This window comes from Rhinopithecus roxellana, chromosome 1, assembly GCF_007565055.1.
Source record: "Rhinopithecus roxellana isolate Shanxi Qingling chromosome 1, ASM756505v1, whole genome shotgun sequence".
Classification (NCBI taxonomy): Eukaryota; Metazoa; Chordata; class Mammalia; order Primates; family Cercopithecidae; genus Rhinopithecus; species Rhinopithecus roxellana.
Window position 1 is genome coordinate 108,114,824 of NC_044549.1, and position 144,179 is coordinate 108,259,002.

The 144,179-nt window shown below is 38.7% G+C and overlaps 2 protein-coding genes across 9 annotated transcripts; one reads left to right on the forward strand and one right to left on the reverse strand.

Moving 5' to 3' along the window:
- Nucleotides 1–262: 262 nt before the first annotated feature.
- On the forward strand, nt 263–57,377 carry HLTF (helicase like transcription factor). 6 transcript variants are annotated; one of them, XM_030929033.1, is made up of 26 exons: nt 263–501; nt 1,938–2,145; nt 11,605–11,771; nt 13,314–13,447; nt 14,347–14,444; nt 17,564–17,638; nt 17,779–17,970; nt 20,944–21,039; nt 23,864–23,939; nt 25,228–25,318; nt 27,905–27,984; nt 28,074–28,118; nt 29,248–29,337; nt 33,597–33,694; nt 38,382–38,525; nt 39,796–39,934; nt 40,611–40,746; nt 42,543–42,722; nt 46,505–46,629; nt 47,118–47,308; nt 48,930–49,055; nt 49,392–49,504; nt 49,856–50,036; nt 52,536–52,616; nt 55,153–55,324; nt 56,162–57,377. In XM_030929033.1, exons 1-25 carry the CDS (start codon nt 482–484, stop codon nt 55,303–55,305), a joined length of 3,039 nt encoding a protein of 1,012 aa, XP_030784893.1. In that variant the 5' UTR covers nt 263–481; the 3' UTR covers nt 55,306–55,324; nt 56,162–57,377. The 6 variants fall into 6 exon arrangements, with proteins under 6 accessions (XP_030784893.1, XP_010373365.2, XP_030784888.1 ...); XM_010375063.2 differs by having other exon boundaries at nt 47,130–47,308; XM_030929028.1 differs by having other exon boundaries at nt 55,153–57,377.
- Nucleotides 57,378–59,828: 2,451 nt separating this feature from the next.
- GYG1 (glycogenin 1) lies at nt 59,829–97,295 on the reverse strand. 3 transcript variants are annotated; one of them, XM_010375061.2, is made up of 7 exons: nt 97,003–97,295; nt 94,348–94,483; nt 91,824–91,998; nt 91,401–91,563; nt 78,525–78,651; nt 63,381–63,600; nt 59,829–60,702 (listed from the first exon to the last, which is right to left on the reverse strand). In XM_010375061.2, exons 1-7 carry the CDS (start codon nt 97,007–97,009, stop codon nt 60,529–60,531), a joined length of 1,002 nt encoding a protein of 333 aa, XP_010373363.1. In that variant the 5' UTR covers nt 97,010–97,295; the 3' UTR covers nt 59,829–60,528. The 3 variants fall into 3 exon arrangements, with proteins under 3 accessions (XP_010373363.1, XP_030784920.1, XP_030784923.1); XM_030929060.1 differs by lacking the exon at nt 63,381–63,600; XM_030929063.1 differs by lacking the exon at nt 94,348–94,483 and having other exon boundaries at nt 97,003–97,159.
- Nucleotides 97,296–144,179: the final 46,884 nt, after the last annotated feature.

Consider the following 144,179-nt stretch of genomic DNA (forward strand, 5'->3'; position numbering starts at 1 on the left):
TTTCCCTCCGTTTGAGGCAGGGAATCAAACAAAACGCCGGCACCGCAGGGACCGTAGACACCGCAGTCGCACTCCTGGGGCCTCGTGGCTTTCCCGCGCGCCCGCCTTGGGGGCGGGGAAGAACCCGGATGGAACCACCCTTGCAGCCGGGACCCCCCGCAGTCTTTGAATGGCAGCGGGGCGGAGTTGCCCTCCCTTCTGTGCTCTGATTGGTTTGGCTCCGCACTCTTCTCTTCGTGATTGGGCTTTCCTAGTGCCAGTCACAGAGCGACGCTGGTCTCCCAGATTGTTGCTAGAAGGAGACGGCGTCGACATCTGAGTAGACTCGCGGCGACTTATCTTTCAGTCGTGCGCTCCTTATACGGCGCTCGGAATTTGTTCCCGGCTTCTGGGCTGCGGGACCTGGAACGAGGCGTATCGAGGCGGCTCAAGAACGATCCAGGGGAGCCGAGGCGCTCCTCTTGTCATCCCACTCAGCGCCATGTCCTGGATGTTCAAGAGGTGAAGGGGGCGGAGGGGGTGGGGCGCTCGGGCTAAGGGCCTGGAGACGTCCCCAGATGAACCTGACCTTCCACGCGTTCCTCCACGTTCCCCGCGCGATTTGTGCAGCTGTATTCGTTCTGTTGGTCGCATATGTGGCCGCGGGAGAAATAAATGCATTGTCTTGGCTGGCGAGTAGGGGCTATTAGGGCGAGTCTCGTGTTAGGGACTTGGGAAATCTCTGTCACCGACTGTGGGGGGCCTGGGGCTTAAAGCCTCTCGGCCCATGCGTTATTCAGCAAAACATCCATTAGATACCCACTGTGCGGCAGGCATTATGCTCGGTGGAGAGCCGAGTAAGACAGCCGTTGTCCCCAAGTGGCTCACAGCTTATGTGTATGCATAGACGTGCAGATACGTATTTGCGGAGGAGCTAATAGAGATATGCGCCACTTGCAAGGAAAACGCAGCGCAAATAAGCGACTGTTCTTAGGAGAATGGAAACTTTCTGCAATGCTCCAGTAGACTTCCCCTCACTTTTCACTGTCCAAATTGGTTTTTATGATCATTCCCGAAACAGTTACACGTAACGGGTTTGGAGTAATGCTTAAACCAGCGACGGGAGGCGGGTACCGGTGGCTTGGGGCCAATTTCCCACGGTGGCGTGGTTTAGATACCAGAATAAAGTAAGTGTTCTGCTCGGAGGGAGTTACAGTGATGGATGCTGGATGTCTTTTCTGGAAAATTATAAACAACTTCGTATACAATAATAGTTGTATTTTTGTAAGTCTTTTGTAGCTGAATCCCTATTGAAATTTTGGCATATAATTTTATTTTTTTAATAATTTATTTTTTTGAGATGGAGTCTCGCTCTGTCGTCCAGGCTGGAGTGCAGTGGCACAATCCTGGCTCACTGCACCCTCCGCCTCCCGGGTTCAAGTGGTTCTCCTGCCTCAGCCTCCCGAGTAGCTGGGATTACAGATGTGCGCCACCACGCCCGGCTCATTTTTGTATTTGTAGTAGACAGGGTTTCATCATGTTGGCCAGGTTGGTCTCAAATTCCTGACCTCAGTTGATCCACTTGCCTCTGCCTCCCACAGTGCTGGGATTCCAGGCGTGAGCCACCACATCTGGCCCATAATTGTATTTACAGACATCATATACATTTCAGTTTAGATGATTTTCACTAGGAAAGCGGTTAGTGAACTCTGACTAGGCTTTTCATTTTGAATTCCTAGGGGGCAGGTAGAAGAGCCAATATTGAAAACAGGTAAAGTTCCTGGGAAGCCTTCTCTACTCACTGCAATTCCTGCTTTAACGAGAGTAACTAACTATTAATCTTTACTGTGATTCCCATGTAAGATGTCATTTGCTGAAGTAAAGCATGAGAAAACTACTCATATGGTCTTTGGAAGTACTTAAATATTGTTTTTCTTTGCCTTTAAAAAAAAAATTAGGGATCCTGTTTGGAAGTACTTGCAGACTGTGCAGTATGGAGTTCATGGAAATTTTCCACGCCTCTCATATCCAACTTTCTTTCCACGTTTTGAGTTCCAAGATGTTATCCCTCCAGATGACTTCCTAACTAGTGATGAAGAACTAGATTCCGTTTTATTTGGAAGTTTGAGAGGTCATGTGGTTGGACTACGCTATTACACGGGAGTAGTGAGTATAATAGTAGATAACTAAGTTAAATTTTGATTATATTTGTGGCGTTAATCTAGAAAATAAGAGAATTAGCAGGTGATGTGTACGGTTCATCTTTATTTTACTTTAAGTTAATGAAATATTTGTACCCCAAAAATAACAAATACCTCAAGTGACCTTCCCACCTCAGCCTCCCGGAGTGTTGGGGTTACAGGAGTGAGCCACTATGCTTGGCCTCAGTGCGTTATGTTTGGTTATTATGGGTAACACCCCGCCCCCACACCCCAGTACCTTGTTCATGTCGTTGATTTGTTGCAAAAAGGAGGTAGTTTTGTGGAATCTTCTGGATTTTATTCTTTCATTTCTCCGTATGTTTCTTACTTTTAAGCATCTTAAATCTTTTTTATTTTTGGGTGTCTGAAGCATGTTCAGCAGGAGATTCCTTGGGAGTTTCGTGTTCTGGATTTGTTTTTCTCCTATATTTCCTTTACATTGGAACTTTACAAGTTGTTTTTTGATTGTCTGAAATGTGTTGTCTAGGAGATTCCTTAGGAAGAAACAGTATTTCCTAAGTTTTTGTCATAATTGTGGCATTTTATGAATGACAGTTTCATAAAATGAAAGTTGTGAAGGACTTAATGACAGTGGGGCTGAATTTAAAATCTTTGTGATACATAGTTTCTCGCCATATCCTAATGTTGTATAGAATTTTCAGGCTAGTGTGATTTTCTCTTTCACTTAAGAGAATTGGATTTTTTTTTTTTTTTTCGAGACCAAGTTTCATTTTGTTGCCCAGGCTGGAGTGCAAGTGGCCTGATCTGGCCTCACTGCAATCTCTGCCTCCCAGACTCACGCAGTTCTCCCACTTCAGCCTTCCGAGTAGCTGGGACTGCAGGTGTTTGCCACCATACCCAGCTAGTTTTTGTATTTTTTTTTTGTATTTTTTTGTAGGTTTTGGTTTGTTGTCCAGGCTGATCTGGAACTCCTGGGCTCAAGTGATCTGCCCACCTTGGCCTCCCCAAGTGCTGGGATTCTGTGCCCAGCCTCTAGTTTTTTCTAATAGATTGTTGAAATCTATCAGTTCTTATTTCGTATCTATATATTCTCTAGCTCTCATATGCATTTCTGAGCTTTTCTGTTTCAGATTTGTGCTAATTTTTCAAAGCTTACATTGTTTTCAATAATTATTTTATACCACCATGAAATACTAGATTATGGTAGTTATTGATCTTAGAACAATCAGTGTTTTTGATCTGAGAATAATCTCTGTGACCTCGGTAAGCTAGTGTGTGTTGAAAAAATGTAATCATCAGTTTTCTTCTTTTGCCAAATATATATATTTTAAATTTTATTTTTTCCAGGAACACTGTGTTGAGATATCATTTATTTTATAATTAATACATGTTTTTTTTTTCTGAGACAGAATCTCGCTTGTGTTGCCCAGGCTGCAGTGCAGTGGTGCAGTCTTGGCTCACTGCAACCTCTGCCTCCCAGGTTCAAGCGGTTTTTCTGCAACAGCCTCTTAAGTAGCTGGGATTACAGGCATGCACCATCACACCCAGCTAACTTTTTGTATTTAGGAGAGATGAGGTTTTGCCATGTTGGTCAGTCTGGTCTTGAACTCCTGACCTCAGGTGATCCACTCACCTTGGCCTTCCAAAGTGCTGGGATTACAGGCATGAGCCATCGCGCCCAGCCATGTTCATTATTTTTAAATGGCTAAAAAAGCATTAAATTTTCTAAAGTGTATCATCCAGAACTGTAACTTATCTTCTACACTTGTGTGAGTATATGCGTGTAAATTGGAATCATAATACATATTAATAAAAATAAGATCATATTATCCCTAATGTGATTAGGAATATTATCTATATTGGACTTATAATTTCCTTATTGATGGACATTTTTGAGTTAATCACGATTATAAAAAAGTAATAAGAATTGAGGTACTATCTTTGCATACTTGTTATTTTAAGTTTTATTGAGATGTGGTTTACATATGATAAATGTACATATTTTGAATGTATGATCCTAGTGTTTTGACAAAGATGTATACCTGATAACTATTACCCCAATCAAGATACAGATTGTATCCATCTCCCTGAAAGTATCTTGTATCCTATTACAATCATTTTTCCCTGCTCCTGCCCTAGGCAACTGCAAGTCTGATTTCTATCACTATAGATAAGTTTTGCCTATTCTAGAACTTCACGTACATTGAATTATACAATATGTATTATTTTAAGTCTGGCGATTTTCACTCAGCATAATTTAGGTACTTCTTTGGTCAATTTTGGTTATTTATATTTTTGAAGAAAAGCATCCATTTTATTTAGATAGTCGAACTTATTCCCATAGAATTGTGCATAGTAATCATTTGTCCTTATAAAATTGTAACGGTAATTTTCTGGAATTGGGATTTGGTGGTGTGACAAACTTGTGTTGCTCACAAGTGACCAGAACTCCTATTCCTGAAGGATTTTGACATCAAGGAACACGTATTTAAACTCCCCTTTATGCCTTGGTTCTAGTTCCTCTTTCCAAGTTGAATAACCATTTTTTTGGTTGTTTTAAGTTGGTGCTCTGAACCTTAATTTCAGTACTCTTAACTCTGAATTGTCAAATTTTGATAAAATGTGCCATTTTTTAAATGTCTGCCAGAACACAATTTTATATGCCTTATTGGCTCCATTAAACTTTTTAAAAACTTTAAAAAAAAAGGTAGTTGTATTCCTGTTTTTATTCTTTGCATTATACATTTGTGTCTTTTTTAGTGATTAACTGTGACATCATTTCAAGGCAGCCTCTTGTAGATTTTTCTTAATGATTGTGTTTCTTGGCTTAATAATTACTCTCTTACATTCGATTTTTCTACTTAGGTTCATTTTCTTTTTTTTTTCTGTTGGACTTGCAAGGTTCATTTTCTTTTTTTTTCTGTTGGACTTGCAATTTGAGCCTTAATTTGAGTCATTTAATCTTTTAATCTTTAAACGTGTAAGTATTGCTTGCCTTTAGCCACCAAGATGTGTTATATAGTAGCATTCTTTATTTTTAACTCTGGTTTTTTTAATTCTTATTTTTATTTTTTCTTTGTTTTGTTGTGTTTTTTTTTAAAGTGTGTTTTCAATAAGCGTATGGTTAAATTTTTTATTTTTTGACCCGTCAGTGTCTTTATTTTATAATAAGGTGGTTTATTTCTTTTTCTATTTTAAAATACAGTTATGTGTTGGTTAACAATGAAGATACTTTCTGAGAAATGTGTTAGGTGATTTCTTTGTGGGAACGTAGAGTGAATAAGATGTTACTTTGCTGAATACTGTGGGCAATTGTAACACATTTGTGTATTTAAGCATATATAACATGAAAAAAGTACAGTAAAAATATTGTATAAAAGATAAAAAATGGTACACTTCTATAGTGAAGCCCCATTATAATCTTGTGGAATAGCTATTGCATAATATATGTGGTCTGTCATTGCTGAAATGTTGTTATGCAGGATATGAGTATACTGTTATGATTAATTCTCATTCCTTTTGTTATCCTTTGTGTGTTTTTTATATGTTCTATTTTTTCTTGCTGCTGGAACCATGTTTTTGTTTTTATAGTCTCCAATACTTTGGCTCATACATTTTGTTTAAAATTCTAGTAATTAGTTATTTGTAATGACAGTTAATGATAGCTTATTATGATAAATTACAATTATGAAATACCCTATTTGAGATGAAATGCTCAAAAATTGTTAGTTTTGTGCCCTGCTTTTTTTTTTTTTTTTTGGTTATGTATTTTCTAGGCTTTGCACAATATGGTTTAAAAAAGATCATCCTGTAGGCAGTGGCAGAGGGGTGGTGACTGGGAGAGAGCGTAGCTATGCCTCATAGATAATATCTCCAAAGGGCTAGAGATGAATGTCTGTGTAATACTTTGTTTGGTTCTGGTTGTAATCTCTTTTGAGTCAGTAGACAGATGCTGGGAGAGGTTTGAAGCAGCTTTCTTGTATATTTTAAAGGAATTTTTAAAAATTGAGATACATTTATAATAAAATTTACCATTTTAAAGTATGTAGTTGAGTAGTTTTTAGAATACTCACAAGGTTGTGCAACAACCATCCCTACAATCTAGTTCCAAAACATTTTCATTATTCCAAAAAGAAACCTCATTCCCATTTGTAGTCACTCCCATTACCTCTACCCCTCATTCCCTGGCAACCATGAATCTTTCTACTTCCTGTGTATATGGATTTGCCTCCTCTTGACATTTCATGTAAATGGAATGATACAATATGTAGCATTTGGGTCTGGCCTCCAATACTCACTTTTATGTTAAATAGATTTTTTTTTAGTGTACCATTTTAATTCCCTTGTTTCTTTTACTATATATTTTGAGTTACTTATGATTGCTTTAGGGACTACAATTAACAACTTAATTTATAAGAACCTAGTTTGGATTAGTGCCAACTTAATAGTATATAAAAAAACTTTGCGGCCGGGCATGATGGCTCATGCCTGTAATCCCAGCACTTTGGGAGGCCAAGGTGGGCGGATCATGAGGTCAGGAGATCGAGACCATCCCAGCCAATGTGGTGAAACCCCATCTCTACTAAAAATACAAAAATTAGCTGGACATGGTGGCACCTGCCTGTAGTCTCAGCTACTCGGGAGGCTGAGGCAGGAGAATCGCATGAACTACGGAGTCAGAGGTTGCAGTGAGCTGAGATTGTGCAACTGTACTCTAGCCTGGCGACAGAGCAAGGCTCTGTCTCAAAACAACAACAAAAACCCCTGAAAAATACTTGTGCTCACAGCTCCATCCTTTTGCCTTCTTTTGTGCTGTTATCATACAAGGCATATCTTTATATATGTAGTATACCTATCAACAAAGATTTATAATTTATATACTTTTTAGTAAGATAGGACAAAAATTATAAAAAATTATACTTAAAAATTTGTTTTTTTTTTTTTTAATAATTTTTTTTTTTTGAAACTGTTGCTCTGTTGTCCCGGCTGGTCTCAAACTTCTTTTAACAGATTATGATGTGACCAGGTGTGGATCTCTTTGAGTTTATTTTAGTTGGAGTTGTTGAGCGTCTTATATATGTAGAGTAGTGGTTTTCATCAAATTGGGAAGTTTTTGGCTGTTATTTCTTTTTTTTTTTTTTTTTAAGGGCTGACGAGTGCTAATTTATTTTATATTTTAAATGTTTTTCACAATATTTAAACCTAAACATATTCAGTATGGCTCTTGTAAGTTCATGTCATTCTCAAATGTATCCTGGTCCCTGCTTTCTTTTTTTTTTTTTTATTATACTTTAAGTTCTAGGGTACATGTGCATAACGTGCAGGTTTGTTACATATGTATACTTATGCCATGTTGGTGTGCTGCACCCATCAATTCATCATTTATATCATGTATAGCTCCCCAATGCAATCCCTCCCTCCTCCCCCCTCCCCATGATATGCCCCAGTGTGTGATGTTCCCCTTCCCGAGTCCAAGTGATCTCATTGTTCAGTTCCCACCTATGAGTGAGAACATGCGGTGTTTGGTTTTCTCTTCTTGTGATAGTTTGCTAAGAATGATGGTTTCCAGCTGCATCCATGTCCCTACAAAGGACGCAAACTCATCCTTTTTTATGGCTGCATAGTATTCCATGGTGTATATGTACCACATTTTCTTAATCCAGTCTGTCACAGATGGACATTTGGTTTGATTCCAAGTCTTTGCTATTGTGAATAGTGCCGCAATAAACATACGTGTGCATGTGTCTTTGTAGTAGAATAATTTATAATCCTTTGGGTATATACCCAGTAGTGGGATGGCTGGGTCATATGGTACATCTAGTTCTAGATCCTTGAGGAATTGCCATACTGTTTTCCATAATGGTTGAACTAGTTTACAATCCCACCAACAGTGTAAAAGTGTTCCTATTTCTCCACATCCTCTCCAGCACCTGTTGTTTCCTGACTTCTTAATGATTGCTGTTCTAACTGGTGTGAGATGGTATCTCATTGTGGTTTTGATTTGCATTTCTCTGATGGCGAGTGATGATGAGCATTTTTTCATGTGTCTGTGGCTGTATGAATGTCTTCTTTTGAGAAATGTCTGTTCATATCCTTTGCCCACTTTTTGATGGAGTTGTTTGTTTTTTTCTTGTATATTTGTTTGAGTTCTTTGTAGATTCTGGATATTAGCCCTTTGTCAGATGAGTAGATTGCAAAAATTTTCTCCCATTCTGTAGGTTGCCTGTTCACTCTGATGGTAGTTTCTTTTGCTGTGCAAAAGCTCTTTAGTTTAATTAGATCCCATTTGTCAATTTTGGCTTTTGTTGCCGTTGCTTTTGGTGTTTTAGACATGAAGTCGTTGCCCATGCCTATGTCCTGAATGGTACTACCTAGATTTTCTTCTAGGGTTTTTATGGTATTAGGTCTAACATTTAAGTCTCTAATCCATCTTGAATTAATCTTCGTATAAGGGGTAAGGAAAGGATCCAGTTTCAGCTTTCTACTTATGGCTAGCCAATTTTCCCAGCACCATTTATTAAATAGGGAATCCTTCCCCCATTTCTTGTTTCTCTCAGGTTTGTCAAAGATCAGATGGCTGTAGATGTGTGGTATTATTTCTGAGGACTCTGTTCTGTTCCATTGGTCTATATCTCTGTTTTGGTACCAGTACCATGCTGTTTTGGTTACTGTATTGGCTGTTATTTCTTTAATTTTTTTTTTTTTTTTGCCTCTTTCTCTTTTCTCCTTATGGTATTTTTATTATGTATGTATGTTAGTATACTTGATGTTACAGGTTTCTGAGGCTGTGTTATGTGTTTCATTTTTTTTGTTCCTCAGATTGTATAATCTCTATTGACCTATCTTCAGCTTCACTGATTTTTCTTATGCCTGCTCAAATTTGCTGTTGAGTCTCTCTGGTGAATTTTTTCTTCAGTTATTATACATTTTGACTCTAGAATTGCTGTTTGGTGAGACATTGTTTTCATGCTTTTAGACATGCGTTTTCATGTTGAAAGAAATGGTTTGCTTTAGGTCTTTGAACTTTTTAATTTTTTTAGAGATAAGGTCTTGCTCTATTACCCAGGCTAGAGTGCAGTGGCATGATCATAGCTCACTGTAACCTTGAACTGGATTCAAGCAGTCCTCCCACCTCAGACTCTTGAGTAGCTGGGACTACAGGCACGTACCACCATACCTGGCTAATTTTTCTGTTTTTATTTTGTAGAAATGGGGTCTTGCTATGTTTCCCAGGCTGGTGTCAGATTCCTGGCCTCAAGAGATCCCTCCCACTTCAGCCTCCTAAAGTGCTGGGATTACAAGTGTGAGCCACCATGCCCAGCCCCTTTGAACATATTGAAAATAACTGACTTAAATTCTTTTTCTACTGTGTGAAGCATCTGTACTTTCTTGGGGACAGTTGACATTGATTCTGTGTATAGACCATACTTTCTCATTTTTTTGCATGTCTTGTACTTTTTTTCTTGAAAATTTGACATTTTAAATAATGTGGCAACTCTGGAAGTCAGATTCTCCTCCCTTCCAGGGTGGTTTGTTGTTGCTGATTTTTGTAATTAATTGTGTGTGTGTTAGTGACTTTTCTGAATTAATTCTGTGATGTCTATCCTTTATCATGTGTGGTCACTGAAGTCTGTACTTGGATAGCTTAGTGGTCAGCTAATGATTGTGCTGGAACAAATAAATTGCACATTCTTTGCTGAGAACTTCTGTATATTGAGACATTGCTTCAACATTCTAAGGCACTTGACAACTCTGCTTTAGCTTTCACTTCTGGCTTGTTTAAATACCTCAAGTTCAGGCAAAAGTGAGAGTTTAGGGCCTTCTCAGGTCTTTCTTGAGAATGTGCACAGCCCTGGTCATGCATACCAGCCCTGTGCCTGCTTATGGCCTTCTAGATTTCCAGAAATACATTGGAGCTTTTCAGAGCCATCACAGACATCTCATTCCCTAGCTCTTCTTTACAAGCCTTTTTGTTTTTTTTCCTCAGGCAGCCATGAAGTTAAAACACTTCCCTGTAAAATTGTTTTTGACAAACATTTACCCAAAGGAGGTTTTTTTGTACTTGGTGAGCTCAGAGGTTAAATACAGTCAGCCTTGCAAGTGGGGTCTTCTGGGGAACTTCAGTAGAATAACAGTTCCTTGGGAATGAATCTCTGAAAGAACTGTAACTCCATTCTGTTTTTCTCTGTTGACTGCCAGGCTTTACCTAGGATCCCAATGAGCTATTATTTTTATATTTATTTATTTATTTTATTTTTTTGAGATGGAGTCTCGCTTTGTTGCCAGGCTGGAGTGCAGTGGCGCTATCTCGGCTCACTGCAACCTCCGCCTCCTAGGTTCAAGCGATTCTCCTGCCTCAGCCTTCCAAGTAGCTAGGACTACAGGTGCACGCCACCACACCCAGCTACTTTTTGAATTTTTAGTAGCGATAGGATCTCACCATGTTGGCCAGGATGGTCTTGATTTCTTGACCTCGTGATCTGCCAGCCTCGGCCTCCCAAAGTGCTGGGGTCGTGAGCTACTGTGCCTGGCCACACGCTCTTATTTTTAAAGGCTACAGTATTGCTGGCAATGGGACTGAAGTACTGTTATTCAGCTGTTTATTCTTTTTATTCTTGAATAAGTGTTACGCAGATTTCTGCAAGCCTTTGATTTAATTCTCAGTGTTCTGTAACATTTGATTCTGACAAATAATTTATCTAGTTTTTTGTTGCTTTTACTGAGAAAGTTTTGAAAGTCCTTATTCTACCATGCTTTGTTGTGTTACACTCCTTCAGTTTTTAAAAATATACATCATAATATTTAAGTTACATCATACAGTTTTTAATAAAGTAGAATGAGAATGGCATGAGTTGAAGGCTGGATATATTTTTCTTACCTAGTTCCATCCTGACTTATAAATGCCTTATTCCCTGACTTAGATTCTGGAGAATTGAGGCTCAGGAACCACCCTGTCTGGGTTCAGATCCTAGCTCTACTACTTTTTAATTTTTTGACCTTGAGCAAGTTACTTAACTTTTCTGTGCTTCAGTTTCTTCATTTGTAAAATGGGAATAATGATAGTACCTCCCAGTAGAACTGTGAGGATTTAAAAAGTCAGTCTGTGCAATGTGCTTAGACCAATGCTTGGCACATAGTAAGCACTCAATAAAGGTTAGCCATTTTTCAGAAGTTATGATGTTGAAAATTTTAAGATAATTTGAATTTCCTAGTTTACATTTGACTATTTTTTAGACATTAAGGATTTGTTAACTTCCTAATGAATATAGATTAGAAAAGTTATATTAAAGAATCATAATAAATATGTTAGTATTTCTGTAGTTTGTGTCTAAGAAAATATATTTTTCTTATGTGCAGTGTTTAGCAGTAGCATTAAAAAATGAATGGAAATCCCAGATAAAGTATAACAAAGTTATTGTCTATTATTTATAATGTAATATTATCTGTTTATCATTTTTATTAGGTTAATAATAATGAAATGGTTGCATTACAACGAGATCCTAATAACCCTTATGATAAGAATGCAATTAAAGTAAACAATGTGAATGGAAATCAGGTTGGCCATTTAAAGAAAGATCTTGCAGGTGCTTTGGCCTATATCATGGACAACAAATTGGCACAAGTTGAAGGGTAATGTACTTTCAGAATTTAGTTTTAATAATTGTGAATTATAGTCATCTTTGAACTAGTTAGGCCTTCTTGTTAGAGCCTATAAAGGTATGCTAACAATTTTTATCACTGTACTTTTGATACGTGTTAAATAAAGTTTTAATTCTCCTTTTACATACTTCTACTACCCCAGCCATCAAACAATTGTCCTCTCATTTTCCTATGGAATTATTACCATGGAGAAAATAGACCTTGGTTCAAATATTAGGAAGTACATTCCATTTCTCCAAACCTTTTGGTAACTAGGTTTAGGAATTTGGAAGTGTTTGTTTGTTTATTTATTTATTTTGAGACAGAGTCTCACTCTGTCACCCAGGCTGTAGTGCAGTTGTGTGATCTCGGCTCACTGCAGCCTCTGCCTCCCGGGTTCAAGCAACTCTCCCTGCCCTAGCCTCCAGAGTAGCTACAGGTGCCCGCCACCATGCCCAGCTGATTTTTGTATTTTTTAGTAGCAACAGGGATTTGCCATGTTGGCCAGGCTGGTCTCGAACTCCTGACCTCAGGTGATCTGCCCCCCTCAGCCTCCCAAAATGCTGGGATTACAGGCGTGAGCCACCGTGCCTGGCCTGGAAGTGTTTGTTTATATCAGAGGTTATAAACTGGTATTCTGTGATATGATGTAGGTGAATTTCATTTTGCCCTGCAGTGTTTTAGACATTTTTTCGTTTAGTACTAATATTGAAATACCTTGCTAGTCTGTATTTTATACATATTAATTTATTTCCTTAAATACAAAAAACTTATTTTTCTCTCAACAAGTGGAAAATCTGGCAATGCAGGATGAGTTGTCACTTCCATATGACAACAGTTGACTGGAACTCTTCCTTTAGCTAGGGCATATGCTCTCCCAGTTTTATCACCTATTTCTTTCTTTTTTCTTTTTTTAAACTCTTTCTAGTCTTTCAGTTACCTTTTCTCTTTTAGGCATTTGTACTTGTGATCTCAATTTAAGTATCCAGAATATTTAGGATCTTGATATTCTAATTCTAATTTTTAGGATATTCATATCATCATCCTAGGTGAGTTTGGAAGATAAAATAAATGCTCAGTAATGTCTCACTTTGTTTTCTCCTTTTTCAGTTTATCAGGTTTTTCAGTTATTGAGAATAACTTAGTGAATCACAAGTTCTTGCATTCCCCATTTTCCAAGCAGAATGAGTTACTACCCTCAGTGGTTCCATTAGCTGAAGCTCTACCCTTTCATTTAACTTATTTTACTTATATTACAATCTTGTTTATAGGCCATCCTTGCATTTTTAAAAGTGCTTTATTCCATTTTCTCAATTTTTTCTGACACTCTGTTTCTAAAAATCACCCTTTTCTTCTGATTGTTTGTGATTCTATTCCTTGTCCTTTTTTGCTTTCAAGTCTGCCCAACTAGTTCCTTATTACTTTACTTCCATGTAAAATGTAAATGATACACTTAAAATATTGAACTACTTCTTAGTGGGGATAAAAAGTAATGCTTCTAATTTCCCTTTCTTTTTCTCCCAAATATAATAGGGTTGTTCCTTTTGGTGCAAACAATGCTTTTACCATGCCTCTGCATATGACTTTTTGGGGAAAAGAAGAAAATAGAAAAGCGGTTTCAGATCAGTTGAAGAAACATGGATTTAAATTGGGTCCTGCACCAAAAAGTAAGTTTAGGGTTTGACTTAATATTATTCTAATATTGTAAGATGCAGGGATTATGAAACATTTATTCTCTCTTGGAGTTTGTTGGCTAATTTGTGCTCAAGGCTCCAAAGTACAAGTTTTTTTCAGGAGTCTTTTTGAGGAAGTCTCTGATTTTTCCTTTTGCCTCTATTGAAATAGATTCACACATAAAAATATACACGGTCAGAATAGTGAGGGGATATTAAACAAAAAAATTAAAGAAAAAGTATATATACAAGGAATTCTCATATATACCCTCCCCTAATTTTCTCTAATGGTAACATCGGAAACCCCTGACTTTAAACATTCTTTTTGATAAATTTTAGACAAAGAGAATCCTCTAATAGTGAACAAAAAGGAGTGCTTGGCAAGAGTTTGTTCAAATAATGTGGAATTACTTGTGTTTTTTGAGTGATTTAGTATTTAGCTTTTTAAAAACCTCTAAAATACAAGGCTTTTAATGCAGTTTGTTATTCACATTTTATGTATTTATTTGTGTATATATTTTGAGACAGAGTCTTGCTCTGTCACCTGGGCTGGAGTATAGTGGCCACGGTCAGTGGCTCGGTGCAACCTTGACCTGCTGTGCTCCAGTAATCCCTCCACCTGAGCTTCCCGAGTAGCTGGGTCTATGGGTGCGCACTATCATGGTCTGCTAATTTTTGTATTTTTTGTACAGACAGAATTTCACCGTGTTGCCCAGGCTAGTCTCGAACTTCTGGGCTCAAGCAAACCACCTGCCTTGGCCTCCCAAAGTGCTGGGGTTACAGGCGTGAGCCACAGCACCCAGCCCTGTTATGAACATTTTAAAAGCTACTTAATAAAAGATAAAAATCGATTTTATTTGATGGCTTTATTCTTTTTATTTTGTAAATTATAGCTTTAGGATTCAATTTGGAAAGTGGTTGGGGCTCTGGAAGAGCTGGACCAAGCTATAGTATGCCAGTGCATGCTGCAGTACAGATGACAACCGAACAGGTGTGCTTCTCTTTTATCTAAAAGTGAATATCAAATGTTGCGGGTTGTATTTAAAAGAACAGGATGAATATGTACGTGTGGGTATGTGTCATCTTCAAATATATTTATAATGAAACATGTTATAGAATAGAATATGTATATATATGTTAATATTTTATATAAAAAGTTCTGATTAGGAATAAATCCATACGTGAACATTTGTACCTAACATGCAAAACACACACATTACTGTTTATGCATGGCATGATTTTGTATTTGAAATGTTTTAAATGTTCATGTAGTAATTTTTATTTATTTATTTATTTATTTATTTTTATTATACTTTAAGTTCTAGGGTACATGTGCATAACGTGCAGGTTTGTTACATATGTATATTTGTGCCATGTTGGTGTGCTGCACCCATCAACTCGTCAGCACCCATCAATTCATCATTTATATCATGTATAACTCCCCAATGCAATCCCTTCCCCCTCCCCCCTCCCCATGATATGCCCCAGTGTGTGATGTTCCCCTTCCCGAGTCCAAGTGATCTCATTGTTCAGTTCCCACCTATGAGTGAGAACATGCGGTGTTTGGTTTTCTCTTCTTGTGATAGTTTGCTAAGAATGATGGTTTCCAGCTGCATCCATGTCCCTACAAAGGACGCAAACTCATCCTTTTTTATGGCTGCATAGTATTCCATGGTGTATATGTGCCACATTTTCTTAAATGTCTGTCACAGATGGACATTTGGTTTGATTCCAAGTCTTTGCTATTGTGAATAGTGCCGCAATAAACATACGTGTGCATGTGTCTTTGTAGTAGAATAATTTATAATCCTTTGGGTATATACTCAGTAGTGGGATGGCTGGGTCATATGGTACATCTAGTTCTAGATCCTTGAGGAATTGCCATACTGTTTTCCATAATGGTTGAACTAGTTTACAATCCCACCAACAGTGTAAAAGTGTTCCTATTTCTCTACATCCTCTCCAACACCTGTTGTTTCCTGATTGTTTTAATGATTGCTGTTCTAACTGGTGTGAGATGGTATCTCATTGTGGTTTTGATTTGCATTTCTCTGATGGCGAGTGATGATGAGCATTTTTTCATGTGTCTGTTGGCTGTATGAATGTCTTCTTTTGAGAAATGTCTGTTCATATCCTTTGCCCACTTTTTGATGGGGTTCTTTGTTTTTTTCTTGTATATTTGTTTGAGTTCTTTGTAGATTCTGGATATTAGCCCTTTGTCAGATGAGTAGATTGCAAAAATTTTCTCCCATTCTGTAGGTTGCCTATTCACTCTGATGGTAGTTTCTTTTGCTGTGCAGAAGCTCTTTAGTTTAATTAGATCCCATTTGTCAATTTTGGCTTTTGCTGCCGTTGCTTTTGGTGTTTTAGACATGAAGTCGTTGCCCATGCCTATGTCCTGAATGGTACTACCTAGATTTTCTTCTAGGGTTTTTATGGTATTAGGTCTAACATTTAAGTCTCTAATCCATCTTGAATTAATCTTCGTATAAGGAGTAAGGAAAGGATCCAGTTTCAGCTTTCTACTTATGGCTAGCCAATTTTCCCAGCACCATTTATTAAATAGGGAATACTTTCCCCGTTTCTTGTTTCTCTCAGGTTTGTCAAAGATCAGATGGCTGTAGATGTGTGGTGTTATTTCCGAGGACTCTGTTCTGTTCCATTGGTCTATATCTCTGTTTTGGTACCAGTACCATGCTGTTTTGGTTACTGTAGCCTTGTAGTATAGTTTGAAGTCAGGTAGCGTGACGCCTCCAGCTTTGTCCTTTTGACTTAGGATTGTCTTGGCAATGCGGGCTCTTTTTTGGTTCCATATGATAAATGTTCATGTAGTAATTTTAAGAAAAAAATTGAAGTTGAGACTTACTCCTTTCAGTAATTTTGCAAATGCAATGTGAAGGAATTAACTCCCAATTCTTCACATTATCTTTGTCTAATTTATAATTTAGGATGACGTTATGCTGAATTTCTTTGAAAAAAAGTGTATAAAATAATGCTGATCAATTTAAAAATAACATTAAACTTTTTTTGATGTTTGTATCTACCAGTGTTAGTCCTTTTATCTACTAATTGTAGTTACCATATTTCCCCTGCTTATTGTTAGAAGGACTTGAGCATGTTTCTGGTAGATAAACCCCAGGTTACTTCTGATTTTTTAGTCCTGGCCTGATTTCTTCTGAGCTGCTGCTGTGTTTATGTGTTAATTTTCAAAAATATCTGTATCACATATATGTTGATATAAAATTGGACTAACCTAGTTTAAATAGTCAATTAAATTAGCATAATAATAAAAGTATCCTATAGTGCATGGCAAGTTCCTTATTGCAGTAATAATAAATGGAATGTCATTGACCTGGTAGGACTGACAAAATATTTTGAATACAACTGATAGCATCACAGAATTTTAATGGTAGAAGGAACCTTAGAGACAATCTAAATTTAGTTCATCCCTTTCATTTTATAGGAATAAGACATGGGGCCATAAAGGTCAAGTCTTGCCAAAACTTATATATAAGCTTATTTGTGATAAAACTGTGACTGAAACTCAGGACTTAAAACTCTTTTATATTCTTTTTCCTCCTAAAAACTAAAACACCTGTTCATTCTCTCTTCAGTGAGTAGTGTAATCCTAGGGTTGATTTATGTGCCTTTTTGACGTTTGACTATTTTGTGTTTTTTAAATTCAATTTAATTTCAGTTTTTTAATTTTTTGGGACTGGGTCTCACTTACTTGCCCAGACTGGAGTGCAGTGGCATAATCATGGTTCACTGTAGCCTCTACCGACTGGGCTCAAGTGATCCTCCCATCTCAGCATCCCTAGAAGCCAGAACTACAGGCATGTACCACCATGCCTGGCTAATTTTGTAAAAATTTTTTTGTAGAGATGGGATCTCTCACTATGTTGTCCAGGCTAGTCTCAAACTCCTGAGCTCAAGTGATCCTCCCACCTTGGTCTCCCAAAGTGCTGAGATTATTGGCATCAGCCACCACTCCTGGCCCATTTGACATTAATGTCAGTTAATTAACTAAATGATTTCAAATCTGACTTACATGCAAGTATTATTTTAATTAGTTTGTTTTACATTATTTCTTGTTGCTGTTTGTTGTAGCTTAAAACAGAATTTGACAAATTGTTTGAAGATTTGAAAGAAGATGATAAAACCCATGAAATGGAACCAGCTGAGGTATTGAACCAATATTTTTTATTTAAGACTACTCAGAATGTTTAAATGTACTTATAATCTACTCTTTGTTTAATCACAGGATCTGCATGTGAAAAAAGGAATGACTTACTGTATTTGCCTTTGTGACTTTTTCTTTATAGGCTATTGAAACACCACTGCTTCCACATCAAAAACAAGCTCTAGCTTGGATGGTGTCACGGGAAAACAGCAAAGAACTTCCACCATTCTGGGAACAGCGAAATGACTTATACTATAACACAATAACAAATTTTTCTGAGAAGGACCGACCAGAAAATGTCCATGGAGGAATTTTAGCTGATGATATGGGTTTGGTAATTATTTTTTTCTTTAGTAAATAAAATCTAATTTTGTGATTATGATTTTCTAGAAAGTAATTTTGAAGTAAAAAGAGATAGGAATATGTTGGTACCAGTTTGGGAATAGATTTTACTATCTTTGTAGAACACAGTGTTTCCTATAGTTTTTACTTAAAATAGTGGTAAAGTTTTGGTTTGGTTAAAGTACAATTAAAATAATTAGGCAACAATAATGGTATAAAGATGTTTTCCTCAGTTTTCTTTTTTTGTTTTTTTTTGAGGTGGAGTCTTGCTCTGTCACCCAGGCTGGAGTGCAATGATGTGATCTTGGCTCACTGCAGCCTCTGCCTCCCAGGTTCAAGCATTTCTCCTGTCTCAGCCTCCCAAATAGCTGGGATTACAGGCATGTGCCATCATGCCCAGCTAATTTTTATATTTTTGATAGAGACAAGGTTTCACCATGTTGACCAGGCTGGTTTTGAACTCCTGACTTCAAGTGATCCACCCGCCTTGGCCTCCCAAAGTGCTGGGATTACAGATGTAGGCCACCCTGTCTGGCCATGTTTCTCAATTTTCTTTGCTCTTTGAAATTCAGGGTGACCTGTCTTTCATAGGTTTTCTTTTAAAACGTAAAGACAAAACAATGTTATGTGAAATTGTATTCCATCACAAATATTGTGGTATGCAGAGTAATATTTATGGTCCTTACACTAGCAGTTTTTATATTTTTCAGTCTCAGTAACCCCTTCTACTTATAAAAATTAATGATCTCAAAGAAGTTTTGTTTTTGGATGCTGTTATCAGTATTTATAGTATTAGCCAGTGGTAACTAAAGATAACAGTACAAACTCATTACTTGTTAACATAAATAGCATATTTTTAAACGAAAAGTATGCCAAAACACTTAACAATTTTGTTGAGACAACTGGCATTGTTTTACATTTTTGCACATCTCTGTGTTTGGCCGAATAGATGGCAGCTGAATTCTCACCTGCTTCTTCATTCAGTCTGCTCTGTTAGGTTGTTTTGGTTGAAGTATATGAAGAAAGTTTGTTCTTACAACGGTATGTAGTTGTAAAGGAAGGAGTATTTTAATAGCTTTTTAGGTAATTGCAGATTTCTTTGATATACTACATCAAAATTCAGTAAGTATTAGTTTATTAAAGGTTAACTGTTGTAATACAGAACGCTAAATCATATCAGTGAGCTTTTTATACCCTGTTCCATTAAAATCTATTTGTGAATCTTGCCCATTGAATGGATATTTTACCCATGTATAATTTTTATAACACCAAGCATTGCTTTTTTAGAAAATGTTGGTTCATTGAGTTGGGCAGACCTGCCAAATGTTGATGTATTTCGTATGCAATATCCAAAACTTACATTCATTAATGTTACCACTGATGTTATTAGAAAATCATTTACATTTTGAGAAGGCACTATGTTCATAGTGTCACAACTTTTCTAACATTCTAATTTTCTATTGAAAACTCACATTTTATCATTTACAAATAATCTCAGTTGTTTCCTTTGTAGATGACAGTCTCACTTTGTTCATTTTTAAGAAAATATCTTTAGACCGTCGTGATTGATAGTTGTCATTCAAGTAAAAATGGTGTTGCATGAAAAAAGTGATTAGTTGAGCTTATAACTCCCATCTTGAGTTATGTTTCTCTAGCTAACCCTCATAGTTTGATACGCAACAGAAGTAGTTCATATGTAATTTCCATTTCACTACACAGAATATTAAAAAGATTTGTACTTAAGTTATGAGATTTAATAAAATTAATGTGTACTGCTTCATCAAGAACATTCTTCTTCTTCTTTTTTTTTTTTTTTTTTTTTTTTGTTGAGATGGCGTTTCACTCTTGTTGCCCAGGCTGGAGTGCAATGGTTCAATCTTGGCTCACTGCACCCTGCGCCTCCCAGGTTCAAGTGATTCTCCTGCCTCCCAAGTAGCTGAGATTACAGGCATGCGCCACCACACCTGGCTGATTTTTTGTATTTAGTAGAGACGGAGTTTCACCATGTTGGTCAGTCTAGTCTTGAACTTCTGACCTCAGGTGATCCACCCGCCTCAGCCTCCCAAAGTCCTGGGATTATAGGCCTTAGCCACTGCACCCAGCCAAGAACTTTCTTAAGGAAAACTTTTTTTAAAAACTATGTGGCAGTTAAGAATGTGATGACTAGTACTAATATACCCCTTACTACCAACTGCTTTGTTTTATGCTGAGACACTTTTTTCACCATTGGTATTTGGGCTTTTTGTAGGATTAGTGCAGATGTTGACAGAGTAAGGTCTGTCCTAGTAGCATTATGAAAACAGTTTTGACTTCACATTTTCATGAAGGGCTCCTGGGAAACCCTCCCCATCCCCAGTGGCCTGTGGACCACACTTTTAAAACTGCTGTTATTTACAGTGCTTTAAAATTGCCAGAGATTTACTTCTGTATTGCTAACTATGAATTAAGCTGCAGTAAACATTGAAAAATTACATGCTTCCACTTAAGAAAAATGCATAAGAAATATGTTTTTTATGCTTTATGGAGAAGTTATGACTTTTAAGCTTGGTATTATCTTTAAGTCAAATTTTAATAAAATGATTATATGCATACTGGAATTACTAATCACTTTAGGTCCGAACTTCACGGCAAATAAATAGTTATAAATAGCTGCGTGATAAAAATCAATAGTTCAGGGTTAAATGTAGAATTGTAGAATAGCAGTCATTCAATAAAATGACATTTCTCAGAGATACTTTGTAGTGTTTTATAGTGTAAATAATTTAATAATTCCCTACTAATGCAGTGGAGGAAAGCATTTTCTAACTAAATGAAATACTCATTTTTCATTGACATGTATATACAGTACACTTTTGTGGCCTTGAATGATATTTGATATTTGATTACTTGGTTTTAAAATGGGAATGTTTTTCTGGTGAACTGGATTTCAGAATCTGACCATTTTTCTTTTTAAAACATTTTTAAGGGTAAAACTCTTACAGCCATTGCAGTAATCCTCACCAACTTCCATGATGGCAGACCTCTTCCTATTGAAAGAATTAAAAAGAATCTACTGAAGAAGGTAAAGTAGTAGTAAGTGCACTTTATGTGAAACCTCCAGTTTATTGTGAAATCTTTAAATTTCATCATTTAAAAAAACTATCAAGAAATTGTGTTTTCAGAAATGTGAAGAATGGTCTCTCTGTCTCTCATGTGTTGCTGATAAGAATGAAAGTTCGTGCCACCTTCTTTTTATGTTTTCAGACAAGGTGTGGCTCTGTTGCCCAGGCTGGAGTGCAGTGTTGCAATCTCGACTCACTATAACCTCTGCCTCCCGGTCTCAAGTCATGGGATTTCGCCATGTTGTCCAGGCTGGTCTCGAACTCATGAGTTCAAGCGATCTATCTGCCTCAGCCTCCCGAAGTGCTGGGGTTATAGGTGTGAGCCACCAGCAGGTATCACATGCTTGAGAGCAATTAATAATTTGTATCAAGAGACTTAAAATTGTTTATAATCTTTGAACAATTTTGCCAGTCAATAATGCCATTTCTAAGAAACTATCTGAAAGGAGTTACCAGAAATTCATTTTTTCCAAAGAAAGTACAAGTTTTTTCTTTTTCCTCAACATTGTTTTAAAGGCTGGGCATGGTGACTGGCGCCTGTAGTTCCACCTACCTGGGAGGCTGAAGCAGGAGTATTGCTGGAGCCCAGGAGTTTGAGCCTATGGTCAGCTATGATTGCACAATTGCACTCCAGCCTCAGTGACATTGTGAGACCCTGTCTCTAAAACAAATAAAAATAAGATAAAGGTGGACAATTTGAAACATCGTTTGACAAGGGAACAGTTAAACGATATAGCCATAAAACTTACATTAATAAAACTTAATGCAACCATTAAGTATCATTTTTTATGAATAATCACTTTCATGATTCTTTTAGTTAAAAAATGACAGGTACAAATCTTTGTGTGAAGTTTGGTTCTTCACTTTGTAAATAATATATTCATGTGTGTTTTAAGTCCGTTCACATACACTATCTGTACCAAAATGTTAATAATAACTTAAACATCCTAGTAATGAGAATAAGGGTGACTTTTCTTGAAACTGTGTGTGTGTGTGTGTGTGTGTATGTGTGTGTGTATATACGTATATAATATAAACATACATTTATATTTGGTCTCTAATAATTAAAAATTAGTTTAGTGAGAAAAATAAATGTTATTAGAGAGGAACAGTTACTTCTTTTCTTACCTGAAAATTCAAATAACTTAAATAGAAGGAAATAGCAAAAAGATGTATGCAATATACTTCTTTTCTGAACTCTTCTGAATTGCCATTCTTCCCTGTTTTTAGTTTTCAGTGAAGGCAGTACATCAGTTTCCTGTCAGTGCTATTAAGATTTTATTTTATTAATGTCTGCACTTAGTTATATTTCCTACTTTCTACTTTTATTGAGAGTTAAACCTGTTGAAGTCTCAGATTCAGTTCCTCACCCTGAGCAACCTAATGTATTATGTCTTGTTCTTCCTACATTTGGTTATTGAAACTGAAGTTTTAGGTTACCAGATTTGATAGAAGCACATAAGACTGCTTACGGCTTTAGTCTCAAGTATTAATTGAGAAATTATCAATAGACAATAAGGATTTCTCTTATTTTTCCCCAAGATCAGTTACATATTTAAGGTGTGTTTTATAGTAGGAAGGTTTTTAGGATATTTGGGTTGCTACATTAATTGAAATGGCAACTGAAGATGTGATTTCCAGCCAGGGATTTACTAAAAAAAAAAAAAATCACTCTTTCAAGTGTGTTTAGATATTCCAAACATAAGTATACTGAAATATTGATTTAAATTCCTCTAGATTGTAACATACTATTATTTCATCCAGCTTGGACTTGACAAAAAGTTTATCTTTGAACTTTATAGAGAAAAAGTTTGCTGAGCAAAATATTTTGATATAAAGAATAATCCAAAACTGGGCACAGTGACTCATGCCTGTAATCCCAGCACTTTGGAAGGCCGAGGCGGGCAGATCACCTGAGGTTAGGAGTTCCAGACCAGTCTGACCAACATGGTGAAACCTTGTCTCTATTGAAAATACAAAATTAGCTGGGTGTGGTGGCGCATGCCTGTAATCATAGTTACTCGGGAGGCTGAGGCAGGAGAATCACTTGAACCTGGGAGGTGGAGTTTGCAGTGAGCCAAGATTGTGCCATTGCACTCCAGCCTGGGCAACAAGAATGAAATTCTGTCTCAGAAAAAAAAAAAAAAAAGGAAGAAAATGAATGCAAAGGACATCCTTTATGTTTGAATAAAAGTGTAGTTTTTTTTTTTTCCCATACTGTTTAATATAAATGGTTATAGTAATTATTGAAGACTGGAAGGACGTTTTATGAAAAACATTTTTACCATCTCTTTCTCGGAGCTAATGCTTAGACGTTAACTATCTAAAGTAACTCTTCTAGTTACGTATCTCTAAAAATACTGTATTTTGGATTTTTAATTTATTTTATTTTTTGAGACGGAGTGCAGTGGCGCAATATGAACATGGAACATTGATTTGAAAAGTTTGAAGTCTGAGAATTCTTAATTATAAAGTAAATCCCAGTTCTTGAATTTCTCATTAATGTGTCATTTATAATTGAGATTTGCTTTCGGTATTCCTTTTGAAAAGGTAAAGACCAAGTAGTTTTTTTTTTTTTTTTTTTTGAGATACCTGTGAAAAAATTTTAAATCAATTTGTATATTTTCCTCTTCACTTATTCACCCTCTCCTTCAGTTGCTCCAGAATTGGGTTGCAATTTAAGTTGTTTTTATTATGCAAAGTAAAGCAATATAAAACAGGATGCATTTAAAGTTATTTAAAACTGATAGCAGTACTGTTTAAGAAATATGCCTATTTACCCAGGAATGTAATGTTAACGATGACGCTATGAAACTTGGAGGAAACACTACCAGTGAAAAGGCAGATGGACTAAGCAAAGGTAAATTTTAATTTTGAAATGACCCAATATTTGATCTGGTAAACTTTAATTTGAATATGACCCAATATTTGATTTGTGTTTTTTCAGCCTAATATTGTAATTCTAGTTTTGGCTTTGTACTGTACAAAAATTTAGGATCTCTTTTTTAAAAGGTCTTTCCTGAGTACTGGTAGGAAAGGTTTCATCAAGGAGATGATTGAATTGGGTAGTATACCATTTAGAGAACTGTGGAAGAGCATTTTGGGTTGTGAAAAAAAATCTCATGAAAGGATACTTTAAAAAGAGCATGTTTTCTTTTGGGACCTCAGTGAATTTTATTGTATTTAAAATGTAATACGCATGGATAACAGCAGATAATGCTGGAAAGCTAGCTTTAGAGCCAAATTCTGAAGTCATAGGAGAAATGGAAAGAGATCTGGATTTTACAGTTAAATGACCTTCATTAAGTTAATTTCTAAAGATAGATTAGAGCAGACCAAAAATACTTTAAGAGTAGTAAGTGAAAAATTGTAAATAACAGTTGTGTGCTATTAAGTTTGGAATAGGAAAGAAATAGGTGGCTGAGTTAGGGTAAGATGAGGTTTTTTTTGTTTTGTTTTTGATTTTGTTCTGTGGTTTTAAGAAAGGAATCCATGAGATTTTGGATTTAGTAGAGAGACTAGTAGGTTGTGGGAGGAAATAGAATCAGGAGAATAGGTAGATGAGTTAGCAGTAGAAGGAAAGAAGTAAGGTTGAGGGAAAGTATAGATAAATGAGTGGATTAAAAGATAGAAAAATTGAGATTTTTATGGAAGATACCATCTCATTTTCTTTGTAAAGTGAAATAGGTCATCTTGGAATAAAAGGAGTTAGAATCTAGGCAAAGGGGTCAATGTAGTATGGATCATGCTGATGAATGGGTAGGGGAGCTGAACAGTGTTTAGTAAGAAGAGTTACCAAGTGACACAAGGTGACAGCTGAGATTTGAACATGTAAATTTATAACAGCACCTATTTGTGGTTCCAGTAGCTCTTAGCTGCCTTGGTACAGCAAAACATTCAGCTAATGTGGGGATTGGCTGGATGAGTACAAAGAAAAGACTGGGTCATAAAAATTTGAAGGTACTTTCTAATTAGAAATGAGGAAATACTAGATTAGGAAAAAAGTAGAGAAAATAGAGTAATGAAAGGAATGAAGATGTTAAGAAAACTGAAAATCAGTAATTAGAAAACCAAGGTTTTAAGAGGGATAGTACTAGTTTCTAAGACACCTTACTAATACTTTATATTTGCATTTTTCTTTGAAATAGAAACATCTAGATGTGAACAACCCAGTATTTCAGATGTCAAGGAGAAGAATAAGTGTCGCATGTCAGAATTGTCTAGCTCCCGCCCCAAAAGGTAAACTATTATGGTTTGATTATGTCATATGTTTATTTAGACTCTGTTTTCTTATGTGTAAGAGAGATAGAGGCTGGGCGCAATGGCTCACACCTATAATCCCAGCACTTTGGGAGGCTGAGGCAGGCGGATCACAAGGTCAGGAAATCGAGACCATCCTGGCTAACATGGTGAAACCCCGTCTCTACTAAAAGTAGAAAAAAATTAGCCAGGCCTGGTGGTGGGTGCCTGTAGTCCCAACTATTCAGGAGGCTTAGGCAGGAGAATGGCATGAACCCGGGAGGCAGAGCTTGCAGTGAGCCAAGATTGCGCCACTGCACTCCAGCCTGGGTGACAGAGCGAGACTCCATCTCAAAAAAAAGAAAAAGAGAGAGATAAAGATGACCATGACCATTATATTTGTTAAGTAGTTCTTTCAAATACATTCTTTTATTTGAAACTGCCAAGATCACGATGACTTAGGCAGATAGGGTATTCTCATTTTACAGATGAAGAAAAATGATACTGAACTATAAAAGAAATGAATTGGTAAATTTTAATAATCACTCATCTTTCTACTACTTTTTTTCTACTTTATCAAGGAACTAAGATCTAGATCTTGGGATTTTTGCTTTTTTTGAGATTTTAGAAGTTTTCTTTGTGGATTTAAGGGGATGAAAACTGAAGAATATTTTATTAGATAGCTTGACAAAAGCATTCTGGATCATTTCAGTTCTTCACATGTAGTAGAAATAAGACATGATAAAGTTATTTATGAACAGTGTTGTATTAACATAGACTAGAGGGCGAATTTAAAAAAAGATGTAATTCCCCTCTGATCTTGTCTTGAATCTGTTAACTTTACAAACTTCGTTTATCCTCTGAAGTAGGTCTAAAAACTGGGCTTTTGTTGTGTTATATTGTCTACCATCAGTATCTACACAAGTCATTGCAAATGTGTCTCTGCTAGCTATTTCATCAACAAAGGTTTTGAAACTGTGGCTGTGTTAATTGTTCTGTCATTAATAGCCATCTGAAATAAGCACAAAGCCAGTACTCATCAGTGTTATCTAAATCTAATTCCTTCAGATTTAGATAAATGACAAATGTTACAACTTTGAACTTAACCATAAACCTGGGTAACACAGCACTGTTAATTGGACTGGATCAGATTAAAGGACATAGAAATAATAATGGTGAGGACATGAGAAAAACTAACAACGACTGACACATGTGTTATAGCTAATACAGATATGCTTATTGTATAACAGACTTTTGCATGTAGTAACATTAGGGGCTTTTTGCATGTAGTAACATTTTATTCTATGAGGATTATATTTTTATTTCTATCTTATGAGGAAACAGACATTGAAGAATATTAGGTGATTTACTTAAAATCACATAACAAATTACTGGTGGAATGAGGATTTGAAGCTAGGCAGTCTGACTTCAGAATTTATTGCTCTTAGGCACTTAATCACTGTTAAACTTTCTACACAAAATTTATGAAATTTTCTATTGTGAAAGAATTACATTTTTGCCTTTTGGTTGCTTATTTCATTGTATTAGAAGTATTTTCTTTGAGAGCCAGTTTTTTTTTTTTTCTTTTCTTTTCTTTTTTTTTTTTTTTTTTTGAGACGGAGTTTCGCTCTTGTCGCCCAGGCTGGAGTGCAATGGAACGATCTCGGCTCACTGCAACCTCTGCCTCCTGGGTGCAAGCAATTCTCCTGCCTCAGCTTCCTAAGCAGCTAGAACTACAGGCATGCACCACCACACCTGGCTAGTTTTTGTATTTTTAGTAGAAACGGGGTTTCACCATGTTAGCCAGGCTGGTCTCAAACTCTTGACCTCAGGTGATTCGCCCATCTCTGCCTCCCAAGATGCTGGGAGTACAGACATGAGCCACTGTGCCTGACCAAGAGCCAATTCTTTTTTGTTGTAGTTTTACATACTTTAGTTGAACTACTAAATATTGAACCTTGTATTGAAATTATTAATTTTTTAGAATGACTTAATTTTTAAAATTTATTTTATTTTATTTTATTTTACTTTTTTGAGACGGAGTCTCACTCTGTTGGCCCGGCTGGTGTGCAGTGGCGCGATCTTCACTCACTGCAAGCTCTGCCTCCCGGGTTCACACCATTCTCCTGCCTCAGCCTCCCGAGTAGCTGGGACTACAGGCGCCCGCCACCATTTCCGGCTATCAAATTTATTTTAATAATAGTGAAATTTGCTGGGTGTGGTGGCACGCACCTGTAGTCCTAGGTACTCCCGAGGCTAAGGCGGGATGATCACTTGAGCCCAGAAGTATGAGGTTGCAATGACTTCTGACTGTGTCACTGTACTCCATCCTGGGCAAAAGAGTGAGACCCTGTCTCAAAAAACAGTAACAGTGGTACTTCATTTTGTATAGTAAATGCATCTATCTGGTTATGAAAGCAGAATGTTTTTAGCAGATTTGACTTTCATTTGTCAAAATCTTTAAAAAATTTTTCAGAAAATAAACGAGTAGTGCAAAAGTTTTTTGTTGCATTTGTTAAACATGTTTGTATATCTTATTTTGATTTGGATTGGTCCAAAAATTTCTTTGTGTATACTTAATTTTAGAAGAAAAACTGCTGTCCAGTACATAGAAAGCAGTGATTCAGAGGAAATTGAAACAAGTGAATTGCCACAGAAAATGAAAGGTAACATGTAATAGATTTGATTTGATAATGTGTCCTATTCTAATGTCCTATTTTGCACATTTTAATGTTTATTTTTGTTTTATTTTTAGGCAAACTGAAAAATGTACAGTCCGAAACTAAAGGCAGGGCGAAAGGTATGTGTATACTATATACCTATAATCTAGACTTCAAGATTATTAAAGTACAACTCCATTGATTTGTATCTCGCTAGGTTGGAATGTTTTAATAATGGCTCTTAAACTTGGCTGATGTTTACATTTGAACTCTCCGTGGAGCTTACCATGGGTGTTAAATTAATTTTGTAAAGGAGGAAAAGTGAATGAATAGTTGCAAATTAAAATCTACAGTATAATAATATTTAAACTATCCTTAAAACAATTTTCTACTACCTATAAAATGACTTCAGTAAAACCTATGTGTGTAGTATGAATAGTAATTACAAAATTAGGCTGAGAATGTCTTCCTGGCAATACTATTATTGTTAGTTTACATTATTATACAGATGTGAAAATAATATTTTTTCTTTTTCTTTAAAATATGCTCTATTTTCCTGTAATTCAGATCATACTATATTTCTGTTGAGAAATTGTATTGCAGTTTGGAAAATAACTGATCATCTTGACTGATCTGAAAATTTGGCAGCCTTATCATTAGGAATCAAACTATTTGTTTCCTTGAAAAATTCTTCTTCTACCTGAGAACTGAATCACTTTGCATATGACTGCTCCTACTTTTTTTTTTTTTTTTTTTTGAGGCGGTGTCTCGCTCTGTTGCCCAGGCTGGAGTACAGTGGCCCAATCTTGGCTCACTGGGAGCTCGGCCTCCTGGGTTCACACCATTCTCCTGCCTCAGCCTTCCGAGTAGTTGGTCCTACAGGCGCCCACTACTACGTCCGGCTAATATTTTTGTATTTTTATTAGAGACGGGGTTTCACCGTGTTAGCCAGGATCTCGTGATCCACCTGCCTCGGCCTCCCAAAGTGCTGGGATTACAGGCATGAGCCGCCGCGCCCGGCCAACTGCTCCTACTTTCATTTCTCCTCAAGTCTTACCATGAATGACTACATCGTTTCTCTCAGTTGAAAAGATATGCTTAATGTCGGAGGTGGTAATTTTGGTTACCAAATATTTTAGCTTAATAATATAAGCTCTTAAAATAAGAGTGTGAAAAAGGTATTCTATTTCCTACCCTTAGAAAGTACCTGTACTCTCTAGCACAGGAGATAATTTGAAAAAATTTTAAGATTCTTTGTTGTTTTATCAGCAGGATCTTCTAAGGTTATAGAAGATGTGGCATTTGCATGTGCATTAACTTCATCTGTTCCTACAACAAAAAAGAAAATGTTGAAAAAGGGTCAGTAAATATCCTGGTTTTCTAGTTTTTTGTTTTCTGTTTTTGAATGAAAAAACTTAAAATTTTAAGTTATTAAGCCATATTACAAGAAGTTTAGAAAATAGAGACTTTTTTTTTTTTTTTTTTTGAGACGGAGTCTCGCTCTGTCACCCAGGCTGGAGTACAGTGGCGCGATCTCGGCTCACTGCAAGCTCCGCCTTACGGGTTCACGCCATTCTCCTGCCTCACCCTCCCGAGTAGCTGGGACTACAGGCGCCCGCCACCTTGCCCGGCTATTTTTTTGTATTTTTTAGTAGAGACGGGGTTTCACCGTGTTAGCCAGGATGGTCTCGATCTCCTGACCTCGTGATCCCTCCGTCTCGGCCTCCCAAAGTGCTGGGATTACAGGCTTGAGCCACCGCACCCGGCCGAGACTATTTTTTAAAGTATATATCCCATTAAAAAAACAAAACTACATCATAATTTGTTTCCCTTTTGGTGCATTTTCCTATTGTATTTGTTTTAGTTAGGGCCAAAATGTGATGGGGGGCCCTTACTCCTGAATAGCAGAGATATTTCTTCTAGTGAAGGCACAAAGCAATTTGTGGCTGCTTTAAAGCTTAATTTAATTTGGATTAAGTTAAAGGTTTAATTTTTGGTATTAGAATTTGCTTTTCATTTTAAAATGTTAGTGATCTTTGTTATGATTTTATATTTTGTAATTCATAGGAAAACAACACTGCTTAAGAGACTAAATATTTGAGATGGGAAGATATTTAACTAAGGTTGAGGAGATTTGGTACAAATTATATCTCTGTCCCTTGGTCTCCATTTATTTTACATGTTGGGGATATAGCACACTGTTTTCATAGACCATGTAATCTAATGATGAGAGAAACATACAATAAGCAAGTCAACATAATTTTAAATAATGAGAAGTAATGTGAAGAAAATAAAGGAGGATAATGAAGTAAAGATTGACTTGAAGGGGCTTGTTTAAGAAGATGATATTTGAGCTAACAGACTCATGAGAAGGAGCCGACTTTTGGTCCAAGAATCAGATCATTAGAAATAGAAAATATAGGCATGCTGGGTGGAATTTTAGAAATTTAAAGAAATGTGGAAATTTCAATTGAGATAGAATTAAACTACACATTGGAAACTGCTTTCAGTTGCAGATGCATAGCTGTGATACAAGAGAGAAAATTTTAAAAGTCACAGCTGTATGTCATTTTGGTTTTAACCAAACTAAGCATACCTTTGAAAGAGAAGCAGAATAGAAACAAAATTCTATGAATGGAAAAAGAAGCCATAATCCTTATTGTCCTTGTGGTAGATAGTGATCTCTTTAGTAAGGCACAAAAGGTCATAAGGAAAAGATTGATTAAATGCCACTACATTTTAAATTTCCATGCATCAAAACGTGCCATAAGCAAAAGTAAAAAATGATAAAACTGAAGAAGATAATGTGTATTAAGTGTAACTGACAAAGGATTCAATTCTAGACTATGTAAGAACTTCCCAAACGATAGGAAAAAGACCACCCAATAGGAGAATAGTCAAAGGATATACCTGTGGAGTCCATAGAAAGAAAACCCAAATAACCAGCTAACATTGGAAAAGATATGCTGATTAAGAATTATTGGGGAGATACAAATTAAAGGAATAGTAGGGGCAGGCATGGTGGCTCATGCCTGAAATTGCAGCCCTTTGGGAGGCCGAGGCCCATGAGTTCAAGACCAGGGTGGGCAACATGGCAAAATTCCATTTATAAAAATAAATACACAAAATTAGCCAGACACGGTAGCATACGCCTGTAGTTCCAGCTACTCGAGCCTGGGTGGTCGAGGCTGCAGTGAGCCGTAATAGCGCCACTGCATTCCAGCCTGGGTGACAGAGCAAGACCGTGTCTCAAAAACATAAAGGAATAGGGGGATGCTCTTACCCATCATATTTTCAGACATTAAAAAATCTCACAGTGCGAAGTATTGACAAAGTTGCGCAGCAACAGGAATTCATGCATTGTTGATGGGAGTGCCAATTACCAAGGAGAGCAACTGTACAAAAATATAATGAAGCTGAATGTAGACCACCTGTAACTCTGTAGATATAAATAAGGAGACATGAAAAAATGGTTTTCATTGTAGCATTATTTTAATGGAATAAGAAATAATGTACGTGTTGTCCTGTAGGGGAATGCGAAATAAATTGTAATCTGCTTATGCAGTCCAATGCTATGCATTGGTTAAAATGAATACACTAGAGCTACAAATACTAGTAAGTATAAATCCCAAACACAGTTGTTATTTATCTGCAGTTTCACATGCTACAGTTTCAGTTCTGAAATATTATATACAATAAGATATTTTGAGAGACAGAGAGAGACCACATTTGCATAAGTTTTACTACAGTAAAGTCATCCTGCAGTATATGTCGGGTTGGTTCCAGGACCCCCTGTGTATACCAAAATGTGCGCATACTCAAGTCCCACAGTCTGCCCTGCAGGACAGCAGGTATATATCAAAACATAGCCTTCTATATACATGAGTTTTGCAATCAGCAAATACTGTTGTGGTGGTTGTTTTTTTTTTTGAGACAGAGTCTCACTCTGTTGCCCAGGCTGGAGTGCAGTGGCGCTCCTCCACCTCCTGGGTTCAAGCAGTTCTCCTGCCTCAGCCTCCCAAGCAGCTGGGACTACAGGTGCCTACCACCATGCCCAGCTAATTTTGTGTATTTTTAGTAGAGATGGGTTTCACCATGTTAGCCAGGATGGTCTTGATCTCTTGACCTCATGATCCACCCGCCTCGGCCTCCCAAAGTGCTGGAATTACAGGCGTGAGCCACAGCACCCAGCCCATATTGTATTTTTAATCCACGTTTGGTTAACAAAAATTTGCATGTAAGTGCATCACATAGTTCAAACTTACATTGTTTAAGGGTCAACTCTATATTGTTATAATTGTTCTATTTTATTCTTTGTTGTTGTTACTAATCTCTTACTGCACCTACTTTATAAATTAAACTTTATCGTAGGTATATATAGGGAAAAAACATTATATATAGGGTTTGATACTATTTATGGTTTTTAGCATCTATTGAGGGTCTTGGAACATACCTTGCCTGTGGATAAGGAGGGACTACTGTAGACAGCACTGAGAGAAAAAAGCAAGTTGTGAATGATACATAGATACAGTATTAAACTTTGCTCACCTTCCATTTTAATTTTGAAATTAGTGTGGAAATACAATTTTTTGAAAACTCAGAAATTTGCATTTTAAGTTTACTGAAAGATACTCCATTGGTAAGGGATACCAGCTCTAGAATTTTATTTCAAGAATTTGTAAAAACACTTTATTATTACTATTTTTAAACATGCTCCACAGAAAAGTATTAAGAATTTTTGTTGTAAATATATTAGTTCCGATTACTGTGTAACAAATTATCCTAAAACTTAACCATTTAAAATCAGACATTTATTATCTCACATTTTGACAGGGCTAGGAATCGGAGTGGCATAGCTGGATGGTTTAATGGCTTATGGTGCCTCACAAGTTTGCAGTCAAACTCTTCTTCAAGGGCTGCCATCATCTGAACGTTCGACTTAGGGGGGATCCATTTCCAAGTTCACTCACATAGTTGTCAGCAGATCTCATTACTTGCTGGCTAACTGTAGTCTTCGGATCCTCACTACGTGCATCCTTCCATAAGCTGCCTGAGTGGCCTCACGGTGTGGCAGCTGGCTCCACCAGAGTAAAAGATTGGAGGAAGAGAATGAATATGAGAGTGAGCTCACACACCCAATACGGAAGCTTCTTCTTTTATAACCTATCTCAGAAGTGACATACTATCTTCTCTGCTATATTCTGTTGGTCACACAGATCAGTCCTGGTGGCGTGTGGGAGGAGATTACACAAGATTGTGAATATCAGGAAGTAGAGATCATTGGGGGCCATCTTGGTTGGCTACCAAATTAAATATAACACAAATTCAGAAAACTGCATAACACAAATATTCGTCTTAATGAATGACTGTGTCAGAAAATATTAGAGACTTTCTCCTTGTGACCTACTCTATCACCGTCCTTTGGTTCTTCTCATAATCACTATGTGGATTTTTAGTTTTTTAAGTGACAAGGTAAAATTTATTCCCTGTTGAAAGTCCATCTGCTTCATTTTAATTGTTCCTAATTTATCTTTTCATGGAGGCACATTATTGCCATCTCCTTATTGACATATATCAGAAAAACAGCTAAAGGTTCTATCAATGGTTCTTTTTTTTAGGAGCTTGTGCAGTGGAGGGGTCAAAGAAAACTGATGTTGAGGAGAGACCAAGAACAACACTGATCATCTGTCCGCTTTCTGTGTTAAGCAACTGGATTGTAAGTCTTTAAGCCCTTTAAAAATGTAGCATAATTTGTATTTTATCTATAAGGTAAAAAGTATTCTGTTAAAGAGTCATTAATTGGGGAAAATATACTTGGTCATCAGTTCATATCTAAGTTCAAATACTCGTCAGATGAATTGGATTATGTTTGCTGAATTGAAGAAATTTTTCTTTAAAGATACATGGTAGAGAAGGTAAAGGAACATAATCAATTGCTAACTTAAGATTTTGTTTGTATTTCTGCCTTTGCTATTTTTGTCCCCCAAAGTGGGAAAGATGTATAGTTTGACTCCTCTACATTTACAAATTGACTCTTGGAAGTCTCTTTTCTAAGAGCTCTACCAACAGTAACTGACTTTTATAACAATAACAACAGTTAGTCAACTCATATTTATTTGGTTTGTCCTTAACCTCTTTTTAAGGATTTTTCTCATTTAATTCTCATAACTATTATCCTGATTTTCCAGGTGCCCACATTGAAACACAGAGAGGTTAAGTAACTTGCCTAAGGTCATCCAGCTAATAAATGATGGATCTTGGATATAGTTTCCAACATTTTGAATCTAGAGCCTGTCCTTTTAAGATTACCCACCAGAATTTTTTTTTTTTCCAGATTGCTTTTCTGTTCTGAAACATTGACATTGGAATGGAACCTTTTCATTAATTGTTTATTTGCAGCCTGGATATGTTTTCTTCGTAGTTTGAGCTTCAAACTTCTGGTTATAGTGAAATAATGACTCTCTTGGAATCCCTGTGAATATAAGGACCACTCACCACTCTTGCCACTTCCAAGTTATCTGTTTATCTCTCCTCGCCATTCTTCTTAGAGGAGGAAGAGATCGTACTCTTTAAGACCAGTATTTAACCTCTACATTGGATTCTCTCCTTTCCCACATTTGCTTATCCGTTCTTTTTTCCCTTGTTTATTTGGTCTCTTCCCACTGGCTCTTTCCTGATGGATACTCAGGTATTTTTCATTTTAAAATGCATTCTCTTGATATGCATCTTTAAGTTGCTGCTCTTCTGCTTTCCTTCACTGTCATACTCTTGGGGGTTAATTTCTACTTTGTGCTTTTACTTACTAATTCCTTAATTCATTGTAATCTGGCTTCTACCATTAGTTCTCTAAATTGCATTGGAAAAGACTACTTGTGATAGTCTAATTGTCAAATTTAGTGACCTCTTCTTGGCTTTATATAGTCTTTTTTTCCATGACATGAATTATCTTTTTTTATATAAGTTTTTGGTTTATTTATTTTAAAAGAAATAAATCCACCTTGTCCTGATTAGTGTATCATTTTTCCTCTAAGGACCGGAAGAATGAATGTTAATGGTCTGTTGTTATTTTTTTATTCCAACAAAACTGTTCTTTCTTTAATTTGTTGTTTGTTATGGGAGGGATAGTTCATGGGTATTTGAATGGCAGTTTTGGGATAAGGTTTAGAGTATTATTGGAGGTATAAACAATATAACTGCTATTATTTTAGGGCTTGGGGTATAGAGATGTATTTTTAAAATGAGCAATCAGTATTTAATTATAATTTTATATTTAGAAAAGTTCAGGTAATGTAAAGTTCAGAAAGGAAACTGTGGCAAAATCTTGCCAGGTGAGATCATGCACACTGAATTTAAAGGAATGAAGGGTGGTTTGGCATATAGGGATTCATGGTTGTGTTAGTCCATTCTTGCATTGCTATAAAGAAATAACAGGCTGGATAATTTAAGAGGTTTAACTGGCTCATGATACTGCAGGCTTTACAGGAAGTATGGTGCTGGCATCTGCTTCTGGTGAGGCCTCAGGAAGCTTACACAACCTCAGGAAGCTTACACTCTTGGCAGAAGGTGATGGGGATCCAGCATCACATTGCCAGAGTGGGAGCAAGAGAGAGTGGAGAGGTGCTACAAACTTAGAAACAACCAGATCGCGCGTGAACTTAGAGTGAGAACTCACTCATCGCCAAGGGGTTAACACTAAGCCACTCAGGAGGGATCCGCCCCTATGATCCATACACCTCCCACCTCCAGGCCCCACCTCCAGCACTGTAGATTACATTTCAACATGAGATTTGGAGGGGACGAATATCCAAATGATCTCAGTGATCAGTAATTAAAATTTCACAGTCTCAACAAGATACTCTCTTCCTGGCTCTCAAGTAAAGGATCTAGCATTCTGCAGAGCAGGCTAGAACTGACTTATATTCCCTTTTTTGTCTTCAAATAATCCAGGTAAAGGAGTAGAAGCTGGGTACCAATCCTATTTCAACCACATATTTGTTCTAGGTATTTAGGCAAGTAATCTCATGAAATAACACCTATTTCATTTTCTGTTGAGAGGATGATATATACATACATCGATAGAAGAGTCTAACACTGTCTAGAAATGGAGTAACTGTAGTTCTCTCCCTTCATTCTCCAGAAAAGCTGATTTTCTTCTATTCCAAGTGTAATCCCTTTATAAACATGCACTGTCCCATTTCAAGGCCATCCACTGATTCAGTTTTCTCATATTGGATTCTTTGTTATGCTGGATTCTAATCTCCTTTTCTTCTTTACCAAATTTATTTAAGAAATTCTTCGCGTTTTCAGCTTTACTTTTTCATGTTTTATCCTCTCTGCATTTTTGCCTTTATTATTTCATGTTTAATACTTTCTTCAGTCCTTGGTAGTCTGGTTTTTGCTTCCACTCCCTACAAAAACTCCCTTTGCAGAGATCTTCAGACTTCAATTTGCCATGTCCAATGAGCTACCCTTTTCCTCTGCCTTGAATATGTTACTCATTTATTACTGTTTTTGTTACGTCTTATTTTGTAAGCTATCTCTAAACCTTCTTGTAAAGAACGGGAATGAAGATAGATGACAAATTAAAAGTTCACCTTGTTTTTTTTTCTTGAAACTTTTATATTCTTTGGATCCCAGGCCTTTAACCTTTATGTTTGTTGTCCTGACTTAACTGTTTCTCTTTGTTCTGGTTCCTATTAAATCTGCCTTTTCTGTATTTCCATATAATATGGAGTTTTTTTAAAAGAGTATTTTAAAAAATGTTGATTAGATCTCCATTTAGTCATCAAGATTCAAAAAGTACCAAAAGTCTGACACATGTGCTTTCCTTTTTTTCTTTGCTGGATTTTTTTGTTTTGTTTTGTTTTGTTTTGTTTTGTTTTGTTTTGTTTTGTTTTGTTCTGTTTTGTTTTGTTCTGTTTTTTGAGACAGAGTCTTGCTCTGTCACCCAGGCCAGAGTGCAATGGCGCATCTCAGCTCACTGCAACCTCCAGCCCCCAGATTCAAGTGATTCTACTGCCTCAGCCTCTTGAGCAGCTGGGATTACAGGCACGTGCCACCACGCCCGGCTAATTTTTGTATTTTTAGTAGAGACAGGGTTTCACCATGTTGATCAGGCTGGTCTTGAACTCCTAACCTCGTTCCCCCCGCCTCGGCCTCCCAAAGTGTTGGCATTACAGGTGTGAGCCACTGCGCCTGGCCTTTTTTAAAGAAAGAATCTTGTTCCATCACCCAGGCTGGAGTGCAGTGGCACAGTCTTCTCCTTACATATTGGTATTCTGTAGACTCTGTCCCTAACGTTTGCTCACTGTACATGCTCTCTTTAGGAAATTTCATTCATTCTTACAGCTGTAAATACTGTCTGCTGTTAAAACTTTAAAATTCATACTATACCTCTCACTTTTACCTACAGGTAATTATTTATGTTTTCCTAGTATACTTCTTCAATCAGGTATTCTATAGTGACCAAAAATGATAAAGGTTTAAAATATTCGTCTTTTTCTTACTTGGATGCCCACTTTTTCCTTTTTTTTTTTTTTTTTAAACTTCCTTATATTTTAATCACACAATTCTAGGTAGTCATTGAAGTATCAGAACATCTTAATCTTATTATTATTATTCATATTTCATATTTAATTAGTCCCCAAGTCCTATCAGTCTTGCCTTAGTTTCTTTATTTCACACCTGTCCTTTCCACCCTATTCCTACTTCTACCGTGCCGGTTTAGGGCTTCATCATCTCTCCCCTCATAGTTTCCGTGCTGTGTCTCCCTGGTATCTTCTCTTTTCAACTTAATCAGGCTGGTTTTTTCTGCTGAAAATCTTCTAGGTCTGGTGTTTTCATGATTAAAAAATAATAATAAGTTTTTAAAACTGATCATGTCCTCAAGAAAGTCAGTGATGATTATTTGTTCTTCGTTTTTAGTTACATCACTGTCATAGTTGATACCTGGCAAGTAGTAGGCCAGTTAATAAATGAATGAAAGAAAGTGGCTACAGTGCTTGAATCTCTGCCCGCATCCTTGAAATGTTGGTGGTGGTTCTTTTACTGTTTAATTTTTATGTTATTAAATCTGCTAACTAATACAGCATTAAAGAGCCTTCTAATTAAAATATTTTTATAAAACTCATTATTGTTTTAAAGAACTTTGGATTTTCCTCCTAAAAATGAATCAGTTGCTGATTGGTAGGGCCAAATCAATTTTAAATAATGCGTTACTATTACTGTGTGTGTGTCATTTTTCTTATTGTTATTATTTTGGTCTAGACTGCAGGAAACTTGATTTCATACAATTTTAGTAGTTGGATTTGTCACACTACTGCCAGGGCAGTTACTTTTTTATACATATATTAAGTCTGACACTAATCTGCTCATTGTTAAAAATATTCCTAATTTTTCTTTAGGACCAGTTTGGACAACATATAAAATCAGATGTACAGTTGAATTTTTATGTTTATTATGGTCCTGATCGTATTAGAGAACCGGCCTTACTTTCAAAACAGGATATTGTTTTGACTACATATAATATTTTAACTCATGACTATGGAGTAAGTATTGCTGATACTTAAGAGATCTTTTAAAGATTGAATGTAAGAAATATGCCACAGGTTTTTAGAGTGTTCCAAAATTCAGGTTTTATACTTTTTTTCTTTTTAAATACTTAATAATATATAGAAAATGAATGGTTTTTTTTTTGCTTGTTTTTTTTTTTTTTTTTTTTTTTTTTTTTTTTTACTTTTTGCATTAAAGGGGGGTTGCATCTTATTTAGATGCTAATTTAGGAATATTTTTCTTTTCTCCTCTCCTCCTCTCCCCCTCCCTCTCAATGAAGTTTTGCTGTTGTTGCCCAGGGTGGAATGCAATGGCACAATCTCAGCTCACTGCAACCTCTGCCTCCTGCTTTCAGGTGATTCTCCTCCCTTAGCCTCCCAAGTAGCTGGGATTACAGGCATGCGCCTTCACACTCAGCTAATTTTTTTTTATTTAGTAGAGATGAGGTTTCACCATATTGGTCAGGCTAGTCTCGAACTCCTGACCTCAGGTGATCCACCCACCTTGGCCTCCCAAAGTGCTGGGATTACAGACGTGTGCCACCACACCCAGACAGGAATATTTTTCATTTAGAACATTTTAAGTTAAGATTTTAAATTTGGATTGTAAGTATATAAAGGAATTTGTAAATGAATTCTATTTTCTTTTTTAATATTCTGGAAAATTATTTCCTATCACAATGATTTGATTAATATCTCAGTTTGAAGGTATGCTTTTTTTGTAGTTACAGTTCATAAGTTTTCCAATTAGTCTAATTGATATTTACCTTTATAATTCCAATTGTTCAAAAGTTAAAATTTTTTGAAAAATACCATGCTATCAAAATTTCAGTCTTCTGGTAAAAATATTACCTTTTATATAAAAGAAAGTAATGTTGTTGAATTCAAGTAATTCTTACAACTGCCATTTTCTATATCATTGCTATGTTTTAATCTGAGGTAGAACAGTTCAGTGTATTGACCAGTGACTCAGCAGAGAGCTAGACTGCTTGGGTTTGAATGCTAGTTCTGCCATTTATTACCTATAGTGCTTTGGGTAACATACTTAGCAGTTTGTGCTTCAGTTTTCTCATCTACTGTAAAATTAGGTGTGCTAATAAGTACTTATTTTATAAACTTGTGAGTATTCAATAATTATTGTGCTTAAAGCAGTACCTAGCACAAAGTAAATCTGATATTAAATAATGATAGCAACTAGTTAGCAAATCATATTAAGTACTATTTTACTTTCCTGTGTTTTTTAATTCATATAAAACATTTATTTCAGACTAAAGGGGATAGTCCATTACATAGCATAAGGTGGCTAAGAGTGATCCTGGATGAAGGACATGCCATACGAAATCCAAATGCTCAGCAGACAAAAGCTGTACTTGACTTAGAATCAGAAAGAAGATGGGTTTTGACAGGTAATCATAGCATTAAACTTATTAAAACCTTAAATCTCTAAAATGTATCGTTATGTGAGTTAGTAAAGTAACTTAGTAAACTTCAAGTGGGTGTAAAGTCTGCCCCAAAATTAATCCTAGAAATAATTTAATCAAATGTTTTGAGTTGTTTTTCATAATTGCCCATGATATAACAACATTTGACTTGCTGATAATTTATGGAACAGTCACTAGACTTATTTTTGAACCTTGGAAATAGAGTAGACACTCTAGTCATCCAGTCATAATCCTGATTTTTGTTTCCCATCCTCAAACCTGTTTGCCATTCACAATACCTTTACTGGAAGGTAAGGAAAAGAATGTAAACTTAAACTAGTTGCTTTTTCCTTCTTGCTAGTGCTGCTGCTTTAAAAACCAAATAAGCAGATGTACTTGATAAGGAGAAAGTATTTTCCACAGTCTTTTTCTTGGCTAGTGTGGCATGTGAGAGCTAAAAATTAGAGCACAACTGTATCTTGAGATGTGTATATATTTAATAAAGGATTATAGTCAGCACTTGTTAGTTTAATTTAATTGATAATGATGGGCCTGGTACAGAGTGCTCATTTTCAATTGTTGTCTTCTCTGATTGGGCCGAATAGATATTCTTATTGGATACTCTGGTTAAAGAGTTACAACAGTTTCCTGTTATTTCTAGGGACTCCAATCCAGAATTCTCTAAAGGACTTGTGGTCTCTTCTTTCCTTTTTAAAACTTAAACCATTTATTGATAGAGAATGGTGGCATAGAACAATACAGCGTCCTGTCACGATGGGAGATGAAGGAGGACTTAGGTAAGTAATTTCAGACAATGATTAATACTAGTTACAAATAACTGTTAGTAGCTTGAACCAGTTGGCACTTTCTTTACTATTTTAACTTGACTCTTAACTTTTCCTTCTAAAAAGTGTTTATGGCTTAATGCCTTTGTCTTTCAGAACCTAGTGATGCTTGTTTGGAAAGACAAAGATTTCTAATAGTCAGTAACTACCCTTCACCTGTTTTGGCTACACTGAAAGGAAAGACATAACTTTGTGTTTTTTGTGTGTTGCTAAGCCCCAAAGCCCCAAAACCACCATTAACAGATTTAGCAGGAAACATTGTATATCCTTTGAGGCTCTAATGTGCATTAAGTTTTCATATCTTATATAGCTTTATTTATTTGTTGTTTTTTTGTTTTGCTTTGTTTTGTTTTGAGATGGAGTCTTGCTCTGTAATCCAGGCTGGAGGGCAGTGGCGCAATCTTGGCTCACTACAACCTCTGCCTCCTGGGTTCAAGTGATTCTCCTGTCTCAGCCTCCCAGGTAGCTGGGATTACAGGTGTGCAACAGCACGCCCCGCTAATTTTTGTATTTTTAGTAGAGACGGGGTTTCGCCATGTTGGCCAGGCTGGTCTCAAACTTCTGACCTCAGGTGATCCTTCTGCCTCAACCTCCCAAAGTGCTGGGATTGCAGGCATGAGCTTCCGCACCTGGCCTTATATAGCTCTATATAGTGAATGATGCGATGTCCCGTGACCTCAGCAAAAGTTGTGTAGGAAAGTTTTATGTGGTTGTTTCTGGTGGAGATGGAGACAGACAAAAGTTGAGAATGTAAATTAAAATTCAGTAATAGCCATTTTGCAAGATGTAGACTAATATGGTTCAACTTTTTGACTAAAGCGCCGGTTTATAGACTGAATATTTGAGATTCGTTAGTGGGACATAAAATCATTATAAAGGTGGTAGCCAGCATTTAAAAAGACAATGAAATAGAGAAGAGATTAGTAAATATCAGAGTGCATGCTACATAGTAGGTATTATTTTGTGAAATATTTGTTTTGTATGTGTTTGTATATTTTTGCTAGATAGAATAAAATGTGTTTCTTACTGTAAGTTATAGTGAAAAAGCTTCAGGAACCACTAACCTAGTTGGCAGTACTATCCACTTGATTCCTCAAAACCAACTATTTAAACTCCAGGAAATTGTATTTATATTTCAATTTTGGGAAAAAACAAGAATTGATACGTCTCTTTTTTTTCCAGTACTGAGAAGGAAATGTAAAGATTGTGGAACCTGTAAAGGATTTTTGTGTGTTCTGAATTACCATATTATCTTTTTATTGTGGAGGCACTCATTATTTTATACAATTACTTATTTATATACTTTTGATTTTCACATTACAGAAGGTAGTATCTTACCCATATTTGTATTCTTACAACATTTAATTCAGTGCCTTGCACTTAATAGATACTTAGAATCTGAGTGTTTACTGTTTGGTGATGGAGTTGACAGGACAGTTGAAAAGTAAAAGAGTTAATGATTGGAACAAAAATGACGAGCAGAGCTTAAGAAAACAAGGACAGGATATAGAAAGATTAAACTATGATAAGTATTGAGGGTAAATTTCCATACATTTATTTTAATAACTTTATTTTTGTAGTATACTTCTGTGATTATCAGATTGGTTAAAACCCCAAATAGGGGATTTTAAAAACACTTCTACAGAAACTGTAAAACAGTAACAAATTAAAATGTTATGTTTTGTTCTTCTTGGATCAATTTATATAGAAATTAAAAGGTACATAATTATTTGTTTTATTCTTATTAGGCGTTTACAGTCCCTAATTAAAAATATTACACTTAGAAGAACAAAGACAAGCAAAATTAAAGGAAAACCTGTTTTGGAGTTACCAGAACGTAAAGTATTTATTCAACACATTACACTTTCAGATGAAGAGAGAAAGATTTATCAGTCTGTGAAAAATGAAGGCAGAGCCACTATTGGAAGGTATGGAGAAAGAAAGCCATGTTAAAAATTAGTTTTTGTTTACTTTGTTTCCCATTCACTGAATGACATTATTTAGATGTGTTAGCAATAGTTTGAAGTATACTGAAAGATAATTTGCTTCTATGAATTACAGTGTTTTTTACAAATTAATAGTTAAGGTGAATGAAATAATAGTATAATTCACCAGGTAAGTAATTTCTTAATAAGAGTTAGGAAACAATTTAAAGCTTACATTAAATGACAAGTTCTCAATTGCTAGCCAGAAGATTTTGCTTGCTTCTGTTTCCAACATCCTATGGAAATCTGGGAATAGGGACTGATGAAACAGGTTTAACAAGAAGATTAAGGATTGGTAGAAGGTATGAAATTCTAGTCTAAGCAAGATCAGGTTTAATGTGAATGCCCATAGGAACAGAATGAATAAGAGACAAGTGAAAGCAGAACAGGACTGTGAAAGGGGAATCTTCAAAACATAAAAACTTCAGTGAGGTAGGTACAAAGCAGGTTTGGTAGGAATTAGAGAGAGTGGGAAAAATTGTTCTAAGCAGGAGATTTCTGAGTTCAAAATCTTCTTTTCATATTCATTTTTTCAACAAAAATTTATTAAGTGCCCACTGTGTGCCAGGCACTTGTACACATTGGGATACAGCAGAATAAAACAGACAAAAATCCCTGCACTCAAGGAATTTATATTTTAATAGGAAGAAACAGATAATTTAAAAACATGATTAAGTTTTAAGGAATAAAGCAACGGAAGGGGATGGAGAATGCCAAAGCTGTTTTAGCAGGGTATTAAGAAAGACCTCACTGAGAAGATGATAAATAGGTAAAGATCTAAAGGAAATTGGGATTAAGGGGTGTTTCAGCCAGAAGGAAGAGCAAGTGTAAATGCTCCCAGTTGGGAGCATGCCTGATGAGCTTGAAGAATAACAAAGAAGCAAGTGTGGCTGAATAGTATGAACAAGAGAGAAAATAGTCATGATATCAGAGATATATTGGAATGGGGATATGTAATGCATATATTGAGGACTTTGGCTGTTACTTTTTATGACAGGAAACCTTAAAGGGTTTTGAGCCAGGAGAGTGACATAATCTGATTTATATTTTTAAAAGATCACTCTGGCTGCTGTGTTCAGATTTAGGTTATTTGAATAGGAATAAGGTCAGAAGTAGGGAGACCAGTGGCAGTCAAAGTAAGAGATGATGGTGGTTTTTACCATAGTAGTAATAAAGGGAGTGAGAAATGATTAGATTCTGTTAAATTGTGAACGTAGAACCAACAGAACTTGCTGGTTGATATGTTAATGGCATGTGAAAGAGAGGAATCAAAGATAACTTCAAGCCTTTTTACCTGAATAACTGAAGGGATGGAATTGCCGTTTACCAAGACAGGTCTATGGGAAGAGCAGAGGTTTTTTTAAGCTAAGATCAGAAGCTCAGTTTGGACACATTGATCATAGGATGCCCATGAAGTTTCCAATCAGAGATGTCAAATAATTAGTTGGATAGGAGAGTCGAGTTCAAAGTCACCTATGTGTGGATGGTAATTAAAGCCATGAGATCACCAAGGGAGTGAGTAAAGTCAAAGAGATCTAACTATGAAGACAGCAATGGCTGGTGAAATAGAAGGAATCTTCTAATAATTAGCACATGGTAGGCACTCAAAAGAGATCTCTTAAACTGAAATGCTGAGTATGGGTAAGTTATGACTGTGCCAGGGAATAATTAGTGTTAGTAAAGGTTATTCTATTTGAAAAAGTTGAAAAACTTTAACTTTATTGAAACTGTTCTCAGAAAATGTTATTTTTAAAGTACTCTTTTTAATAGGCTATATATTTACTAACATTTATTTAGCACTCACTAGGTGTTATACATTGATCTAAGTGCTTTAAATGTATTCACAGCAATCCTGTTAGGTCAGTATAATTATTATCCACATCTTATAAATGAGGAAACTGAGGCATAGAGCAGTTTAGGTGACTTATACTGTTGTCACACAGCTAGTGAATGACAGGACTGATATTTAAACTCTGGCAGTTGGGTTTGGAGCTTGGAAGTTTAATCTTTGTATTATTTTGCCTATTCCTTGCATTCTTGAATATTCAGAAGTGTTTGTTGCCATAATACTAACAGTACTAATACTAGCAGCAGATTCGTGTATAGCACTTAATATAGTCCAGGCACTATTTTAAATACTTCACATGTGTTAAATTAAATAACAGTAGTTGTATGAGATAGGTACTTTTACAGTGCCACTATTACGACTGAGGAAGCTCGAGACATAGGTTAAGCAACCTGTCCAAGGTTACATGATTAAATTGGCACAGGGAAGTTTTTAATTCATGACCAGCTAGCTCTAAAAATTTGTACTCCTAGTCGTTAGGCTGTATTTCTTCTGTTGCCTTAAAATACTTAAATATCAGATGGTCTGGTTATATAATTTTTGGATCTCCCATTTCCTTAAGAATCTACATTGTCATTGTACGACACTGTATTTTGTATAGAATGTTTCTGTGGGGAAGCCTGGTTTGTTTTTTTTTTCATCTAAAGTTCAGCAACTTCTCTGTTGACTTTCCCTGGGACATGTGATACTATTTAAATCTTTAGATTCCAGGCTTTTCCCCTCTTCTCTTTCCTGGAAAGCTTTCTTTAAATATCGTTTTCTGCTCCTTTATTTTATTTCTCTCTGTGTATGTTAGATGTCTTTTATCTGCGTTCCATAGGTATCATTTTATTTCTGATATTTTACATTTTTGTGTTTAATCTTGATTTTCTCAATCCTGTTTCCTACATCCTTTTTTCTATGTTTTTATCAGTGACTAGTCTTTTTTTATATTGGCTTATATTGGTTTCAGTGTGACTTTCATTTCTCTGATGATTCACTGTTTTCTTTCACTTTCTTGAGCCATACCAGCTCATTTTTCAGCTCCTTATGTTCTCTTGCCATATTTTTTCAAAGCTCTTTTTCCCTTTTTTTGGGAGGAATTGTTTTATTGAGTGGTTTTAAATTGTGACAGTATCCTTGGTCATAATTTTTATTTGCTCTGTGGCAACATTTTTCTGCTGAGTTTTCTTTCACTGCCATGTGTTCCCTACCTTTGCTCTCTGCTGATTATTACTTATATTTTAATATCTTGAGTTCTTCTTGGACTAGCTGCTTGCTAGTCTAGATGTACGTAAAGGGAAAGGTCATAATCATGTCCCAGACCAGCAGAAAATAACTCAATTTACTTAAGAGTCAGGGTTACATGTTGAGTTACTTAAGGTTTTATTAGTACACATAAACAGAGATCAGAAACTTTAGGGGTGCTTGGAGTGTAGAGTGCTGTGCCCATAGTCTTTTTTTGAAAAGCTCAGTGCATCTGTATGTTTCTGTATTCAGTTTACTTTCCCTCTTTTTTGATAAAAATTTCTCCAGGGAAGCTCAAGTCACCAAGCATGCACCCTGTTCCTGTTTCTGCACATGAGAGGTATTGATTTTCCCCTCAGGGCATGCCATCCATTTTAAAGAATTATGTTTTGGCAGCTCTGTTTGAGATCTGCAGTCATCTCTCTCAGCATCTTCCTATCTGACTTATACTGCAATTGCAAGTATTTCTCATATATTGTGCCTTATTGTTAAAGATCTCTCCTGATTTTATTAGAGTTTGCTTTTCTATTTTTCATTCTTGTTTTGGAGTCATTTCTAGAGAAGAAAAGAACAATACCATTTTACTCTGCTGTTTTAGAATAGGAAGTTATTGTTTAGCGGACTTAGTAATATTTGACATTTTAATCTCTAGGTATTTTAATGAAGGGACTGTCTTGGCACATTATGCAGATGTCCTGGGTCTTTTGCTTAGATTGCGGCAAATTTGTTGCCATACTTACCTTCTTACAAATGCAGTGTCTTCCAGTGGCCCCTCAGGTAGGTAAATTTGTTTGCTTCATATCATTGTATTTGTCAGAGATACTTAGATAAGAATGATCAATTTTTTTTATGCGGCATACATTTAGTTATTTTGTTCTGTCAAATGGAGATTGCTTTTAGTGTGAGACTCAGCTAGGAATATATTCAATAATTTTTTTTTGCCAGTGAAATGGAATTATAATGAGGTCTTTCCAGGAATTCCAGTGATAGATACCCTTTGATGAAAGATTCATATTGGATCTGCCTTTTATTGTGTGCTGGTATGTCACTATCATGTTATAATGATGCTTCTCTATGAGGTATATTACGTGCGTTGGCTACTATTTTGGCTTCTGAATGTTTCTTAAATTTCCAATTTAAATTATGCTTTTTGCCTGTGACAGAAAATGATGAGAGACTTTCCCTACTGGCAGTCGAAACTTTTCCTTATATGAGATAGATTAACTTGTCATATTACAAACCTTGCTCTGAAATTAATTTTTCAGCCTTTTCTCTAGGAAATGATACACCTGAAGAACTGAGAAAGAAGTTAATAAGGAAGATGAAATTAATTCTGAGCTCAGGTTCAGATGAAGAATGTGCAATTTGCCTGGATTCTTTAACAGTTCCTGTGATAACACATTGTGCACATGTATTTTGTAAACCCTGTATTTGCCAAGTCATTCAGAATGAGCAGGTTAGTTTTTTGCTCAGTAGAGGTTCAGTGTTTGATACAGTAGTGTACCTGTCTTTAATAAAAGATAGTATATGGAGTTTTGCACTTGGATTTAATAATACACCTTTGATAGTTAATTATTCTAGTATTTTAATAGGTGATATATTTCTCCTAATGCAACACTTTCAACATAAAAAGATGTTCACAATCAATATCGTAATTACACTAACTTTATATTATTGCTGTTCAATAAATGGATTGATAAAGTGAGACACAAAGGTAATTTTAAGTTTTCTAGTAGTCATACTCTTAAGTAAAAAGAAACATTAAGCTAATTTTAATACATTTGTATTTAACCCAGTATATCTAAAATATAAAAAGTATTAATGTGATGTGCTTTTTTTTTTTTTTTTTGAGACGGAGTCTCGCTCTGTCACCCAAGCTGGAGTGCAGTGGCTGGATCTCAGCTCACTGCAAGCTCCACCTCCCGGGTTCACGCCATTCTCCTGCCTCAGCCTCCCAAGTAGCTGGGACTACAGGCACCCGCCACCTCGCCCGGCTAGTTTTTTGTACTTTTTAGTAGAGACGGGGTTTCACTGTGTTAGCCAGGATGGTCTCGATCTCCTGACCTTGTGATCCGCCCGCCTCGGCCTCCCAAAGTGCTGGGATTACAGGCTTGATGTGATGTGCTTTTTGCAAAAAACTAAATCTTCAGAATTTGGTGGTAGTGTATACTTATAGCACACCTCAATTTGGCTTAGCCTCATTTCAAGGACTTAATTGCCCCATGTGATTATTGTCTCAACCATTGTGTTGGATAAGGTAGGTCTAGATTCTTTTGTGTGGTTGAATTTTTTTTGAAGTAGACTAGTTTGTTAAGCAGTCATTCAGCTAGGGTAGAATTTTTTTAAACATTTTAAATTGATGTATGTAGAAAAAATGTATAAATTCATGATTAAATAGCTCAGTGAATTATCATGAAGTAAATATATTCCTGTATCTACTGCCTTGGTCCCCTTGTGGCCCCTCCCAATCATTTACCCTCTCCCTCTTCCCCAAAAGTAACCCCATTGTATTGACTTTTAAATAATTTTACCTTCAGAATTATTTTATTGTAATGATATTTTATATATAGTTATTTAAGATAACTTATTAGCAGGTTCAAATGGGTACAACAGATGTTGCTTTGGAATGAACTTGATAGGATTTAACAGATCCTAGTAGCTTTATAAGCTGTTATAAGCTTTATAAGCTTAATAGCTTTATAAGCCATTAAGATGGATTTTTTTTTAAAGAATAGTACTAAATAGTGTAGCTCTATTGTATTTAGGTTCAATAAATTGTTATTCATGAATTTTTTTTAAACTTGCTTACAAACGTTATAATATTTAGTTTCTTACTGTTGCTTCTAGCTAGTCCAGATCACATACGTTTGCTCCCTCCTTTACCCATTCTACTTATCACATTATGTCTGGAATTCAGCATGTTCAGATGTCTCTTAAATGGATGAAATCTATTAAAAGGTTTAATAAAATGTTAGCTATGAGAGATACAGATTTTAGCATACATTTAACAATTTTTAGGCATATTTATATTTGTTCTTCTGTTAAGTGTTGCTCATACTTTGTTCTTTCTTATATAGCCACATGCTAAATGCCCTTTATGCAGAAATGATATACATGAAGATAATTTATTAGAATGTCCTCCAGAAGAATTAGCATGTGACAGTGAGAAAAAGTCTGATATGGAATGGACATCCAGTTCAAAGGTAGAGTACTCAGGTGCAAATATTTGAGTACTTGTTTTACCTTTATATAAGGAAATATACACAGTATATAAAAATCATAATTCTGCTTTCCTTCCTGTCATTTTAGTATTCTGTTGTTGACCACTGGCTGTTTATTTTTAGTAGTGAATTTGAGAGGAAATAGAATGGGTTCAGATTATTATAGTGTTCTTTCAGTCTTAATTCTTTGTTTTAAATGAGTAGTCTTTTGCATTTTAGGGAAATAACATTTCAGGACTTTTTCTTTATGATAAAAACTTTCAGACTAATTTTATTGATTTAAAATGGAATCTAATGGACATCTTAATATTTTTTCAGATTAATGCGCTAATGCATGCATTGACTGACTTAAGAAAGAAGAATCCCAACATAAAAAGTTTGGTTGTTTCTCAGTTTACAACATTCCTGTCTTTAATAGAAATACCACTTAAGTAAGTTCCACGGTGTTTTTCACTTTCAGTAAAAGGATTTTATATAATTGTATTGATTTGCATAGCCAAAAAAAAAAAACTTATTTCTTTTGCCAGTTTTAGTCATTTTATCTAAAAGATACTGAGTCACAACAGAGAATACTTCCTGGCAGCACAGGAATTTAAAGATTAAGTCCTGAATTTATCAGAAAATGACTGACTGCAGTGTCTAGCATATTAATAAGTGTTCAATAAACATTTGTTAACATAAATGAGTGAAAGAATTTATTGAAGAGATTTGTGGTTACTTAACTCTGTTTTATTTTTATAATGATAGTGTTTGTTGCTTGTATCTTTTCTTCCCCCATTAAGAGCCTCTGGATTTGTGTTTACTCGTTTGGATGGTTCCATGGCCCAAAAGAAAAGAGTTGAATCAATTCAGTGTTTTCAAAACACTGAAGCAGGATCTCCAACTATAATGCTTCTGTCCTTAAAAGCAGGTGGAGTTGGTTTGAATCTGTCTGCAGCTTCTCGAGTGTTTTTAATGGATCCAGTAAGTAGTTTTGTAAATTTTTTCAGAACCTTAGTACTTCTTTCCAAAAAATAGACAAAAATAATATTTGGTAAATACCTTCATAGTTATAATTAACTGTGAATATTCTTAGGCAAACTTTAGAAATAGATAAAAATTTAGTAAATGTGGATTAAGAGCTTTCTCTTAAGCACTTTACTGAAATCCTCACAACATCCTTATGAGGTAGATAACCATTATTAAATGCTGTGTTTTGGCCAGGCGCTGTGGCGCATGCCTGTGATCCCAGCAATTTGGGAGGCCAAGGTGAATGGATTGCCTGAGCTCAGGAGTTTGAGAGCAGCCTGGGTAACATGGCAACATGGCAAAACCCCATCTCTACAAAAAAAAAGTGCCAGAAAAGTTACTCGGGTGTGGTGGTGTGTGCTTGTAGTCCTAGCTACTTGCAAGGATGAGTCGGAAAGACTGATTGCTTAAGCCCAGGAGGTTGAAGTTTCAGTGAGCCGTGTTCCTGTCACTGCACTCCAGCCTGGGTGACAGAGCAAGAACCCGTCTCTGAAAGAAAAAAAAAGAAAAAAAATGCTGTTTTACTGAAGAGGCAACTGAAGCACAGAAAAGTAAATAATGTGCCCAGTATCACACAGTAATAGGCAAAACCAGAATCATAGTCCATGTATTTAAGTACTATTATGCTATGCTATTCTACTTTTCTTCTATAATAAATCTCTATTAACCATAATGCTTTTTAGAGTAGTAGTTCATTCAGCTGACAAATAATGAGATCCTGCTTTGTGTCAGTTGTTATAGGCACTGGGAATCTAACTATAAACAAGATAGACAAAATGACTACCATCATGGTTCTAGTGGTCTTAAGCTTTAATGTGCATACAAATTAGGTAAATGCAATTTCTTTTGCATTCAACTTAGAGACTTAGGCGTTCTAGGATTAGACTCAGGAAGCTGCATTTTTAGCATATGTCATAGGTGATTCAGGTATAGGTAGTCTAGGATCACAATTTGAGAAACAAATGATCATTAATGGAATGTTCTGAGTACATTTCAATGCCTAATACAGTGCAGTCACTTGTGGTTGTGTGTAGTACAGGCATAAGGGTAGAACAGAGGCTAAAATTCACTTTGAACTTTACTCACCAAGCTGTGTGACCTGGACCTGCTTTCACATAGGAACATGTTTTTCTACATGTACAAAGGGGCTGTTTGGCTTGAAAGGACCTTGGACTAATTCATTTTCTAATTTGCACTGGGTACTATGTGGGCTAGAGGCAACCTCTGCTGTTTCTGTGCATTCAGACTTAAGATTTGTGGCTGTAGCTTGTTGCCTGAAACTCAGAAGATTTTTAACATGTAGAAATTCTACTGAGATACAAATTTTAGTTACTTGGGTGAGGCTACCTTGTTGATGCATATATGTTTACTGAGGCTTCCTTTTTCCTCCCTCAACTGAGGGTATCCTTCTTAGTAAGATTGGGTATCCTCAGCAAGATTATAACTCGGGTCATCATACTTAGGCCTTCATGGGTGAATATCGTGGATATGGTATGGTCTGTTGTATTTTCCTTTTTTTTTTTTTTTTTTTTTGAGACGGAGTCTCTCTCTGTGTCACCCAGGCTGGAGTGCAGTGGTGTGATCTTGGCTCACTGCAAGCTCTGCCTCCTGGGTTCACGCCATTCTCCTGCCTCAGCCTCCCGAGTAGCTGGGACTACAGGTGCCTGCCACCACGCCCGGCTAGTTTTTTTTGTATTTTTAGTAGAGATGGAGTTTCACCGTGTTAGCCAGGATAGTCTCGATCTCCTGACCTCGTGATCTGCCCGTCTCAGCCTTCCAAAGTGCTGGGATTACAGGCGTGAGCCACCGCACCCAACCCATCATTTTATTCGTTAGCTTAAAAGAATTCTCATGATCAGGTCTGTGTTAATTAGCTAATAGTACTTTTTTTAGCTCAGCTTTAAAGTCTAACTTCAAATACTGATACAGAAAATTGCAACAAAAAAACAATTTTTAGGACTTCTGACTCTTAAAACCCTTTTTTAATACTTTTATTTCATGAACAGAGGAAAGTGAAAGAAAACCAGAAAAGGAGGAGGAAACTTTTTTATAAATAGGCCCAAGAATTGCATCTTTTCTCATATAAATTAAGTCACCTAAGAGGATGTATAAACTTTTTCCGCTGTTAAGCGCATAGATTCTTTTAAAAATGAAAAAAAAAAAAAAAAAAAAAAAACCCAGAAATTGATTAATCAACAAATACTTATGTTGGGTGCTGACACATATGTCGGGCCCTGTATTAGGTATTAGAAGTAGTATTATGGGGAGGATGCCTATTATAGTGATTGGGAGGGTGGATTTTTCTCCCAGAGTATTTGTGATGTTAGTATCTGACTTCAGGCAGAAAACTTTCAGTCAGAAAAAGATGAATGAATACTAGTGAAATGAAACGACAAATGCAAAATACTCAAAGATCAGGGCAGTAATAAAGCAATTCATCCATGTTCTCGTTAGGCCTGGAATCCTGCTGCTGAAGATCAGTGCTTTGACAGATGCCATAGACTTGGCCAGAAGCAAGAAGTTATCATCACAAAAGTGAGTTTTTAAACAAACTATTTTAAGACTAGGTTGATATGATTTTTACAATTAAGTAATGCACGAATACATTATTATAATGATTGAGTGGAATTATGCAGAGCAAAATATAAGTCACCTTTTTCCTCCTTCAGTAATTTAATATATGCTGTTTAAGGGCCCTTTCTTTGTACATACATTTATGTTTATGTGTACATCTCCTTAAAAACATTCTTTTAAAGATAAATGAGATTATACTTTATTCTACAACATATTTGTTTCCGTTAAAACTGTACATTGGAGACTACCTCAGAAGTACATTTAGATGAACACATTTTTAAAAATAGTGGTAAAATACAAAATTGACCATTTTGAAGTATACAGTTTAGATGCATTAAGTACACTCATGTTGTTGTGCAACAGCCATCACAGTCATCTATCTCCAGAACTTTTTCATCATCTCAAACTGAAACTATTTATCCATTAAATAGTAACTTCCCATTCCTCTCCCCCTAGCCCCTGGCAACTACCATTCTACTTTCTTTGAATTTGACTACTCTGCAAAACCTTATAGATACATCATAACGTATTTAACCCATTAAGTTTTTTCTAATAAAAACAGTGCCATAATGAGCATTATTATATATAAATCTTTGCACATAGATGCAAGTAATTCTTTGGGATAAGTTAAGAAAACTAGAATTTTGGATTTAGAATTTTTATTAACTATCAAGTTGGTTTCAAAATAGGATTTATATGAAAATTGTTAATTTATGCTTCTATGGCCAAAAAAGTGCTGTTCTAATTTGCATTTACCTAAAACCTTGAGTATATTTCACATATCTTGTTTATTAACATTTTCTCTGTGAATTATTTATATCTTCTGTCCAGTGCTCATAGTTATGGTACAAATAGTTTTATAGTATAAAGGACTCCCTGATACAGTCTGACTTTAAATCTTCTGTTTATGTATGTTAAAAATGGTTTATCCCATACTCTTCCTTATCTTTAAACTGCATTTTTTTGGTCATGAAAAAGCTTTAAAATTTTTATGATTTAAAACGTCAGCGTTTTTTTTATACATTCTAGGTGTTAAGGTCTTACCTAGGACAGATGGCTTTATTTTCACATTTTTTCAACTATTCTGTATTTACTTATGGTTCTTTTGGAAGATTTTATTTTTTGTTTTATGATTTGTGACATGAGTCTAAGCTTATTCTTTTATCAGATGAACAATTTGTTCTGTCACATCACATCACTTTTTTATTTGAAAATTCTAACTTTTTCCCTACTAGTGTGAAATGTCACTTTTATCATAAACTAATTTATATATATTGGGTCTTTTTCTAGACTATTCTATTCCATTGATCTCTTTTCCTTTTCTTAGGGCAGTATTACTCATATCACAACTATGGTTTTCTAAAGTAAGTTTTGATATCTGATAGGGTAAAAGATTCTGATTACCCTTTTTGAAAATTGTATTGGTGGTTATTATTATTACTCTTGAATTTAACTTTAGATTTTGGTTATAAAATCCCATTTAAGATATCTTGTTTGAGATTTGTTGAATTTATTATTACTTTTGAGAACTATCTTTCTTTATAAATAAGGAATGTTTCCATACAGGAACATAGGATCTCTTCTCCATTTATGTAGATCTTTTATGTATTTCAGTAAAATTTTATTATATAACTTTAGGTGCGGCAGTAATTGGGACTTCTTAAATAATGTTAAATAGGACCAGATAGTGACCATTCTTCACTTGTTTCTGTTTTGTTGAGAATACTTTTATTGTTTCACATTAAATATGTAAGGTTGAGATAGTCATTCGTAGTTAGGGTATTTTAAAATCAAGTTTTTATCAGGAATGAGATGATCATGTTTTATTTTTCTCTTTGTTAGTGTTATGAATTATACTAAAGATTCATTCTTGAATTTCTGGGAATGGCTTTTTTTTTTTTTTTTTTTTTTTTGAGATGGAGTCTCGCTCTGTCACCCAGGCTGGAGTGCAGCGGTGTGATCTCGGCTCACTGCAAGCTCCACCTCCCGGGTTCACACCATTCTCCTGCCTCAGCCTCCCAAGTAGCTGGGACTACAGGCGCCCTCCTCCACGCCCAGCTAATTTTTTCTATTTTTTAGTAGAGATAGGGTTTCACTGTGTTAGCCAGGATGGTCTCGATCTCCTGACCTCATGATCCACCCACCTCGGCCTCCCAAAGTGCTAGGATTACAGGTGTGAGCCACTGCGCCCGGCCAGAATGGCCTTTTTAATATAATGCTGAAGTCATTTTTCCAGAGTTGCCTATATAGTTTGCTTTTTTATCCTTTCTTTTTTGCTTTGCTTATCTCGTGATCTGTAACTTCTATTCGTACAGCCATATTCTTTATATAAGAAAACCATATTGGGTAAAGAAAGCAAAGCTCAGTTCTATTAAAGAGTTATTATAGTTTGGTGCAAAAGTAATTGTGGTTTTTGCCATTAGGCAAATTGTTCATTTAGTTCTTTTATGCCTTAAAAACTACTTAACCAATTTAACTTTTTTTTTTCTCTTTAAAGTTCATTGTAAAGGACTCTGTTGAAGAAAATATGCTGAAAATACAAAACAAAAAGAGAGAACTTGCAGCAGGAGCCTTTGGAACTAAAAAACCAAATGCTGACGAAATGAAACAAGCCAAAATTAATGAAATCAGAACATTAATTGATTTATAATTTGTGGGATTTTAGTAAGGTCAGTTTGATTGGATACTTAAGTTTTAGAAATGAGAAAAATACAGTTTTAAAAATGAAATCTAGAGAACATGTCTTCTAAAAGGGGCATATTGTTTTATATTAGTGAAGAGGTATTACTGACACAATTTCTTCTATATACAAACCTATTTTTAATGAAACTTCAAATAGCAATAAGTTCTGTTATATACTGTGGCCTAAAATAATTTTTTGAGAAAAAAGGTTACTTTGTTATTTAACTTTTCATAGTATCTATGCTGAGTATTTTCATATATCTTCCAAGTACTCAGCTTTTTCATATTTCAAATAAGGTCAGACCTTTTATACTTTTGACCAAATAGTTATTTTCTATGTTGGACACTTAGTTATTTACCAAAGCCTCCAATTTGTGATGCAGTGTAGTCCTTGTAAACAATATACACAGACCATACAAGAATTAATTTTATTGGGCTTTCAAAAACCGTATTTGCATTCCAGAACCAAATCTTAAATGAGACCAAAGTCCAGGTTAGCACAGGTTTTTATTTTTCCTACAGCTACATTGAGATATAATTCACATACGTGACTTGGAGTTTTACGTTCATGAAAAAATTAGGGATTACGTTAAGAGTACTATTTTTTCCATTTTAGTTAAGTAGTACTACACTCATTGTTTAAATGTAACTTGCTATGTCTAGGGTGTAAATATAGTCTGTGGGAGTGAGAGACAAACCAATCCTACCCAATTTGATTTGAATATTTTAAATTATGGAACTGCTAAATAGATATTTCTATAAACAGGTAATTTTTATTTATGTAGCTTTTTTTGGAAGTAACTTTATAAATTTTTATAATTCAGAAGACTACTATATGTGAGAGGCGTGATATCTGGATGGAAGTTGGGCTGGATGATCTCCAAAGTCGTTTCAACTCTTAAAGACATCTTAATCCTGAATGTAAAAAATTGTTGTGTTTAGAATCAGAATTTGATTTTGAACTTAAGCAATTCATCCTTACATCTATCTGTAGAGACTATCTTTTCTTTTTTTTTTTTTTTTACTTTTTTGTTAATAAGCAAACTTGTTTGCTGCAGAATTCTGGGTTGACTCCTGAGCATATTTAAAACAAACAAGCTAGAAATTTAGCAGTCAGATTAGGAGGTGGTTTTATTTCAAAGGGAAACTTTAATCCAAAGAAAGATTAATTAACAAGAGAAGCTTCATGTTTGATGATACAGATGTAAGAATACCTGAGACTTGACTTGGAGTGTTGGAAGTGATTTGATAGAAAGATGAGATCAGAGACAATGTTGTGTTATAGGGCGCACATTGAAGGTATATGCCAAATCTCTCACCATCTAAGTCCTTTTCTCCCTGTGCCCTGTTTTCTTGCTCAAAGGGAACAGTGAATTAGCCAGCCTGGTCCCTTTTTGAGGCAGTAGCAGGTAAGGAACGGGCTGATTTTCATCAAAACCAAGACCTTTCTACAGGGATGATAGTGGAATAATAATTTGAGATTAGCCCACTGGCATTAGGAGCAGTAGGGAAGTTACCTGGTAGATCAAGCATTACACACACAAAAATCAAGTTGATCAGAGTATGGGTTCTCCATACAGCAATACTTCAGTGAGATTAAGTATAAACAGTTTTTGGCAAAAAACACCACAATCTACTCTTCCTGCTTACAAAGACAAAGCCTTACAAACTCACTGTGAAGGTAAAGGGAGGACAGCTTGCTTCTTTGCCCAGACATTTACAAAGTTGTTTTTAAAACACACTCATAAGTTTGGCAATTTGTTTAAAAAATGTCTTGTTTTGTATAGTTCTATGTTGTTAAATTTTAAAAGTTTAATTAAAAAAATTTAATTTGTCCTTCCTAAGAAGGATAAATATATAAAAAAGCCACTGGAATGAAAACTTCCTATTATGCTATGCTGTTGTTTTATTATTACATAGAAAAATAACTTTAGAAAAATATTGAAGACATTGTATTACCAGTTGTGATTCAAACAATTTTGTGGTTAAAACTGGATTTTAAATTTAAAAATCAATAAAAGTTTCAAATGTTTATTACCATCCTCGGTGCCATAATTTTGACTTTATTTTCAAATAAAATAAATCCATTAATAGTGACCTTTCTATGCAAGTGTTACATGTTTTTATTGAGAGTACATGAAGATTACTGTAACAGAATAATGTACTCATATCCTACCTTTATTTTACTCAATTTAACTGGTTGAAATTCTTGTTCAGAAATCAGAGTGCTTATTTAAAATGGCTTGATCTAAAAACATTGGTCCCAATTAATTTCCTCATCTGGAAGAAAAAAAGGAGTTGTGATAATACCTATATATACACAGATAGCACTCTGAATCACTGTATATTTTGTCCTTAAAATTACAGCTCTAGGATTGGAAACAGAAAGTAACCCCATGTAGTTTGTTACCAGTGAGTACTAATGAAATTATCTTCGGCGGTGTGTGGTGTTTTGGGGAATGGCAAATACATTGCTGTATTTTTTTCTTGTTTTATTTATAGTACTCACCAAGGTTTATGCATTAGCATTTGGATGAGCTTCATTAAAAATATAAGGGCACATTTGATGTTTGGCTTATAACAACTCAAATGTTTAACCTCAAGTTTTTAACACATTAACTTCAAAATATCTGCAAAATGTGTTATACAGCAGGACAATATGGGTATAAGGAGAATTAAGGTAAACATTTACTTTATGTATAAACCATAGCTCCGTTTCACCATGGAGCTAATCTCCAAAGACATGGATTTGACCTCTGTTGTGGGTAAGTTTGTCTTACAACCAAAGGTCATACCTACCATTGCAAGGGGATAAATATATATGGATCACCTCTGCAAATATAAATCTTGTTACTGTTGCCTTTTTATACATTTTACTGAGTTACTGCTGAGTTACTGTTTTTTTATACATTTTACTAAGTAACCCTTAGTATTCTGGACTCCCTAGAAAAGATTTTCCAATATTTGTATAGTTTTATATGGAAAAGTTCACCTTAAGACATAGATCATAGAAGGAAAAGAATGTTTAGTTCAGTGACTTTCTAGCCAAATAACTGAACAGCATTACATGCTATGTCTTATGGTAAGCTTGTCATTCTTTCTGATTCCAAAAGTTAATAGCCTTCACTAAATACTTATTTGAAATTTAAAAATTGGCTGGGCGCAGTGGCTCCCGCCTGTAATCCCGGCACTTTGGGAGGACAAGGTGGGTGGATCACGAGGTCAAGAGATTTGAGACCATCCTGGCAATGTGGTGAAACCCTGTCTCTACTAAAAATACAAAAATTAGCTGGGCATGGTGGTCGTGCCCATGGTCCCAGCTACTTGGAAGGCTGAGGTAGGAGAATCTCTTGAATCCAGGAGGCAGAAGTTGCAGTGAGCAGATTGCGCCACTGCACTCCAGCCTGGTGACAGAACAAGACTCCGTCTCAAAAAAAAAAATTTTAAATTATGTCAGCTTTTCACCTTAGAGCTTCATTATGCTACTGTATAAAAATTAGAGAATGAACGGGGTAGTAAATAGAAAAAACGTTGAATGCATATTAAATGTCCACAAAAATAAGACATTTTTTATCTGAAGACTGTTCTGTTAATCTTAACCAGGGACTCGGAAGCCAGAAAGACCTCTGACTAGCTAAAATTATTTTGAGAAGTCTCTGTGCCACAGCACCTGACACATGGAGGCACTTAAGTCAGTCTTCGGTAAATGCTTCATTGTACTTGAAGATCAATAGTGACTCATTCTTCACCAGTCCAAATAGCTAGTTTATTTTTAGAAGTCATTTATCATTTAATATTTTATAACTCTAGGTAAAGCCTCAGGTTCTTCTTGAGCTCCTGTGGTAATAGCCTTCAAGGTGGCCCCAACCATTCTTGACTTAAGCTGTCTATATGCTTGTATGTTAATTCACACCAGTATGAGTAAGGAGGGTGACCTTGAAAGCTAAGTCACAAAAGCTATGCAGCTTTTGCCCAAACCTCTAAAGTTTCTTCCTGTCATGTTTAACTGTCCTGTTTTCTTCCATAGAATCATTTCTGACCACTCATTTTAGTTTTAAAAGGTCACCTTCTTTAGCTTGCCATCTCTTACAACCTAGGATGATCTATAAATTTAATAAATATGCTTTTCCATTCCATCATTTTAAATCGTCAATAAAACACTAGTAGGCACTGGACCCAGTACTGATTCTGACAGTTAGGAATGACTTTAAAGGTTAAAATATTCTAAATAGCTAAATACCCATAATAGGGAGGTGCAGTATGAATGACATGATATAAGTTTGATCTGTTTGTTCTGATCTGTCACATCCATCACCATCACAGAAAAACAATTAGATTGAAATTATAGATACCAGTTTTTAAAGCATATATCCCAATGTCAAGCTTTACACTTTTTTAAGACTATGACAAATTCCAAAAATTATGAAAAATTCCCTAATAGATTTGTTCAAGGGTGTGGTAAGATTCCTTAATTTAATTCAACAACGAAGATACAGCAATAAGTCTTTATTTTTTGTACAGGGTGCCACTGCAGGTAACCATCAGAGAACACGCTGCTATTTTCAAATATACAGAACTGAACAAAAGCATTTTAGCATGCTGCCTTACTGTACATAGAAAACTGGTGAGAATCTTCAGACACTAAGACCAGGAAATAAAATGGGTTAAAGGTATTTGCTGATACGTTTATGAATCACTCAGCAGTGTTAATATAGCTTATCTTTACCTGAAAGCAGAATTACAATCACTCACTGGCAGCACTGGGCAATTCTAAGATTCAGGTCTCGTGAAAGGTAGGCACAACCAACAAGCAAGCAAGGAACAGATGCCATGTCTGCTTCTGAAGGGAGTGACTGACTTTGAACCAGGCTCTGCAGATTTTAAGAATTGATACAGCTGTCTTAATAGCTTAATATTGAGTTTTCCTTAATTTGTATGTTGGCAGTCAACAAAAGAATTTCTGAAACAAGCTAAATAGGATTACAAAGCAGAACACTGTCCATATAACAGAATTGCTGCTTCACAACTTTTGCCCAGTTCTCACCTCTTATCCTAAAAATACCTCTCATCTGGTAAGTTTTAATGAAAACCTCTAGCAACTGTAACAGACTTTTTTCAACCCAGCTCTAGATACTAAGTATCAGAAACAAGGCTTGTGAAGTGATTGTGTTCACAGAAAAATGCAGTGTTTCTACTGGAGGTAAGTGTCAAGTTTCCTCTTGATGTTGTCAAAGGAATCTGCTCCCATATAATCAGCCTGGCCCTGTTCCCATCGCTCCTTCCGTTCTTCCGAGGATACAAATGGCTGTGCCATAGCTGGGATCTCCCCAAGGGACAGATGTGATATGGCTCCTGAGACATCTTCCTAGAAAGGAAAGCATAATTCACTCTATGAGAGCTGAAAATCAAACTGTTTTAAAGAATGCAATAAACTGAAGACAGTGAGAAAAGCCAGGATGAATCATCATGCAAAGCAGCAAAAACTGAAAAGTATTACATGAAACAAACAAAAAAGACACAAAAATATAAAGATTATGTGATTTTTTCCTAACAAAATGAAGACTTCTTGACTCAGTGAAAACATTGGGAGAACAAAGTAATTAGGGTTAATGTTTAAGTTCTGCATACCTTTCTACAGAAGCCACAAGAGAAAGCCAGTGTACAGACCAAGTCTGAAAGCTGCAAACAGTTCATTAGAAAGTGTAAGATGGATGCGCAAGGGAACACAAAGTCTCAAGATAAATTCTCAATCTGTGTGGGCTCTGAAAGGTTGAGAACTTAAACAAAATGATACCCCAACAGGCTACATTTCAGAAAGAACCTAACTAGAGAGCCGCAACACATACTCAGTTATCACATTATAAGAAGGAAAGTTAAACTAGTTTGAGCCTAGGTACCAAACTTCTCTGCTTGTTCAAGCTTTCATTTTGGATTACCAAGTAGCATCTGTTCTTTGTAGCTTCTGTTAATTTAATTTGCTTAGTTTTGAACATCTTTCAATTCCTATCTTCACCTTTCCTTGGTTCATAATTCCAGCCCTCATATTGCAGAAGGAACAGGGTAAATGTGCAACAAACAGAGCAGACCTAGTCTACATTAAATTTGATTCTCATTACATGTAGATGGGTGATCATCTTCACATGTACCACAAATTTACCAATGCTATCCTTCAAAAAGTACTAAGGTGCAAAGGTACTGGAAATCTTAGCAGAGAAAAAGGAAGGTAAATGAATACAGACAAGTATTGCTTTTAACAGAGAAAATGGTGGAAAAAGTGTTTTGACTGTTTTTGTTACCATATATATGTAAGCATATAGGTATGTATTTAAGTTCAGTGGAACTTTAAGGTGTTTGGGTCTATAGGATTGCATTATAGCTGAGGCAACATAAGGCCTTCCATTGGATAGTCCTGCCTTTGCCTTGCACTTGGCAACAGTAATGATACAGAGGCATTTCCAGAGTCCTCTGTTCACAACAGGGGGGCTGTGAATTTATACCCTAAAAAAGAGGCCCCTGAGGTCAGGTCAAGTACACTGGACATAACTTAAAACAGTTTAGCATTTAAAGTATAACTCTCCCTTCATCTGCCATAAAAGGTACTATCTTAATTCTGGGCTGTAGATGGCTACTTTTAAGCATAGTCCATCTCAGATTTTCATAAGGATAAGTCTCTTCAGACCTGGGTTTGAAGCCCATTCTGCTACTTGACTAGTCTGTTACATAACTAAGACAAGTTATATAACTTCTTTAAGCTTTGGTTAATTTACCTATAAAAGGAAATATTAATAATACTTAACAATACTAATAGTACTTAATATAGTCGTTTTAAGGGTTAAGAAAAGGTAACTTTCATTAAGCATTTACGATGTGCCAGGTGGTTTTAAGTACTGTATGACAGGGGTCCCCAACCCCCAGGCCACAGACCAGTAGTTGTCCATGGCCTGTTAGGAACCAGGCCGCACAGCAGAAGGTGAGTGGCAGGCGAGCAAGAATTACCACCTGAGCTCTGCCTCTTGTCAGATCAGAGGTGGTTAGATTCTCATAGAAGCGTGAACTCTATTATGAACTGTGCATGCAAAGGATCTAGGTGGTATGCTCCTTGTGAAAATCTAATGCCTGATGATCTGAGGTGGAACAGTTTTATCCCAAAACCATCCCCCATACTGGTCCATGGAAAAACTGTCTTCCACAAAACCAGTGTCTAGTGCCAAAAAGGTTGGGGACCACTGCTGTACAAATACTATGTCATGGTCCATATAAAGCACTCAGAGTAAGAATGCAAGTGTTAGTTCTTTCTCCCTTTCTCCTTTCTGTATCTTAGTAAATGCTAGTAAGTGAAATGGCTAAAATTTGTACCACAGAAAAGCGAATAATCTCTTATAATCTCCCCATTCTGTTCTCTTATTTATATCTGAATATGTAACAGTTTCATTCCTCATCCTCCTCCAATTCTTTCATAAGACCTTTAAAGTCAGAAAATATGCTAAACAGGGTTGTTATAAATGTTAACATGTCATCTCCCTCCTACAAAGATATTTCTTTTTCAAGATCCTATAGTAATCTTAGGAGTACAAACATAGGAAATAAAAATAATCCTACAAAAGTATTTATGTTCATATTGTGATTTTCACTGAAAACACATTCTTCTAAGCACATGGCAAATATAAAGTAGATACATCTAAATGTTTGCAGTTCCTAAAACATTCAATGGGGTGTTATTTTTATAGATCACTACTTTAGGAATAATCTAAAAATCTTTTCAGAGGAGAATGGGCTAAGAATTCTAGAGTTAAAATATACGGGTATATATAGAAAATTCTTAAAAAACTATGTTCTCGGATCTAAAGAAATCTACCACACAGTTTATTTCTGCTACTTCTTGCTGGTAAACGTTTCTCCCCTCTAAGATGGTTACCATTTTCTTTCCACAAAATTTTATTTATCTCTGTTTAAAATGCTGCTAAATATTCCACATCTCTATTGATACAACAAGTTTTTTAAAAAGCAGCATTAAATGATTTGAAGAAAAGAAACAGAACCTACCACATTTACATATGAGCAGGTGTCTTTGACAAGGCCAAATTGTTGAAGCAGAGGTAAAACGTTGGTGGTAAAGATGTTCCACCACAGGATGAGAAACTCTGGATGAGTCATGTTCGGATCATGGGCCTCACTTTTGACACTTTTTGTTTTGGGATCATAAGTATAATTCCATGGTTTGACTCGTCCCAGGAAATGCACAACTTTGGCACTTGCACCAAACCTGCCAAGTGAACGCAAGTTGAAACAGTTAGTGGATTCTGAGTACTGACAAAAAGATAAGCAGCACTTTTCTGTAGCTGTCTTTTTTTTTTTTTTTTTTTTTTTTAAGAGAGAGTGTCTCACTCTCACTCAGGCTGGAATGCAGTAGCATGATAGCTCACTACAGCCTCTAACTTCCCACCCTTAGCCTCCTGAGTAGCACAGGCCACCATGCCTAGCTAATGTTTAATTTTTTTTTTTTTTTTTTTTGTAAAGACAGGCTCTTGCTATGTTGTCCAGCCTGGTCTTGAACTCCTGGCCTGAAGCGATTTCTCCTGCCTTGGCCTCCCTATTCTATGGCCTTAACAGCGTACTTTCCATCCTGCAGTAAGGGTTCAAGATCAAACTGAGTTCACTGTTGACACTGTGAGACAGATACTTTTAAAAGTACTTACTCAGCTGTGTGTTAAATACATACAAAAAATGTAAATGTAGTATTGGTTTGGTGCAACACTGAAGCACCAATCCATTGTGGACAGAACAGGCACACTACTTGGAAAGTATTTGGTATTACCTAGTAAAGTTAAAAATGCTCATGCTGTACAATCCAGCAGCTCAGCTTCTAAGCATATACACTAAAGAAATGCTTGTGTATGTGCAACAAGAGATATAATTAAAATGTTCACAGCAGCAGCAGCACTGTTTGAAACAGTCAAAAACTGGAAACAACCCAAATGTCTGTATTAGATTTTTGCTCAGCAAGTATACATTACTCCCAGCCTCCTCAGGGGAGAACACTTTCCCACCTGATGTTGGACGTGTCCTATGGCTTGACTTGACTAAGACAATATGAGCAGAAGTGACAGTGTGACTTACAGAAGCAATGCTTATTTCTGTTCACCCTCTGAGAAGTTACAACTTCTGCCAGCAGAATATGTCTGGGTGCTTACTGGTTCCAGAAAAAAGAAACATGGAACAGATCGGGAGCAAACCTGTAGCCTAGCTCCAAACCCTGCTGAGATCCTCAGAGCTATCCTAGCCAACCCACCAACATATAAGAAATATTTGCTTATTGTTGAAAATGACTGAGACTTTATAGTTATACAGTCATCTTTTTTAAAGGAAAAGTTCTACTATATTCATAGCATGGAATACAATCTAAAAATGAATGAACTATAGCTATATACATCATGCAGCAAAAAGATGAATTTTTAAGACATTTATGTTGAAAAAAGCAACGGGTCAAACAATTACATATATACGATTCCATTTATATAAAGGCAAAACAGGCTGGGTACGGTGGCTCACGCCTGTCATCCCAGCACTCTGGGAGGCTGAGGCAGGCAAATCATGAGGTCAGGAGATGGAGACCATCCTGGCCAACATGGTGAAACCCTGTCTCTACTAAAAATACAAAAATTAGCTGGGTGTGGTGGCATATGCCTGTAATCACAGCTACTCGGGAGGCTGAGGCAGGAGAATCCCGTGAACCAGGGAGTCGGAGGTTGCAGTGAGCCGAGATTGCGCCACTGCACTCCAGCCTGGTGACTCTGTCTCAAAAAAAAAAAAAAAAAAAAAAAGCAAAACAAGAAAAAAGGTACTGTTTAAAGATCAGAAAACTATAATCAATGTAAATTTAATGATGCTGGTTACCTCTGGGGGAAAGGCGAAGCTATCATTGGGGAGGGACAAAAAGAGGTTCTAAGGCACTGGTTGTGTTCTATGTCTTAACTTGGGTGATATTTTTAAACAATACACATTTTTAAATATGTATTATTTTGTATATATGCTCCATTTCACAATAAAGAATATCTTTAAAAGAGTAGGAGTAAAGTGTGATCCTGTTCTAGCTGGGAGGAAATCTATGTATATAAAAACAAAAAACAAACGTGAATGTAACAAGAGTCAAAGCAAAAATAGGAACAGTGAGTGCTCAGGAATTCACAGCAGGAAGGGCACTATCCAGCTTCAGCGGGAGCAGAGGTGCTAAGATAGTGGGATGTGACTGCAAGCTTATACAGCAGATGTGATCCGGGTAGCTGATGATAATGTAGGGAATTCCAGGCAGGCAACGGCAGGTATCAGGTGAGCGCCTGTGTGCTTGACCAGGTATCCTCTGTTAGAGCCAGAGAGGAAGCTTTGAGTAGGGAAAGAAAAGTAAAATGGGACAGAACCTCAGGTACTGGGCGCTCAAGTGTTAGATTTCAGTAGATTTATACTACAGGCAACCAAGATACGTGAGCATGATATACTGATCAAAATAATACAAACTCATGTAACCCTTCCTATCCCCTAAAGTTTATCTAAAAAAAAAAAAAGAAACTTAGGAACCAGTTAAAAAGCTATCATCAGAGTTTACTATATTTGGAGACCAAACTCTTTAAGGACATGATGGGGAATAATAATATTTCTACAAGGTAAATCTTACCAATGTGTTAACTGAGGCTCTGAGAGACTGAAGTGAGATGCCCAAGGTCATACAACTATTAAGTGGCAGAGATGGGGTCTGACATGGTTTTACCGCTAAGGCATGAGCACTTACCATCCTACCATGCTGCTGCTGCTCCAAAAAGCATGCAAGAAAAATGCAGCCTATTTGTAAAGCTCCTTCCTCTTAAGGTTAATTGATCATTCCATGGTTTGTTTCTTCTGATAAATGAAGAGGATATTTGGTATCCCCAAGCTTACTCTTTATTTTATACACATAGTATATGTAACACACACAACACTCTTGCTCTATTTAATCCTTAAAAGGATAAAAAGAGTAGGAGTAAAGTTTGATGCCCAAATTTGTGCACAGATAAAGCTATCGATTAAATAAGCAACTGTTATGCATATGGCACTATGCTCACTGTGTGGCCCCAAAAGGCTTTTGTTCAAACAGGAAGATGGGTCATCTGCATAAAAATAAGCAAGGTGACAAGTTGGGGCTATCAGGGCAGTACTGACATTAAGGGCTACTGAAATTCCAAAGCAATTAATGCAGGTGGGATTTTCAGAGGTGGCTTTATGCAGGAAGTGGGGGCAGGGACAATGCATGGAAAAGAGTCAGATGACTGCCTTCAACAAATGTTCTAATGAGGATGGGGGAACCCATCACAGAGCTCTGACTCCTGTGTTGCAGAGTGGAGGGAAGGCACTGCCCCATCCTAGCAATACAAACCCATAAGCCTAAAACTGAAATAGAGCGCATAAGAATGAGATATTCCTTCCACCTCCTCGGACATTCACCCCTCCTGACTCAACTTCCCTGCCTGGAGCCACAGCACCTATTTAGATCCTCTTGTATTAACTTTTTGATCTCTTGTTTTAACTAACTGCCCATGATTTGCCTAGACTTAATATAAATGTCATACACAGTCATAGCATGATAGTAATACTAATTAATATAAGTTAAAACATGAATATAATGTAAACTGTTCTTTTCTAACCTGTTCTTTTCTAACCTGTTCTCTTGACAGTTCACTAATGACTAAGCAGTAGTAATAAGAGCTCATAATAAGAATATTCATATATCACAGGTATTGGTTAGTGTTTGCTTGGTTTACTCAGTTAATCTCCAAAATGACAATGTGAGGAAACCAAGGCATAAAGAAATTAAATAACTTGTCCAGGATCCCATGGCTGGTGAGTGACAAGGCTGGGATTCCATCCAAGCAGTCTGGCTGCAGAGCCAAGGCTCTTAGCCATGACTAGGCTGCTATTGTAAGACACTCCCAGAATTATAAGGGTATTGTCTGAGAGTGACATTTGTTAATTTATGGATTAACTCCTGCCGATGGACAGTTAATATGAAAGTGGAAAAGGTATGCCTAAGAATCCTGGCAATCCCCCAAGTATAGTTAAGGACCCAGCAACAGAAAGCAACCAATAGGAAAGCATGTTATGAAGTAAGCAACTTAGCATTCAAGAAGACTGAAGGAAGACTTTAGAAGGATGCAGTTTGCAACAGAGGTTAAAGAAAAAAGGGAAGAACAACAAGAAATGGGTGGTGCTTAAGATCAGCAGGTGACTCACAAGTGGACTGTGCTGGATATTGTCTAAGGGCCTGCCCAGCTCCTGTCTCTGGATTTGAGTGTCACAGCTCATGCAGAGGAAGGGCACAATGTTCCAATCCACCTGCACACGGACTGCCCTCTGCTGTAAGCAAGAATATACACCTGAGTCTCTAGCTCCGTCTGTATCCCAGCCTGGTTCTGGACCTCCACATGACTGGTTCAAGAGGCCTCTGCAGCCCTCCTGGACACCAGCTCCATGCTGGTTAAATACCTCTCCATATGGCCTATGGCCTTCCTCTTGAATGTCAACAGGAACACCATTTGGAAACAATCCACACCCTGCATTTCTCTGTGGCTCAGGCACTGATCTCTACCTTTATGAATCCATGTCTCTGAGTATCTCTTTAATTCTAAATCTGTTACTCCCTGTGGTCAGGGGAAGGATCCTCCTTCCTCAAATTACCTTCTTTACCTATTCTAACAAAGTGAAAAACTGCATCCGCTGGATAGTCCTTTCATAGACAGGGCAGTTTTTGTTTTAAGAAATCCCTTGGTAAGACTGTTTAAAGTAGAAACTGGGATCTTAAGGGGTCCTACATGTGGGTGAGACTGCTTTTTCTGCCCTAAGGCAAGAAATTCCTTGGGTGCCAGCAAGACAGGGGGTGAGTGGGGAGAGACAGGAGAGGTGAGCAGGATTGTGGAGGGCAGTACTACACAGTGATGTAGCCTCCCAACAGCCACCCACATTGTAATGAAACAAATCACAAAGTGTTAGGATGTAAGTAGGTTTCTTTAAAAATTAGTTGGGGACAGTTTACTGAGTGGCAAACTTGAAACAGACTCAGGGGTGTGAAGGCACAGAGAAGCATGAGAGGGGAGGTAAGAGAGATTCTGGGGCATACAGGAATCATGCGAAGGATGCAGATATCATGGGTATGGGCTATACTCAGCCCTCTTTCTGTCCAGTAAGGAATGGAAATGCTTTTAGATGCATTAGGTATTGACATTACTTTCTTCTTCTTCTTTTTTTTTTTTTAGACAGTGTCTCACTCTGTCACTCAGGCTTGAGTGTAGTGGTGCAATCTCGGCTCACTGCACTTCAACCTCTGAAGCACAAGCAATTCTCCCACCTCAGCCTCCCAAGTAGCTGCGACTATAGGCACAGGCCACTATGCCTGGCTAGTTTTTGTAATTTTTTTTTTTTTTTTTTTTTTTGGTAGAGACGAGGTTTCACCATGTTGCCCAGGCTGTTCTTGAACTCCTGAGCTCAAGTGATCCACCTGCCTCTGCCTCCCAAAGTGTTGGGATTACAGGTGTGAGCCTGACATTACGTGCCTGGCCTGATACTACTTTCATCAAACTGTTACACACCTAATATCTATGGAAATGGACAGTGGTAGTGAGTGGTCGGAGGTTTTAGAGGACCAGCTTTTTATGAGAAGAGCAGGCCTGGATGAGTCACTGAACACGGGAGGTTTGGACCAGCCCAAGAGCCCTTTGAGGGTGGGAAGAGGGCAGAAAAGTGAGAAATAAGGCAGCTGTTAAGTGGGGAAAAATGGGGCTTGGATAGGAGGGTAAGAGGGAAGTGAAGCCAGATTTTGCAACTTTGTGTAAGGCAGTCATATCACAAGTATGTTCCTAGAACTCACCTAGGGCAGCACTTGGCTTGATATGAGGGATTCTGCCTGGACCCAACAATGGCCACCTTATATGAAGGTTTAGGAGTCTTTTTAACTCTCATTATGCTCTAATTGTACAACTAAACAGTTATTTACACAGCAAAGGAACCTAAAGGGCTGGCTCTATAAGACACATCATACATAAAAAGAATGAGCAACAGGTTTTGAACACCAGTCTGTTTTCATATCTAGAGTTTCAATTTCAAGTAATTATTTTTATGTCTCAACTTTGTTCTCTGAGAAATGTCTTTAAAATATCATTTTCTATCATAATCAATTTACCCTTTAGTCATTTATGAAAATAGAGAATTACCATATCAAAATGAAGTAAGGCCAAATGTCATAAGTAAAAGGAGAAACTACTTCTTAAGTTAATCTAAATACAAATTTAGGGGAACACTTTATAAAAGGGTAACCCAGGATATTTTTCTAGTGTTTTATCTCTCCCACCAAATGCAACAAGCAGTTAGTCAGAATTTACATTGCACAGCTAAAAACAAAATAGAGGCTGGATGTGGTGGTTCACGCCTGTAATCCTAGCACTTTGGGAGGCCCAGGCAGGAGGATTGCCTGAGTTCAGGAGTGCGAGACCAGTGGGGGCAACACAGTGAAACCCTGTCTCTACTAAAATACAAAAAGAAAAAAAAAACTAGCTGGGTATGGCGGCGTGTGCCTGTAGTCCCAGCTACTTGGGAGGCGGAGGCAGGAGAATTACTTGAACCCGGGAGGAGGCGGAGGTTGCAGTGAGCCAAGACCATACCACTGCACTCCAGCCTGGGCAACAGAGCAAGACTGTTTGTCTCCAAAAACAAAAAGCAAAAAACAGAAACAAACAAAAACACCAAAAACAAAAACAAACAAAAAAACTAAATAAAAGAAAGAAAAGCAAAATACTCCACCAATGAATAAGAAGGGGAAATGTTGATGTCAGAAGATAGCGTTGAACTGACCTCAACCCAAAGTAAGGATAACCGTTAAGATTCACTGACTCACTCCCCTGACTTATCACTAAACTACCAGCCAGGAATTAAAAAAAAAAAAAAAAGAGTTGGGTACACGTCACAATTGTCTGTAAATTTCTGAGAGCCATTCATTCTGACCCAGTAATGGGGATTTGTCTCAGCTTGCATACATCTCTTAAAATAAATGTTCTAATTTTAACTTGATAGAATCTCAAAAGGGTCGTCCAGATCACAAGACATAGTTTGAACACAAGCCAGCAATAATACTGCTTATGTTAGACGTTAAAATTATCCCTGTGACCTGATGTTACCAAAAGATCAGATAGAATTTTCATGACTAGTTTAGTAGTTGAGAAACAGCCAGTAACATGTAGATGAGACTACAGAACTGTTTAGAACAGAAAAGGAACTGGTTTATGACAGCACACACAGGAGCAATTTTACTCCTCACTAAGCTCTTTATGTACATTGTTCAATCAGATACAGAGAAAGACAGCACTGCTTATGCGACACCTCTCTGGGAATCGTAGCAGCAGTGCCAAGCATCCTCTTGCCTGCTTCTGTGGCTCATGTTCTCTATTATGTTGCGACTCACGATCATGCACCTTCTCAGACTCACATGCACACATGGGCAGAGCCACACACAAGCCCTTCTCCCACAACCAACTGCACACCTCTCCTCTCTCCCGCACTCACAGTCTAAGTTAGGAGTCACAAACCCAAGTGACCAAAGAGTGGGGATGATCATGGACGAGGAGTGGACTTGCTGAGGTGGGGCCTGAGGAACATAAGAGGGTGCACATCCCATCACTAGAAGAGAGCTGCTACCCCCAGCAAACAACTGACCAGACACTCACCCAATTTCTTTGCCTTGCAAACTAATCCTCCCAGTAATACCCTGGAACTCAGAACAATGTCAGCACTCGAACCCAGACTTTAATAACCTAGACTAGGACCTAGTCAACAACATTATCTTCTAGGCTGGCCTCTCTTCACGGACCAGGTCAGAGAAGGACTTACACCAGCCACTAGAGAGACTCTCGTGGAGGTAGCATGTCATTCTTAACCTCTATTGGCTGATTGCTCATTCATTCATTCAGCCAAAACATAACACCTGCCCACAAGCATCTGTGCCTATACACTTTGCCTTCCTTCATGTTACCAAGGATAAACTGTCCTGGCTCTTTTTTTTTTTTTTTTTTTTGAGTCGGAGTCTTGCTCTGTCGCCCAGGCTGGAGTGCAGTGGGCACGATCTCACTGCAAGCTCTGCCTCCCGGGTTCACGCCATTCTCCTGCCTCAGCCTCCTGAATAGGTGGGACTACAGGCACCCGCCACCACACCCGGCTAATTTTTTTGTATTTTTAGTAGAATGGGGTTTCGCTGTGTTAGCCAGGATGGTCTCGATCTCCTGACCTCATGATTCGCCCACCTAGGCCTCCCAAAGTGCTGGGATTACAGGCATGAGCCACTGCGTCCAGCCTGTCCTGGCTCTTATCTGAAGCCAGTCTCTCCACTTGTGTTCTAGGTGCCATCCCCTTTCACCTATCCAAGGACATCACTCCAGCGTCTCCCCTCAGTTTTCTGCATTGGTAATGTCACCGACCCCAACCCCAACATCATTCCTATCAATACAAAAACATGCTGTGGTGACATCTATCTTTACACAACAATCACTGCCACCCTCTCTTGAACCTACAGTCCCATCCAGGTGCCACCCCATTAGAGCATATGCCTCAGAAGAGCTGTCTACATTCACTGCCTCTAATTCTCCTCCTTCATTCTCCTGGACCCACTTCAGTCAGGCTTTCTCCCCCACCACTCCAACAGACGTCCTCTTGCTAAAGTCACCAGGAACCTCCACATTCCACATCCAGTGCCAATTCTCAGTTGTCTTCATATCTGACCTTATCTGTATCTGTGAGCATCTGATACAGACACAGATCACTCCTTCCTCCTTGAAACATTTTCCTTGCTCAGCTTCTGCAATACCACGCTTCCCTGGGTTCCCACTTGCCTTGCTGTCTCTTGTTCCTATTCTTCTATTCTCTTGTCCCTATTATCTTCCTACCGTTGGGTCAATCCTCAGGACTCGTCTACTGATAATCACTCCCTTGGCTACATCATCTTGTCTCACGACTGCAAGTATCATTATATGCTGACAACTCTCGTATGTTCCAGACTTCTCTCTGGAACTCCTGACTTTTATCTCTACTTAGCTATTTCATACTTTCACTAGGATGGTAATATGCACCTCAAACTTTATACATCTAAAACCTAATACATTCTGTTCATTTCTGACCAATCCCTACCCCTACGAACTTGCTTCCCCCATGTTCTTTCCCATTTCAGGAAATGGTAACTCTATCATTCCAGTCACTTAGACCACAAACCTGTAACAGTCACATTTGACATATCCTACCAGATACCTGATTTTTCCAAAGATATTGGAAACCTGGGTTTTATGTGAAATTCCCTAATTTTTAAAGCACTGACAATTAAGTTTAAAAAAAAAATTCTGTGTAGCAGAAATAAAACATATTTGTGTGATAAATACAGTCTGTGGCCCACAGATTTGAGACTTCTGAGGAAGTTATGTCTTTTTTTTTTTTTTCTTTTAGAGACAGAATCTTGTTCTGTCACCCAGGCTGGAGTGCAGTGGTGTAATCTCAGCTCACTCCAACCTCCACCTCCCTGGTTCAAGCCATTCTTGTGCCTCAGTCTTCCGAGTAGCTGGGATTACAGGCATGCACCACCACGCCCAGCTAATTTTTATATATTTATATATATGTATTTTTTTTTTTAGTAGTGTCAGGGTTCCAGCATGTTGGCCAGTCTGGTCTCAAACTCCTGACCTCAAGAGATCCACCCTCCTTGGCCTTCCAAAGAAATTATGTCTTCTTCCACGCAGTCCTCATACCTTTAACTTCCCATGAGCTCTCTCTTCGACTGAGATAGCATTCCTCACCCAGACTTCTGCCCATGCGATCTCACTCCTTGTGCCCTTTTTGCTATTGTCAGAGCAGCATCTAAAGGCTGGGTTGGGTCTGATATGGAAGCTTTTCTCTTGGTGATAAAGACTTAGGTAGGGCACCAGAATATGCAGCAGTGAGATCTGAGGACAGATCATCTGATAGAGATAAACACTTCAGATGAGGCCAGAATGACCAGACAGCCACGCTGTGAAATGGGGCCCCAACATGCATCACTATCACCAAGAAAGAGGGAACAAGACATCTGTGCAACCACTGCTTGATTCTTCTTCTTAACACTCAAACCATGACAGACTGTGCCATGTGCCATACAAGAAACTGTACATCTAAGCAGTGGCTAAGTGGGTTAAACTCCAAGCTCCCTTACTCATCTTTGAGGCCTTGAGTGACCTGAAAGTGTGGCACAAGGTACATGCTCCAGGTTTGCCAACCAAATGAATGACCAGCAGGCCAACAAATGGCTGGAGAAAAAGAGTGACCTGAACTCTTTTTGAGTCAGCCTCAAGGTTGAGTGAATATGTATGAGTGTGAAAAGAAATGAAAACAGACTATGGCTTCCAATAACAATAGTTACGTGGAGAGTTGGAGCCAAGGACGTGTCTTAGGGAGCGAAGAAAAATAACCAAATCAGAACTACACAGGGACAATAGAATTCACGACACTAAAGGTTTAATTTCTTTGGGGAAAATATTGATAAATAGGTTTGATACAGTCTTAGTGAATGAGTCTGATTCTTAAAAAAGAAAGAAATATGAATATCTTCAGAAATGTTCAAAAGAGTAAAATGAATGAAAAAACATTTAATTCTCATTAGGCCAGGTCTCTGGTCATATCTAAACTCAAGTAAAGGGTAAAACAAAATATTTATATGGAAAGTATTGGGTGAATGAGACTTTGTACTCAATCAATTTGACCAATTAATTTATGTAGTGGTTTGAAGCAATACCAGAGAATTCTGTCTCTCTGCTTTAAGGTGTGTTTTATATAACATGAGATTCCTAGACAGCTTTTAGTCAGTGGATATAATAGAAAGCAAAAATGGAACTAAACGATTTTTAAAAGACTAATAAGATTTTTTGTTTGCAGTACTATGCACAAACCAAAGTATATGCTATCTGGATGAAACAAAACCTTCATTTAGAGAAAACTTAAAAAAAAAAAAAAAACTTATTTATTAAAAACCTAAGAAACCTACTAAATATCCCAAACATTATGCTAGGCACTTTCAAAAATATTATTAATAAATGCATTTATGAGCTGGGCACAGTGGCTCGTGCCTATAATCCCAGCACTTTGGGAGGCTGAAGTGAGAGATCACTTGAACCTAGGAGTAAGACCAGTCTGGGCAACATGGCAAAACCCTGTCTCTATGAAACACACACACACACAAATTAACTGAGCACGGTGGCACGTGCCTGTAGTCGCAGCTACTCATCAGGAGACTGAGGCAGGAGGATCGCTTGACTCAGGAGGTCGAGGCTATAGTGAGCAGTGATTGTGCCACTGCACTCTAGCCTAGGCAACGGAGCAAGACCCCGTCTCAAAAAAATGAAATGCATTTATGATTTGTTTTCTGATGCAATACTACAAACTAACTTAAAAATTACTAAACCAAACATTTTAGTTTTCAAATTATGCTGTGTTAAAAAGGATCTTCCCTTACAAAAAAAATACTAATTCTGTTTTTTTGTATTTGAGTAGTCATTCGAAGTGATAAAACTATTAAAGTTTGTTTCCTTTATTTTTTGTTGTAACCAAATGGTACAGACAGAAAGGCACTAGATGTGCTGCTTTGTGGCTTAATTTCATATTAAGTTTGCTTTATACCAGGGCATCCTTTAGCTGAAGCTTCATGTAAGACCAAAGGCCACAATGTTCTAGATATCCAAGACTCTAAGATTCTGGGGTGTCTAAATACTGCTTTGGGGATATCCTAGTACATGTTTATTTGGAGTTGGTGAGACAAACACTCCATTCTTTCTTCCATGAAGCCGAAGTTGCTCCAGACCACTCCATGGTCTCTGATTCCACCAGCCACCACTCATGCTGTCTTAGGGAAGGGAAGGCCAGCATACTGTAGGGCTACTTAGTCCTGTAGACCACCAAGGTTATTCTGAACCCAAGGGTGGGCCTTCAAATTCACAGGGATCTTTGGAGAGTAGCAATGATGACCGAAATGCTTGTAATGGATTACTTTCATTTAAAAAACATTTGGACTACCATTTTATATTAACTTACAATAAAAAAGAAATGTAACTACCTGTACCTTTTCAGTCTTTCCCAAATATAAAAGAATATAAGGAAAACTGTCTCTGGATGGGTCTCCACAAGGAAAGCAAATATATTTTCTGGCAGAGGGAAGGGAAAATGAGTTCTCTGATCTGGTTTAAATATTCAATAGGCAGCAATGGGCGAGACAAAGCATGGCTCTGAGTAGCCTTATCACAGAAACGTGGAGTTGAACCCCACAAGAGCGAGGTGCACAGAAGCAGCAGCATCTCCGGCTGGCCCTGGGTCAGCTGAAATCTGGCTGATGGACGGAGTTGCTCCCAACTTTCCCAGTGTGTCATTTTCTCTATGGTTACAACAAACCCAGGGGATTTCCAAAATTAGCACTCACTCATGGAGCCAGGAAGAAGAAAACCATCCTGTTTCAGTAATTTAGATCTCAAACTGGTTTTCTGGGGCAATTCATTTGGAAGATATAAAATCAACTGGGTTCTTGAGCGAGAAAGGCCAAGGTTCTAGCAAATTAAGTCTGTCTTACTCCTCAGAACTCAACTCTGCTCCATCTGCTTCTTGTATGTTAAAATAAAAGTACTGCGGCCGGGCGCGGTGGCTCAAGCCTGTAATCCCGGCACTTTGGGAGGCCGAGACGGGCGGATCACGAGGTCAGGAGATCGAGACCATCCTGGCTAACATGGTGAAACCCCGTCTCTACTAAAAATACAAAAAACTAGCCGGGCGACCTGGCGGGCGCCTGTAGTCCCAGCTACTCGGGAGGCTGAGGCAGGAGAATGGCGGGAACCCGGGAGGCGGAGCTTGCAGTGAGCTGAGATCCGGCCACTACACTCCAGCCTGGGCGGCAGAGCGAGACTCCGTCTCAAAAAAAAAAAATAAATAAATAAATAAAAGTACTGCAAGCAGTGTCTGCATAAACCAGGCTATCCCCGAAAGGTACAATGTGCTCAATGGTAGTAAGGTGGAAAACAGATGGAGTTAAACAGAACCACACGCTCACTGTGCAAGACTGAGTGGAATAGCCACACTATTCAAAAGTCTTTCCCCTCTGCACTGTCATCTTTTTGCTTGCTAAACTGAATTTAATCAATTGAACTATAAGCAAATGTCCTATTATAGACAAATTCAGCTCTAGGGGTCATACTGTCATAGTTTGCAGGAACACTATTCAAACTAGCAGGATTATAAGTAAGGATTAAAATGGATCAGGTTCACATTTCCATGTGAGACAGGTTTGTATTTTACAAGGCCAAGGACTGAGAGGTGAAAATAATGCTTCTCCTATTCCTCCCTTGACAGTGAATCCTGTTGTTTGCTTTCCTCAGAACACAGCTGGTGTGTTTAAGAGTCTGCTTGTTCCCATTGTACAAAGGGAAGAGAATGTAATATGTTGGAGACATATGCCAAGGGAACAGTTAGGGAGGAAAGAACACAAGATGCTTCTAATCCTTATCTGGAGGACGTTGATAGACTCTTCCCAGAAAAGAACAGAAAAGGAAACATTGCTGCTACAAAAAGCCAGGCATGCTCATTACTGTGGTGTAAGACTTATGGAAAGCACTTTGGACAATGAAATATGAGGAGTGAAAGGCCCTTTGTTTTCCGCTAACTCAGGAATGTCCATATGGGACAGAGATTGGCCCAACTCAGTGAAGGGCTTTGCTGCTCACGACTGTCTCAGGATCAACCTGACAGCTAGGCCCCTGTTCAAGAAATCTAAATCATCCTCTTAGTTAAACACAAATGAGTCAGAGGCTAAATAATAGGATCCTGTCCCTAACAGTGAGATAAACATTGCAACAAGGCTGTATTAGCTGTAAGGTGTATCAGAACTGCACCAGAGGCCAGGAGCAGTGGCTCAAGCCTGTAATTCCAGCACTTTGGGAAGGCAAGGTGGGCAGATCACCTGAGGTCAAGAGTTCAAGGCCAGCCTGGCCCATGTGGTGAAGCCCAATCTCCACTAAAAATACAAAAATTAGCCATGTGTAGTGGCGCATGCCTGTAATCCCTGTTACTAGGGATGGTGAGGCAGGAGAATCACTTGAACCCGGAGGCAGAGGTTGCAGTGAGCCAAGATCATGCCACTGCACTCCGGCCTGGGCAACAAAGTGAGACTTCGACTCAAAAAAAAAAAAAAAAAGGAACTGCACCAGGGACCGTGAGTGCTAAACAAGCACATTACCAAAAACAACAAATGTCCACTGAGCACTTTATATGTATTAATTTTCTTCATCCTCCTGACAACCCTGTGAGGTAGGTACTATTTTCTTCCTTGTTTTACATATGGAGGAGCTGAGGCACCAAGTCTTAAGTCATGTAGCAGATAAATGGCAGAGTGAGAACATATGCCCTGCCTTTCTGGTTTATGAATTACTCTGAACACTATACTGCCTCTCTCAAACAAAAATGACTAACAACCTAACAAGTACTGAGCACTTGGGTAGACCAGGCCCTCTTCTAACCATGCTACATGATGACCTCCCTTAATGCCCACAATAACCCTATGAAGACATGGAGGCAAAAGTTCAGTAAGTAGGCCAAGGTCACCATCCAGGAAGTGGTCACTGCAGGATGTGAAGTGAGGTCATCTAGTTCCAGAGTCCTTACTCTTAGCCACAGCAGCACACTGCTGCCTGCATCTAGCTTAATCCCCACAACAACTCTGCGGGAGCTTTTAACACCTTTTTGCAGGTGAAGGAAACCAAAGCTCAGCAGACAGTACAGAGAAGACACTGAGTTAGAGCACAAACTCAACTCCTCCAAGTTGTAAGTCTGCAGAGCTTAAGAGTCTGTGTTTTTGACCATGACATATGAATAACTTCCAGAGGGCCATGAACCCCAGAAACTGATGGGAACCCTGTCCCAAAGGCAGCTAAGTACCCTAGGGTCAAGCATAAGGCAATCGGTAACATCAAGGTCTCTCCCCACTGCAGCCACAGTTCTTATTAAGAGAAACTTTCCTCAAAGTATCTACCTGTTACTTCCCTCAGAATGACAATGAGGCAGCCCCCAAATTTTACACCCCATTTCTCTTCCCTCAACATCTCCAACAACAGTTAAACCATTTGCACTTACACTTTAAATGCTGGGAGGTAGGAGTATATAGAGATGCTGCTGAGGTTATAAATAAAGGGCAGGTGTTTTCTGATATCTCTTGTTGCCCAGCTGCTAAAAAATGTGTTCAGTATGCCTTGGTCCCCACCTAAAAGAAAAAAAATATATAAATCAGTTAACAGATCTCTATGACAGTTTAATAATTTTATAGGAGCACATAACTGGACCTTTAAAAATAGACACTAATTCCATTTTTATTTTATTTTTTTTCTGAGATGGAGTCTCACTCTGTCACCCAAGCTGGAGTGCAGTGGCACAATCTCAGCTCACTGCAACCTCTGTCTCCTGGGTTTAAGCAGTTCTCCTGTCTAAGCCTCCCAAGTAGCTGGGACTACAGGTGCACGCCACCAAGTAGCTGGGACTACAGGTGCACGCCACCACGCCAGACTAATATTTGTACTTTTAGTAGAGATGGGGTTTCACCGTGTTGGCCAGGCTGGTCTCAAACCCCTGATCGCATGTGATACACCCGCCTTGGCCTCCCAAAATGTAAGGACTACTGGTGTGAGCCACCACGCCCAGCCCCCATTTTTGAATAAGTTCCTTGACACACCAATTAAAAACATTTTAGGGAGTGGCCATTTCCCTGATTTAACTCATTAATTCAACCAATATCTACTGAGCAGCTACTATGTATCAGATACTGTACTAGGCAGTGCAGAGTCAACAGTGCACAAAGAGATATGGTCACTGTCTTCACAAGGGTCAGGTGGGAGACACCAATAGCAGCAAATCAAGTCAACAAACATCACACAGATGGAGATGAATGCAGTGAAGGAATGTACATGGCACTATAGGCACACATAGAAGTGGCTTGGGCTACATCTGATGGGTGAAGGAAGGCTTCCGCAAGGAAGTTGTGTTTAAACCAGTATCTGAGGGGTGCACAGGCACACCTGAAAAATGCAGATGGGGGAAAGACAGGGCACAGTGTTCCAGGCAGAACAAAAATAGCGCACACCACAGACCTGTGGTGGGCAGGAGCATGAGGCTATGGATAGAAGGCCTGGAAGGTGGCCTGAGTAAATGGACTTGGCGGGAATGAATCGCATGGCACCAGGTGAGTCTCAGAGAAGGCGGCAGGGACCAGACCACATAGGGATCAGGTTTTACACTTCATTTCCAGTTAAAGATTTCAGACTTTTCCCTGCGTGTAATAAGACAAAAACAATCAAAAAGTAAAAGAGAGCAAACTGGAACAACAGAATTGTTTTCCAGGGCCCACAACTGTTGGCTTATCAACAGAGGGCCCACAAGGCCACATTAATCCTATGGTGCACTCTCCCACCACTGACCAAAAGTCTCTGGGCAGATCCTGCTCAGTCACCACTGTGGCCAGCGTCAGCTACAATGATACAGCAAAGTGTCTGCTCAGTCCTTGGGGTTCCTGGACTTCATATCTTCCTCAGAAAGTGGGGATCACGGCCATTCATTCAAAAGAAATAAAAACAACACAAGACACATTCTTCCATGTATTTCATGTGCTTTCTATTTTAGACTCATGAGATTTCAGAAAACACGCTCAGAACCAGTCTCCCAAGCAGCAGAACAGGAGTTAACAGTATGTGTGCATGTGCATGAGAGCATACTTGCGAGTGTGTATGGGGATGGCAGGCAGGGAGACACCTGCTCTAAGTGTCAGGCAGGAATACTGCATAGTCACTCCTCTCCTCAGCCTCCTTTGCCAAAAAATCCAGCTCCTTTCTCAACATACAACAAGTCCAGTTGGCTGTCATCACTATTCAATTATCCTTAGTTTTCAAGGAGACTTCAAAAATCTAGAGATCTATTTAATTTTTGGAGTTAAGTAATAAGATCAGGACTTTAGGTTTAAAGTCCAAGTGTACCTTATCCACCCTCTGCGTATTCTATCCTTTCCAAATACCTTCAATCAACTCTAAGAATCAAAGGCATTCACTTATTGTCTATGAGAAAAGCCCTCCTTAAACAGCACCCCTGACAGGTCTCTGTTCCTCAAGGGAGGAACAACAGAAAATCAGTTTCACTCTTATAAGTTCTAAAGGATACAATAAAGATGGCAACAGAATATGCTTCACTGTTACAAAAATGCAATGGACTCAATGTTTAGATACCCCCGAATTCCTACACTGAAATCCTAACCCCAAAGTTGATGGTATCTGGAGTGACACCTTCGGAAGGTCATTAGGTCATGAGTGCTCTGCCCTCATGCACAGGATTTGTGCTCTTACAAAAGAGGCCCAAGAGAGGTCCCTCACCTCTTCTGCCACATGCAGCAGTTATAACAACAAAATAAATAAATAAAAAAGCTGTCTATGACCCAGGAAATTGGCCCTCTCCAGACACTGAATATGCTGGCACCTTAATCTTGGAATTCCCAGCCTCTAGAACGGTGAGAAATAGATTTCTTCTATAAGCCATTTAATCTATGATATTTCATTATAGCAGCCTGAATAGACTAAGACAATGGACAGACATGAGAACTAAAGACAATTTTAGCTATATAGGCAAATTAATGTATTTTGAGGCACAAACTATCGAAGCCAAAACATGCTATTCATTAAAGGCTTATTTTGGATTCTACAAAGATACCCCAAACGTGGGACTAGACACTAATGGCTGAGGTACAGAGGCCTGAAGTCTTAACTAATTTCCTTTCACACATAATCATCAAAATACTGCCAATCAGTTCCATGGGAACAGGAAAAAAAGCCTAAGGAAATGTTCATAGCAGCTTTGTTCATAATAGTACAAACTAAAAACAGCTCCAATGTCACTCAACAGGTATATGGATATGGCACATCCATGTGGAATATTTCTCAGCTATAAGATGGAACAAACTAGAGATATAATAACCTAGATGAATCTTAAATTAATTACAGAGTGAAAAACTCCAATCTCACAAAGTTACATACTATGTAATTTCACTTATATAACATCAAATAATAAAATTACAGAGATAGGAAGCAAATTAATGGTTGCCAGGGGAGAGGGAAAGAATGAGAGATGCAGTTGTGGCTGTAAAAGAATATGACAGGCCAGGAGCGGTGGCTCATGCTTATAATCCCAGCACTTTGGGAAGCTGAGGCGGGCGGATCACGAGGTCAGGAGTTCAAGACCAGCTTGACCTATATGGTGAAACCCCGTCTCTACTAAAAATACAAAAATTAGCTGGGCGTGGTGGCACACGCCTGTAGCCCCAGCTACTTGGGAGGCTGAAGCAGAAGAATAGCTGGAACCTGGGAGGCAGAGGTTGCAGTGAGCTGAGCTCACACCACTGCACTCGAGGTGGGGTGACAAAGTGAGACTTCATCTCAAAAAAAAAAAAAAAAAAAAAAAAGAATATGATGAAGGTTCTTGTGATGGAACTACTCTGCATCTTGACTATGGTGGTGGTCACACCAATCTACATATGTGATAAAGTTGCATAAAAACCAAAAGTGCATATATACACACGTATACACATAGAAAAGGGAATACATACAAAACTGGTGAGATATCTGAGTGAGATTGGTGGATTGTTCCAATGTCAATCTCCTGGGTGGGGTGACACATTTTAGTTATATAAGGTATTACCACTGGGGGAAAACAGATGAAGCGTACATGGGATCTCTCTGTGTTATTTCTTACAGCTGCATGGAAATCTACAGTTCTCTCAAAATGAACAGGTTTTTAAAAAACTCTTACAATTAATGTGCAAAATACAATCAGGAATTAGATGCTAAATTCCACAAGAACAGGGATTATGGCTTTTTGCTTACCATTATAATGCTAACATGTAGCAGAATGCCTTACACTTGCAAATTATTTATGGAATGAATGCAAGAATCTTGAAAATATTCTGTAACAGCAGAAAAAATTTAAACGACTTACATTCTACGATACAGGAATACTTAGTATATTGTAATACTAACTACTCATGGAATATTATTCAGCAATTAAAACTAATGTCTATAAAGACAACATCAGTACACTGTGTAATATAAAGATATACAGCTACATACATTGTGATTAAAACTAAGAACATAAACATTAATGAACATTTATATTAAATGAAAGTAAATAAAAAAATAGTAATTGCATTAGGGGATTGGTATAATAGATGTTCCTTCCCCCCATTTTTCCTAATATTATATTACTCTTGTAATGCTAAAATATTAGTAATACAACTAGAGGCAAGAATGAGAACTGTGCTTAGACCTTTTCTTTCTAAATATTCTTTACTTTTAATTTTTATTATGAAGCATACTACCAAAAAAAAATGTGTAGGTTATAAAGGATTATTAATAATAAAACTCTACACATTTATCCCATTTGAGAACCTGGACACTGTAAGACCTTTAACTGAAGCAATTCCACTTAAAATGACTAACAGCTACACACAATGCAGTAAAGAAATCTAATTCCATGGAGGCCTAAATCGTAGTTGTAAAGTAGAACTTCCAAATCCGACCTGTGTGAGCCTGGGAAACAGGAGTCAGAGCTGCTGATCCCTCAAAGTCCCTGGCTGGCTGCCTTTGGCCACAACAGGCCGTTTCTGTTTACCCACAGGTACCCTACAAACATCATCTGCCCATCAGCTGTGTGCCACAGGGAGGCTGGAAAGCACTGGTTGTACAGAAAATGAGCCAGGAGGAAGAGAAAAGGCACTGAAGCAGAACTGGTGAATCAACGGTGCCTGTTCAATTGGCAAATCCTGTAACACTCAACAAGAACCTTGGCTCTGGAGGGGACAATACAGGTCGTAAAACTTCCAGGGCCACTGACCTCGCTATGTGACTACAAAGGTTTATTATTTAGTCCAAAATTGTGGATTAAAAATAAATTAAATACCATCTAGAAGTCTGTAGCTGAATTTTTAAATTCAGCGGTCTAGAAATCTTAACCATCTTTTCCCAAATGCACAGCTCAACATTTCAAGGTCAGGCAAATGTTTTAACTTCATAAGAAAAATCTATGTATGGTGTTATCAATATCCTCTCTTTAGAAAAATCTTTAAATGATAGCACAGTTCAAAGCAGAATGCAAATTTAGGCACATCTATGTTAGAACACATACAAGGATGCCCTAAAGACTGCCGAATTTCCATAACAAAAACCCTACAACTTTTGTCCAACACGTTTTAGTCAGACTTCCAGAGGCAGCTTTATTTAATCTGACAGGTTAAGATACTTTTAATCTCACTCATCTCAGAGCCAACAAACATGATTAGCAGGCATCACTAGCAGCTGTGATCCGGTACGCCAGGGTGTGGTAACACAGGTGAGAGACCGGGAGAAAGGAAATGAACAAGGGGCACATTGCATCTGTTTTGCAAACAAAAGCAAGTATCTCATTCTGAATCATCCTTCCACCCAGCTGCCCAAATGCTACGTAATCACCTTGCAACTACAGACTTGGTACTTTCTGTCTTTTGAGCAGGGTCACATACCTGGTAACCATGGACACACCACAGCATTGATCAGAAACTGGGCCTATTTGTTTCCTAAGACAGAAACAGAATTAAGTGGTGTCTTTTTAAATCTGTGCATTTGTTTAATGCTCATGTACTTTGCATGCTCTTCCATAGTTTGCTGGCAGCTGACTTGTCTACTGTGGGTAACAGGGCAGTGAGTTAATTCTGGTTTAGACATGAGCCCCAGCATCTCAGTCAAAGGAATGCTCCCCCTATAATAGTGTTCCTCAAGCTGTGGCCTGGGTTCCAGCAGCATGGGCATCACCTGGGAGCTTGAAAGAAATGCACTGTTGAGCCCCACCTGACCTACAGAATCAGAATCCACATTTTAATCCCTAGGGAATTTGTCTGCATATTAAAATTTGAGAAGCACCACAATCTTTCGAAGAATGACTTTATCATAACAAAGGATAATAACTCTTAAAAATGTCATTTCTATAAAAAATGTCTAACATTATATAAATTTGGTATTCACCTAATAGGAAGATTCAGATAGGTTCCAACTCTCAGATACTTCAAAATCCAAAAGGGGACAGATGGACAAAGTAAATAAAGTAAAAGGTCAGGCATGGTGACTCACACCTGTAATCCCAGCACTTTGGGAGGCTGAGGCGGATCACCTGAGGTCAGGAGTTCAAGACCAGCCTGGCCAACATGGTGAAACCCTATCTCTACTAAAAATACAAAAATTAGCTGGGCATGGTGGCAGGCACCTGTAATCCCAGCTACTCAGGAGGCTGAGGCAGGAGAATCATTTGAACCCAGGAGACAGAGTCTGCAGTGAGCCGAAATCCGAGATCGCATCATTGCACTCCAGCCTGGGCAACAACAGCGAAATTCTGTCTCAAAAAAAAAAAAAACATTTAAAATAAAATGTGCTTTATACTATAACTGAGCTAGAAACAAGGACTGACACGAACACGTGACTCACCTCTATCTATTTATTAATTTATTGAGACAGTCTCGCTCTGTCACCCAGGCTGGAGTGCAGTGGTGCGACCTCAGCTCACTGCCTCTGCTTCCAGGGTTCACGTGATTCTCCCACCTCAGTCTCCCAAGAAGCCAGGACTACAGGCACATGCCACTACATCCAGCTAATTCTTGCATTTTTAGTAGAGACGGGGTTTAATCATTTTGGCCAGGCTGGTCTGGAACTCTTGACCTCAAGTGATTCGCCTGCCTCGGCCTCCCAAAATGTTGGAATTACAGGCATGAGCCACTGCACCTGGACACTTTTTTTAAAAAACTAACTTCCTACAAAATGCTTGGCAGATATAATCATTACTGCCTATAGTGAGCATGCTAAGGATTAGTAAATTACAGCTTATGAAAGCCCAGCTCTTGAGAATATTTTTATGAGATTTACTGAGGATCATGAGATTAACCCAAGGTGGCTTATGGAAATCCATGCACTTGGAGCTTGGGCCCCAGCATCACTGCATCTCACTGGCCTCAACCCATTTAAGCCAAGAATAACTGATTTATTTTACTACTTCATGTTATAGCTTTTGTTTTTCACTATTTTGTTAAAAGATTATTAAGTATCAAGCCATTAATTATTACATACATGCAAGAAAACATTTATTCTTGGCTTAAATTGTCAGTTTCTCAGTCGAAGGCAGGTCCTCCTAGTCTGGACTCTTAGTACTCTGAACTTACTAGAATCATGATTACATAACTGTGTACTAGTTGTTAAATGTCTGTAAGGTCTCAGAATATAAACTTTATAGAGGCAGGAATAAAATGTGTATTACTTACCAGTCTATTTTTGCCCCTTAAATTTAGGATCTTCCCAGATTAGAAATTAAAATGATGTTTGAAATAATGAATGGACCTACTACAGAAATACAGGTGACAGTAACACTTTCAAAAATACTTCCAGACTCCATAAAACAATGCACGACGATGAACTGTGCTGCTGATTTTAAATGACAAAGTATTTTTAGGTATTTTGGATCAGAGGAGAGGAATAGTAGCAATAGAGATAGAAGACTTGAGCCTCCATTCCTTCATTTGTAAAATGACGAATATACAAGCTGCTCTGTCTACTCAGAGAAATTACTTAATTAACCTGACATAAAGCCAAGGTAATAAGGCTCTTCCTCCATCCTGTATTATTCTCAGGATACATACTTAAGAATACTGCCGGGCCGGGTGCGGTGGCTCAAGCCTGTAATCCCAGCACTTTGGGAGGCCGAGACGGGCGGATCACGAGGTCAGGAGTTCGAGACTATCCTGGCTAACACGGTGAAACCCCGTCTCTACTAAAAAATACAAAAAGCTAGCCGGGCGAGGTGGCTGGCGCCTGTAGTCCCAGCTACTCGGGAGGCTGAGGCAGGAGAATGGCGTAAACCCGGGAGGCGGAGCTTGCAGTGAGCTGAGATCCGGCCACTGCAGTCCAGCCGGGCGACAGAGCGAGACTCCGTCTCCAAAAAAAAAAAAAAAAGAATACTGCCATATGAGAGAACTCGGAATGGAAAAACCACCCACCACCACCACTACCCACTCCACCTCTCCTCCCCGCAACACATAGCCCAACCAGAGCTCAGAAGGACCCTGGTTCAGACCTGGCTTTGCCTCAGCTCAGGGACACCAGGCAAGCTGCTGTCCTGAACTGTAACAATGGCAGGTCCCCAGTGCTAGCTAGATAGTAGGCTCTCAATGAATATTTGTTATATGAATGGATGTATGAATGCTTACCTCACAGGACTGTTGAGAAATAAGTAAAAAAGTAGGTAAAATGACCAGCATAAGAGCCTGCACACATATAACACATTAGTCGCTTCCTCCTCCTCTATTTCTCACAGGGTCATGATCTCTGACAGTTACAAAGCTGGAGACAGGTGGCTAAGTTAAAAAATGTATTCATGGGTACAATGAGATAACAATAGCTCTTAAGAAAAACATTTATGTGTGCTCATCAATTTTGTCATTACAGGTTATAGCTTTTGCTTTTCCTCAAGATACTTATCTAAACTATCAATAAAATGACATAAATGCAAGAGAACAGTCATTTCCAAAACAACTGATAAATTACTAGAACAGGCAGCCTAGTGCTTAGGTGGCTGGGGGAAGTCACCATGGTAAGATAACTGTCCAGGCCAACCTATCAAGTCAGGGAACCAAGTGAAGCACACCAAAATCTCTGAGCTCATTGGGTTTGGACAAGACAAGTACTATCTTGAAATATCTCAGTCCTTCATTCTTTTTTTGGGCAGGTCCAACATGAAGCCTAATTAACTACAAAGATTTTAAAACCTAGCTCTGGGGTCAATTTTACACTTTAATAGAACGTAGCACCAAATCATTTCTGTTAAACATTATTTTAAAACATTACTGTATTCTGCTTATGGGACTCAATGACCACTTAGAATTTGGAACACACAAACAAAATGACCTCAAAGCGGATCCTGGACTCTACTTAAATAAATCATACCTAATATTCTGCCACTAATTTATTTTATCCTATGTTTTCTTCTTTCTAGAAATTCAACTACAGACCAAAATTCCAGTACACCAATCAAAAGTTTAGGATATTTACATTGCAGTAATCAAAATGAGTATAAGATGTTTTTTAGGGATATTCCAAATTAGAAAATATGAATTCCTCTGACCTAGGTTTTTGAAACTGACACATATGGATGAAATAGACAACAATTTTTAAGCACTCAACTCTTCAACTATACAAGCACTCTTAAGATACATTAGTCACAAGGGAAAAGAAAATAAACCTCAACTTGCATTCAGATTGATTTCTTCAAATTAAGAGTCAAGTTCATCAGCCTCATTTCATCGACGTGGCAGAAGCAAAACTGATTAGAACCTAGAATATAATGCTCTCTCTCTTCCCCTCTTACTGCTAACATGCCCTGCAGTTAACCTTATCTTGTCCCATCCTATACAACACTAGTGTATAACTATTTCACAACAGCTATTGTTCAACTTTTCGGAAAATATGTAATTATGGTGATGAAGTAAGTGCCAAGACAGTTTGAAAATACAACAGTATAGAAGCTTGACTCTTCATTATGGAAAATTAGACACCAGCCATGAATTAGGTATATAGTCACCAGCTCTAAATTTTAACATTCTAGAATTTTAGAAAGACAGAGAAGTCAAGGTACCTAGTATGGTTTGCCATACTAGGATTATTCTCTTGGCCAGAGTCACAGAATAGAGAGTTGGAGGGGCTGTGAATAGAGGGCTGGTGATTAGAAGAATGACAGCCACACTCTTTTGCATGAGAAGGGTTGCAAAAGCAGCTGCAAATGCTCAGCCATCAACAGTCCTATGTGGCTTGTCAGTGGACACCAGGCCCCACCAGTTTCTGCTGAACACAGGAAAGAGGTTAAAAGCATGACCTGCAAGATACTCGCACTGAGATACAGTCATCTGAAAAACTGGTCTGAGCTGAAAATTCTGGGACTTAAAACTGACTATGGGGGTGGTGGAGGGAGAAACTATGGTTGTGAGAAAATGTGGGTAACTGTGAAAGGAATAATACCTGAAAATGTTCATCAGTGCCTATAGCATGACACCCAACCAAAATTATTTTTTATATAATTCTTAATTTTTAAGATTATTTACTTTTACTATATTTTTTATATAATAACATATTGAAAACTACAGGCAAAGGTTACTGCCATTAGACAAAGTCATTGTCCATAAAGAAATATTTTATTGCTATCAATCGTTAAGTCCAACACATCTTTATGTCACATGGTTTACACATTGATTCAAGTGGATAGTAAACCCCTCCAGAGAGAAGCAGCCTCCCAAAGAGTGAACTTTCTTTGCTAAGTAAAGCTTAACACATATTTCAAGTGAGCACAACCTTTGATTCGAGAACTGCTAAATTTATTCTTCTGCTGAATTTAAACAACATATTGAGAACTATAAGTTCTCAGCTGACTTTTTACCTCTTTCAATTTCTATTAACAGAGAAGATTCAGTCCTTCACCACCAATGAGCCAGTAAATGGAATACCTCAGATGACAGCCAGGACCTGGAAACCTGCTGCTGAATAATGAAATGTGCTAGAGACACAGACAGAATCTCATAGTGGTTTCAGATCTTGGCTGAAAAAGCAGAAAGTGCTTCCTAGTTGCACACTTTGCACACATCCAAGCTTCTTAACAAAGAATAGGTTAATTAATTAGTTTCATATTCTCAAATTATAACCTAGATAATTTACCATGGCACACTACTGTTTGGTATCCAAAGTCTTACCTCTCAACAACATTTAATAGCATTCTAGGTTAGAAATTGGATTCTCTTTACATGATTAAAATCATGTGATTTCAGGCAGTTGGCAGGCCACAAGATATACTTTAGAATGTGATTCACTTAATGAAGTTGAAAAGAGTTACACTGAATTTCTGGCAGGGTTACACTTACTTCCTTCAAATTAGGAGAGGAGGTGAAGAAAGCTACACTCTGAAGGGAAGGTTAAGACAAATAGTGGACTTCTGCTAAAAACACTCTCCTCTTCCTTTTATGCAAAGGTAACTGTTTCAGTATAAGCAGCAGTAATAAGGAATACATCTTTTGAACTTAAATACTAATACAGCTTTCATTCCTTCTATGAAAGGAAAATAGCAGGAGCTAAAATCATGTCAGTACAGTGAAGAAGTTTCATCTGGTCTTGACCATGGAGAACATTTAACACATTATTATTTTCTTATTTTAAGGTTGCTTAAAACAAGACTTCACTTCTTGTTAGATGCTGCCATACATTATGGTTCAGATACCCCTGCTCTGTTTTAGAGCATGTAGAGAGCAGAGTTTCGCAACCTCAGCACTACTGACATGCTGGGCTAGGTAATTCTTTGCTGTAGGAGATCGTCTTATGCATTGTAGGATGTTTAGCATCCCAGGGCCTCCAATCACCAGATGCCCTTTGCACCCTCCCCCTTCAGTTGTAACAACCAAAAATGTCTTCAGACATTGCCAAATGTCCTTTGGGGGACAAAATCACCCTTGTTTGAGAACTACTAGCTTACAGTGTAAACTAGTAGTTTAAATAGTGAAATAAAACTGAGACTTAAATTTCCTTATTACTTTCAATTACAATTCATATAGCCACAATTCCCAAATCCTCAGCCAAATAACTAAAAAGAATTCAATTTCTGTGAATAGCAACAATGAAAACCCAATCTCAGTTTTATGTATAATTTGAAATGTTTTAACTTCCAGTATCTTAACCTCAGCAATCTAACAAACTTACAGGTCTAATGTTTTCATTTTTAAAGTTTAATATTTTGATTTTTAACTTTCTAACTAATTAATGAAAATGAATCCTCATATCCGCACCCAGGATTGAATCTTTTGTCAAATGAGAAAGGCTGTTTCTGCTATTTCTAAAAGATCTACTTACTGCAAATCTCAGATCTACTCTTGGGACAGGGAGAGGAGGAAAAAAGCCCCCGCTGTGTCTCCAGCAGAGCTCGGGCCTCTGGCCCAACCCCATGTGAATAGCACACAGCACTGTGCTCTGCCACAATGTCACATATCTGATAGTGAGTCACGGCTGGGAGGATTTCTAAGAGAATGTCCTTCTTCTTCTCTATTCTGGGTCTTTATTCAAAAGAACCATCAAAAATAATTTTTCAAAGAACTCCTTCTGCATATTAACTAATGGTTTTGTGCTGTGTGTTTTTGTTTTTAAAAACATTGCTTGTTGTTTCAGAAATTGGCCTGAAACGAAAGCACACTAATTCATTTGATCAACTTCTCCAAAAGATATGAGACCCTATATCACAGACAGAACTGTTACATAAATATAACTATAAAAACATTTATATGTTACAGAAAATGGATGCTGACTTTGACAATGTTCTACTTTTTGGCCCTGCAGATACCACTCTGACACACAGCCTTGTAAAGAATGACAGTTTGGAAGCAAAGATTATTCACATAAACTTTCTATCTTCTTTTTTATGCCACCTGCGAGAATGAGACCCAAATTATCAGGCTTATTCCTCAAGTTTCCATAGTGACAATGCTTAATCCTCCTGGAATGGCCTGTCAAACTCTCTTGAGCTTACGTTTACTTAGGTTTAAGACAGATGTTAAAAGTTTTTCAGTCTTTTGAATTTTTGAATAATCACAGTACATTTATCATACTCTAAATTAGATACAGGAAGACAACTTAAAGACAATCCTATAAAATTGCCTATCATAGTTTAATCTTTCACATCTATAGAAAAAGATGCATTTACATACACACACACACACACACACACACACACACTCTTCCCAAAAGAACACAACTTAAAATGCTTGCTCCATCTCTTGTACCTTTCAGGCAGAATAAACCACAGCAATTATATTTCTGAGAAGAGCAGCCCCTAGAAATAATAATTATTCACAGCTTATCAGACATGAAGATAGTAGATACATACCATCGAAACTACCTTGCTCAGAAGCAAGACGCAACAGCTGATTATATGTTTCAACTGAAGGCTGATAAACGAAGACTCCGGAATTGAAGCAGTCAGGCCACCCTGGGTCTGGTGCTGCTGACAATTCTTCTCTCTCAAAAAGATCATCAATATTTGCTAGGACCTGATCAAAGGGGAGAAAGAGCATTACAGAAATGTTTTTGCTGCAGAATACCCTTCTTATGTTCTCCCTATGTCATCCAACACAAAAGATGGTGACAGCTGTAAGGCAGCCTGGGCCTCCTCTCCTTCATCCCCTGACATATTTCATGACAGTGGTTCTATCCGAACTTTGCTGTCAAGTCTTGACAGCATTCCTCAAATGCCTAATAGGTCTCTATTACCATATATATCTTTCTTTTCTACCCTCAAAGCCACACTCACCAGAGTATCTGCATCCATGAATACACATTTTGAATACTGTGTAAGCGACCAGCAGTGGAGCTTTGTCAGTGTGACACCCAACTCTGGCCTCTTCATTAAGGTTAGATGAGCAGAATCGCCACTGTCCAAGACATCTACCATGATGACTTCATCGAAGACTGTCTCTAAAACTTTTCTGTCAAAATAAATTCCAGAAAACCACACTTAGCATCTTTTCAGAACAAGTGACCCACTAATGCAAGACTGATGCTTTATTACCCGCTCCATCAATTACTAGAACAATGTATTGCTTTGGTAGAATATATATCCTTAAATCTGTTGTAATTTTACTCCAGGACAAATTGTGTTTATTTGCATGTCAACTTCACTAAAGTAATAAGAACTGCTTATGGTGAGGATGAAATGTGTGTCTTAAAACATTATTATAGGCCGGACATGGTGGCTCACACCTGTAATCCCTGCATTTTGGGAGGCCAAGGTGGGCGGATCACGTGGTCAGGAGATTGAGACCATCTTGGCTAACACAGCGAAACCCCATCTCTACTAAAAATACAAAAAATCAGCTGGGCATGATGGTAGGTGCCCGCAGTCCCAGCTACTTGGGAGGCTGAGGCAGGAGAATGGCATGAATCCGGGAGGCAGAGCTTGCAGTAAGCCGACATCGCGCCACCACACTCCAGTCTGGGTGACAGAGCGAGACTCTGTCTCAAAAATAAATAAATAAATAAAATAAAAAAATACTATTACGAAGAAATTTTCTGGGTTTTTGTATTTTATTGTATCACCGAATAGCAGGTAGGTTGTGGAAATAGCTTGCAAAAATGTATAAAGGGCTCCGTTTATTCGGTTGCCCATTTTGTAGAATCCAATATAACTAGTGTTTATTACATGCTGAGCACTTTGCTTAAATATAATGAGATTCACTTTGGTTTGTGAGGTACAACACTTCTCTATGCCCCAAATTAACTAAGGCTTTATTTTAGAAAGTTCTTGATGGTGGATCGGGAGGGTAGACGTGAGTAAGACACTAAATTGAGCACAAGAAAAAACATAGGGTAAAAACGTATCATACTAAAAGTTTATAACAACATCAGAGATGCAGAACAAAAGTGGTATTGTATTGTCTCCAAAGCTGTACAAAAATATGCTACAGTTCACACAGTAAGCTTGATGTTTTTGAAGAGAAATGGTTAGGAGAATCACTGACCAAAGTAAACTGATGGTGGTTACGGGAAAGGCAAGACTAGATCTGGTTTCTTAGACATATTCTAGTAGACTACAAATCAGGGCATACACATTAGGAGACAGGCTTTTTGGCATCTTTCTAAATTACCATTTAGGAACAAGGGTGTTAGTGTGAAAGATATACGTATGTATACAGAATGCCTACTTTTTAGAGACCCTTGGCCTGTGCTTATACTTTTTGGGAGAAAAAAAAAAGTCACAAAAAGGGCATTTTCAATTTCTTAGAGGGCCAGGAGACCACAAAAATAAACACACCACAAAGTTACTAATGCGCCCAGATACTTTGAAGTTAGTACTAGGGACTAGGTAGCTCATTCAGATACTTCAATTTGTTGTTGTTGTTGTTGTTGCTGTTGTTTAAGACACAGTCTCACTCTGTTGCCCAGGCTGAAGTGCATTGTCACAATCTTGGCTCACTGCAACCTCCACCTCCTGGGTTCAAGTGATTCTCCCGCCTCAGCCCCTAACCCCAAGCAGCCGGGATTATAGGCACGCGCCACCACGCCTAGCTAATTTTTGTATTTTTAGTAGTAACGAGGTTTTGTATTTTTAGTAGAGACAGGGTTTCGCCATGTTGGTCAGGCTGGTCTGGAACTCCTGACCTCAGGTGATCCAACTGCCTCGGCCTCCCACAGTGCTGAGATTACAGGCGTAAGCCATCTTACCTGGCCCAAATACTTCAAAACTGAATTCCATCAGATCAAAGTGAACTAACCAATCACGAAGCAGTTTATACCCTTTAGTGTGTTGCTCGTAGTAAAACCTAGTTTGGAAAGCCCTTTGGTAAAGATTCTAGTATATTATATTGTAAATAAAGATCTTCAGCTTACAGATGTCAACTGGCAATGGATAAAATAACTACTTTTCTAAGTCACCTGAGAGCTTCCCTAGTTTGCAACATGAAACAATGTAGCCCAAGGAATGTCCATGAATTGTCACTGCATAAAGGTGCATGTAAGTAGGGAATGCCGGACACACTCCTCCTTCAGATCACCCAGAGGGGATGGAGTGAAGGAAGACGACTCCTTCTTCCACTCCTAGTTGGAATCAGAAAGTGTGGGCCAGTACACCACCTTCCAGAAGAGAATTTAGTTGGAATATCTCCCCAAAGCTAGGAGGAGGTTTCAAATCCAGCAATCCTTCACTCAGCATCTCTCACTTTTCTCTACCCCGGGCTCAACTCCTGAAAAGAGCATGGCCTCAATGTCCAATGATGTCAGAAACAGGGAGAAGGATGTCAGAGCCCCTGTGGATGCTGGGGCGGCAGTGAGGTCCTCACCTCATGGAGTCTGAGACCTGAGGAGTGGCGAGCACGACCAGCCTCCTGGTGGTCCTGTGCTGTTTCAGAGATGAGCCCAGGACCAGGGCACCTTTGGCATAGGCATCGTTTGTGGTCAGTGTCACAAAGGCCTGATCTTAATACAAAGAAAAAAAAACACTCATTACAATATCTTACCTGGAGAAAACCTTTTCCCCAGGAACCCATTCAAACAGTAATTCAGCAAAACCAGCTCCTCTAACATCAACTTTCTCTATGAATCAAGCTGTAGCCCCTTTGGGGAGAAAACCCTAAGTACCCACTTCAAGAATGGTTCAAGATCATAGCAGGCACAGATGGCAACCTTCAAGAGGTTGATTAAGCTACAGAAATTAAATCCAACTTAGAGTCCCGACATGCTAAATTCTCAGACAAAACAATAGCTTAATACCCAGAGTTTGAACTCCAGGCAATTAACAGATGGTAATGAAGAGATCAAGTAGTATATTTTCTGTTTCTTCTATCAAGTACTGTAGACAGTGTTTTCAGACAAGCACAAAAACAACCGTCAAACTCAATTCAGACAGTCTGAAAGCAGAGTCCATATTCTTCATTCTGGTACTTATCTTTATGCCATGCCTCAGGCATGTATGTATGTATGTAGGTATTTTTTGAGACAGGGTCTCACTCTGTCACCCAGGCTGGAGTGGAGTGGTGTGATCATAGCTCACCGTAGCTTCGAACTCCAGGCATCTTATACGTAACTGTTTTCCTCAACCTGGAGCAAAAGCTCCCCTGCGCAATATCCCTGAAGAATAACGTTGAGTCTCTCCTCAAATATCAGCTCCTCAGAGAGGCCTTCCCTCCTTGATGCTTCTATCTAAATAGTGATCGATCACTGATAAATAGATTTGGAGATCACCCACGAAGCCCTAACCAACCTGCCTGCTTTTCTTTGAAGAAGATGCAGGTCCATCCTGCATCCTGCCCCTCCCCACGCCCAACCCAACAGACATGCACCCCAATCTCCAATAATCACTTAGTTGCCAGAAGAGAAGGTAAACACATGGATTTTTCTTCCTACTAAACAGTCCCCACCCTCCCAAGACCCCTAGAACAGGCTTCAAGATTTCTCCAGTCATTCCCTGGGACAATTCTGGGCCATGTTCCATCTCCAAGAAACATTAGCAAGTTGGTGGGCATCCAAATGCATAGGACACTTCAGATCAAGGTCTGGTAGGTGTCAGTTGCCTAACCAGGGAGTTGGGACATTTTGTCATGAAGTCCTTCTCTTTCTGACCCGGGTTTCCTCATTCTCCCTTGCCCATTTTCCAAGGTGGAGACTGGAAGCAGTAGAAATTGCACTGAAACGTGAGAGGAAGTTGCCTAGTGGGCCAGCGCATCCCTCGGCTGCTGACCTGAGAGCCATCTTCACACATTTTATTAGGCCCTCTCCCATGGCAGGCCAACTACTAAGTTGTAGGAAGACCGGTTCCCCACCCTCGAAGGGCCACCAGCTTCCCAGTCACTCACACTCTAGGACAGCTCTGAACAGTGACACCTGTCCCTTGACAGACCCATCAACATCCGCCTGTACTTGCTTCTATTATCTTCAGCCCATTATAACATGGGTAACATCCCAGTCAATCTGCACCAAAAATACTTAAGCTGGGCAAAATGAACGATCATCTAACCCAAATGAAGTCCAGGTTCCAGGTGATAATGGAGAAAAACGTAGTAAGGTGAGCAGGATTCAAGGATTTACGGAAGCAAGAATATAGATGATTTCCAAGATTAAATAAGGGATAGAACACAGGTTAGAACACCAGACTAGCCAACATTACAAATGACCAAGAAAGACCAATGACAGCTGGGTAGGAGTTTAATCTTCCTAAAGACGGCTGAACTCTGGGTTACACCTGCAATCTTTGTGGCAGTTCAATTGCTGTAATAACCCTGGCTATTAGCCTCAATGACACGGAAGGACCAGCTAACTCGGAGCTTCCCAGTGCTGGGGCTGACTCGTGGAGTGGCCCGGACGCCTCGCAACAAGTGAAGCCAAAGCCGGCGCCCTCCCACCTGACGGTGCCCGCGCCCGGGGACGCTAGTCCCACTCCCGGCTTCCCGCAACCCGGCCCCAAAGGCCTAAAAATAGGCTCGGCGTGGCCGCCGGGGCCGGGGCCGGGGCCGGGGCCGGGACGGGCGGCGGCGGAGCCGGGCGGAGGCCGCGGTATCCCCGCCTCGGGACCCCTGCTTTCTGGAGTTCCGGGCCGCTAGAGGCCGTGGCAGCTCCCCAAGATGCCGCTGCGCCCCGGACTCCCGCCTGGACCCCCCTGGGGAACCGGTTCCCCACCCCCACACGGCCCCGCCGCAGCTGCTCCGCCCGCCGGCCCTTCGCCGTGAGAGCAGGAGGAAGGGCGAGACGGAAGCAGGAACGAGGGCTCCGGCCGAGGGCCCGGGCTCTGCCCGGCTACCCCATCCCTGCGCTCCAGGGGGCGGCGGGGCGGCCGCTGACGCAGGCAGAAGCACGCCTGGCTGCGGCCAGCCAGCAACTTTGCGGCGGTTTCGTCCTGCCGGGAACACCCCGGGGCTGAGGGCGGAGGCGGAGAAGGGAGGCGGCGGCTGGGCAGGGAGCCGGAGTCCCGGGGCTGGCGGCGGCGGGCTGCGCGGCGGTACCTGTCATGGTGCTGCCGGGGGCGCAGGCGGCCGGGGCAGCCGCAGGTTGGTGGGTCAGAGTAGCCGGCACCAGGAAAGAGCGCTGCCAGCGAGGAGGCACGGCGGGGAGCGGAGCGTCTGCCCCATGCGCTCTTATAGCGGCCGTCACGTGGCCGCGCACGCTCTCGCTGCCGTCGGCATCCTCCCAGCTGCGCGGCCGGCGGGGGCGGCGGCCCGCGGGGCTCCGGGGCCCGCGTCCGCCGCAGCTCCTCCTCCCTCCCTCGGGGATAGGCTGCGGCTGCGGCTCACCGGCGGCCCTGGTCTTACTTCCCCGGGGCGCCTGCTCTTGTCAACCTCGCGCGCCCCTCCCGCCCAGTCCCCGCTAAACCGAGGAGTTTAAGGGGGACTTTGGGGCTGAGTGCGGCATCAAACTCCCCAAGAAGCCAAGGGTTAGAGAACCTTAAAAAACAAGCAAACAAACCCCAGATGACTCTAGTTAAAATCATGCGTCTGAACTGCTTGAATGAAACATAACATTTTCGCTTTTTTTTCCCCAGAATTTCGATCAGTCTCTATAATCATTCCTTAGTGTATTCACAATGGTTTTGTAGCCTTAACCTAAAAAATATAGTGAATATTTGGTTAAGTGTTAAATTCTTGGAGCCATCTGCATCAATTCGGCATGTAAGTACTTCATTTAATCCTTGTACCAACTCAGTGAGGTGTTATATATTCATTTAACAGACGAGGAGGAAACTGAGGCACAGAAAAGTTAAATTACTTTTCTTCTTTTTTTTTTTTTATTTTTTTTTTATTTTTTTTTTATTTTTAGTAGAGACAGAGCTTCACCATGTTGGCCAGCCTGGTCTGGGACTCCTGGCCTCAAGTGATCTGCCAGCCTTAGCCTTCCAAAGTGCTAACTTTTCTATAGTCATATAATATAAATGGAGAAAGTAGGATTTAAACCCTGGCAGTTTGGTTACAGAATCAACCTTCCCACCCAGAAAGTCTTGGTGCCTCTTGTACACAGGGGCTCCAAAAAGGTTAGTAAATTATGGTAACTGTGGTTAGGCAATGCTTTGGCTAACCTGTTTCACAAATCTTGAAATGGTCAATTTGTCATTTTTCTAGGAAGTTGAGAAACAGCTTTAATGTGATCACATCCTTCTCTGCTCCCCATCCCCAGTCCAAACACAGCACAAGCCTCTGATAGTTCAGTTCTCTGCAAACTGAAAACTAAAATTGCTCAATAAATGCTGAATGAATACTGCAAAGCCATTTGGAAACCAATCAGGAAGTTGACATCAGTTCAAAAAGCAAAATAGATGCTTAAGAATAAGTGATTTATTTGCAAAGGTGGTACTACTGTCCTCAAACCAGTTATATCACTGTTTCCTCCTGTGTGGGTGTGGAGCTCCTACATCAGAATCACTGGGGGTACTGGTTAAAGCGTAGACTTTTGGGCCTAACCCAGACCTCCTGAATCAGAATCTTAAGAGTAGATTTATTTTGATGCAAAATAATTTTGAAATCCATGCATGGTTTTTTTATAATATGTATATTCTATGGACTTTTTGAAGTCGCTTCATATACTCTTGATGTAATGAGATACTCTGTAGTTATAATCATATATTTTTAATATAAAAGGCTGTTCAAAATATATTATTTGAAGAAAAACAGGTTACAAAACAAACAAAAAGAATCTTATGGGTAGAACCTTAAAATCAGTATTTTAAATATCACCTTTCAGGAGCCTCTCTTGAGTCCTTCCTAGTCTTGACCATGGCCTAAAGACCACTGACCCACACGGGAGGTCCTCCCAGTTACTGAGCATCTATGTGCTTCCTTTGCAGGAAACAGAATAGTGGAAGGGGCAATAGGTCGGTTTCCACTTATTCAAAAGATACAGGCTAAGAAGAGTTGGAACTCATTAAGGAATACAAAGGCTATACTTTGGTATCTAAGTGGTGAGAGGGAAAACAGAGAGGTACTTCTCAGTCTGACTGCTTTTTTCCAGACTGAGAGGTGAACTTGGAAGAGTAAGATTTCCATCTTTCACCCAGAACCCTCCTGCCATCAGCTGACCCTTAGCCATCGACTTCTTGCAGCCCACTATCTCAGGCTGGACTTAGCCAGGGATGTGGTGGTGGGGCTGACAGGGCAAAGCCAGGAGGTAGAACTGGGGACAACTGGAAAAACTGGAAGAACGGAAAAGCTTCCCTTAGAACAAGCTCCTCTCTGCTGCAACTCCCAGGACATTTAAGTAAAAGGAACGGTTACCACAGCTTCCCTTCCTGAGTTTCAAGTATATTTACACAAATAGAAAGTTTACAGCTTTTACCACTTTGAATCAAATAGGGACATTTTGAGGTTGCTACAATCTGTTCTTGTACATTGTCTTAATATAGATCATAATGACCCCACTGCTTACTTTTCCTGAGGCTGCCCTGCATTGAGCTTCAGTCTGGTGTGAGAGCAAGGCCTCTCAAACTTTAATGTACACACAGATTGCCCAAGGATCTTATTAAAATGTGGATTCTGATTTAGTAGTTTGGGGGTGGGTCTCCCAGGTGATCCCCAGGCTGTGGACCCACACTTTAAATAGTGAGGTGTTCAAACATTTAGGATTGTAAGGCCTTAGAGGTAGCGTATAAACATGGTATAGTGAGGCAAATGTTTCAGACTTTAGCTTGTTCATTTTTTTCTTGTGAAACTTGAACTAGTAAAATTACTGAATCCTAAAAGAAAGATTTAAGTTAAAAAAGGTCAGTTATACTCTACATCAGTAGGCATGACTATTAACCATTTAAACCTATGCTGAATTCATATATTCAGAATGGTCCAAAATTCATTTTAAATTGGCTTTGGAATGCATTATGTAATTTTTTGGCAGGATACTTACCTTCCTAATTATGTTTTGTTTAAGATAATGCTGAAATCAGTTTGCATTCTTTTGAGCACACACACTAATTGATGGTGGGGGCAACTGACCTGGAAATATATTCCGGAGCAGAGGGCAACCTACTTGTCTGAGAATCAAACAGTTCCCACAGACAGTTCATGAAATACATATACCACATCTGGCCAGACACCGGAACTAACTAGTCAACTAACTTAAAATTTTGCCCTTAATTGATCACATACACAATCTGTACCTGGGATTGTTGTCGGTAATCCCAAAATCAAGCAGAAGTTTAGTTTCAACAAATAATATCCTGGGAGGCCCAAAGTAGTCCATTCTTCACTTGAAAGCGAGTCCCAAACTCCAAAAGTTGCAGTGGCCTGATGGCTAGTTACACAGTTTTTTTTTCTTTTTTAATCCTTATTGTTATATAACTCACATTTTATAAAATTCAGCCACTTGTGCTGAATTAAATTTAAAATGTATACCTAAATGGTTTTTAGTGTATTCACAGAGTTGTACAACTATTACCACAATCTAAGTTTAGAACAACTTCATCACCCCAAAAGAAACCTGTACCCATTAGCTGTCACTCCTTATTCTCTTCTTCTTTCTCTCAGTCCTGGGCAACTACTAATCTACTTTTTGTCTAAACATTTATCTATTGAGATTTACCTATATGTGGTCTTGTGTAACTGGTTTCTTCCATTTAGCATGTTTTCAGGGTTCTTCCATGTTGTGAAACGTATCAATATTTCATTTCTTGGCCAGGTGCAGTGGCTCACATTCTAATTGCAGCACTTTGGGAGACTGAGGCAGGTAGATCACCTGAGGTCAGGAGTTCAAGACCAGCCTGGCTAACGTGACGAAACACCGTCTCTACTAAAAATACAAAAATTAGCCGGGCATAGTGGCACACACCTGTAATGCCAGTTACTCAGGAGGCTGAAGCGGGAGAATCGCTTGAACCCAGGAGGGGTTGCAGTGAGGTGAGATTGTGCCACTGCACTTCAGCCTGGGCGACAGGGTGAGACTTTGTCTCAAAAAAAAAAGAAAAAAATTCATTTCTTTTTTATTGCCAAATAATATTTCATTATGGGTATACCACATTTTGTTTATCCATTCATTATGGATGAACATGTTGGTGGACATTTGGGTAGTTTCCATTCTGGCTGGTATGAATAATGCTGCTGTGAACATTTGTGTTCAAATTTCTGCGTTGACATATGTTTTTTTTTTTCCTAAATATATACAAAGAGTAGAATTGCTAAATCATATGGTAATTCTGTGTGTAACATTTCAGGAACTGCCAGACTGTTTTCCAGAATGTCTGTATCATTTTTCATTTCCACCAGCAATGTATGACGGTTCAAATTTCTTCATTTATTAGCCAACATTTGTTATTGTCTGAAGTGATTATTTTATTGCGATTCCTATTTGCATATCTCTAATGACTTTTGATATTGAGCATCTTTTCATGTGTTTACTAACCATATGTATAACTTCTTTGGAGAAATGTCTATTCAAACCCTTTGCTCACTTTTTAATTGGGTTTACTTTGTTATTGAGTTGTAAAATTTGTCTAGATGCAAATCTTTTATCAGCTATATGATTTGCAAATATATTCTCTCATTCTGTGAGTTAACTTTTCATATTCTTGGTAGTATTGTTTGTAGCATAGAAGTTTTAAATTTTGATATAGTCCAATTTATTTTTCTTCTGTTGCTTCTGTATTTGGTGTCATACCTAGGAAAATATAGCCTAACCAAAAGTCATGAAGATTTACTCCTGTGTTTTCTTCAGGAGTTTTGTAGTTTTAGCTTTTAAAATTATGTCCATAGTCCATTTTGAGTTAATTTTTGTTAAGTTTTTTATGGTGTGAAGTAGGAGTCCAGGTTTTTTATTTTGTGTGTGAACATTGAGTTGTTCCAGTACCATCTGTTGAAAAGACTATTCTTTTTCCACTGAATTGTCTTGGCACACTTATCAAAAATAAATTGATCATAAATGTGACTAAATTCAATTTCTGGGATCAATTCTATTTCATTGATTTATATGTCAATCATAATGTTAGTTCCACACTGTCTTGATTTCTGTAGCTTTCTAGTAACTTTGAAATTTGGAAGTGTGAACCAATTTTGTTCTTCTGAGGACCGGGCATGGTGGTTCACGCCTGTAATCCTAGCGTGGATCACCTGAGGTCAGGAGTTTGAGACCGGCCTGACAAAATGGCGAAACCCTGTCTCTACTAAAAATACAAAAATTGGCCGGGTGTCGTGGCTACTCTGGAGACTGAGGCAGGAGAATCCCTTGAACCTTGCAGTGAGCCGAGATCGTGCCATTGCACTCCAGCCTGAGTGACAGAGCAAGACCCCATTTCAAAAAACTTTTTCTTTTAATTAAATAAATAAATTTTTAAAAAGTCTTAAAAAATTTATTCCTCTTTTTCAAGATTGTTTTGGCTATTCTGGGTAACTTGCATTTCCATATGAATTTTAGGGTCAGTTTATAAATTTCTGCAATAAAGAAAGCTGGGCTTTTGATAAGGATTTCATTGAATTTGTAGATCAATGAAAGTTTGGGGAGTATTGCCAACTTAACAGCTTAAGCCTGCTTTTTTTTTTTTTTTTTTTTTTTTGAGACAGAGTCTTATTCTGTCACCCAGGCTGGAGTACATTGGTGCAATCTTGGCTCACTGCAACCTCTGCCTCCCAGGTTCAGGTAATTCTCCCTGCCTCAGCTTCCCAAGTAGGTGGGATTACAGGCACCTGGCACCATGCCCAGCTAATTTTTGTATTTTTAGTAGAGACAGGGTTTCACTATGTTGGCCAGGCTGGTCTGGAACTCCTGACCTCAGGTGATCCACCTGCCTAGAACTCCCAAAGTGCTGGGATTACAGGCATGAGCCACCGTGCCCAGCCTTACAGCTTAAGCCTTCTAATCCATGAACATGGAATGTCTTTTTATTTACTGAGATAGTCTTCAATTTCTTCCAATAATGCTTTGTAGTGCATTGCCTTTTTTTTTATTATTTTATTTTTTTATTTTTTTTATTTTTTGATGGAGTCTCACTCTGTCGCCAGGCTAGAGTGCAGTGGCGTGATCTCAGCTCACTGCAACCTCCAACTCCCGGGTTCAAGCGATTCTCCTGCCACAGCCTCCTGAGTAGCTGGGACCACAGGCGTGCACCACCACGCCTGGCTGTTTTTTTGTATTTTTAGTAGAGATGGGGTTTCACTGTGTTAGCCAAGATGGTCTCAATCTCCTGACCTCATGATCTGCCTGCCCTGGCTTCCCAAAGTGCTGGATTACAGGTGTGAGCCACTGTGCCCAGCCCGTGCATTGCCTTTCAAAACAGGTAACAAAACCCAAAATTGGGTCTGTTAGCTATATAAACCCTATGGACATGACAACTGATTTTCATGTATGTCAGATATTCTAAATTTATGCTGTTATCTAAAATCTGATTATCATGGGGCTTTATACATGGAGTAACATTGATTTGGCCCTTCATAAGACAACTTTGACAAAACTGCGCTTTGGCATAATCATTACTAATAACTACCACTTAACCTGATACTAAGATTCTTATACATATTAACACATTTAACCTTTCCAGTAATCGAATGAGGCAGACATTTTGCAATCCCCACTTCAGAAGTAAGGCACAGAGCTTGCCCACTATACTGTAATTGGTAGTCTGTACAGCTGTGATTTGAAGCAGGCAGCCTGCTTCCCCAGTCTGTACACTTAAGCACCGTTTAGTAATATGTATGGGGTGTCCACTGCTCAAAAGCTGCAAAAGAGTATGTATACAATGAAGTAACTCTACTCTGCCACCTTTGTCCTCCAGCCACCAGGTTCTCTTTCCTAGAGTGGCATTCTGTTGTTGGCTTTCTCTGTGGCTCTAAGGGTGCCTCAGGAAACTCACTGTTATGGCTCTTTCAATGTGCCATTGAAGACATTCACTATGTTATGCAATTTCCTCTGTTGAAAGATCCATGGGAAAATTGTCACACTGATCATCGTATCAGAAAGAAATGTTGCACTTCCTTAACACTTAGATTTTTCTTATTTCATAGAAACTTTGTTGTTTATAAATATATCGAACACATAGAATACATGTTTTCCTTTTTTGGGGGGCCAATTAGAAACTTAGAGCAAAATTTGTAGGCTCTTCTAGTCATTATTTAGGCTCTCTACCCTGCATTTATTTATGTATGCTTTAACTTTTTTTCCATTATTATACTTGCCTCACTTATTTATGAAGTTGCTTGAGATCCTTTGGAAGTAGGAGGGAATGGGGAATTAATTAGTAAATAATTAAATGGTAAGAAGGTTTCTAGTGGGAGTAGAACAGGAAAGATGAAATTCAGCTCAATTTCAGTGACTCTGGAGGTTTTTCTAGTGATTTGTTAGTAAAATGAATATTTCATAAATTAAAGAGACATAGTTATTGATCCAGACATGGGAATAATTTTCTGTAATTAAAATCCTAGACTGGGTCCAGTGGCTCACACTTGTGATTCCAGCACTTTGGGAGACTGAGGCAGGAGGATTGCTTGAAACCAGCCTAGGTGACACTGCGAGACCCCCGTCTCTACAAAAAATAAAAAATTAGCTGGGTGTGATGGGGTGTGGTGGTGGGTGCCTATAATTCCTAGGGAGAGGTTTAGGTGGGAAGATTTTTTTGAGCCCAGGAGCTTGAGATTATAGTGAGCTGTGATAGTGCCATTGTCCTCCAGCTTGGGCAACAGACAAAACCTTGTCTCTAAAAGAATAAAAAGAAAAATACAGTGAATGCTTGATCTTTTAATCTTACTTTTATTACATATTCTGCCAGTAATGTAATAACAACATGATAGTGGCCAAAAAGAAGGACAGGATTGTCCAGGATCTCTAACTCTCAGTCCTTCAAATATATTTCACCTTTCAAACTTTGGTTACCATATTTGTAATCTTTTAGTTCATGGGTTAAATCATTTGGCAGTTACTTTTTCTTTAAAATCAGCTTTATTGAAATAAAATCTATAAACAATAAAAGTCACTTTTTAAAAGTAAAAAATTCAATGAGCTGTGATAGATATAAACTATAACCACAGGTATAACCATCTCACAATCATTCACAAAACTTCCCTCTATGCCTTTATGGCTAATCCCATTCCCTGACCTGTGGCAAACGTAGCTCTGAATTCTGTCCATATAGATTTGCCTTTTCTAGAATGTAATACAAATGTAATCACAGAGTATGCAGTCTTTTGTGTCTGTCTTTTCTTTTTACTCAGCGTAATGCTTTTGAGATTTATTCATGTTGTTGAGTGTATCAATGGTTCATTCCTTTTTATTGCTGAACACAATTATTTTGTGTGCATATATCACAGTGTATTTATTCATTTGCCTGAAGATGGATATTTGCAGCACTGTTTGTGCTAATATAAGATCTGCAAATAACCTAAATAGCCATTAATAGGGGTCAGGTTAAATAAATTATAATATATCCATGCAATAAAATACTATGCTATGCATCTGTAGAAAGTAACAATAATAATAAAACTGCTCTTAATGTCTATGATAGAATGTTCTCCAAACTATATTGTAAAAGAAAAAAATAAGGTACCTGCAACAGACTAGGAATAGAGGGGAACTTCCTCAATTCAATAAAAAACACCTCCAAAAAACCTACAGCTAATATCATACTTAATGGTGGCAAATTTGAAACTTTGCTCCTATGATCAGGAACAAGGCAAGGCTGTTCTCTCTCAGTGCTGCCTTTCAACATTGTGCTGAAAGTCCTAGCAACAAGACTAGAAAATAAAATCAAAGGTATGCAGATTGGAAAGGAATAAGTAAAACTGGTTTTGTTAAAAAATGATATGATTATCTATACAGAAAATTCAAAAGAATAGACAAAATGTTTTCTAAAACTAATAAGCAATTATAGCAAGGTTGTAGGATGCAAGGCTAATATATAAAAATCCACTTTCTTATATATCAGTAATGAGCAAGTAGAATTTGAAATTAAAAACATAATGCCATTTACATTAACACCTCCAAAAATAAAATACTTGGGTTGAAATCTAACAAAATATGTACAAGATCTATATGAGGAAAACTTGATGAAAGTTATCAAAGAACAATTAAATAAATGGAGAGATAGTCCATGTTCATGAATAGTGTCTCAGTCTGTTTGTGCTGCTATAACAAAATATGATAAGCTGAGTAGCTTAAAAACAACAGAAATTTATTTCTCACAGTTCTGGAGGCTGGGAAGTTGAAGATTTAAGAATTAGCAGAGATAGTGTTTGGTGACGGCTTGTTTCCTGGTCCATAGATGTTGCCGCCTTGCTGTCTTCTTCCATGGTGGAAGGGAGGAATGAGCTCTCTAGGACCTATCTTATAATAAAGGGCACTGATCTCTCGTGGCCTAATATCCTCCCAAAAGGTCCCATCTCCTAATACAGTCACTTTGAAGGTTAAGATTTGAACTCTTGAATTCTGTGGCAACACAATATTCAACTATAGAGGATAAGAAGACTCAATGTTATCAAGATGTCAATTTTTCTCAACTTGATCTATAAATTCAATGGAATCCCAATCAAAATCTCACCAAGTTATTTTGTAACAACAAACTGATTTTAAAGTTTACAGACAGAGGCAAAAGACCCAAAATAGCCAACTCAATATGAAGGAGAATAAAGTTGGAGGACTGACTAAAAGACTTATGACTTACTATTAAATCAAGACAGTGTGGTATTGGCAAAAAACAAACAAACAAAAACAGACACATAGATCAATGAAACAGAATAGAGCGCTCAAAAATATACCTACATAAATATAGTCAACTGATCTTTGACAAAGGGGCAAAGGCAATACAATAGAGAAAAGATATTATTTTCTGGAAATGCTGCTGGAACAACTGGACATTCATACATGAAAAGAAAAAGAATCCAGACGTAGATCTTACACCCTTCCCAAAAATTAATTCAAGATGGGTCACAGACAAATGAAAAATGTAAAATGCAAAACTATAGAACTCCTAGAAAATAACATGGGAGAAAATCTAGATGACCTTGGGTTTGATGATAACTTTTTAGATACAACACCAAAGGCGCAATGCATGAAAGGAAGAATTGATAAGCTAGACCCCATTAAAATAAAACTTTCTGGTCTTCAGAGAACACTGTCAAGAAAATGAAAAGACAAACCACAGACTGGGAAGTATTTGTGAGAGACATAACTAATAAACAACTGTATGCAAAATGTACAAAGAACTTTTACAGCCCAACAATGAGAAAACAAGCAACCTAATTAAAGAAATAGGCCAAACATCTTAACAGGTGCCTCACCAAAGATATACAAACAGCAAATAAGCATATGAAAAGTTGCTCTACATCATATGTCATCAGAGAAATGCAAACTAAAACAATAATAAAATACCACTATATACCTATTAGAATGGCTAAAATCTGGAGCACTGACACCACCAAATGCTGATGAGGTTGTGGAAAAATAGGGACTCTCCTTTATTGTTGGTGGAAGTGTAAAATGATACAGCCACATTAGAAGACAATTTGGTAGTTTCTTACTCTTTTTTTTTTTTTTTTTTTTTTTTTTCAGACGGAGTCTTGCTCTGCCACCCAGGCTGGAGTGCAGTGGCCGGATCTCAGCTCACTGCAAGCTCCACTTCCCGGGTTTACGCCATTCTCCTGCCTCAGCCTCCCCAGTAGCTGGGACTACAGGCGCCCGCCTCGTCGCCCGGCTAGTTTTTTGTATTTTTAAGTAGAGACAGGGTTTCACCGTATTAGCCAGGATGGTCTCGATCTCCTGACCTCGTGATCCGCCTGTCTCGGCCTCCCAAAGTGCTGGGATTACAGGCTTGAGCCACTGCGCCCGGCCAACATATGATTTAGCGTCATGCTCTTTGGTATTTACTCAAATAAGCTGAAAACTTAACGTCCATACCAAAACCTGCACATAAGTGTTTATACCAACTGTATTAGTCCAGTTTCACGCTGCTGATAAAGACATACCTGAGACTGGGAAATTTACAAAAGAAAGAGATTTATTGGACTTACAGTTCCACGTGGCTGGGGAGGCCTCACAATGGTGGCGGAAGGTGAAAGCCACATCTCACATGGTGGCAGACAAGAAGAGAGCTTGTGTAGTGAGACTCCAGTTTTTAAAACCACCAAATCTTGTAAGACTTATTCACAATCATGAGAACAGCATGGGAAAAACCTGTCCCCATGACTCAATTACCTCCCACCAGGTCCCTCCCACAACACATGAGAATTAAAGATGAGATTTGGGTGGGGACACAGCCAAACCATATCACCTTTTTTCATAATTGCCAAAACTTGGAAGTAACTGAGATGCCCTTCCAACTGAATGGGTGAATGGATATACAAACTATGGTGCATCTGGATTATAGAATATTATCCAGCACTAAAAAGAAATGACCTATCAAGTCATGAAAAGACATGGAGGAAACTTAAATTCATATTACTAAGTGAAAGAAGCCAATCTGAAAAGGGTGCACACTGGATGATTTCAACTACATGACATTCTGGAAAGGGCACACTATGGAGACCACAAAAAGATCAGTAATTGCTAGGGGTTGGGGGAGAGAGGAATGAATAGGCAGAACACAAGGATTTTTAGGATGATAAAACTATTCTGCATGATATTATAATGGTGAATATATATCATGATACACATGTCAAAATTCACAGCATGTACAACATCAAGAATGAAATCTAATGTAACCTATGGACTTTGGGTGATAGCAATGTGCCAATCAGTGTAGGTTCATCAACTAAAACAAATGTGCCACTCTGGGGAGGGAAGCTGATAGTGGGTAAGCTATATTTAAGTGGGAACACAAGGTATAATGGGAACTATAAAGTATTATAAAGTATAGTACTTTGAATTTAGCTTTGCTGTGAACCTAAAAATGCTCTAAAAAGTAAAGTTTATCAATAAAAAGCAAGGTATCACATAACAAGATGTATAGGATGCTGTGATTTGCATGAAAAAAGAGGGGTAAAGGGATTTTTTATATATACATTTTTCTTATGCATGAAATTATTACTTGTGGGGAGTAGGACAAGGGTGGGAGGAAGATTTTTTCACCATAGACCTTTTAATACTTATTCTTAATTGATTAAAATATTATCTATTCAATAATTAAATAATTCAGAAGTACATAAAAATGGCCTGTCCCATCCCTTTCTTACAGTCAGTTAAAAAGTCCATTTCTATATTGAAATACTGCCCCAAATAACTCTTTTCATATCTTTTTAAAGCTAAGACAATCACATACTAGTTTATTGATTTTAATCCTGAAAGTTTGGATCTAATTTTCCATCTTCTTGAAACAAATAAAAGTATAAGGAAAATGTCCTAAAATTTCCAAAGAAGAAAAATCAAATCCTAAACGGATATAGATTCATATGCTAACCTCTGTCTTCCAGTTTTGTCCTTATTTAAAACTTCACCTTAAACGTCACTCATCAGTCTTGATTATTTCTCTGATTCTCTTGATTATTTAACTTTTAATCCTCCAATCCAGAAGATTCTGCAGGCAGGGAACAGGTCGTGCTCTCTGTATTGGTTGTGTCAGAAACAGCCAGCGCACATACAGCTGTCCTTACCAACTGAGCAGAGTCTTTGGGAACTACTAGCTGCAGGGGCTCTGACCTTCTGAAGTATATTTCTCCTGACCTCAAAAAGCAGCCAAACACCTTTTCTAGGCAAATGCTGTTTCTTTCCAAAACCAATTTGTCCAGGTTGTCTGTTAGACAGATTGTCAGAAGTGATATCTTTGATAAAAGGAGGTGCTTCCATATGTCCCAAGGATGTTTAGTACCTTTCTTATAGATATGCCCTGTGAGTTTCACATACGGTGGTCTCACACTTTCTTGGTGAATCCAATTCTAGCCTAACACACCAGAAGTTTAAATGAGTACCATTTCAGGGCCTGTGGCTGGGAAGTTCTGTCTCACTCCCTGTGGTAGAACTCACTTGCTTCCAGAAAGTGCTGCCCTCGGCTGACACCAGCAGAACTTGCCAAAGAGTTCACATGCTGATTTTTTGATAGGCCCAATAAGGTTAGATACTGTCACTGCTCCTAAGCTTTTGGCCCAGCCAAAAGCTGGGTAGTGCTTAACAGTGGCCAAACTGTTTTGGCTGTAGCACCCTGTTTGGCAACAGAATGGTGTAGTATCAAATTCTGGTGACAACTTTCAGCTCTGTAGTATTCAAGGAAGATCCTGAGCTGCAGAAGGGGTTTTCCTGATGCAAACTGGCAGGAAAAAAATTTTCTGCTCAAGGTTAGCCTATGCTGTATAGAGTTAGTCTATTCACAAGCTCTGAAACTTTTGATTGCACATCTGTTTCTAGAATATAGATATTAACAGACTGTGATTCCTAAATACTTGCCGATGGAGATTAACATGGTGAATACTTCAGTAACTTTTTAAATCAGTTTAAACCCAAATACAAAATTATCTCAATAATTTGACAGAAAGAAACATGAAATATTTTTGTAACTAAGCATTTATCTTACTATCACAAGAAATTCCAAAAGTAAAGAACTTACCGGTTCATCAGAACCAAAAGTGAAAGCAATCAGAAGCATGTATCAAGTAACACAAAGCAGAAGTGAGGAAATATTTTACAACTCAAAGACCATATTGATCTGTGTGTGATAATAAAAAGTCACTTGTTCTCACCTTACTTTTATTTTATTTTATTTATTTATTTATTTATTTTTTTGAGACTGAGTCTCCCTCTGTTGCCCAGGCTGGAGTGTAGTGGTGTGATCTCAGCTCACTGCCACCTCCGCCTCCCTGGTACAAGTGATTCTTGTGCCTCAGCCTTCTGAGTAGCTGGAATTACAGGCGCCCGCCACCACACCTGGCTATTTTTTTTTATTTTTATTTATTTATTTATTTATTTTTTTGAGACGGAGTCTCGCTCTGTCGCCTGGGCTGGAGTGCAGTGGCCGGATCTCAGCTCACTGCAAGCTCCGCCTCCCGGGTTTACGCCATTCTCCTGCCTCAGCCTCCCGAGTAGCTGGGACTACAGGCGCCTGCCACCTCGTCCGGCTAACTTTTTGTATTTTTTAGTAGAGACGGGGTTTCACCGTGTTAGCCAGGTTGGTCTCGATCTCCTGACCTTGTGATCCGCCCATCTCGGCCTCCCAAAGTGCTGGGATTACAGGCTTGAGCCACCGCGCCCGGCTATTTTTTTTATTTTTAGTAGAGATGGGGTTTCACCATGTTGGCCAGGCTGGTCTTGAACTCCTGACCTCAAGTGATCCACCCACCTCAGCCTCCCAAAGTGCTGGGATTATCACCTTACTTTTAAAAAATGCCATATATATATATTATATACTTTAAATACCCCTTTAAAAGTTAAGAACAAGCATTGAGTAAATTTCCACTTCTTCATTAACACCTCTTCAAGAAATTTATGAATGGCTACAACAGCACTAGCTGTTCATGGTTCCAAGAATTCAATGTTACTATAATTGCTCTATGCACAAAATAGTGAGGCCTCAATCAATGTGTTTTCTGAAAACATGTTGCTTTATTAAGAAGTTTGTTCTCAAAAATCTTCAGTAATCATTTCAAGCAAAAACTATGTGTACTTACATATGATGAAAATAACTCGACATAGAGTCTATTCACTGGCTTATAAAAGACATATTCACATAGAAAGTAAAGTTTCTTAACCTCTCAGTTTCAGCATATTTGTGTGCAAAATGAAGCTAATAATATTTCCTGCACAGGACTGTTGGAAAGATTAAATGAAACTATGTATGTAATACCTATTCTTTACTGTGCCTGATACTATTTAGCTCTCAGAATGAGTATCTGTTCTCTTTCAACCAGAACTTATTTTTCTCTTTAATTGTAGGCAAAATATTTTTATTCTCTGTAAAAGGAATTTCAGGCAGATGAAGATATTTCAGGAGTTTAAGATATTCCAATAAATCATTAAGCCTTTATTCAGATGACCCTTCCCTGGTTCCAAGAGTAAGTAGTAGAATCTATTCTGAGATCTACTTGAGAATTACTGGGAGTGAAACAACACATTTCCTTTGAGAATGACTTTTCAGGACCTTGGAGCCTTTGCTGTTTGTCCCTCCACCCTCACTCCTTCTCTGCCTGCCCATGGGCTGGATGGAGCCTCTCTCAGGCTTCCTCTATGCACGCATCTATCTTCTATATGGGGCAATATCCAATGCCCCATTCATTTTGCCATTTTCTGTATATAGAGCGGAGAAGCAGACGGTGGGAGCTTATTGACATACTGACTGCTTACATTGGTAATGAGTATCTCTGAGGTTCCAAACTCTGTGGATTTTTCTGCATGGCACTCAGATTTCCATGAAGCAGCTGAGTTTACTTGGACACACCACTTTCTAGTGAAATGACCTTGAGAAATTTTCTAACTTCTCTTAGTCTCAGTCTCATCATCTTTAACATGGGGCAGTAATTCTGGATGCACTAAAGAAAGTCTTTTTCACTCCAAGGAAAAGAAAAACAAAACACTTTTTTGTTTGTTTGTTTCCAAACATTGTATACAATAGCCATCCCTCAACCTCAGCCTCACCCTCACCTTCACCTTGAAGTTTCAGGACTGGGTTATTCTAAGGATCAAATGAGTCAATCCACAAGAGAGTACTTTTCCTATTGTTGTGAACTAGAGGTTTGGTAACAATAATATTTTCTCTCTGCATGTTTTCGGCTCTTCAGGCGAAACCCCTGCAGTCAACAGAATCACTAAATCTGGATTGTAATGAACCTTGGGATCATCTTTTCTAATCCCTCTCAAATGAGGCCCTGAAAGTACATGTGCTGGATACAAGCAGAAGTCGATGTCACTGGCATACTGAAGGAAAGTAATTCTTCACTAATACACATGGAGACTTATGTCCCCTTCTCCCTCAATATACTGTGAATGAATAGCAGATCATCTTAGGCCATTAATAGATTTTTAAATAAAAACAATAATTTCCATATGCATAGATCATTTTGCATGTGTGCAAATTTCTAAAAGTTGAAATGGTATGTAAAAGCATATGTGCATTTGTTACTTTGATTACTAAATTACTCCCCTTAGGACTTACACAAATTCACACTCATGATAGTAACATATGAAATATCTGAAAAGTGTTATCTCAGTGAAGTTTTGATTTACATTTCTCTATTAGTGAAGTTTAGTATATCTTCTACCTCTTTTTATGTTTGAGTCATTTATATTTCTTTTTCTTTTCATATCCTTGCTCATTTTTCTGTTGTACTCAGAATTTTTGTTCATGAGGTATAGTAGCTCTTTACATATTATAGAGATATCTATTTGTCTAATATGAATTACAATTGCGTGTGTATAACTAGACTATTTTTTAACACAGAATAAATTATTTGCCCCAGAGGTATTCAGACATATGATTACTTGGTAGGGGATTGTAGGGAGCATTTATGGGTCTGATGTCTGGGCAGCATGATTTTTGAAATAAGTTTTCATTTTAGCTTTTTGATTTGTTGAATGTTGTTTCATTCAAGACCAGAAAACCTAGGCCTGGTCAACTACGCAAACTCTTCATATGAAGCAGTCTGCTTTAACATGGTTTACTTACCATCTTCTTAGAATGCAGAGCCTGAATGTTTGGCAATCATAAATTTGTTGAGTATCCAGTATCCTGTACCTTTTTCCCTAGGAAGAAAGGAGGCAGCTGTGGCCTATCACTTTGAGTATTTTGGCAAGCAGTCTGGCATCTTGGGAATTTGTCCAGCATGTTTTTCAGAGGCATTTAGACCTTTCTAGAAGAAAGTAAAGGAAGCCAAGGATATTAAAGATTTATGCCTCTTGTGTAATTTGGCTGTAAGAAACAAAGCCAGTTTCTGCTCAGCATTTAATTTAAGATGAACTGAAAAATGTAAGGAAACAGGTTTAAACATAATTAATAAGTATGTATAATTTTTTTAACCAAATTGCTGACATCACAGATTTTACAGGCAGCTTGAAAACATTTTGCACACTAGAATGATGAAGCATTTAATATTTGTTTCCTGGAGATAGAGGGACAAGGAGAGCCTTGGATTCCTGAAGCCCCCAGAAGATGGTTCTGCATATATTGCACATAGTTACCAACTGCTCAAAATCAGCAAGGCCTCATTAGGGACTCCGGACATGTCAAGAAACAGTATGTGGCTGATTGAAGTGAATGGCTTAGAAACACAGGGCAGTAAGAGGTCAACAATTGCTGGGGATTTTGGTTCAAGTGTGTGGTTTTTAATTTTTTTTACTTTCCAATTTTAAGAGCAAGCCTTCACCAACTTAGAGTATCTAAAGTCGGAAATTTTCTAAAAGGAATAAAGTTAGTTTAGGTCATACCAAACAGTCTGTCAATTTTACTTTTTTGAAACAATTTTCCTTCTCTGAACTCTTTCCTAATTAGCTTTCTGACCTCTGTAACTCTATCTCTCATTTCCCCCCGCTTCAAATTTTATTCTTTCCTATCTTCAGCAGGTGTCATCAAAGGAATATGAGGAATATATACTTTACTCTTTTTTTGTCTTCTTTCTTTTAGGGCACACATCTTATGTTTATGGACTACCTGATGTTGTTCCGGAAAGATGAGTTCACGATCTTACAAAGGTGCCAGATACAAAAAATTACACAATTCTTATCACAACCCTTGATTTGGAGGTGGTATCAGGGAGGCCAGGAATAAACTCAGTTACTTTGGGAATTTTCACGTGGCTGATCTGGAGCCATGATGAGGTTATAGATAGAAGCGGATGCTCTGGGAAAATGTGAACATGCCAGGCCCTGCTCGGATTCATGCAAGTCAAATAATTTTTGGGCCTACTGTATTTGGTCAGCCATGGAGAACACCCTAAGACATTCCACCTGTTAAGCACAAGGCAGAAACCGTCAATCTTCTCTGTCAGTTAAAAAATAAGGGGGAGGGGACAAAGGAAGTAGGAGAGAGAGAGAGAGAGAGAGAGAGAGAGAGATTAAAAATGCTCCTAAAGAAGAAGCATTTCTTTTCTCACCAAGTTATAAGACCACCAGGTTGAATCAGTAACGATAGGGAGGAGAAAGTTCAAATGGATAGCGTATGCACGGCATTAAAAATGGAGCTTGAACATATGCAAACAGCATGTTGACTGGGGCTCTGAGGTGATGGCAAAGCGCAGGCTCTGGGGTGAGAAATAAGCTTGTGCTGAGAAACCATCTGGGAAAACTCTTAGACTAATTTGAATTGAACCAAGCTGAGACCTTAAGCATTTCGTTCCAATGAGATCCAAACTGAACAATGACACAATCTGAAGGCTGATGTTCAGTTGTGGAGATAACCATGTGTCCTCGCCTAACAGCTGTCACGGGAAGTCCATGCTGCTCCTGAAAGCTAGATAATTAACTGTCGTTTGCTTTGAAGTCCATGGAAAGCTGTTTCCTACTGTGGTACATTTACAACTTCTACAACTGCCACGTCAAATGTGCTGAGCTTCGACCACATCAGTCCCACTAACTCCTTTAGATGTTCAGGTTTCTCAAAGGTATTCAAATCCCTGAAGCTGCCATTTGAGGTCTTTCAAGACAGGTGTTAAAAAATATATGACCACTTTTTTTAATCATTAGGTTATTAAATAAGTTTACCAAAAATATTGCTACAAGTCCATGTTTTTGTAGCTTTTTTTTTTAATTGAGGGGGGCTGTTAGTAGCTTTTCTTTTTTTTTTATTGAGGAGAGAGGAGCTATTTTCAAAGGGATCAAATTTGGGAAGAGTGAATGTAGATTGTTAGATGTATAGAATTGTCCAGATAGTGGCATCTACTAAGAAATATGAATAAGAATATGTTAGTTTATTTTCTAAAAAGCTTAATAAGGGGGCCAATTTTACTTCTCTCTACTTCAGAAGTTTCAAAATAGACCTTGGAAAAAATGTATTCATAAAAAGATTCAGACTTAAGGTTCAGAACGAGCATAAGCTTAAACTAGTGTATTTATGTGCTGAAGGTAACAATCAATAAAGCACAAATGAATGAACAATTTGATTTACTTGTGTTCTGTGTATATCTCTCTGTGGCAATATGACAGTTGAATCTCTGTAAAGGACTTTGGTTTCTAGATCTTAATTATTCAAGGCAAAATGAATATAATTTTACTTTGAGACTTCTATAAAGGGAAAAGGATTAACATGATATTTTAAAAGAAAATGTTTTACAGCATAATTTTGCAATGGATTTTTAAGACTCTTTGTGAAATTATGTGTTAATTCTATATATATTACATTGTAGCTAGAGGAATGCCAATGTGTTCATGCTGAGATTATTTGGTAGGGTTAGCAAAGGGTAATTGCCAGTTTGGGTTCATCTTTGTAGTAAAAATCAAATGTGGACTGTATTGAGACAGAAATTCAGGACTTAACCTGTTCTACAGAAATCATTTGCACTTACTTAAGCTTCATGTTATTTTTCTCTTAAATTTATGTTGTTTTGCCTTTAGGGAGTTGATGGAAAGGCATTGTGAGTGTTTTGTGGATACAGTTAAAATTGTTTCATTAAATGTTAATGGACTAAATAGTCCAGTTTAAAAAAGCGAATATATTAGCCTGTATTAAGCACTCAGTGCTGACATGGCTTATGTTCAGGAATTGCATTTGGGCCCATAGAACTGAAAATCATATATGAGCATAGGTTAGGAATCAGTTTTGTTCTTTACTATAAGGAAATAGCCATTTGGTTTATGAATGACTCCAACTTTTAACAAAACAGCTATTTCAGATGCAACCAATTGGTTTATTTTGGCCCAAAGAAAGATTCAGACATCTATGTGAACATTAGGAACGCAGCATGGCTCACTGGACTCAATAAGAGAATAGAATTTGAGTTACATAAAATTCTGTAATATGCCTCTTTCTTTAGCACCTTTGCTATATAATGGGCTATCAATGCTATTGGGAGGAATTAGTGATTTTACAGTATTTTGCAAATGCACGAGGGATATTTGCTGATTTTTTTTGGAATGGGAACTGTAAATAGTAAATATGTGTCTTGAAAAATGCATTTGTTCTTAGCTGATGTAAGAGATTTAAAATTATGCCATTTCCTCCTGATTAGATGAGAATAAGTGTTTTGTTTTTTGTTTCTTTGCAATTTGGAGCAGTTAAAAGTACACTGTGTAGAAAGAGCAAGGAAAGTAGGCTCAGCTTAGCCAGAGATTCCAAATGGCCTCCCTTATTCTTGTCTTCAGGAATCACCAAATCATGTGGCTTTGGATACATTTTCATCAAGTCTTTTGAAATCAAACAACACTCATTTTAATGTAATCTTTTAAACATTTAGAAATATAGATACTTCATGCCTTCTCAACACATCAACCATATGTGGTTATGAACCATATGGATTATATGTACACCAAGAACTGGATAATAGAAGAGAGTCTCCATTTCCTCCTTCTACTTTATAAAATGATGAGGAATTCAACAATGAGATCACAGAGGGTACAAAATAAAAGCTTAGGCTGAGTGCAGTGGCTCAAGCCTGCAATTCTAACACTTTGTGAAGCCAAGGCGGGCAGATTGCTTGAGCTTAGGAGTTCAAGACCAGCCTGGGCAACATAGCGAGACCCCATCTCTTAAAAAAAACAAAAAACAAAACAAACAAAAAAAATCAACAAACAAAAATTAGCAGGGGGTGCCGGCATGGTGGCGTGGTGTCACATTCCACACTCCTGTAGTCTCAGCTATCTGAGGATTGCTTGATCCCAGGAGGTTGAGGCTGCAGTGAACTGTGTTTGCACCACTGCACTCCAGCCTGGGTGGGAATGTAAGACGCTGTCTTTGAAAAAAAAAAAAAAGGACAGAAAAGCTTAAAGAACTTTCATTCATTCAACAAGTACTTTTTTGTCTGTTTTGTTTTTTATTGTTTGTTTTTTTGAGATGGAGTTTCGCTCTTGTTGCCCAGGCCAGAGTGCAATGGCGCGATCTCAGCTCACTGCAACCTCTGCCTCCTGGGTTCAAGCAATTCTGCTGCCTCAGCCCCCAACCCTGAGTAGTTGGGATTACAGGCGCCTGCCACCACGCCCAGCTAATTTTGTATTTTTAGTAAAGACGGGGTTTCTCCATGTTGGTCAGGCTGGTCTCGAACTCTTTACCTCAGGTGATCCACCCGCCTCGGCCTCCCAAAGTTCTGGGATTATAGGCGTGAGCCACCATGCCCGGCTCAACAAGTACTTTTTTGACTTCTGTTTTCTTTTTTCCACCAAAAGATATTTAAAATCTGCACAAAAGTCTGTAACCATCTTTAACTGCAACAATTTTAGCATGAAAGATATAGATTTGATTTAAATAACTCAGTATAAACAACAATAAAAAAATAACGGAAATGGCTGGGGTAGCCACAGAGGGAAACAGGAGACTAATCTATGTGACCTTGAGGAAACAACTGAATTTTCTCGGCCTTAGTGTCTTCAGCCAATAAGAATGATCAGAGAGGCTCTTCTGCCTTGCAATTCTGTGGATCATAACAGATCATTAGCGATAATTATTCTGGTACAATAGGAAAGATTGACACTCTGGGGCCTCCCAGTGTTATGAAGGTTTCTAAAATTCTCTCTCGTCAGGCCGGGCGCGGTGGCTCAAGCCTGTAATCTCAGCACTTTGGGAGGCCGAGACGGGCAGATTACGAGGTCAGGAGATCGAGACCATCCTGGCTAACACGGTGAAACCCCGTCTCTACTAAAAAATACAAAAAACTAGCCGGGTGAGGTGGCGGGCACCTGTAGTCCCAGCTACTCAGGAGGCTGAGGCAGGAGAATGGCGTAAACCCGGGAGGCGGAGCTTGCAGTGAGCTGAGATCCGGCCACTGCGCTCCAGCCTGGGCGACAGAGCGAGACTCTGTCTCAAAAAAAAAAAAAAAAAAAAAAAAAATTCTCTCTCGTCTTTGGATGCTTTGAGTATGTTATCTCATTATGTAATGTTTGAGCTTTGAAAGCTGCTAGGCACTTTATTGATGAATACAAAGCATATTTATTGAAAGATCACATTTCTTTAGAATCCCCTGGAACAAGTTTTGTTTGTTTGTTTGTTTGTTTTTCTTGAGGTAGAGCCTCACTCTGTCACCCAGGCTGGAATGCAATGGCGCAATGCAACCTCAGCTCACTGCAACCTCCGCCTCCCGGATTCAAGCGATTCTCCCACCTCTGCCTCCTGAGTAGCTGGGACTATAGGTGCATGCCACCATGCCGGGCTTATTTTTGTATTTTTAGTAGAGATGGGCTTTGCCATGTTGGCTGGGCTGGTCTTGAATTCAGTGACCTCAAGTGATTCACCCATCTCAGCTTCCCAATTCCTGACCTCAAGTGATCCGCCTGCCTCGGCCTCCCAAAGTGCTGGGATTACTGGCGTAAGTCACCACGCCCCACCCCCTGGACAAGGTTTTATGCTCAGGTCTTCACTTTGAATTTATTTTATAGACAAATGGGGGCACTCAGGAAGTTAACAGGAAGAATGTAAGATATAACTAAAAGCTAGCTGAGGCAAGCCTGCATGGACTTTCATCCTTCTGTTGAATTTTGTGCAATTAGATTATCTTTAAGAAATCACAATGAAGTTATTGCCTTCAAGACCTCAAAAGGGTCAGCTCTTCAAGAGTACTTATGTGTTAACTCAATAATTTTATCATTATCCAAAACCATAAAATCAATCAGTCGTGGGGAAACTACAGAACACAGAAATAGCTAACGTCTATTTTCTACTATTTCTAGGTACCATTGTAAGCATTTTCCATGTATTATCTCATTTAATCATCATAGCAATTCTCAAGTAGGTACTATTATCATTCCTGTTTCATGGTTGTGGAAATCAAGCCACAGAGAAGTTAAATGATTTGTCTAAAGTCACTTCAATTGTAAATGGCAGAACTGGGATTTGAACTTTTGCAGTCTGACTTCAGCCCATGCTATGTCCACAATATTATAGTTACCTCCCAACATGGTGACTGATTTGCCGTATTTACAGTGACAAACATCAGCTGCCAAGTAACGAGAGTTTTCATCCCGTGTTGAAGTCAAGCACTACCCAGCTGGAGGCAGGGCCAGCTTTAGCCTTTAGGCTCAATAGGCCAGGATCTAAGGCCCGTGATATTTTCAGGGACTTAAGAAAATATTTTAATGTCTTTTAAAATCATAAGGAAAAAATGAATATGATCTAGCCTGAATAATATTTGTCTTTATACCAGCATAGCCAGAAAATATTTTATATATTTAGGGAGGAAGGCACCAGTGAAGGCAAAAGTGCCTAGGACTCATGAAAGTCATTATGGGGGCCTGATAGTAGGGTAGAACAGAAGTAGACGGGATATGGACAAAGTCGTTGCTTGGAGGTCTTTCCAGAGGATCGCTGTGTGGCTGGTCCCTTCCTCCACTCTCCATGCTGGGGCACAGGTAAGCTGCCACAGAGCTCGTCTTTGGCAAAGCTGCTCAACTCACTATCAGACTTTTGGCTTCTTCCTAGAGCCTCCCACCCCCACATTCCTTCCTTTGCCACCAGGTGGGTGCTAGCTTTTCCCCTCTTCTTTCATGCCTTGGCTGTGCTGAGCAAGGTTGCAAACATGTTTCGCTGCTAGCCTGAAAGTGGGTTTGGTTTGATTTGTACAGCATCTTAACAAATCAGTCAGTTGTCATCATTTTTAAAAATTGGGTGATTTCACACAAATATCTGGGTTTCTGGCTTCTCTTAAAGTCAGAAGGCCTAGTAGCATTGGCCCCATGTTACATGAATCCATTTGGCTGGAGTTGAGTTGGGCTGTTTAGTCCCCTCCTCCTATCTAGCCCTGTAAACACTAGGATTTTAAACTTTGCATTAAGATTTAATTTACAGCTTAAAGTATTATCTTTTCCCCAAATTCTTGCAAGTTCACAGAGAAGGAAGGGCGCTGCAGAGATTGCACTCATAGTGGTATTCTAGGCTTCAGCCAGTAGGAGGTCCTGGAGGATATCAGGGCTTCTGCGTATAATGTCAAGTAAGGCCTGTGCCTTCTTTTGCTATGAGCAAGGCTTGTACTGAACCTTCATGTGAATAGCAACCAGGGCAGTCTGAATTTCCAGGATAAAGGTGGGTGGAAAGCGAGAGGAGAGATGCACCCCCTTCCCTTCAAGTGCTTCATCCTGCTGAAAGCAAGTGAATATGAATGGAATACAGAATTCCTGCATCCATTATTTTTAACTGTATTGTGATTATTATTGTGAAAGACAGGACTTTAAAGAAACTGGCAGGTGCTAACTTGAAAGCAGCCACATAAAACACTGTCCAGACAGTTCAACTCTGTTGGGCAAATCTGTGCAAGACCATCAGGCATCCAAAGCTGAAAAGAAATTTTACATTAGCCTCTTGTTGAAAACCTTTCTATTTAAGAATGCAGTTTTTATATTTTCTCCATAACAAAGCAGGATTTATGAACCTTGCTATGTTTTTATTGTACCCATGTGAACTTTCTGTGTGTGGACAAAATATTGCTGTTGCCCAGCTTTCGACAGTGGTTTGGAGGATTGAAGAAATGTATCTTGTTCTCACTTTTATAAGGCTTTTCAGATCTTTTAGCCTTGCATATTAGAGGCCCGTGTAGGTGCCCACATTTCCACATTTGGTTCTACCAAGTTGATAATATTCCCTAGAGAGTTTATAGTTACATATGCTCAGTGATTAACATAAATATGTTAGATCGCTGGCTACTTAGCTAACTAGCTACTGAACATAGGGGACAAGCTAAACAAGATTTTTATGACCATGTTTCTGACCTTACTATTTCTCCCATTAAGAGGAAGATGATCTTGCACTAAACAGTGCCTTTTCCCTACAAAAAAGAGAGGGCTTCAAGGACACAATATGGTAATTTTATTTCATTTTTTCCTACCCAGTTCAATGCCTGACAACCCAGAAGTCTTTCTTTGTTAATATTTATCATCCACGTATTATGTAGATTATGGCATATACATATATGGACTCAAATAATGTACAGGATGGTTAAGACATGGCTCCCAGTTGCAATGAATTTGGTCTAATTTGGTCTGTTGATGAGCCAGGACTAAAGAGGGAAGCAGTGGGCCTTATATCTACTGTATATTAAGCAGTAGATTGTGTGTATGTGTGTATGTGTGACTTAGTGCTCCAACTGTTCAAGAAAGGGGACAGTCTGTTTCTGGTTGGGTCACACCTGGCTGGGTCACACCTGGCTGGGTCACCCAGTGTAGGCTAACATGTGTCTTAGTCTGGGCTTCAAGGTTGAGAGTGATTAGGCAGAGTATGGCACAATGCAGGGAGGCCACTGGAGTTGGAAAGGTGGGAATGGAGTCATAGGGTGATGAGATTTGGTCCAGATTGAGGCGGGGGTAGGCTAAAGAGCTTCTGCTTTATCCTACAGCTAAAGCTAAGCCATTTTTATGTAGGGAAAGAAAAGATGTGATAAAAGCAATGCTCTAGGAAGATTAATCTGGAAGCTTAGTAAAGTAATTGGAGCAACTGAAGATGCAAGAGGCTGGAAAGCCAGTTAGGAGGCTCATGAATAATCTGGATATAAAGTGACTGGAGCCTGATTTAAGTTGAGAGAGGAAGGAGAAGTAGGGAAGGGATGATTTTAGAGAATCATCGTTTAGAAAAGATAACCAAATGTAGCTGGATTAAAGAAAGGTGGAAGGAGTAAAAGATACTGTAGTTTATCTGCAGTTTCCAACCTGGAGGGGAATAATAACTGGGAGACATGCCTTGCCTCTGATCCCACCTTGCTCACTTTTCTCCAGCCACACAGGTCTCCTTGCTATTCCTTAAGCAAAGCAAGCATCACACCTTCTCAAGGCCTTTGCACTTGTCAATTCCTCTGTTCTGAACATCCTTCCTCCAGAGACCTAGCTCACTTGCTTCTTCACTTTCAGCCCCCACCTGGCCCTCTCCACTCATTTATGCCTGTAAAAATGGGCATTTTCAATTAATACACTATATTTTAAAATGTTACGTTTCCTTAAAAGTTCTTGCAGGTTCATAGAGATAGGGAGCTTAAGCTATTAGAGATGGCTAAAATGTACCCTGGTTAGAAAGACTTCCCTGACTATATCCTTCCTGACAATATATCATATATTTAGTCATTTTTTCAGACTAGAATGTAAGGGTATATGGACAAGACTTTGTCCTTTTTAATGGCTTTATCCTCAGCACCTAATACAGTGCCTGGCACATAGTAAAGTATCAATAAATGTGTGTTAATTAAATTAATGAAACAGGCCAGTTCAAAAAAGAGGCTAATTTGGGAATGGAGGAGGAAGGTTATGAGTTAACTTTAAATGCACATCATCCTAAAAGATGCAACATTTTTTGATATTGCCAAGAGGTCAAGTCTAGGGATGCAGCTTTGTGCCCTTCACAGGTCTAACTTCTTTATGAGCATCAGCACAGTCCCTTGTGGACAGCACTCCTCCCTGGGGGTTATCTCAGTGTTTTTTCTCTTGCATTAGGAGTCCTTTTCTTTCCCCGTGTGACTCATCTCCTCCCTGGGTAGAGGAGGGGAGGACAGCCTTGGGATAAGGGGAAGTATCAAGAAGCTGTTGAGTCTATGAGAGAACAACCCAGAAACCATGTTTCCTCTCTTAAGCTGCCTATCATATAACTAGTCAATGCTTTCTAGACACTCCAGATATAATAATTGGGATGATACACTACAAACTTTTCAAAATATATTTGACATAGCCTGTAATAATCCAAATGACAACAGAGACAACAAGAAGGCACACCTGTAGCTCATTTGTTTCCACTGTTTCAATTGCTCCAATTGCCCCTTTTCCAGTAGCCTATTAGGATCACCTGCCAAATTGACTTATGATTTAATGAAATTGCTCGTGTACATTCATTTGTTTTCTAAAATAATCTCTTTAAGAAAGCACATTTTTCCTTCTCAAATGCAGTTCTGCCTTTTCTTGATAGGAACGCCATTCTAACATCACTACTGACTGTATTTAAATGAATGAATACATTATAAAGCACTTCATTGCTGCCTGAAGTGATCTGTGGAGAATATAATTGCCAGCTGTGTATCCCGGGCACATAATTCCATTACTGGGTTCTCATGGAGCCATCAGTCCCTTGGATGGTCCCTTGCTTGACAAACCAGCCCATCAAATTCCAAATCAGCCTTAATGGCAAATGCCACCTCTTGATCAGGTCACCACTCCAGCCTGAATCCAGCAAATGTTACCAGAATACTTACCCTGGGGTACCCACACTGCTCTTAGTTATGGAGTGCCCATCTTGCTCTTAGTTCTGCTCAAAAAAGCCTGTCATGCTTGAGGTCACAGCTTTTGGTCAAGGGTCCCTCCAGGATGAAGCTGATCTATGTTTTCTTGGACTGTCTGCAAACATCCTTAAAAGGTGCTAACCCTATTTTTAAATACTCTAATAATATTTGTATGGGGAGCAGGGCCAGCCACTATTCGGAAATGGGCTGGTGAGGATTTTGATAGTGATTTGTCTTTTGTCTGTTGGCTGGGTGGTGACACAGTTTCTCCAGGTATCTTTAAATATCACACAGTCTATCAAATAAAGATTAGTTGAGGTGTGGTGGGTTGGGGAGAAAGTGGTGAAGAAAACTCTTCTGCCAGCATACAAATATACCCTGGTCTCATACTTTGCTGTAAATTTCTGTGTAATCCCAGGGTTTTAGAGGTAAACCTGTACGGATCTCCTATCTTACACAAGAGGGATGAGCACTCACATTTACTGAGGCCACCTGAGGACTTGGTGCAGTTGGGAGCTTTTCATTTACTCTCTCAGTTCTCTGATGAGGAAACTGATGGTACTTTGTCCTATCACACAAAGGATATAACCATCCTGAAGGAAAGAGAGTTTTGATTAAAGAGGAGAGGGTGAGAGGAGGAGTAACACGGGCAGGGCAGAGGATGGTATGCATGGATGGGTTTGCTGGAAGGAGAGGAGGACTCAGGAGACCCGGTGGTAGGAGGGTGGTATGAAGAGGAAGGTTGCCCAGGATACACTGAGCACACTCTTGCACGTCAGTGGAAGACACTGGGAGTACAATGTCTGAGACAATTTCTGGGCTGCCTTTGCCACAATATTCCAGGTTGCTGATGTCTGCTTTCAAGGTAAGTTTGTCTGATTAGAATCTAGAGAAGTGTTTGAGAAAGCAAAGAGGGGTGAAAAATGTTGTTATTACTATTATTTTAATGGTGGTAATCATTACCACTTGCTGAAAGCTTAATATGTACTACAAACTGCTATGTGTATGAGGTATCTTACCTAAGTTAATTTTTACAAAAAACTTGGAGGTTGGTGTTCTTATCCTTATTTTAGAGATGGATGAACTTTCTTGGCCAGATTCTCATAGCAAATGGCAGATCTGGGATTTGAACTCAGATTTGTCTAGCTCCCAAATGTATGTAACAGAATATCAAATAAATAAACTCTACTCATAAAACATGGATTTTTTGCACCTTTTAGCACCATTTTTATGTGATTCAAGCCAGTCCAGAGCATAACAACACTAGAAGAGTTAATAGCAATAAGATGAACTGCCTCTTTAGCTATTTCCAAATTCATGGTCTCAATTAAGCCTTTTTCACTTGTGCTGGCCCTTGTAATTCCTGAGGTACTTTTCCTAATTCCAGATGTCTGGTAACAATTTATGATGTATAATTAAATGGGCTACCCTTCTTTTATCATGCCTTCCAGATACAGTCCCATCATGTGAAACAAAGTGAAGCAAAACACTTCTTTGATCTAATGTTGATATTCTCACAATCATTCTCATTCTTATTGAGCTAATAACATTTAAAGATGATACTGAGGCCCTTTAATAATCCAGCAAGAAGAAAAATACAATTAGGCAATGATATGGTTTGACTGTGTCCCCACTCAAATCTCGTCTTGAATTCCCAAGTGTTATGGGAGGGATCCAGGGAGAGGTAATTGAATCATGGAGGCAAGTCTTTCCCATGCTGTTCTCGTGATAGTGAATAAGTCTCATGAGATCTGATGGATTTAAAAAGAGGAGTTCCCCTCACAAGCTCTCTTTGCCTGCTGCCATCCATGTAAGACGTGACTTGTTCCTCCTTGCCTTCCACCATGATTGTGATGCTTCCCCAGCCATGTGGAACTGTAAGTCCAATTAAACCTCTTTATTTTGTAAATTGCCCAGTCTTGGGTATGTCTTTATCAGCAGAGTGAAAACAGACTAATACAGGCAATATCAAGGCAACTAAATAAATATTAGGAAGTGGTAGAAAGGGGAGGAGAAAAGAGATCAAGATTGAGTAAATGCCAAGACTAGGTGGGGCAGATTTTACCTGCATGAAGAGAGGTGCTAGGGCCCATGTTTATCTGAAACTCACCTGCTCAGTGGAAACCCTCCAAATTTATTCCCATGTAACAATGGACGTTCTTAACCAGAGGAATAAGGCTATATCATGTTGGTTAGAAATCCTAAAGAAGAGTGATGCTGTGAGGAAGTAGGGTCACAAGCTGGTGTCTGGGTCTGGTCAGCCTTCTCTGTGAGGGTCCCTGAGGATATTGGTGGAGGTGTCCAAGAATAAGAGGGTTCTGGGGCTGAGAGAAGAAAGGGAGCACAAAGGAAACAGCTAAGACTTTGTTTCCATGGGCTTCCTTGGAGGTCAGGTTGGGTAGAGTTCCAGAGATAAGCTCACTTTTGCTCTTCCTTCAGCTTAAAAAATTAAGAAAATGCAAGTCACCATGGAGGCCTCTGGGAAACGCCATGCTTCCCTATGGAGGCAGCTTACCTCTGCCCTGGACTCTACTTCTACAGTTTTTTTTTTTTTTTTTTTTTTTGAGACTGAGTCTCGCTCCATCGCGCAGGCTGGAGTGCAGTCGCAGTGTTGGCTCACTGCAACCTCTGCCTCCCGCCTCCCGGGTTCAAGCAATTCTCCTGCCTCAGCCTCCCGAGTAGCTGGGATTACAGGAGTGTTCCATCATGCCCAGCTAATTTTTGTATTTTTAGTAGACACAGGGTTTTGTCATGTTGTCCAGGCTCGAACTCCTGACCTCAGGTGATCTGCTCACCTCAGCATCCCAAAGTGCTAGGATTACAGGCATGAGCCACTGCACCCGGCCTGCTTCTATGCTTCTTAAGAAAGAGGTTGCTTGTTTGTTTATGTGTATCTATTTTTGTATTGATATCTTCTACACTCCTTATTTACTGGCAAAAACTCAGCTTTCTTGGTATGTGACTAGAAAGTGTGCAATGGGGAAAATGTGGCTGTTTATAGCCCTCTGACCTTGAACATGTTACCAAAGCAATTTGTGTGTCAGTTGCTTCCTGTGTGAAGTGGATCTCATAGGCAAATACAGAAACGATACATTCTTCATTGAGAAACATCCCATCACTGTCCTCTTATGTAGATGAAAGTATTTTACTTTATGACTCCTCCTTTCATTGTTGACAGCCTGCTCCATCAGGAGGGAGATAATGAATGCAAAAAAAAAAAAAAAAAAAATACTTTTTCCACTCTAAAAGTCCATTCAGATTGAAAAGTCCTTACAAATACCTATGTTAGAGGAAGAAACATTCACATCCCTATGCTGCATTTGGAGTGTGTTTTCTGTTTGTTCTGTTCTCAGTAGGGAGAACCGCTTATTACTGTCCTAGGCATGAGCCTTTTATATACTTGAAAACCATTGCTAGCTCACCCTGTAACCTTCTCTCCTCCAAAGGGAATCACCTTGGTTCATTTAACCTCTCCCTCTCCTGATCTTTATTTTTCAGATCTCTAATCACTTTGTGGCTTGCTTCTCGACTGACCCCAGTTTCTCTCTCTCCCATTAATTGCAGACCTCAGAACTAGACCCAGGGTCTGCCCAGGTTTGTGTGACTGGGCAGGGGAGATGGGAATGGAGAGGCGGACAGTGACAGCGGTTACTTGTTAGTAGACCAATAAGGTGGGAGAGATGGGAGGAGTAGGCAGTCTTTGTAAAACAGTTAGAAGTCAGGATTTTTTTTTCCCCACTTCATTTTTATTTCAGAGTTTCTGAAACAGTGGCACATGCATCAATGGACAATTTCCTGCAGAAGCATTGAGCAAGACTTTGTCATGGGCCCAGTACTTCTGCTGGAGTTCAGAAACTACCTAACTCTTGGTCCCAAGGCTGAATCCTGCCTGTGGACAGGGCTTGTTTTGCTTACACCATTAAAAATAATGTTTTAATTACTTACTGACTCTCATTTCAAAATGAGAAATTTGATTTAGGAATCATCCAGAGTTCCAGCTTCTGTGAAATTGTGGCGGTTTGGGAATAGTGGGCTTGCATGTTAGGCCTGGAATGATGTGCTGGAGCTGAGCAGCAGCTCCCCCTATGGATGGGGAACTCCCCTCCAGTTCCCTTGAGTCCTGCCCTTGCCCATTGTTGAGGACTGAGTTGTGTCCCCACTTCCTGTCATTCACATATTGAACCCCTAACCTCCATAGTGACTGATTTGAATGAAGATAGGGCTTTCAAGGAAGCAATTAAGGTTAAATGAGGTCACGAGGGTAAGGAGAAGAGACACTGAAGATCTCTCTCTGCATGCATTCAGGGGAAAGACCTTGTAGGAAACAGTGAAAAGGTAGTTACAAGTTAGGAAGGGAGACCCGCACTAGAAACTCACCCTGATGGAACCTTGAACTTGGACTTCCAGCCTCCAGAACTGTGAGAAAATAAGTTTGTGTTGTTTAAGCTACCCCAGTCCATGTCATTTCGTTATGGCAGCCTGAGCTGATGAAGCCAGCCATGCACCTCACTTACTTTGTGCCTAGCTTCTGAGGGTATTTGAGTCTGAGGCCCCTGCTCTATGTGTGGAAGTTAAAAGAGCAAATTATCCTGTTCCTCTACTTTGTCTACTGGCAGGGAAAGTTAAAGAGAAAATTAATTTGTAACAGAGGGCATCATATAAGAGATGTACAAACTGGTATTGGAGGACAGAAGAACTCTCTGTGGCTGGGATGGGAGGGAGAATGCCTCTTCACTGTGAGGAGCGAGCATGTTAGATGGCTGTTCAGAGATTAGGAGGATTTCAGCAAGTGGTGAGGGAATGAAGGGCAGGAGCAAAGGCATCCGGGCATGAAAGAGGATGGTAATCCAGGTTTGACTGGAGTTCCAAGGTATGTTGCAGGTGGAGGTTGTGCAATCGGAGACAGGGCCAGAAAGGGAGGAGAGGGTCCGATCAGAGCCATGAATGCCATGCCGTAGGATTTAGCTTAATTCTGGAGTGAATGAGGAGTACCTGAGAAGCTGGAGGAGGGAACCCAGGGGCTGAAAGGTATATTTTAATTGATTAATTCTCTGTTTACTGAGAACATCCGTTGTGCCAAGGCGCTGCAGATCCAATTGCGGACAAATAGAAGTCAGTCTCTGCCTTCCTGTAGTTGACAGAAATAGATGATTTGATTTATAACGTAACGTCAGGCAGTGATAAGCGCTATGAAGAAAAATACAGCAGTGCAAGGGGATAGAGTGTAATACTGTGGGTGCTAGCGTAGATGTGTGTGCTGAGGGGTGGCATGACATTTGGGCATAACCCTGAATGAAAGTGAGAGGGTGAACCATGTGGTGTCTGAGAGAATATAATTCTAGATAGAGGGACAAGCAAAATGCAAAGGCCCTGAGGCAGGAACACAATTGTGTTCAAAGAATAACATAGAGGCCAGTCTGGCTAGAGTAAGCAATGAGAAGAATTATGGGTAGGGAGGTTGAAGTAGTCTCCTAGTCATACACAGGCTAGGAGAAGGGCACATTTTGGACCAGTATACAAATGAAGTCCTCAAACAGACCTGATGGGAAGACAGGGCTTTAGGGACAGGATGAGATGGATTACCCATCTCCCAATCTCTGCATCAATTGTGTGTGGTGGCAGCCCTCAGTGGAGAGTGGTAACCAAAGTCCTGTCTCTCCCAAAGTTCAGACCATCAGCCTCTAATTGTCCCAAAGAAGGGTGAAGGCAGGGACAGTGTTTATCTGCTTCTGTAGCTCAGAAGCCCAGGCAGTTCCACAGGGGATCCACGAGAATGCAAGTGCTCCTCTTCTAACAAGCACGACACTGCCACTTAATGTTACAGGCCTCTGACAGATGAAATCAAACCTGTTTTGGTCCTAGAATGAAATGACTTGTTCCAGCAAGTGGAAATAGAAAGAGTTGAAAGGCAGTAAAGGCCAGAATATGGGTTGGCTTTGGACACTGGGTAATGTGGGTTGGCTTGGTATGGTTCATTTTTGGAATTTTTTTTTTTTAAGGTTTAGTGAGGAGGAGGTAAACAATCCTTTGAGAACCATGTAAAGCTCTGCCGCCAGCATATGATGGTCAGGGAGCACGGTCATTGCCTTTGGCATTCTCTGCTTAGTTCTCACCCTTGGTGTTTTGCCTTTTCCTTCTTGCTTGGCTGGGAGAGTTATGAGCTCCTTAGGAAAGAATGTCGTGCTTTCTCTGTTAGCCCTTCTGAGGAGCAAACATTCAAAAACCCGTTAGCTGTCAATCTCTGTGGTAAGAGTGCCCTCTTCTGGTTCAGCTTCTTTGTCTTGCGCTGCCGGTTCCCTAACAATGCTGTTTTCAGGCTTACCTTTTTGATTAAATAAACTGGCAAAGAAAAAAAGCAAAAAAAAAAAAAAAAAAAAAAAAAAAAAAAAAATATATATATATATATATATATATATATACTACTGAGGATACATTAATTTCACCCAGTGTCTCTAGAACCTCTTCCACAGTTCTAATTCTTACTTGGCCATGTTTTCTGAAATTTCAGACCCAACCTTTTTTGGGATTTACACTTAGCCTTTTGCTAATCCAGAAAAACAGGTAAAAATAGTAGCATTTCAGAGCTTGGAAGGGATTCATCTGGCCACTTTTATGCTTCTGTTTCTATGCCATTTATTAAGTGCCTACTCAATTTATTGAATATTTGAGGGCCAAGCATTCTCCTAGGCCCTCCACGATTGTAAATAAGATACAGCCCTTGCCTTTGCCAAGAATGTCATGGGAAATATGGATGAGTAACAGAAAATTATAACACTAGCTGACAAATAACTGAGATGTGAACAGGTGGTTATAGGGGGACATGAAGGAATTTCTTTGGTAATTCAAGCCCAAACATGAGAAAAATCAATGCCTCCTCAACTCGAATTGTTCTGGTGACAGTCACATCTCTTTATGTACTAGATCCAGGGCTCTATGATGAGCAAATCATGATGGGTTTAATATATTTCTTCTGCTAAACCCCCAAAATAATTTTAGATCTAAAAGGGATGTGAAAATATGTCAGTTTTCTCAATTTTTTTCTATGTAAAAGAAAAATTTTCTTTTACAAGGAACATTTTGAGAGGCTCTATATATCTAGCTTCAAGAATTAAAATTGGTTTTAATTGTGGAATACCAATGCACAATTCTGTGTGGGGTTTGCTATAAATCATAGCTTCAATAGAAACGATTTTACTCCATATAAAGGGAGAGTTATATTTCATGAGACTCTCCAGAAATCATTCTTCCATTCTGGTCTCTTGTGACTTTTCTCTATGGGCTCTAACCTTTGATCTTGCCTATATATAGCTCAGGATGTTACTTAGTGTCCCAATGGCCTTTAATGTTGTATTTTGTTTTTAGAAAATGTGTTAATGAAATTTTCTGTTTTCTTCTATGTCCCAGACCTTTTGCATAAGAAAACCTTTAATACTTTGTAGGAGAAGGAGATGGGAGGCAGAGAAGGAAAGAGAGAATGCATTTGTGAGCTACAGCAGTCTTCCTGTGTCCATCTCTTGGCTATAAATTCAGATAAAACATGTCAGTGATATTTTGGGGGATACTTCCCATCAGGTATATATGGTGTTGCTTATTTTACTTTATTTAAAATCTTTATTTTATTTTTAACTGCCTATGTAAATTTATCTGCATAAATCTGGTCGCCTTTTTCATTTCTTTTTCCAGTATTGGTTTTAACTTTCAATCATGCACTAAAGAAAAGCATTTCTATCTTTTACATTGGAACTGATAAGCTTTCTTTCTCATAGGACAGCTATTTCTAGGTTCCAGCTTTGGTTCACTGTACCTTGTCCAAAAATATCTTCTAAACTCAAGAATTCCTAACAGGGCTTGGGAGCGAGAGGTATCCACAAAATTCTTAGATTACACCCTGAAAAACACTGATTTAGGCTCTGTTTTGCTGATTTGAAATTAAAAATCTCACGTGGACTTGGAGGAAAGAGGCTTAATGTAGCTCTGAGCCTGCTTGGTTCTGAGCTGGTCTCAGTAAACAACTGTGACTGGAGACACAAGGGGCTGTGCGTATACACAGATGGCAGGCAATTGAGCTTTTCAATTCTGCTTCCATTTTTTTTTTTGGTAGGAGCAGAGTTGCTAAATCAAGGATATCAGTTAAACATAATGCTCAAAATGGCAATGAGGAGCAACCAGTGAGGGAAGCAGCAAGACTGAGGGGACAGGGTGAAGGCTCCTGAATTCCATTGGTTCTGTCATTCATGGGTGATATGTTCCAGAGTGAGCCATATTTGTGTTCTGGGCTTCAGTTTCCCTATCTCTAAAGTGATCAATAGTGTGCTCCTTGGAGGTGCCTCAGGGAGAATGAGCAGCGAGGGCACAAGGGATCCTCACCTCTCAACTTACTCGCTCAGTTTTTAATTCTATTTTATATATTTGACTTCATCGTAAGCTCTTGTCTGAAGAAAGGGTTACCCCGCAAAACAAAACGTAACAAAAAAAACTTCTAAAAATTATTAGACTAAATGATTTCTAAACTTCCTGCTAGCTCTAGAACTATATGGGAGACAGAATAGTGGTATTTGTTGCTTTTCTACCTAGTGACTTTCTTCTGATTCTCCTGCAGCCATTTTTGTGACTCAGCTTGGCATTGCCAGAGGCCACCGCAGAGAGCTTAGGCATCGAGTTAGTCCAAAGGCAGCCAAACAGAGGTGGGCCCTGGTAATGGCAGCCTTTAATTTCAGAATGAAGCCTCACCTGTGACTACCCTGTCTCACAGAGTTTTCAGTTACATGAATCAATATGAGTCAATGAATTCCTTTTTTTTTTCTTAAGCCATTTAGAGTTGGGTTTTCTGTCACTTGAAACCAGAAGATTTTTAATTGAATTAGTTGGTGTTTAAAAGATAATCAACAAACATGTATTGAGATGTCATGGAGCACAAAATAGAGTATTAAATGCTTGATATAAAAATCAAGGCATATTTCTATCAGTAAAAAATTTAACTTTATGCCATCCTTCGTGTACAGAAATGACAGTTCTGGTTTACTATGTACAGGATATTCTCTTCGTTTATATAACTACTGATGAAAACTCTCTCCTACTGAAGCTATTAAACTTACAGTCTTTGTCTCACTAAATGTTGGGCCATCTGAACTCATGTGGAGATAGATAAAATCTGCCAAATATGAAACCAATAAAAAGAGATTACAAAACTGCAAAGCACAAGGAAGGAAACAGGGCTAAAGTTACTTTCCTGTACTGCTTGGTGAGGATGTAGATTGGGACAACTTTTCAAGGGCAATTTGATGTTATTACCAAAAGCCTTCAAACTGTGATCTCACTTTGACCTATCAATCTCACCTCTAGAAATTTATCCTAAGGAAATAACTATGGATATACACAAAATCATAGATACAGCGATGTTCACGTTGTTATGGGCTGAACTGGATCTCCCATAATTCATATATTGAAGTCCTGACTCGCAGTAGTGCAGAATGTGACTGTATTTGGAGATAGGACTTCTAAAGAGGAAATTCAGGTAAAATGAAGTCCTATCGGTGGGCCCTAATTCAGTATGACAGGTAACCTTATAAGAAGAAGCAATTAGGACATAGACATACACAGAAGAAAGACCATGTGAAGACACTTGAGGAAGAAAGCCATCTACAAGTCAAGGAGAGAGACCTCAGAATGAAATCAACCCTGCTGACATCTTGATTTGGGACTTCTGGCCTCTAGAATTGTGAGAAAAGAAATTTCTCATATTAAAGCCATGCAGTCTGTGGGTATTTTGTTATAGCAACCTTAGCAAACTAATACACACACACACACACACACACACACATACACAAAGGAAAACATGCTAAATGTTGAGCAATAGAGGATTAATGAAACACGTTTTGGCTTATCTGCATGATGGAGCTCCATTCCTACATTTAAAGTGATGCTGATGAACGCTATCATGGAAAGCTGCTGATGCTATATCACTATATAAAGCATATTGTCAAATAGTATGTATAGCATAATATTTTATTTGTAAAAATGTGTGTTTCTGTATATACATACATAAAATAAATGCTAGTTTGGTCTGAGAGATGATACATTCATTCATTTGTTTAGGAAAGTAAAAATTTGTGCTGCTGGCTGCTGGATCATGATGTTCCCAAGTGAGCATTAACAATGCTTACAGAATATAAACAACGTTCAGACAAGGCCACTCTATGTTTGGAACAAGATAAAGATGAGGCCACTCTATAACCATAAAAATGACTAGATATCTTCTTTTAACAGAAGTGACTGCTATTTTCTTTCTTTTTAGATGAATGACAACTCTTACCCACTTTAGATTTTTTCCTTGCTAAGACAAAAATTTTTCCTTGCTCAGATAAAAATCGTCCCTTCGTTTTGACAGAATCGAATCCAGATTTGATCCCGACTTTCCTAATTTCTCTTTAAACTTATCCATTAAATTTCCAGATCTTATAAGAAGCCCTGTCAACTCCCTCTTATCGAGAGGCTTCAGAAATCTGGTGGTTGAGGTCAATGGGCCTTAACAATTCCAAATTAGATCAATTTGTCCCCTCCCACCCATCACAACTAGCAGGAAATTCCATCTCAGTTGAGTTTTAGGAGGCTCTTCTTGATTTATAAAGCTGTTGAGGATTTTAGGATGCTCATTACCCTTTTTAAGAGGGCAGCTTCCTTTCCTCTACCAATGTGGGCACAGGAATTTTTTGTTGTGGACCAAGGCCAAAAATCTGGGGTGCAGTCCCCCTTCCCCAGGAAGCCAGGTCACTGCTTGACAACTGTCTGGGAGTGGGGCATAGATCTTCACCATTTCTCGAACCCACTGCCACCGGTCTCCTCCTTAGCAAAACTTCTGTCCTCCTGGCTCAGGCCTCCACTCTCAGGACTAGCCTCTTTCTGAGTGGATAGAGTGTTAGCTTTCTAGCACCTCCTGGCTTCTGGTTTGTAGCTCTGCAACTATACTTATTAACAAGTGGCTGAGGCTAGGAAGCTCAGACTTAAAACACAAAATTTGCTTGGGAATGAGGGAGGAAAAAGCATCTCTCCTTTTGCAGTGGTGTGCTCAGCACACACCGTTTTCTAAATAACACTCTAACTCATATTCTAGAAAGGGTTTTGATTTATGTCCTGCAGTGTTAAAAAGTGGTTGCTTCTGTATGGTGGTATTATGGACCTTTAAAATGTTTACTTTTATTACTTATTTTTACTTTCTAAATTTTCTTTCACTGAACATTTGCTTTCAAAATGAGAAAGGTCATTTATTTTAGCTAATAAAATAACAAAACAGAATAAGAAGAAAGGAAGAATGAAATAAGGAAAACAGGCCAGGGCGCGGTGGCTCAAGCCTGTAATCCCAGCACTTTGGGAGGCCGAGACGGGCGGATCACGAGGTCAGGAGATCGAGACCATTCTGGCTAATACGGCGAAACCCCGTCTCTACTAAAAAAATACAAAAAACTAGCCGGGCGAGGTGGCGGGCGCCTGTAATACCAGCTACTCCGGAGGCTGAGGCAGGAGAATGGCGTGAACCCGGGAGGCAGAGATTGCAGTGAGCCGAGATCGCGCCACTGCACTCCAGCCTGGGCGACAGAGCGAGACTCCGTCTCAAAAAAAAAAAAAAAAAAAAAAAAGAAAAGAAATAAGGAAAACAAGCCCTTCAGTAGTGGATATATAGACATATTGATGTAAGTATGAATTTAGGACAGCCTGAAAATTGGCTTTCTCTCAGTGTGTAAAGGCTGACCCTGTGGATGTGGTAGGAGGAATGAGGTTCATTGTTGAGGAGAAATGTCTTCTGAAAGGGAAATGACATAATGACTTTTCCCCCTAGCTCATATTAGAATCACTGGATACCCAGGCCCCACCCCCAGTGATTTATGTGATTACTGTTTAAAGGAAGGAGGACATGGATGAGGAATGAGGCCCTCAATACAAAACTTCCCTGTTTACATTTTTCCTTAGAGCTATCTTTGGAGGAAAGGTGGGATCAGATTATATCCTTTTATTAGTGTTTTCTCAGATATTGCAAGGCTACCCCATTGATGTAAAAACTATGTTTACTGTTACAGGGAAGAACATTTGAAAGCAATTTTTACTCGTACATTTTTATTGTATTGTATATCAGAAAAATATGGCCAGGTGAGGTGGCTCACGCCTGTAATCCCAGCACTTTGGGAGGCTGAGGCAGGCGGATTACAAGGTCAAGAGATTGAGACCATCCTGGCTAACACGGTGAAACCCCATCTCTACTAAAAATACAAAAAAATTAGCCGGGCGAGGTGGCGGGCACCTGTGGTCCCAGCTACTTGGGAGGCTGAGGCAGGAGAATGGCGTGAACCCGGGAGGAGGAGCTTGCAGTGAGCCGAGATCACACCACTGTGCTCCAGCCTGGGGGACAGAGCGAGACCATGTCTCAAAAAAAAAGAAAAAATAAAATACAACAAAGTCATGGTTTCTTGGCAATGATATAGTTTTTAAACAACTAAGTTCATTTATGCAAAAATATAAGCCAATTGGCATACACATATTATTAGGTAAATTACAGTAGAGGTGGTACATAGATATGACAAGAATCAAGATGATATGCATGACTTTAGACTGGTAAACACTGGCAGAAGTTGCTTTATCAAATGTTTCTGAAAGAAGTGAGGTTTGAACTGCAATTCAGAGCAGTGCTTTCAAACACTGGACTGAAAAATATGTGGGGCTGGCTGAGAGCTTGCGGAAAATAGAGATTCTAGGTCCCTGCCTGGAGACTTCAGCTCAGGAGATCTATGAAAGGTATCTGGTCACTCTGTTGCCGCCAGGTGTGGGAACCTTGCAGATGGGAGTCATACTTCCTTGGGCTCAAAGACCAGTAGTTCTTGGTAATTAAACTTATTTTAAATATTTGCTGTCTGTGAAGTCTTTTAACTATTGTTTATTGTAGCAGCATCGCTTTGAAAACTTCTAATTTTTAAACTGGGCCTCTGGGTCTCAACACTGGGTTCATGTGTGTAAATTAAAATACACACAAGTGAATACACTATATCCCGGCCAAATACACATTTTAATTTGATTTAAACAATAAAACAAACGGGAATGAATTATACCATTAGGCTCAACAGGACTGCCAGAGCAAACCAACAGCGTGGTGCAGACCAGGCATGGGAGTCATAAAGTGCACGCTTCTAGTGGAATGGAAGACGCTCGAGTGGGAGCTGTTTCATGGCAAATTAATGTTTACTCGGTGAGTTTCAGAGGAATCATTGTGAGACAGCTGGAAGGAAGGCCCTGGGTGGGAGGACTCTGAGATGGAAACCCTGGGTTGGGGCCTCAAGAATCCTGTGAGAAGGTGACTTAGAGACTTAGAGGGGAGTGGGTGAGAAACCAGAAAGCTGCAATCATGGATAAAAGGGAAATAGGAAACTGTTAGCACCTGATAAAATCCTTTTCCTGAATGATAGCAAATGGTTATTCCTGGGGGGTGGGGTGGGGGCGGAAAGCAAAATATTATCCCAGAGGGAATTTAGAAAGCAGAATAAGTTATTTATGGAAATCAAAAAGGTCAAATATAGGCTGGGTGCCCCAGTGGCTCATGCCTATAATCTCAGCACTTTGGGAGGCAAGGGCAGGTGAATCGCCTGAGGTCAGGAGTTTGAGACCAGCCTGACCAATATGGTGAAACACCATTTCTACAAAAATACAAAAATTAGCCAGGTGTGCTGGTGGGTGCCTGTAGCTCCAGCTACTCAAAAGGCTGAGATGAGAATTGCTTGAACCTGTGAGGCAGAGGTTGCAGTGAGCTGAGATCATGCCACTGCACCCTAGCCTGGGTGATAGAGTGAGAATCTGTCTTAAAAACAAACAAACAAATAAACAAAAAATACAGATCTCTGTAGTTACAGCAAGTTAATATCTTAAGTTTCTGGAGGGAGGCCTTACTTAGTTCAATGACTGTAATGACTGTTTTATAGTCTGAGTAGGTAGGTGTTAGGTTATATGCCCTGATTTGACAGTCAGAAAAAATGGTGACAGCATCTGGGGTGAGAAGCCCAAGGTGGCCCCTAGACAGTCCTGGTTGGTGTAACACGGCATGTGAATTGCAGAACTTCAGAAATGCAGGGCAAGGGTTGATTCGTGGATCCCACAAGGCAAAGGGGACAACTGCCCCAGGCCAGGCTGCTCAGCAGGGCTTCTGGTAGCACTAGCCACTATTTTTCACCTGCTTTCAATTAAAAAGTCCTTGCCACAGATTCCTAGTCAAATCCTAATTCTCCTCTCTCCCTCTGATGGAAAATGTTCACCATGTTAAAGAAGGTTTGGACAAAGCTTAGTTTTTTCTTTTCTTTTTGAGACAGTCTCACTCTTACCCAGACTGGAGTGCAGTGGCATGATCTCGGCTCACGGCAACCTCTGCCTCCCAGGTTCAAGAGATCCTCCTTCCTCAGCCTCCTGAGTAGCTGAGATTACAGGTGTGCGCCACCACACCTGGCTAATTTTTGTATTGTTAGTAGAGACAGGATTTCAGTTTATCTGTTTCTTCATAGGCATATATATTTTCTGGCTTGTTTAAATCTAGTTTCAGTGTGTCAGTCCCCTTTTTCTGTTGTTCCTATGGAGAATGAAATCACAGGATTTTGGGTGCAATTGTCAAAGACATTGGTTTTATGATACCTTGGTTATATGTGGGGTAATTTTACAAACTAATTTGAATTTTTTGACAGAAAATAAGAGTTTAGCACAGTCTCCCCACTAGGTGTCACCCTTGATCCAATGAAACCTGGGTAGTGCCATGAGAAGCACATCTATAAAATATACCTTTATTACCTTGGTTCTAGAAACACGAATAACAAAACGTCCCCACTTGTGTGTTCTTAAGTCCTTTCCTGGTGATCTCTGTCATAAAAGGCGACCATACATCAGTTCTCTGGAGGACTATTTCCTATCACAGAAGGTGATAGGCCACTCCTTCAACGACGCACATTGGACTCTCCTGTGATTAGAGCCAGTGTTTCCAAAACGCCCTATTTCTGCTTGCTGCTTCCTGACGTGCTGTGTCCTGGTCTTTCCAGGCAGTACTTTTCCCGCCTCCACCTGTCCGCGCTCCTGGGCATGCGCCACGGGCGGAGCAGCCACTTCCACCTTATGGAGCAGCGGGCCCAGGGGTGACGTTCAGGAAACTCTCAGCCCGGGAGGCTGCTCCCTTGCCCATAGATCGGCGCCGGGGTGATGCCGGCCAAATCGCAGTTAGCTATTATTAATGTTCTAAATTTTGGAATTTGGAATTACTTAGATCGGCTACAAGTATTGGCTAAATTTTATTTGTTTCCCTTTGCACTGCCTTTAGAGATAAAAATGGACATACAATTTTGAGTTAACAGGAAAGCAACTGATTTGTTCAATCTGATTCAGAAATATTGTCTGGGGTTCTAAACACAAATAGAATTTTATTACTATTTTAAAATTTTTCTTTCTTCAAAATATAAGGAATTCACTTTCAGAAAAGAAATGGGGCACTAATAATAAGTGCTTATATAGCACTTTCCAGTTCAGGAGGTGCTCAAATCCATCATCTCCTGTTATTTTCAGCACAGCTGTGGGAGACGGGTATTATTGCTACCATGCCACCGACTGGGCCTAGACCTGCACCGTCCCATGCCCGTCCAGCTGGAATTTTAATCAAGACCTCATGACCCCAGAAGCTGTAATAGCCATTAAGCCAGCGATTCTTAACTAGGGTGTGCGTCAGCATTTCCTGGTGACCTTTTCAACATATGTACAGCCAGATCTACCCTGGACCTCTTTGGTCAGAATCTCCTGGCTGATATTAGGTTCTTTCAATAAAGAAACACACAGCCTAGCATCAAGGAAAGATAAATACTTAAGGTGATGGATATTCCAATTCCCCTGATGTGATTGTATGACTATCAAATGACCACATGTACCATGAAAAGGTACAGCTATTATGTATCAATACAAATTAGAAAATAGAGATGCCCAGTAGGTATATAGTATCGGGTATTGGTTCAAATAAATGTTTTAGGAAGAAACAAAGCAGAGTGAGGGGGGTGGAGAGTGACAGGTGGTGCTGTTTTAAAAAGGGCCTGTTAAGGAAGGCTAACCTCTCTGCGGAAGTAATATTTGGACTCAGACCCTAGTGAAGAGGAGCAGTAAATATTGTGGATGTGGGTGGGAAGGGGGTTCCAGCTGAGGCAACAGCAGATGCAAAGTCCATGAGGCAGAAGTGTGCTTGGTGTGTGCAGGAACAGTGAGGAGACCAGTGTGGCTAGAGTGGGGTTGGAGAAGGGGAAGTACTAGAGACAGGTCAGGAGGGCAGCCTGGAGCCAGATGTTAGGCCTTCACCTGGTGTCTCACAATCTTTAAAACAGGCACAGGTACTACATTCTCACTCTCCCAATGCTTTTCTTCCCCCTCTACCTTGCTAAACAATGAGCAAGAAAAACACAGAAGATAAAAGCACAGCTAAAATACAGCCTTGATGAGCTGCCACCATTGCAATCACCATGAAGCTGTAGTTCAGGGCTGTTAGGGAGACTGAGAGAGTGAAAATGGTTAGTGGTGAATGAGTAGCTGCTAATTTGATAATCACCGTGAATCCGAGTGAAACAGATTTGTTCGCCTCACTGTCTACAATTTACTTTTATTTGTGATTGAATTGTAATTTCCATTTAAAATCATTATAAGGAAACAATACGTTCCCATCATGCTCACTTAAGTACCATCCTGGAGGTTTTAGTTTTGCTTTAACATTAAATCTGGTCATGCTGTCTTTCATTCCTACTATCAGGGCTTTTCTTTAAGTAGATGCTGCTCTTTTTCTTGTTGTGTGTATAACATGGGAACAAACCACACATGACTGGAGAAATGAGGATCCTGTTTCATTTATAAGATAATTGCAGATTGGTTGCTTTTGAAATTTTCTCTCAAGAGAGCTAAATGTCTTTCCTAATTTTTAGGAAAAATGCCCCTTCCATATAGATATAACTTTAAAAATATTTATTAAGGCAGGAATGGAGTGCCATATCCACAAAGTCTAAATCCAGTGCTGCAGTAGATCTTAAACAATTAAACAACTTACCATGATGAGTATAGTTGCATTACACAGTGTAATTTATTTTCCAGATTGATTATTTTAACTATGATATGAGAAATAAAATACGTTATGATTGGTCACTTGTTTGTCAGCTGGAATAGTTGGATGAAAGAGGGCCCCAAAAGAGAAATGCAGGTAACTTTGTTTGTCATAGCACATTTACAGAGCTCACACTCTGAGTGGTTGAAACATAAAGGTAGATAATGACTTCAGAAAACAGGTATCCTTTCAGGGCCTCAGCATACTGTTGTAAGATGCAGAGGATGAAATGAGATGCAAAGTGTGATATATAAATGTGCACAATGTGATATAAAATTAAAAAAATATATATTTTTTAGATAGGGTCTCACTCTGTCACCAAGGCTGGAGTGCAGTGATGTGATCTCGGCTCACTGCAGCCTCCATCTCCCAGGCTCAAGTGATCCTCTCACCACAGCCTCCCAAGTAGCTGGGACTATGGGCATGCGCAACCACGCCTGGCTAATTTTTGCATTTTTTGTAGAGATGGAATTTCACCATGTTGCCCAGGCTGGTCTCGATCTCCTGGGGTCAAACAATCCACCTGCCTTGGTTTCCCAAAATTCTAGGAACCACAGGTGTAACCCACTGTGCCCAGCCAGACCTTATGTTTCTTGAAACAAAATCATATGTTTACCTATGCATTATGTAATATCTAGAATGATATACTTGTAATATTGCCAGTAATGTTTCTTTAATAGAGGATGGTTGAATTTTTATTTGGTCACTTATCTATAATTTTTAAGATAAACACATACTTATATAATTTTAAAAATGTGTCCTGTAGAGTTTATATAGTTTTATAATGAAGAAAAAGCACCAATAAAAGGTATTTTTTAAAAAATGGCACGTTTGTTGCATTGCATAAAGATCTCATTCTGGCTTCTTCCCAGCCTCATTTTTTTTCATATTCCACCAGTGAATCATTGATTCCTGTCTATTTTACTTCAATGCAAACTTAGCTTTCCATAATAAAAAACCTGTAGCTTGACTCTTCTGTAATTTGTCATGTTTTTTGTTATATCACTCCAACCACAGAGGTAGGGATGACATTTGTCATGTTTTTGTTATATGACATTTGTTATATGACATGTTTTTGTTACATGACATTTGTCATGTTTTTGTTATATCACTCCAACGCTCCAACCACAGAGGTAGTGACTGATTTTTCTGTGTGACAGTTACTATTTTATGGAGGTTGGTCTGGATTCTGGAGCACACTGTCGGCTATATGTATTCCTTTCCAATAGAGGGCAGCAGATGACAGAATGATGAGTCATTAAGATGAACTGTGTTGACAGCTTTCTGGGAGACAAGTGAGAAATGGTTGAGGCATAGTTGGCTGGGTGTCATAGTGACTCAGTCATTCAGAAAGCCATATGGTTTATTTGTATTTGTGTAAGTTAACAACAGAATGTTTCCCTTTCTTCAGAACTATAGGGATGCAGAAAACTAACTTCTGCCCCATTGTTAGGAATTTCCAAAGATTCCTAGTGACACAAATGTAAACAGGAATAGAACTTGTACCAAATAAGAGTTCTTTTATAAGACTTGTGTGCTTTGCAGTATATTTCCTTGGAGGTTCCAATTAACTAAATTTGAGGTAGGGGCCCCAAGTAAAGTTGACATATCAAACATAGATAAACCATTCTTGCCTTTAAAATACACAAAATATGAAAGTCAGATAAAAGGGTATAATTTGTATATACAATTTAAAGGGATGTAAAGGAGTGGTGATTAGTAAAGAAAATACTCAGGAAACAAATTTGACTTTGAGAAAGGATTTAAAGAAAGAAATGCCTACAGGTTAGAGGAGGGATCTGACAAGATTGAAAACTGGTGCCCACTGAATCCAGGTGAATCCAGGCTGCACAAGGATTCTTTTTTTTTTTTTCCTGGAGACAGGCTGTCACTCTGTCACTCAGACTATAGTGCAATGGCTCATTCATAGCTCACTGCAGCTTGAAACTCTTGGGCTCAAGAGGCCCTCCTGAGTAGCTACTCAAGACTCAGTCTATTGAGTAGCTAGGACTACAGTTGTGTGCCACCCATGCCCAGCTAATTTTTTTATTTTCTATTTTTTTTTTATAGAGACAGGGTCTCATTATGTTGGCCAGGCTGGTCTCAAACTCCTGGACTCAAGCTGTCTTGCTGCCCTGTCCTCTCAAAGTGCTCAGATTACCGATGTCAGCCACTGCATCCAGTTCTGTACACGGATTCCACTTGGTCAGCAGAATGCTTTATATTTTTTAAAATTTGAATTTCTGTAGATGGGGCATGCACCTTCTAGTCTGCTACCCTCCTCACCATTCCCTATCATCATACACCTGCCACTTCACACATTTCTCTTTATCTTCCTAGCTCCTGAAGACATTTGTGACTGCAACTTCTGGCTTAGCGGAACTGAGGAGGGGGGTACTAGAGGGAGGAGTCAGTCATCTAGGAGCAGGTAAATCACCTGTAGAGGGTGTGTGGAATTTATATAGACTGGATTACTCAGCCCAAGGGGCCACGTTGGAAAATTGGTAATAAGGAATTGAAGAAGTAGAGAATGGTGGTGATTTGGAGAGTAGTTTAAACCTTGTACTGCCACATTCCAGGATGAGAGAACCAGAAAGTCCTAGAAGAAAATGAAAGAATCTGACGCAGAAAAAGTGCTAGAAAATCTGTTTCTGTTTAATATCTGCTTTCTCTATGGGCTTTGGTGACTAGAATTGCTCTGCTGAAAAGTAACAGTAAGTGCCAGAGTCAAACATGATTGACATGTGAGTGCTGCCCCTCACTGTCACTGCAGAGCTCCCCACTTACCTGTGTGTCCCAGAAAAGTTGGGGGCTTGAGAGAATCAGCTCCCCACATCCATGACATGAGTCTCTCCTT

Excerpts from the sequence above, each read along its gene's own strand:
- GYG1 (XM_010375061.2), bottom strand. Across the intron at positions 91,564-91,823 it reads TCATGGATGCAGATACTCTG|GTCCTAGCAAATATTGATGA; the intron begins GTGAGTGTGGCT and ends CCCTTTGATCAG. Across the intron at positions 78,652-91,400 it reads TGAGCAAGGTAGTTTCGATG|GTGGGGACCAAGGCATACTG; the intron begins GTATGTATCTAC and ends TTTTTCTTTTAG.
- HLTF (XM_030929028.1), top strand. The coding sequence starts at position 482 with ATGTCCTGGATGTTCAAGAG. Across the intron at positions 11,772-13,313 it reads AAATTGGCACAAGTTGAAGG|GGTTGTTCCTTTTGGTGCAA; the intron begins GTAATGTACTTT and ends CAAATATAATAG. Across the intron at positions 39,935-40,610 it reads AAGAAGATGGGTTTTGACAG|GGACTCCAATCCAGAATTCT; the intron begins GTAATCATAGCA and ends TGTTATTTCTAG.